This window comes from Cibotium barometz, chromosome 62 (assembly GCF_041138505.1).
Source record: "Cibotium barometz isolate CiBa-2024 chromosome 62, ASM4113850v1, whole genome shotgun sequence".
In the NCBI taxonomy this organism is placed as follows: Eukaryota; Viridiplantae; Streptophyta; class Polypodiopsida; order Cyatheales; family Cibotiaceae; genus Cibotium; species Cibotium barometz.
This window is the reverse complement of record NC_141107.1, coordinates 2,367,479-2,511,657: the sequence shown is the minus strand read 5'-3', so window position 1 is coordinate 2,511,657 and position 144,179 is coordinate 2,367,479. Positions and strand designations below refer to the sequence as shown.

At 42.8% G+C, this 144,179-nt stretch overlaps 3 protein-coding genes across 5 annotated transcripts; 2 read left to right on the top strand and 1 right to left on the bottom strand.

Annotated features, from left to right (window-relative positions):
* Window positions 1-58,944: 58,944 nt before the first annotated feature.
* On the top strand, window positions 58,945-59,702 carry LOC147604013 (E3 ubiquitin-protein ligase RSL1-like). The gene is made up of 2 exons (XM_086795288.1): window positions 58,945-59,534; window positions 59,642-59,702. The coding sequence occupies exons 1-2, from the start codon at window positions 58,945-58,947 to the stop codon at window positions 59,700-59,702; spliced, it is 651 nt and encodes a 216-aa protein (XP_086651414.1).
* A 3,711-nt stretch (window positions 59,703-63,413) lies between these two features.
* LOC147604011 (uncharacterized) lies at window positions 63,414-136,702 on the bottom strand. 3 transcript variants are annotated; one of them, XM_086795508.1, is made up of 8 exons: window positions 136,547-136,702; window positions 136,304-136,449; window positions 135,959-136,101; window positions 65,629-65,808; window positions 65,272-65,533; window positions 64,821-65,184; window positions 64,359-64,574; window positions 63,414-64,151 (listed from the first exon to the last, which is right to left on the bottom strand). In XM_086795508.1, the coding sequence occupies exons 1-8, from the start codon at window positions 136,626-136,628 to the stop codon at window positions 64,093-64,095; spliced, it is 1,452 nt and encodes a 483-aa protein (XP_086651634.1). In that variant the 5' UTR covers window positions 136,629-136,702; the 3' UTR covers window positions 63,414-64,092. The 3 variants fall into 3 exon arrangements, with proteins under 3 accessions (XP_086651634.1, XP_086651635.1, XP_086651633.1); XM_086795507.1 differs by having other exon boundaries at window positions 64,091-64,224; XM_086795509.1 differs by lacking the exon at window positions 136,547-136,702 and having other exon boundaries at window positions 64,083-64,224; window positions 135,959-136,180; window positions 136,304-136,442.
* LOC147604012 (uncharacterized) lies at window positions 124,839-125,958 on the top strand. The gene has a single exon (XM_086795612.1). The coding sequence runs from the start codon at window positions 124,979-124,981 to the stop codon at window positions 125,753-125,755; it is 777 nt and encodes a 258-aa protein (XP_086651738.1). The 5' UTR covers window positions 124,839-124,978; the 3' UTR covers window positions 125,756-125,958.
* Window positions 136,703-144,179: the final 7,477 nt, after the last annotated feature.

Genomic DNA, 144,179 nt, shown 5'->3' with positions numbered 1-144,179 from the left:
TGCAGCACGACTCTCCAGATCAATCCTCTCCAACACATCTTCCTTGATGATGATCTTCCCACCTCCACCTTCTCCCCCACACCACCATTGCCATGCTCTTCTTCCAAAACATCATCTCCGTCACCAAGCCTTCTACCTCTTTCGATTCCCTCACCATGTCCTCTACCTCAACCTCTAGTCTTGGTGCTAAGTCCTTACCTTCTCGAATTGCTTGTATGAGGGGGGAAGTATGAGGGGGAATTCATTGAAATTTTTGTTCCCAATGGCATGCCCATATACCGCGCATCCATAGATATCATTAGCAATGTCATGAAGTGAATGCACACACATAGCTGCTAGGGCAGGATGTGGATGAGGCCTATCGCCATCTCACCGGTAGAGGCAACAAGCACGGCATATGAAACCATCGACATCATCATCCTATATCATAGAATCTGGAAGCTACAACTTATGCGCACCCATAAAAGCGCCACCTCTTCAACACTATGCATGTGGCCTATCCCCAAGATGTCTCAAATGAGAAATACAAGGAGGCACTATACTTTTATCGATCTATGAATTAGACACTCGAGGTGAAGGAAAAGGAAGAGGACACCACAGACACTACCAAGGAAAAGGACGATGATGATGTATCCAATAGCGAAGACATGTCTAAAGAAGGCCCCCCAATAGGATCACTAAATAACAAGTGGCCGAGACTAAGCTTCCCAATGCCCTTCAACCTCAGGCTACTCTTTAGCTACACATGCTTTAGGAATGTCTACCAAAGGCAAGGAAAAAAGTCATGCCTTGAACTCCCTTCTCATGGACCAACCCTCTACATCAAATACCCCCTCACTTTCACCTCACCAACTGCCACTCCTCCTTGGATTACCTCATTTGCATCTCCTACACCACCCTCCCCCCTCTCATCTCCCAAGCTACACCCACCACTTACCTCTCTAGGAGACATCCTCAATGGACTCACCAAGGCCTCAACCTCGCAGGCCAATCACCCCTCTCTCCCATCACTAGTTTTGGAAGAAGACAAAATCCTAGAACCCCTTGTCGGAGATGCACCCTCCCCTAATTACCCCTTCAACTGGTGTGATCCTCTTGACAGGATTGATATTGATAGAGTCCTGGACTAGCAATGGTAATACCTTGACCCTACCCTTGACATAATTAGGATCTCTGATCACCCTCGATATGTATGCCTTATCATGCTTTATCTAGATTTTAATCAGTGGTCCAAATCTCATCGTAAGAGGGATGTGGGGGATACAAATGACCACCATAGGCTAGGTGGTGTTATATGCACATTATGTGTGCATATACTAGGAGGCTAACCCACATTAGGTTTGTGAGCATGGGAGCATGGGAACAAGCTCTAGTGGAGTTAGGACTAACCTTAAGTGTTAAGGTTAGGGTCAGGCATCCAAGGGTCACACATGGGAAATGGAGAGTCAAGAGTCACTTGAAGGCTCTCCTATATAATAGGGGCATGGCGCACACTCAAGGGGACTTGGGGGCTTGGAGGCTTAGGCTATGGTCTCTTGTGTAGAGGTCCATATCTACTCACCTACCATTTTACACTATAGCTATAAGCTATTGGATTGGAGTTATACCTTTTGATAGTATGCGACATCAAGGTAGAGGTATGATGTATTTCATTTATAATTCATGTGTGCATCCCTTGGGCTCGGGGGTTGAGTTTATGCCTGATTTATGCATGTTTAAGCATAACAACTATCTAGAGAGATCTTAGGGATTGGAAAATAATAGATTGGAATGCCATAAGATAGGTTTGGTGGAATTCAAAATTAGCATATTTTGAGGCCCTATAAAATTAGGAAAATTTTTGAAAAAAATCATGATATTTTTTTTTCTCGAGAATTGAATATTTTCAAGGGTTATTTAATGTTGAAGTACGTTTTCTCATGCTGACATTAGATAGATGCGGGTTATTTGCATATTATTAATACAATTATACCTCATATTAATATTTATTTCTATTTGGATTAATTCTAAACGATGTTTGCATGATTTTTTACCATTGTTTAGCCATTCTTTTTGGACATGTTTCTTAATTTCTTTTGGTGGCTATAATTTGCGTTCAAAGTGTGTTTCACCTTTGATACTTTTCCATGATAATTTATTTTGCACTTATTTAAGTGTGGTATATGCTTAATATCCTAAGCCTAAGACAAATTCTATCATGGATTAGTTGATCGGTTTGTTTTGGCAGATTTTATTGGATGTTTTTCAAGTTTATATGGACTCATCAGGTTCTGCCTAGATCACTTGTGTCTAGGGGTTTTTTATTGAGTGACACGTGTTTCACTTGTGTCTAGGGGTTTTTTATTGAGTGTTACACACATGTGTTTCACTTGCTTACTTTGGAGTTCTGCTTGAATTACACCATGTTCATATACTCCGAATTGATGAGTTGGCCACCAATTTTAATGCTTCTTTTGGCATGATTAATGTCCATTAGATGGTAAGGGCATTGATTTTTATGATCAACTATGGTTTTCATGGATTCGGGGAGCTTCTATGCTGTTATCCATGATTTTATAAGGATCTTTTGATCTTTTGGATAATATCATGTGCTTTGAAGGTAGCATTTGCCTTCGTTTTTTGCACATAATTTTGGAGTATATTGCTTGTACTCTTGTACATATTCCAACTCGGATACCTAGTTGCTTATGTATCTAGGTGAGTTATTTTTTTAACCCTAACTTTATTGTTTATTGGGTAGTTATCATTAGAAAGGCGCCATAATTCAATTTCTTTTCTAAATGATGTACTCGGAAAGAGTTATTCCTCCTTGATGTAGTCTCAAGAATATAGAGACAGGTTTTAGTATGTGAAAGTCTGGGATAAGGCCATTTTATTCTTTTTATATAGGATTTTATTCATATTTCTAGATGGCATACTAGGGAGTTTTCAAATTATTAAGGTATGTATGGGTGGTATCATGGTGGTATATGGGGCGCTAGTGATCCCTCACATATATTATCTTATGGGATAATTTGGGCTCAAGATTGTTGCTTTGCTTACATCACTTAGCATGTTGAACTCAACATTCAAAGACAATCTCATTTTCTAAATTCATTAGAAGTTATAGTGTGGGCATTCTCTAGATAAACTTCTTTTATCTATAGCCTGCATGTTTTGATGAGGGTAATCTCGTCGGCATATTCACTTGTTGAAATCTTTTTCTTTAGAGTTTAACGAGTTTATCTTGTTGTGTTTGGATTAAGGAAATTTGGATTTTTCCTTTGTTGGCATTTCTTTCTCTAGTTCCGTACTTTAGGTGATTTATACAGTCAACCTGATGGTTTACGGATGGACATATGTGACTCATCGAGACGCTGATGACTCTCTATGTCGATATGGGTAACTCGGGACGTCAATTATTCCATGTGCAGATGTGGGCACGTCGGGGCACCGATGAATCCCTAGTTCCTGCTGTTATAATGCCATGTTTTCCTACTTTATTCTGAATGGTTTACAATGAGGAAATTACTTTGAGTATGAATTCCTATGATCATCCGTACTCTGATGGTGGGCAAACAGAGTGTATGGATCAGATTGTAGAGGATATGCATCGTGCATATGTCTCTAGAAAAGCATCAAATTGGGAAAATATCTTCCAATGATGAAATTTGCCTATAACAGTTTTAAACATACGGCTATTGGTTATTGTCCGTTCATGCTTATGTATGGGTCTTAACCCAGGGCACCTATTGATGTCGGTCTTAAGGACATCGAGCTTGATGCATCGAGGGATTTCTTGCATGATATGCAGGAAATGCTCATCAAAGCTCGGGATTCTATCAGGAGTCCTCAGGATAGAGTATGATTTTATATTGATAGGGGACGCTTATCTCAATCTTTTCAACGAGGAGCGTTGGTTTATTTTAATGTTCCTAAAAGATTCTCAGACTTTGTCAATTGAAAAATGCTCGAATTTATCTCTTAGATATTGTGGTCCATTTTTGAGTTATACATCGGATTGGCGTGTGAGGGCAAGGTTGGTGGTGACGGTTTTGCTACGTTGAAGGTCTTCACCAGAGTGAAAAATGCTCGAATTTATCTCCTAGATATTGTGGTCCATTTTTGAGTTATACATTGGATTGGCATGTGAGGGAAAGGTTGGTGGTGACGGTTTTGCTACGTTGAAGGTCTTCACCAGAGATTCTCCTGCATCCTGTGGGCTTGTGGTTGTCTTGTGGGAGGGTAATACGAGGTATGAGTAGTTAGTTTTTCCAAGGTGTGAATGGGGGAAGTGGATCATCAGGGAATCCATAGAGTTGTAGTGCCCTCATAATAGCCTTATCCATCCATTCATTCACATCTATCTGATTCACATCACATCCCATCCATCCATTCATTCACATCTATCTGATTCACATCACATCTCATCACCTCTATTCACATCACATCCATCCATCCATTCATTCACATCTATTTGATTCACATCACATCTCATAACATCTATTCACATCACATCCCATCCATCCATTCATTCACATCTATCTGATTCACATCACATCTCATCACATCTATTCATAGCACATCACCTCTATTCACATCACATCCATCCATTAATTCATTCCCATTTATTTGATTCACATCACATCTCATCACATCTATTCACATCACATCCCATCCATCCATCCATTCACATCTATCTGATAAGGAGAGAGAAGAGATGAAATATCTCATTTTATTGATTAAAAATTGGAGGTAATGATGAGAAAAAGGTGCCTACTTCATGAGGGGAGATCCCCACTGTGTCAAAATTTAAACTTTTTAATTGTTTTCTTTGGTCCTTAGTCCACTCTTCATCTTATATGAGCATTTACTCATTTTTGGGGTTTTTTTTTATTCTTCAATTTATCTCCTCCCTACATTTGGATTAATCCTATTGGTCCATAGGAACCTTAATCCAAAATTTTCAAAAAATATGGACCCTTAGACTAAGGTCTTTTGTGCACATTATAATTTATTTCTAATGCACCTTAGGAATTTCTTTTTGAACTTCTGTTTCGGGGAAATTTATTTTAATAAGAAGGGATATTTTTCCATCCATAGATATCTAAAAACTGAATTACCTCTCTCTAGAATATTTTCTCTCTCGAGGCCAAAACTGGATATCTTTTATTATTTTGAAAAGGGGATTGATTACAGGGGGGGAACTGGACATCTTGAGGGGCTGGGGAGGAATCTTACATCCTACCCCACTTAAAAAACACGAGATGTCCTCATCTCGCAAACTAGAGGACAACTCTTTTCCTTAAGATCCGAATTGATTCTAGGGTTCCTTATAGTCTGGTCAACCTAACAGAATCTTGGGATAAAGATCCCTCATATAGAACTCATCATCAGATAACAATTCATTCAGATCATATCATTCATATCTTTAACACAATAATGGTCCATTAGACCGAAATTTTCATCTGAACAGTCCTCCATGGGAATTTCAATTATACAGATTTTTAATTTGTCAACCCTTAACTTGATCCACTGGGTCAAGTGTTAACAGTAGCAATCTGTCAGCATAATCCACTGGGTCAAGTGTTAACAGTAGTAATCTGTCAGTATAATCCACTAATCTCATAGTGATTTACTGAAGTCATTATCGTCATTCTAGTTAACGAACATCATCATAGGGACTCGTCCTATTCATCATTGTTTTTGTTCAGCTTATCGCTTTTCAATCAAAATTTAGGAATCATCATTTTTCAATCAGAATCCAAATCAACTCATCAGTTCTCAACCAGAGTTTTAAAATCATATCAACCACATTCGAATTCATCATCTGGATAGCATTTTTGCTTATAATTTCAAGGTCTTAGATTTACTCATATATACTGCCAGTAAAGAGCTGCAGTTATACCCTCGGTATATATGGCTAGTCATGGTCCTTGGAATTATAAGGTAAATACCATCATGTCTAGGCCTCAAGTAAGTCAGGGATTCCATGTAATTGCGGTACTTCCATCTGAAGACCCAATTACTAATTTATGAATTTCAGTCTGAATATCAAGTTGTATGAATTTCGTCACACAATTCCAACCTTTTACTGTTACCTCATAAATTTTTAACATTTTTGGCTTCTCGATTGATCCACTTTAGCCAATTTGCTCTGATACCAGAGTTGAAAGATCCTTGTCCCCACTGCGCAATGAATTCAGGGGTGCTAGCAGCAGAAGTAGCACTTCTAGCATGGGGCAGGGTCCATCACTCGGGGCCTCGCCCACGGATATCCGGACAAAAGACTAATCCCAAAATGGCATGACTCGATACGCATGCGTACCCCACTCGGTAGCAAAAGCTGTTTTATATTGATCTCCTTAGGTTCGATCAACACTTGATTGTAACTAGAAAATCCGCCAAGGAAGCTATAGGCTTCCTTTCCACGAGTGACTCTCTCCAGCACATGCTCTGTGTGAAAGGCAGTGGGGATAGTGATCCCATATGGTGGCAGTATTAACCTTTTTGAGGTTAACGCACACTCAAACCTTGCCATTCTTTTTGGGCACTATCACTATGTGTGAAACCAATTTTGTGTGCTCTATCTCGTAGATGAATCTGGTATCTATAAGTTGTTCGATTTCCTCCGCTACCATCTTGGAATATTTGGGGTTCATAGGGTAGGCTCTTTGCTTCACTGGTCTCACTTCCTCTGGGGATGTTATGTTCGACTACTTTGGGAGGTACACCCTTCATGTATGTGTACTTCGCAAAGCAATCTTGGAAAAGAGAAACTAGGTCTTTCTCTTCTTTTGGGGAGAGGTCTTCCACAATATAGATGGGTTTTGGATCTTCACCTAGGCCTACCAGGTTAATTTCTCTAACTTTGGTCGGACCATCATCGGATGTTCTTGGATCCCCATTGTGGATTCTTTTAGCTATGCGTATTGTATAAAACGATTAGCAACCTTGAAAGCCCTAAAGTGTTTGGGGAGGATTGGATGGAAGGACGCCTAGGAGTAGGAATGCAAGATCCCACAGAATTAGCAAGCTCTAATGAGATTGATGAGGACGGATTCGTAGAACCACAACGAATCATCGGCATCCCTCACTGTTCGAGTGAACAAACTATGGCAATACTTCGAAGGAGATGAACTCAACATAGCACTGCCTTCAAGTCACCGCAAGAGTGAGCATTGCTACCAAACAATGTTGGGAGAATTGGGAAGCACTTGCCCCATGGATAACATGGCCTCACTTGTGAAACTTGGTGATGGAGCCATTCTATGGGATTCGAAGATAAAGGTCCTTGGAACCAACTTCCGACACACCTTCGTGGTGAGATGAACTTTGGTCAAGAGGCTGTTTCCTAAGATTGCATCCTAGGTCATCCCTTCACACACTTGGAAAGTTAATGTTACCTTTAGTATAGAAGATTCGATAACAACGACCCGATCCACGACAATCCATTTGTGATAAAATTGACATAAGACACTCTATGAGGAGCAAGAGAGTGAAAAATTTATGCCTCTTCCAGAGCCAAAAGACTCTGATAATTGTATGTATATCCTTGCTACCTTGGACATACTTCCAAGATGCATGGGTACCAGATTTGCTATGGCTGATGGGCAGGAAATCCCATCCCTCTACATTGTAAGTGCTGCATGCATGCTCGACGCCACAAACCATGAGTCTGAGAGTGGTAGTGCAGAGAACCATTACAGGGAGACCATTTGTGCAAGACTCATAAACCCAATGGTTTTCCTAGAAAAGATGCATATGTCTTCTCGATTAAGTTGGAAGAACATTGGCTAAAATATGTTGGAGCTGTCAACACGCATGTTTACTTCTACCAAGTTTGGCAAAAGGAGCTCATCATCAACGTTCCCATTCCAATCAATACTGTCACTTCCAAATTGAAGGGACCCGCTAATTCCCAACTTGAATCTCAAAAGCTTTGCTACTCCGTGTGTGTAAAGCACGAAACAAAAGGGGTCTATTTCTCCTATGAAAAAAGGGGTTGAAGGTAGCATCTTTTCCTCATCAGATATGAGGAGGTCGACGCATTCGTGGTTGTCCCATCATCAGACCAACGCTTTATGACCACTCAACTATCCCTTTACCTATCTTCTTGGCCTTTTTCTTTCGTGTGTGCCTTGTTGCATGCACTTGTTCCAGGACTTCCTTACGGGATAGAATCCGTGTATGTTCTAGGTGTCCTTAACTTTGCAAGATCCATGCCTCAACTGTAGTAGCAGCGTGAGCTCTGGCCCTTTTTCTACTTTGAATTCTGGTAACTACATTAAGAGGGATCGCATGGATGAAGCCATCTTGTACACTTAACAAGTTAATGATGGTGCTAGGATTAGCCTCATGTGCTTCCCCCATTGTGCTTATTCTCACAGGATAGTCCTTGTAAATACTGTCTATTTCACACCCTATGCATAAGGGAGTTAAGGGGGAGGTACTAACGAGAGTACTAGCCATCCCTTTTTTTACCGGATGCTTAGCTACTCGGTGAGGTCTTACACAATGATAACATTACATGGGTGGTCATTTGGCCATGTTATTCAAGTCCCATCCCACGGGGTTGGGTTTTCTAGGTACACGGGTATATCTGGTCTCCCTCCATCACATAGTGACTTAGGATTTGGGAGGGTGGACTGTTTGATTCAAAGGGCTCGAAGATGGTACCTTGAGCAGATTCCCCCAAATATCTTTGTCAAGATTAACTTATAAACGAGGGTGATTCGAGGTAGTGGGAGCTATGGTGGTAGTACAAGGGGTGGTAAGGGTACTTTGAGTACCCTAAGAATTCCTCTCTGAGCCACTTCATGGCCTGGTTGAGGTGCATTATGTAGTGATGCTGCTGGCAAGGCTAGCAACAATTGACTAGGGTTTTCAGGGAAGGCTTGGGGTAGGGCTCGTGCATGAGCAGCTCTTTGGTGGTAGCAATTGGTGGTCCATGATTTCTCCATCTTTGGCCGCAATAAGTGTAGTAGAGAGTGGGTTTTGGTATCAAATGTGGACACTCCGTGCTAGTATGGTTAGCTCAACAAATCAGGCACCATACTAATTCCCTCCTTGGGTAAAGATGGAGTTGCCCAACTCGATCCTGGCCTTGGTCTATTCTCCAATGTTGGGTCATTTGCTACATCAAGGCTGCTCCCAGCTGTTCCACCTGTTGTCTTAAGGAAGACTCTTTCCCTTTCCCATCAGATCTTGTGTTGGTAGTTTTAAAGGATGCCTTGGATGTGCCCTCATGTAGTTCTCAGGAACAAGTTCCCTTGAAATTATCCTCAAAGTCCATAGCACTCCTACAGCCTTGCTCAAAGGATGTGTGGGCTAGAGCATATAGGGAGTTGTGCAAGGGTACATCTTCAAGGCCCTCGAGGAACCTCCCAATCAACCTTTCATCCGAGAACTTGTCTTTGTCGTACAACGAGAATGGAGGTATCTCACCCGGTTGATATAGTCCTAGATGGATTCTCCCTCCTTCTATCTCATGTTGTACAATTGTTCAATTGGGCTCCATCGGGTTCCTTGCCATGAGTATCCCACTTTGAAACCCTCTTTCAAGGCTTCAAAGGTAGCTTTATTCTCTACCTTCAGTTGATCAAAACCACTTCCTAGCTTTTTCATCTAGGGTGATGTCAAAGGAACTCACCTTAACCTGGTCATCCACATGGCCAAATGCCTCACAAATCTGATTGAACATTTCCAAGTGTGATATGGGATCTCTACTTCCATCCAACTTGGTGATCAATTTAGAGATGTGGGTAGGTTTATTTCTTTCCTGACTAGGCCCTTGTGCTTGGTTGAGCTGGTGTTGGTAGTGTTATTCTTGCAACTACCCCCTCCCTATTTCCATGGTTATCAACATTTTCGGACTCAATCCGACCATGGCTGGGGCTAGTGCACGTTGGATACCCCTCCCTATTTTCATGGTTATCCTCAACATTTCTAGACTCAAACCTGCCATGGTTAAGGCTAGTGCAGGTTGGAGTAAGATAGGTGGGGGAGCTGGGCCAGGTGGATAGTATACCATTGGTGGTCCTTGCCTCAATGGTGGACCAGTTTGAACATCATAAGGTCCCATGTGGTATCTAAGATACATTCCACGAGGCGGGTATTGTTAGTACTAGGTGCTGCATGTTGATAGAATTGTTCAGGGTGGCCACTCTCCCTTTGATAGGAGTTTGTGGATTCCTATCCTAGGTTGGGCATGGGCCTATGATCTTGATATGAATCTTCCATTCCAGGCTGGCATGGCTCCCCAAACTACTAGATTAGTTTGGCTCACGTTAGTTTCACTCTGTCCTATCTCGCAAGTCTATGGTTTAGTGGGCAATGTGAACTCTCTCTCTGGCTGGCATTCCATGCCCCTATGTCCCTAGGATGTGGATTGTCTAATTGTGCGTTACCCATGATAAATTTTTTGAGTCTGCAGCAAGACTTGTTTGCGAGTGCATAGGGGATTCTGGGTCTTGCTCAAGGGTCGGTGGTTTGTCCATGCACTTGGTTACCAACCCTCCTGCCTCTAGGGGTAGTGCGTCCCATGCTAGGATGTTGCTCACTCTCACTAGTGCTATCAACAAGGACTAACACCGTTTAACTCCATGTTGTGTTGAAGGGTCCGATCTCATGAGCGATTGAGTGTAGGAAGGTTCTATGACATTGAATAGAGAATTGTTTCGCACCAATTTCCCAGAGCGTAGGTGAAAGTGATGGTCCCGGATCTCCCTCTAGACAGTTTTTGCTTTTGTTTTTTTCTTGGTGAAGGTATAGCGTACACTCAGGAAAGAACGGACGTACGCTAACCAGGGAATAGACGTTCGTTAAGGGAAGGCACGGATGTTCGCTTGGAAAAGGAATGAATGTGATTTGTAGATGGTATGGGCGTACGAGTGTACGCCCATACCATCTACAAGCGTACGAGTGTACGCTTGTTGGGCTAGGTAGATCTCCTAAATCCACTTTGATGACATGTCTCCTGATAACCACCCACTAATATTCTTCTGACTGTATAGGTGTACCCAGTTTGTACCCCTCTTCAATGCTCTTTATGCCCCTATAAATGCACTTTATTCCCTTTGAATGCACACTACTCTTTAATGCTCTTTATGCCCCTATAAATGCACTTTATTCCCTTTGAATGCACACTGCTCATATTTATGAAGCAAATTTGGAAAGATTTAGCCAAAGAGGAGTGAACGACCGTGGCTAAGAAGCGTACATCCATGGCTCTTAGGAGTGAACGACCGTTCATTTCTCAAAAAAACAGGCAAAGCCTCAAATGCCCCCAGCCCTCCTCCTGAGATTTCTATGATTTTGGGTTTTTTTTTTATGTTTTTTTGTGATTTTCTTTTTGTGGATGGCTTAAGCTAACCTCAAGTTACCCAATAATACCTAGAATGCTTGACTAAACCTATTGACCTAAGTTTAATTAAAGGATTAAGCTACTTATGCAAGTTTTAACTAACGTTAAAGGAAACAAAATTAATGAACTTCAAGAGCAAGATTAGGCACTTGCTTGTATCTCCCGCTTTTGATGAAGACTCCCAAGATCCTCATGCTCCCTTGAACTCCATTGTTGAAGGGAAACAAGATGAAATCACACAAACAAGCATAACAAACCTACTCCTACTGGTGGATTTGCATTCCAACCGGTCAAATAAAAACTCTAGCAAGTGATAGAGTATGGAGAACCCTAAGCTGAATGCCCATCCCCAACAGTGGCACCAAAGATGTTCACCAAATTGAACATGCTACCTTGTCCTGGAATGATCTCAAGATTTACCTAACAAAGAGATTCTGTCCTCCTGGCTTATTGGAAACCAAGATGAACGAATTCTTAGAGTTAGCCCAGGGGAACAGAACTATTGAAGTGTATCACCAAGCGTTCGCTCACCTCCTCAAGTACTCATCTCCGCTGGATAAGGATCAAGGATTTGGACATCGCAGTATGGATTGCCCAACTCCTTTTGGATGAAGGATTTCGCGGTGAGAAAATCAGGGACTAAGATTCCAGACTCCAGCACCTTCCTTCCAGAGTAATCAAGTTCCTTTTCGCTAAAATCAGGGAAATCCCAGAGGTAGATCCTCTAACAAACCCTCAGTTTCAATCCAAAGTAATTCAAGACCTCCATCTCAGAATAACGGAAGTCAAAGAGAGATGTTCCCGAATCGGCCGTCTACTTCCAAGGCAGTAATGCTAGAAGCAATTCAAGAAGAAGAAGAAGATAAAAGAGATCATACTCCACCTGCAGGATGAGGACATCTCGCGTTTTTTAAGTGGGGTAGGATGTAAGATTTCTCCCTCTAGCTTTTGAGGTGTATAGGTGTAAGAACCTCCCCTTCTGATCTTGTAATTATTCCCCTCTCAGAAATAGAAGAAAGATCCTGTTTTACCCTTGTTTTGGCCTGGAGAGACAAAATGTCTAGAGAGAGGTAATCCAAAATTGAGATATTTTTGTATATAAAAATCCTCCTAGTGTCTAAAATAGTTTCCCCTAAAACTAAAATTCAAAAAGAACTTTTCAATGTGTAATTGAAATTAATTGAAAATGTGTATAAAGGACCTTAGCCTGAGGGTCTAGATTTTCAGAAATTTTTGGATTATGGTCCAATTAACGTTCCTATGGGCCAATAGGATCAATCCAAGTGTGGGGAGGAGATAAATCCAATGAATAAAAGAAAATACCCAAAAATGAGTAAATGCCCACATAAGATGAAGAGTAGACTGAGTACAAGGTTTATTAGTAAAAAACTATGAGATATTACTAAAAAAATGAGATATTTTGGTATAATGATACATTTTTGACACCTTGGTAAGGAGGGGGGAGACTTCAAGGAGGCACCTATTTCACACATGTGGTAGAGTTTTTAACTCAAAAAAATTATGATATTTTTATCTCTCCTCTCTCCTGGATCAAACCAAATCAAAAGGGAGCCAAACTAGGTCCAAATCTTGTCCAAATTCAGCCAACTAAACATGGAAATTTCTAGAACCTAGTTGGACTTGGTTAGAGGCCTCCCTCACCTATAAATAGATCCTTAGTCTTTGTAAAAAAATCTGTGAACTATACCATGCCAGTATTACATTAAAATAATGATATTTTTTATTATCCATTAAAAATCCTCTACTTTTGGAGAGAGTGGAGCCTATCTCTCTCTTCAATCATCCTTGGAGCTTTCCTTTTAACACACTAACCAATTGATTGGTTGGGGGCTTCTTCTAAGAGGTAAAGTATAATTTTATGGTTTTTCTCTACTATTCTCAATGTTTTCATTTCTCAACCCCTCTCAAGCCTGAGAAGTTTCTAAATTAAGTTTTTATAATGCAAATCAAGCTTTTCTTAAGAGTTGTAATGAATAATTAAGAAAAGTTTACATTTATGCTTAATTAGAATGCTTTTTATGTTTATCTCTCTCTCCCCCAAAGAATGGTCATTCCTATGACCAATTCTCTATTCAAGTTAAGGGATGTGATAGGATATACATAGATGTGATAAGATGTAAATGGGATGTGATAGGATGTGAATAGATATGATAAGATGTGAATGGGATGTGATAAGATGTGAATAGATGTGATAAGATGTGAATAGATGTGATAAGATGTAAATGGGATGCGATAGGATGTGAATGGATGTGATAAGATGTAAATGGGATGCGATAGGATGTAAATGGGATGTGATAGGATGTGAATAGATGTGATAAGATGTAAATGGGATGCGATAGGATGTGAATGGATGTGATAAGATGTGAATGGATGTGGTGTGATGAAAATGAATGTGGATAAGATGTGAAGTAAATAGATGTGGATGTGAATGATGAGATGAGAGGATCTGTGAAGGGTGAGATGGGAAGTAAATGGATGTGGATATGTATATACCGAGGTTATAACTGCAGCTCTTTACTGGCAGTATATACGAGTAAATCTAAGACCTTGAAATTATAAGCAAAAATGCTATCGAGATGATGAATTGGAATGCTGGTTGATATGATTTTAAAATTTTGGTTGAGAATTGATGAGTTGATTTGGATTCTGATTGAAAGATAATGATTCCTGAATTCTAGTTGAAAGAAGATAAGTTGAACAAAACCACAACGAGGATGAATGGGACGAATCCCAGTGATGATGTTAATAACTAGAAGGGCGATAATAACTTCAGCAAATCACTATGAGATTAGTGGATTGTGCTGACAAATTGATGTTGTTAACACTTGACCCAGTGGATCAAGTTAAGGGATGATAAATTAAAAACCTGTGACTGAAATTCCCATGGAGGAATGTTCAGATGGAATTTTTGGTCTAATGGACCATTATTGTGTTAAGGATATGAATGCTATATTCTAAATAAATTATTCTCTTATAATGATTTCTGTATGTTCTTCTGTTAAAAGGGATCTTTATCCCAAGATTCTGTGGGGGGCTGACCAATCTAAAGAACCCCAGAATCAGTGGGATCTAAAGTCGGATTTGAATTATAAACAAAGGGACTTAACAAGAATTCTCGTATTGACAAGATCATGGATCGAGGTCGTTGTGGTAGGAATGATAATCCCCAACTCAATGAGGAAGAGCTTGACTTGGATGTTCGTAAAACTCTTCACATAGATCGCAGCCTGGACCTTTCAAGGGTGAAGGGGAAAACTTGGGTGAGGCTGTAGAGAAATGGGTTGAAGCAATGGAGGAGTATTTTGATGTCACCGGCTACAATGAGGATGCAAAATGGCTCTTGCTAGGCTGAAAATTGTGGAAACAGCCAGGGTAGCATGGAGAAACCATTGCGACACCAATCACCTAGATAGGAATACCCGGTCCTGGAATGATCTCAAGATTTACCTAAGGAAGAGATTCTGTCCTCCCGGCTTTTTGGAAACCAAGATGAACGAATTCTTAGAGTTAGCCCCAAGGGAATAGAACTATTGAAGTGTATCACCAAGCGTTCGCTCTCCTACTCAAGTACTCGCCTCCGCTGGATAAGAAACAGCTGATGGCCAGATTCATTTGGGGACTGAACAAACCTTTGAATATCCTAGTGAAGAATGCCAAGCCAGTTTCCATGGCTGAAGCAGTACGGATGGCGAAGGATTTCGCCAAGGCCTTTAATGTCAAGGTCGCGCCGAAGCAAGCACCATCATCTTTCAAAAGATTTCTAGCTCCAGAAGGTGATTCCAACCTTCCACCGCCTAAGAGACAACAAAGTCAAGCTCAGGATATGGAAAGTTCCAGAATGGAAGAAAGGTCCTTTTCCCGCAACTCAATCCCTTGGAATTCAATCAGAAGTGAAATGCTATAACTGTCAAGGATTTGGACATCGCAGTATGGATTGCTCAACTCTTTTTGGATGAAGGTTTTCGGGGCGGGGAAATTAGGGACCAAGATTCCAGACTCCAGCTCCTTCCTTCCAGAGTAATCAAGTTCCTTTTCGCCAAAATCAGGGAAATCCCAGAGGTAGATCCTCTAACCAACCCTCAGTTTCAATCCAAAGTAATGCAAGACCTCCATCTCAAAATAACGAAAGTCAAAGAGAGATGTTCCTAAATCGGCCGTCCACTTTCAAGGCAATAATGCTGGAAGCAATTCAAGAAGAAGAAGAAGATGAAAGAGATCATACTGCACCTGCGAGATGAGGACATCTCGCGTTTTTTAAGTGGAACACCATATTAGTGAATTTGAGAATTTCCCAATTCCCATTTTTGAATACTTAAAAAAGAGGACATGGATAACATGTTTGTAAGTTTCTCAGAACCCTATCATATGACCTATCGTTGGAAAGCGCTTGAAAAATGGATTCTAAAGAGCTATAAAGCGCTCATTTTGGATTAGTGGTGTTCAAGTTATGGTTAATCCAACTTTTGACCACGTGTCCCAAACTTGTGGGAAATTCCCATATTCCCCAATATGGTGTTGTGGGGTAGGATGTAAGATTCCTCCCTCCAGCTTTTGAGGTGTACATGTGTAAGAAACTCCCCTTCTGATCTTGTAATTATTCCCCTCTCTGAAAAGGAAGAAAGATCTTGTTTTACCCCTGTTTTAGCTTGGAGAGAGAAAATATCTAGAGAGAGATAATCCAAAATTGAGATATTTTTATATATAAAAATCCTCCTAGTGTCTAAAATGGTGTCCCCTGAAACAGAAATTCAAAAAGAACTTTCCAATGTGCAATTGAAATTAATTGAAAATGTATAAAGGACCTTAACCTAAGGGTCTAGATTTTCAGAAATTTTTGGATTATGGTCCAATTAAGGTTCTTATGGGCCAATAGGATCAATCCAAGTGTGGGGAGGAGATAAATCCAATGAATAAAAGAAAATACCCAAAAATGAGTAAATGCCCACATAAGATGAAGAGTTGACTGAGTACAAGGTTTATTAGTTAAAAACTATGAGATATTACTAAAAAAAATGAGATATTTTAGTATAGTGGAACATTTTTGACACCTTGGTAAGGAGGGGGGAGACTTCAAGGAGGGGGGAGACTTCAAGGAGGCGCCTATTTCACACATGTGGTGGAGTTTTTAACTCAAAAAAATTATGATATTTTTATCTCTCCTCTCTCCTGGATCAAACCAAATCAAAAGGGAGCCAAACTAGGTCCAAATCTTGTCCAAATTCAGCCAAACTGAACCTGGAAATTTCTAAAACCTAGTTGGACTTGGTTAGAGGCCTCCCTCACCTATAAATAGATCCTTAGTCTTTTGTAAAAAAACATTTGTGAACTATACCATGCCAGTATTACATTAAAATAATGATATTTTTTATTATCCCTTAAAAATCCTCTACTTTTGGAGAGAGTGGAGCCTCTCTCTCTCTGCCTGAGAAGTTTCTAAATTAGGTTTTTATAATGTAAATCAAGCTTTTCTTAAGAGTTGTAATGAATAATTAAGAAAAGTTTACATTTATGCTTAATTAGGATGCTTTTTATGTTTATCTCCCTCTCCCCCAAAGAATGGTCATTCCTATGACCAATTCTCTATTCAATTGATGCTTCTCATGGAGAAATTCTCAATTCACAAATCAAACTCTAGGCTTGTGAAGCTAGAGGTTAAGAAAATGGTTTTTTATACCTATATACTAGTAAATTATGGTAATCTTATGAGTTAAATCCATGATTTGGATTTAAGGTTAAAAGATAGTTATACTATCATAATTACATTACTGAGTCTTATTCTTTTCAAAAATATTAAAATTATCAGTAATAGCAGAGCGGAGCTATGGTAAAATTTTTAAGAAATTGATATATAATTCATTATTATGCATAGCATGAAAAGAGGACTTCCTATCATATTCTAGGATTGAATATCCTAGGCTAAAAGAATGATTTTCATCACATTCAATGGAAAACTAATTTTTGAGGTTTATGTATAATTAAATAATTAAAAAAAAGAAAATTATGATAATTTTATTTTAATGATAAAAGAGGAATTCCCATGACATTTGGAATTCAATCATTTAAATAGGAATAGTGGAATTCTTAGCATATTGGAATTAATGAATATTTTATTTAAATTCAAAGAGAAATTATAGATAAATTTATTTTATGCATGAGAAATATTTAAATGATAAAAGAGAAATTCCCATGACATTTGGAATTCAATCATTTAAATAGTAAAATTGAAATTCTTAGCATAATGAAATTAATGGATATTTTATTTAAATTCAAAGAGAAATTTTAAATAAATTTATTTTTTACATGAGAAATATTTAAATGATAAAAGAGAAACTCCCATGACATTTGGAATTCAATCATTTAAATAGTAAAAGTGAAATTCTTTAATGGATATTTTATTTTAGATAAATTTATTTTATGATAAATATTTAAATGATAAAAGAGAAATTTCCATGACATTTAAAATTCAATCATTTAAATAGTAAAAGTAAAATTCTTGGCATATTGAATTAATGGATATTTATTAAAGAAAAGAGAAATTTTAGATAAATTTATTTGATGATAAAAGAGGAATTCCCATGACATTTAGAATTCAAGTAATTAAATGTAAAAAGAGGAATTCCCATGATATTTGAGATCCAAAAAATTAAATGAGAAAAAAAAAAGAAATTTTTAGTATAATTTAATTTATGAATATTTATCAAAAGTAGAAAGATGGATAAAATTGATTTTTGTAAATCTCATGAATTCTTTTATTCAAAAGAGGAATATTGAATATAATTCATTTGAGAAATTAAGAAAGAATATGAAAATAGTCGTCGAGAAAAAGAACCTTTATCTAAGCCAAACAATTGGCAGAAATTTAGAAAAAGTCCCATTAATGGCATCAAAGTAGAAAAAGCTACTAAAAGGGAGTAAGATGTGAATGTGATGTGATAGGATGTGAATAAGATGTGAATGGGATGTGATAGGATGTGAATAGATATGATAAGATGTAAATGGGATGTGATAAGATGTGAATGGGATATGATAGGATGTGAATAGATGTGATAAAATGTAAATGGGATATGATAGGATGTGAATGGATGTGATAAGATGTGAATGGGATGTGATAGGATGTGGTGTGATGAAAATGAATGTGGATGAGATGTGAAGTAAATAGATGTGGATGTGAATGATGAGATGAGAATGAGATGAGAGGATCTGTGAAAGGGTGAGATGGGAAGTAAATGGATGTGAATGTGCATATACCGATGGTATAACTGCAACTCTTTACTGGCAGTATATACGAGTAAATCTAAGACCTTGAAATTATAAGAAAAAATGCTATCGAGAGATGATGAATTGGAATGCTGGTTTATATGATTTTAAAATTTTAGTTGAGAATTGATGAGTTGATTTGGATTCTGATTGAAAGATAATGATTCCTGAATTCTAGTTGAAAGAAGATAAGTTGAATAAAACCACAACGAGGATGAATGGGACGAATCCCAGTGATGATGTTAATAACTAGAAGGGCGATAATGACTTCAGCAAATCACTATGAGATTAGTGGATTATGCTGACAGATTGCTGTTGTTGTTAACACTTAACCCAGTGGATCAAGTTAAGGGATGACAAATTAAAAACCTGCGTAACTGAAATTCCCATGGAGGAATGTTCAGATGGAATTTTTGGTCTAATGGACCATTATTGTGTTAAGGATATGAATGCTATATTCTAAATAAATTATTCTCTGATAATGAGTTCTATATGTTCTTCTGTTAAAAGAGATCTTTATCCCAAGATTCTGTGGGGGGCTGACCAATCTAAAGAACCCCAGAATCAGTGGGATCTAAAGTCGGATTTGAATTATAAACAAAGGCACTTAACAAGAATTCTCGTATTGACAAGATCATGGATCGAGGTCGTTGTGGTAGAAATGATAATCCCCAACTCAATGAGGAAGATCTTGACTTGGATGTTCGTAAAACTCTTCATAGATCGCAGCCTGGACCTTTCAAGGGTGAAGGGGAAAACTTGGGTGAGGCTGTAGAGAAATGGGTTGAAGCAATGGAGGAGTATTTTGATGTCACCGGCTACAATTAGAGGAGCAAAATGGCTCTTGCTAGGCTGAAAATTGTGGAAATAGCCAGGGTAGCATGGAGAAACCATTGCGACACCAATCACCTGGATAGGAATACCCGGTCCTGGAATACTCTCAAGATTTACCTAAGGAAGAGATTCTATCCTCCCGGCTTTTTAGAAACCAAGATGAATGAATTCTTAGAGTTAGCCCAGGGGAACAGAACTATTGAAGTGTATCACCAAGCGTTCGCTCTCCTCCTCAAGTACTCGCCTCCGCTGATGCCAGGTTCATTTGGGGACTGAACAAACCTTTGAATATCCTAGTGAAGAATGCCAAGTCAGTTTCCATGGCTGAAGCAGTACGGATGGTGGCGAAGGATTTCGCCAAGGCCTTTAATGTCAAGGTCGCGCCGAAGCGAGCACCATCATCTTTCAAAAGATTTGTAGCTCCAAAAGGTGATTCCAACCTTCCACCGCCTAAGAGACAACAAAGTCAAGCTCAGGATATGGAAAGTTCCAGAATGGAAGAAAGCTCCTTTTCTCGGAACTCAATCCCCTGGAATTCAACTTTAGAAGTGAAATGCTATAACTGTCAAGGATTTGGACATCGCAGTATGGATTGCCCAACTCGTTTTGGATGAAGGTTGTCGGGGCGGGAAAATCAGCGACCAAGATTCCAGACTCCAACTCCTTCCTTCGAGAGTAATCAAGTTCCTTTTCGCCAAAATCAGGGAAATCCCAGAGGTAGATCCTCTAACCAACCCTCAGTTTCAATCCAAAGTAATGCAAGACCTCCATCTCAGAATAACGGAAGTCAAAGAGAGATGTTCCCAAATCGGCCGTCCACTTCCAAGGCAGTAATGCTGGAAGCAATTCAAGAAGAAGAAGAAGATGAAAGAGATCATACTCCACCTGCGAGATGAGGACATCTCACATTTTTTAAGTGGGGTAGGATGTAAGATTTCTCCCTCCAGATTTTGAGGTGTACAGGTGTAAGAACCTCCCCTTCTGATCTTGTAATTATTCCCCTCTTTGAAATAGAAGAAAGATCTTGTTTTACCCCTGTTTTAGCTTGGAGAGAGAAAATATCTAGAGAGAGATAATCCAAAATTGAGATATTTTTATATATAAAAATCCTCCTAGTGTGTAAAATGGTTTCCCCTGAAACAGAAATTCAAAAAGAACTTTCCAATGTGCAATTGGAATTAATTGAAAATGTGTATAAAGGACCTTAACCTAAGGGTCTAGATTTTCAGAAATTTTTGGATTATGGTCCAATTAAGGTTCCTATGGGCTAATAGGATCAATCCAAGTGTGGGGAGGAGATAAATACAATGAATAAAAGAAAATATCCAAAAATGAGTAAATGCCCACATAAGATGAAGAGTTGACTGAGTACAAGGTTTATTAGTTAAAAACTATGAGATATTACTAAAAAAATGAGATATTTTGGTATAATGGTACATTTTGACACCTTGGTAAGGAGGGGGGGAGACTTCAAGAAGGTGCCTATTTCACACATGTGGTGGAGTTTTTACCTCAAAAAAATTATGATATTTTTATCTCTCCTCTCTCTTGGATCAAACCAAATCAAAAGGGAGCCAAACTAGGTCCAAATCTTGTCCAAATTCAGCCAAACTGAACCTGGAAAATTCTAGAACCTAGTTGGACTTGGTTAGAGGCCTCCCTCACCTATAAGTAGATCCTTAGTCTTTTATTAAAAAAAAATTATGAACTATACCATGCTAGTGTATTACATTAAAATAACGATATTTTTTATTATCCCTTGAAAATCCTCTACTTTTGGAGAGAGTGGAGTCTCTCTCTCTCTTCAACCATCCTTGGAGCTTTCCTTTCAACACACTAACCAATTGATTGGTTGGGGGCTTCTTCTAAGATAGAGAAGCAAGCAAAAATAAGAGGTAAAGTGTAATTTTATGGTTTTTCTCTACTTTTCTCAATGTTTTCACTTCTCAACCCCTCTCAAGTCTGAGAAGTTTCTAAATTAGGTTTTTATAATGTAAATCAAGCTTTTCTTAAGAGTTGTAATGAATAATTAAGAAAAGTTTACATTTATGCTTAATTAGGATGCTTTTTATGTTTATCTCCCTCTCCCCCAAAGAATGGTCATTCCTATGACCAATTCTCTATTCAATTGATGCTTCTCATGGAGCAATTCTCAATTCACAAATCAAACTCTAGGCTTGTGAAGCTAGAGGTTAAGAAAATGGTTTTTTATACCTATATACTAGTAAATTATGGTAATCTTATGAGTTAAATCCATGATTTGGATTTAAGGTTAAAAGATAGTTATACTATCATAATTACATTACTGAGTCTTATTCTTTTCAAAAATATTAAAATTATCAGTAATAGCAGAGCGGAGCTATGGTAAAATTTTTAAGAAATTGATATATAATTCATTATTATGCATAGCATGAAAAGAGGACTTCCTATCATATTCTAGGATTGAATATCCTAGGCTAAAAGAATGATTTTCATCACATTCAATGGAAAACTAATTTTTGAGGTTTATGTATAATTAAATAATTAAGAAAAAGAAAATTATGATAATTTTATTTTAATGATAAAAGAGGAATTCCCATGACATTTGGAATTCAATCATTTAAATAGGAATAGTGGAATTCTTAGCATATTGGAATTAATGAATATTTTATTTAAATTCAAAGAGAAATTATAGATAAATTTATTTTATGCATGAGAAATATTTAAATGATAAAAGAGAAATTCCCATGACATTTGGAATTCAATCATTTAAATAGTAAAATTGAAATTCTTAGCATAATGAAATTAATGGATATTTTATTTAAATTCAAAGAGAAATTTTAAATAAATTTATTTTTTACATGAGAAATATTTAAATGATAAAAGAGAAATTCCCATGACATTTGGAATTCAATCATTTAAATAGTAAAAGTGAAATTCGGACGCAGGCTATGGGTTGAGACAGGAACGGCCGTGGCACTTTGATTGGATTTTTTTATTTTTTATTTTTTTGGGTGTGTACCCTTTCACAGGTTTTGTACACTGAGTCTATGTTGCCAGCACCCCATTGAGGGTTTTGTACTAACCGCATGCCCAATTTGTCAAAGAAAGAAGTTTATGCCAATTGGGTGATGGCGAAGTAGGGGGTAGCACTTCCTGAAGAGATTCCGATGTGAGTGGCAAGGAAGAAGCTGGGGCTGAGGGAGTCGAAGGGAGTTTTGCAGTCCTGTAAAGCCTATGAATGATAGGCATAGGAATTGCTAACGTTGAAGGTATATCTGTAATGAAATTTGTCAGCGGTGGTGGCTTGGGGGTGACTGTGTCACATAGGACTTTTTACTTCCCTTTTTCTTGAGTAAACTTAACGGTAGATGCTGCCTTGGGTGCCCATTGATGGGTGCCCATTGAAGAGTATATGACTAAGGTATCACTTGAGGTAGGGGCTTAGGTTGGAGAGGTTTGGGGATCCGTAGGGTATGATTGCCTTCATAGTAATGTTGAGCGAGAAGAAGACATTTTGGGATCCACCAAAGGATTGAGTGCGTGGGTTTAGGGTTTGGTCAAGTGTCAAAGCGCCTAGGAGGGCACGTAGATTTGTGTTGACCTTAAGGGGGATGGTGGGACCTTTTGGGGATCCACAATGGAGATGTTCCCTCATAGTAGCCTTGTCCTGCAAGGAGTTTCTTGGGCACCCAGGTGAGATATTGAACCCTGTGAAGATTTTTTAGGATGGTTGCATTGTTAGTTTGGTTAGTATAAGGTGGCGTGGTAGCTGCTTGTGATTTGACCATGTAAGAGTGCACTGCCACCGTGGTGTGTAGTGGTTGTGTGGGTGCGAGAGGCATTGGCGCAGATGGTATGTTGAGTGCCCTCTTTTTCGAGGGAACAGAATGATAAGAGTGAGGTGTTGGGGTATTTGTGGTTGGTGGAAGTGGGAGTTCGTGGCATGGGGGAGTGACGGCGGGAACCGGTTCTTCATCTGTCATATCATCGTGCGATTCATTTTCATGTATGACTTCCCCATTAGTTTTTCCAGCCCGCCAACTCAACGAAGCTGAGAGGAGTTACACCACAACCGAGAGAGAAGGATTAGATATGGTTTACATGGTTAAGAAGTTTTGCCATTATCTTTTGGCAACCAAGTTTGTCTTCTTCATAGACCATCAAGCCCTCTTGTACCTGGTTAATAAGCCCTCTTGTACCTGGTTAATAAGCCCTGTATGACAGGCAGAATCACCAGGTGGCTACTTATCTTGCTAGACTTCGATTTCACCGTTATGGTGAGAAAAGTCTCTTAGCATGTTCTAGCAGAGCACATGTCAAGGACCCCCAATGGCGAACAACCAGTGTGGGAATAGATGATGATTTACCAGATGCTACCTTGTTTCAACTTTGTGTAATTCCTGAATGGGGCAAAGAAGTGGCTCACTTTTTAGCCATTGGCTTACCAGTTGATCCTCTCCTCAACAAGGATCGCGCCTATCACTTAATCAAAAAAGTAGCCCCGTACAAACTAATTCGTTAAGATCAGGGCAAGGACAAAATCCTAAGATGCTGCATTCAGGAAGACGAATATGTCTTCCTCCTTGAACAAGCTCACTTTGCTTGCGCTGGTGGGGGCACTTTGCCGCGCAGACATCACTGCAGCTGGGTTATGGTGGTACACCTTAATGGATGACGCTGTTGAGTGTGTCAAATGATGTGATAAATGCCAGCACGTAACAATCCCTCGTTTCAAGGATCACATGCCCCATTGTGTCCTTACGACCATTTGAAAAATGGGGCATAGACTTCGTAGGACCCATCAGTCTTGTAGCCAAATACACTCAAGCTAGATATATAATTGCTTCCACGGACTACTACACCAAGTGGGTTGAGGCTTGCGCCACCTGCAAGGTCGATGCTCAATCAATGGCCAAATTTCTCTATGAGTCTGTAATCACACACTTTGGGTTTACTCTCGAGCTTGTCAGCAATAATGGAACACATTTCATCAACAATGAAGTAATCAAATTCATTTTGCAAGAGTTCCTTGTGTCACCCACAGGAAGTCCTCCCCTTACTATCCTCAAGCGAATGGCCAAGCCGAAAGTACAAACAAAATCCTATGTACCATTCTCACCAAAACAATGGAGGCCATCCGGCAACAACTGGGAACATAAATTATTGGCGGCTACACTTTGGGCTTATAGAACTTCATATAAGGTAGCTACTAATGCTACCCCCTTCAATTTAACCCATGGCACTGAAGTGAAGCAGTCATGCCTATGGAGTTATTAGTCCCAAGCCTACATGTCGCAGTAGTGCTGCATGAAAAACTCACCAAAAATGCTTTAAGCTGTCACCTGTTTGAACTTGAAAAGCTCGATGAAACCCACCTCCTTGCAGTCTATAGCATGATTGTCAAAAAGTTGTGTAAACAGTGGTTCGACGACCAACTCAAGGACAACCAGATGAATGAGGGCAACATGGTCCTCTTATTCAGCACAAAAACACATAAGAAAAATCTTAAACTATGTGGGTTAGGACCTTTTATGGTCTCTGAAATCACACCACAGGGCGCTGTGTGCATTGAAACCCTTGATGGTGTCGAGATGGTAGGATACTTCAATGGTAGAAAACTTAAACGCTACAATGGCCCTTTCACTGAGGCTAGTTTGAATGCAATCCATGATAAAAAACAACAAAAACAAGACCATGAGGGTATGAAGAAAACTGCGCAAGAAGAGGCTAAGGAGAGGCAAGCCAAGCTGAGGCACAAGCATGTTATGGTTAACATGGCCCCGACATGTCCCATGAAGTGTTGGACGCCCTTGACGTTGGTAGTGGGCGGTAGCTCGAGAATGAGCTGTACTTTGCTGTTGTCAGTTGATATTCCTTGCCCAGAGATGATGTGTCCGTACACATTAAGCGTTGGAAGGTTCCGAGGGCATTGGTCAATCCAAAGGGCATGCATGACTTTGTATGTGTGCGTACCCCATTCAGTAGCAAAAGTAGTTTTGTGCTAGTCTTTAGGGTCGATCAACACCTAGTTGTATCTTGAGAATCCATCTAGGAAGCTATAGGCTTCCTTTCCCGCGCTACTCTTTCTAACACGTATTCAGTGAATGGTAAGGGATAGTGGTCCCTTATAGTGGTGGCATTGACATTTTTGAGGTCGACACACACCCTAACTTTTTCATTTTTCTTGAGCACTATCACAATCGGTGACACCCACTCCGTATGTTCAATTTCATAGATGAATCCAGTGTCAATGAGTCTTTCAATCTCTTCGCGGACCATCTTGGAATATTTGGGGTTCATGTTGGGTAAGCTTGTTGCTTGATTGGCCTAGATCCATTGTAAGATTCCTCCCTCCGCTGGCTTTTGAGGTGTGCAAGTGTAAAAACCTCCCCTTTTGATCTTATAATTATTCCCCTCTCTGAAATAAAAGAAAGATCCTATTTTACCCTGTTTTGACCTAGAGAGAGAAAATGTCTAGAGGGAGGTAATTTAAAACTGAGATATTTCTGGATATAAAAATCCTCCTAGTGTCTAAAATGGTTTCCCCTAAAACAGATATTCAAAAAGAAATTTCCAATGTGCAATTGGAATAAATTGAAATCAATTAAAAAGGACCTTAGCCTAAGGGTCCAGATTTTTTGAAATTTTTGAATTAAGGTTCCTATGGACCAATTAGATTAATCCAAATGTAGGGAGGAGATAAATTGGAGAATAAAAGGAAATCCCCCCAAAAATGAGTAAATACTCACATAAGATGAAGAGTTGACTAAGTTAAAAAAGAAGGGATATTTAGAAGAAATGATGCATTTTTGACACCTCAGTGTGGGGGAATTCTCCTCATGAAGGAGGCGCCTAATTCACATGTGTGGTTGAGTTTTAAACTCACAAATAATGAGATATTTTCATCTCTCCTCTCTCCTGCTTCAACTAGATCCAAAAAGTAAGCTAAATTGACCTAAAAATGGTCAAAAATTGACCAAACTGATCTGGAAAATTCTAGAATCAATTTGCTTGGTTAGAGGCTCACTTTTTCCTATAAATGAAGCCTCCCCCTTTGTAAATGGTTAATAGTGTTTTATGCACTGTTACTCTACTCCTCCCCAGAGCCAAAAACAGTGAATTTATTGATAATTCATTAGTTTTTGATCATTTCCTCTTCAAAAGAATTGGTGGCCACTCTTGTTGCAAAGAAGAGTAGATCCCTCAAACCATCAAGCCAAAGGAAAGCTCACAAAAATTCATGTAAGCTAGAAATCCTACTTTTTCTTTATTCCATTTAATGATTTTCTAATTTTTGTTTTCTTTAAAATGAAAAATGATGCTATGCCTTGTTGGAAAGGCTTCCTACAGATCTGTGTTTGGTCTTTAGCCTGCTATGACGCACACAATTGACAAAATTTTATAAACCTTGAGCCGTGAGCTCCTTAGGGCATGGGCAAGACACTCACAAGAGGGCTTGGCCCGATTCGGTATACAAAAGGAAAATGGTCCAAAAGATTAGCCTATGCAATAGTACAAAAATCGGGCAAACTGCAACAAAATTGATGAAACCCTCTTGTAGAATAGTGTGCCTTGATGGGCCCAAGATGCCCACAAACTTTTATGGCAAAATTATGATTGAGTGGTGTGAAAAGAGCACCAGCAACTCCAAGCTCTAGTGGTCCAGGAAGAGAGAAAGGGATTAGTGGATAAGATTAGTCGAAATGCACTAATTTACAAAATGAAGCAAATCTACTAATGAAAATCTATCTCATGCCTTGATAGCTAGCCTAGCACACTCTAATACCATGTTTAGAAATCACATGGGCTAAGGAGGATTGAATATGATCATGGTCTTCATTGTAGAGAGATAGCAATAGTTAAAAAGATAAATCTTAATGCTAATCAATAATCAAAGTTTAAGATTCACAATACCATAATTTCATTGTATTAGAGTTGATCCAAGTACATCATTTTATACCTCTCATGGAGCTCCCAACTCACAAGATGTGTGCACCCTAGTGCCAACCATGTGTCCATAAATTCTCACACTACATGTGCCTCCTTGCACTTTCCATGTGCTACCTTTTTGACCTTTGACTTCACCTTTTACAAATTACCATTCAAATAAACCTTTGCCAATGTACCCTTAGTATATTCCTTTTCTAATGTTCATACTCCTCCCCTTTCTCTACAGATGTTGCACCCTCACACATTGCATTTCTCAACAATTATGAGCCTAAAAGAGAAGCCCACCAAGGGATAGCCATTGATCTCCAAAAGGGAAGTATACACTGGAAGACCTGGGAGTACAGGGCAACAACTGATGGAGGAATGGTTGGAGCAATCATCAACCCACAATGCAACTTATTCATAGAACTAGAAGGGATTCTATAAGTTCCCAAAGGACAGGTACAATATATTTTCCCACTTTCAGGGAACTTGAGATTGACAAAAGAATGAGGGAATCACAAACCCAATTATAAGGCTTGAATAAGAGAAGATATGCCTAGATCTCCATAGGGAGTTGGACGAGAGAGATGTGCCTTTGACACATGGCAATGTGCGGGGAAGGTTCTTCCAAACTGAGTGGACTGAGGCATAAAGAAGTCTTAGTCACACATGAGACAGTGCTAGGGAGATTGAATAGGCAATAGAGGAGGTCATGCCACCTCTAAAACCTATTTCGGAGGAGTCTCAAGAAGACCTTACTACTCTTGCATCACCTCTCTTAGGAAATGATGATTTGTCAAGAGAAAACTCCGAGAAAACTTACACCAAGGCTAAAGTCAATGCTATGTTCAAGACCCTAGAGTTCTAGGAGTATATGAGAGGTATGTTGTTAATAGAAGGGGAACCTAGGAGAAGTAGCCTTGGATGATGATGTTAATAGGAAAGTGGGAGTTGTTCCAATATCGCCTAACCCAAGGGTATATGAAAACCAACATGTTAGAGCCCACAAGAGGACAAGGCAAGGGAGGGAGTTATTCCAATACCATGTGGCACAAGGGTACATGTGAACCAACATGCTTGAACCATGAGAGGTCAAGGCAAGGGTGGGACAACCATAGGAAGGATGGCATACGAGGCCCCACAAAAGGATCTAATTAGAGTCACAACACTTGCCAACTTATTAGGAAGGAGGGTTACTAGGAAGTTAGGTACCGCCGCACACTAGTACCATAAAGAGAAACCCAACCATGTGGCCAGATTAATGTAGAAATTCTCAGGTGATGGTGATGCCATACATCACCTTGAGATATTCAAATCAATGTGCAAAAATTATGGTCCAATTAGAGACTAAACAAAAATATTTACATTCTCTCTTGCACTAGAAGGAAAAGCACACCAATGGTATGAATCGCTTAAGCCTAATGATATCATTAACTTTGTGCAACTTAAAAGTGTGTTCATACCAAGTTTTAGAGATAAGTGTAGCCTGATGATATGATTAACTTTGCATAGCTTAAAAGTGTGTTCATACCAAGTTTTGGAGATAAGTGTAGCCCTGTGGCTCAATTATACAATGTTACGGAAGAAGAGCGCCAGTATATATGAGATTATAACTCATGAACTCAAGGCGTAAGCTTAGGGAAAGATTAAGAGCAATCGCTACCCTGCCTCCATAGAGGGGAATAAGAGACACAAGGATGCATGATTCCTTATTACTATTGGCTAAGCCAACGTTGCATGGGTAGCTCAGTTGCATGCATCAGGCCGAACAAGCATGATAACCTCGGAGAGGTGAATTAAAGATATGACCTTAGATGAGTTAAGAATTGTGCTTCTAGACAAGATAAAGTTAAAAGAGGTAAGGGATGTGCCCACCAACATATGTATCCCACATGGGAGTTGGGATGGTGCTTTAATATGTCAACAAAACCACGCATGCAACTTGGGAGAACTATGACACCAGTATGTGTGGGTACCTACATCAGTCACACATTCACAAACAACTACAAGTATCTCAAATACCTCAATTGTGGCAATAATCATCAGCTTTACCAAAAACCCCTGAGCAAGGGTATGCTCCAAGGGAAATTTTGTCAAATGTGCAAAACCAAATGAGGGGAATGTATAAAACTTACCCAAAGTACTTATATTGCCACCTGTCCTACCACCATAACCATTGGAACCTTGAATAATACCAATGAATCAAATGATCATTGAAGAGGTGCCAAAAGAAGGAGAATCTATATGGGAATCTTGAAAAACCATGGAGGAGTTAGATAACACTTGGGAGGTAACCTTCGATTCAAGGAAACACACCAATGTGCGAGTGTTCCAAGATGCAGTGCAATGGAAGAGGGCAAGGAGATTAATGCCACAATAAGGAGAGCCTTGGCTATAATGTTATCGCTACCAAGGACCTCATCATATGGATGAGTGTCCTCACAAGTCAATGCAACAAACCTACAAACTACTTAAGTTGGTACACACCCATGTTTAAGTTGGTGAAATGCAAAATTGACTACCTAATCAAAGACTGCCCTTATAGGAAGCATTGGAGAGTCTTTAATACAACCATTAATCCAACCACGGGACAATCAAGGGTGGTGGCAACACCACTTAATGTCATGATCTGTGCACAAGCACTAAAGACCCCAAAAAACAATAGAGAACCTCTAGCTAAATATTCCACTCGTTCATCAAGAAGAAGGGCTAAGAAAGTGGAATGAGGAGACTCTACAGTGGTGATTCAGGATGGTTTGGATGAGGGAACGGTCAATACTACATCCATCAAGTCAAGCCAAGAGAATGTGCTAACAGGAAGAAAGAAGGTGGTGACACAAAAAGAAGCCAAACCAGCCAATGAACCCAAAACACCTAGAGGAGTTGATGATTACCCAAATGCCCACAATAAAATATTGAAACTAGAGGCTGCATGAGCCCTAGTTCAGGAAAGCCAGAAGAAGTTTGAGGAATAGTTTTAGTCTAGCCGGGCTACTGAAATGGCCCCACGGGGGGCCCAAAAAAGTGAAATGTATGAGAGCCTATGCCAAAACACAACACTCAAAAGAAGGAGAAAATAAGGATTTGTTCTCAAGGATGTTTGAGGATGGAGGAGAATATCCTCTATATAACTTAATAAATCCTAACCTCTAAAATCACACGATAATGATGTTGTGGTCGACTCTAAATGCCCAAAGATGTGGCAAGTCTAAGAGCATTTATCTCTACCACAAAGATAAAAATGCCAATTGGAAGTTGACTAAGAGGAAACCCCCAACTTTGGATTGATTTAAATGACTAGGTGGAAGGTACGATGCAAGCCACAATCCACTAACCAAGGAAGAATTACCATTTCCTTTTGAGGGAAATTTGGAATTGGTGGTTGAAGGAAGGGAAGACTTGCTAGAATTAGTTCAAATTCTGGTTAACGAGATGGGAAAGTATTATGAGAGAGATGATGCAAATGCAACACTTCTTGTGGTGTTAATCCTTGAGCCGATGTAAGCAGCATCGATCGTCACACAAAGCAATGTTGGAAAAAATGGGAAAAATAGCCTTAGAGCAAACAAACCTCATTGTAAAAATGGTTGACGCTACTATGTCATGGCCTATGGGAGTTTTGTAGAACCTAAAGATGAAAATCTTTTGATTCCGCTACTAACATACATTTACGATCATAAACTTTAACGAGCACATAGATTTGTACAATGTGATTCTTGGTAGTAGACCTTTTAGTTCATTGATTGGCCCTAGGATCACATTTATCTATGAAAGGATTCACAAATCTTGAAAGTAGATGTACAGACATTATCCCATTGGATGGAGGGTTGTTTAGAAATGATTCTAAAACCATGGAAAGAACAACCTCAGTACAACTATATGCAACCCATGAATAACCAAAAGAGTCACAAGAAGGTAGGATGCAAGCCAATTTGCCAAGAAAGGAAGAATTACCCTTGATTGCTGAGGAAAATTAGAATTGGTTGAAGTAAGGAATGACCTGCCATAACTAGTTCAAATTCCAATTAACCAGATGGGAAAGTATTATACTAGTGACAATACAAATGCAACACTTCTGGTGGTACATAAGGTTTATCAAGCTCTTATGATCCTTGATGGTGGAGTTGGTGTAAGCACCGTCATCATGAAGCAATGTTCAGAAAAATGGAAAAAACCAACCTTAGAGCAACAAACCTCATTGTAAAAATGGCTAGCGGTACCATGTCACGGCCTATGGGAGTTTTATAGAACATGAAGATGAAAGCTTTCTCCTTTCATTACTATACTACCATACGTTTGCCGTCATGAGGTCATGACTTTATTAGGTACATAGATTCTTATGATGTGATTCTTGGTAAACCTTTTATACAAAGTTCTAAGTTGGTTTCATGACTGGGCCACAGATCACATTTATCTATGAAAGGACTTACAAATATTATAAGTAGATGTATGGACATGGAAGGTGCATCCCATGGAAATGATTCTGAAACCATAGAAAGAACAACCTCAATATAACTGTGCAACCCATGAACAACTACAGAAGAGTTACAAGAAGAGGACATCTTGTATACCCTGCTTCCAAATGATGATTTTCTGTGAAAATTGGATCCATGTACTAGCCACAATAGATGTCATGGGAAAGTCAAAAATGACGTTTGTGAAACCAAATTGGGAAGATGAAATGACAGTCACTACGGTGTGCATATGATGAGGCCACCTTTGATAGAAAAATCATGAGAAAGCTCTTCAAAAGAGCAAGATTTTGAACCTGATTGCGAGAAAGAAGCTTCGGATTCAGCTCCTGCAAGATTGAAGTTCTAAAGATAGATAAAGAAGAAGTGTTATCATACTAACCATAGTGATATTCTTAGAAGAAGACCCATGGATGCTCAATGGCTAAGATACGTTAAAGCCTCGCAAAATTCATAAAAATTTCTCTAAGGGTCGGGTGAAGAGTTAAGCCAGATAATGTTACAAACACCTCAAGAACCAATAGTGAGCCAAGAAACCCCCAAGCTCACAAGATCAGAAAGAAGGAAAAGAAATAAAGAACTAGTTGAAGTTGAACGGGAGAAGCAAAAAAGGCATTGGAAAGAAAGGATGACAATGAGGAGGAGTCGTACTTGTGGAAGGTTCCCAATCATTTCAAAACCTTTGATATCGATGAAAGGAAGATGGTTCACCTAAGGGCACAATGCTCAAAGGGTGAACAAATAGGGGTCTCATATGATGGATCTAGAATGTTAAGCTCACCCTAAAGTGTCGTGTAAGTTACCGATCCACTGAGCTCAAGCTATGCTCAAAGCTCCATTATAGTCGCTTCGTTGCCGCTATCCTCCCACACTCGTTGTCACACCAAGGCGGTTGCTAATCCAATGGGTGTGGTGCAACCTCTCTTGCGAAGATCATGTGGGATCTCCGCAGAAGACGACCGTGATGGTAGCCTAATCACTCAAGCAAAAGGGAGAGAAGAAGCAAGAGGGAAGTATGAGAGAACAAGTGATTAGCACTAATCACTCCCAAACCCTAACCCTAAGGACACCACACATGCTAGATTAGAGTTTCAAGAGAGAGGGAGGCAGAACACTCCACTTCTATTGCACAATGGAAGAATGAGCTACAACAAGAGAAATTGGTTTTCATAGTTTCAAGCCTTTTCCCACTAAGCTGCCCGGAAGTAAGTGACCCACCAAGGCACCCAAAACATAGTTACAAGGCTTTTCTCTATGGTTTGGCCAACTGACCGAGATCCTCTTGTCTATCCTTTGAAGCTCAATAATTGGGAGCATCTTCAAGGTGTTTCCCTCATCGAATGATGGGATTTATTTCGATGAGGGATTTACAGTATAGTGCAGGGGCCCATTACATAAGTGTGTGGACATAGTTGTCATAGGAATGTTTTAACCCAATATGTGGTTAACATACTCCCCTTCCTGAACCCGATCACATCCTCATGATCGGCAAGAGGTTTTCAAGGGACACTGGAAGTGTCGCACTTGGTTGGTTCTCCTGTATCCAGAAATGAGAGGGGGTGGTGGAGTTAGTAAGATGTAAAGAAGTTAGTGGAGTATTGGCGATTATCCTGTTAGTCTTATGGGTTCTTATGAATTCATTGTCTTGTATGTGCCCAGTAGTACTCTTTATGTTGTTTTTGGTAGGTTTTTTTTGCCTTTGCAGAGCTAGACATCCTCTTTAGAGGAGTTAGAGTACTTGTGAATGAGTAGACTAGCACGAAATACTTAATGACCAGTATCCAAGTGGTAGGTGGTGGTGTGAATGAGGGGTTAGTAAAACAATGGTGTTAGTAAGAAATTGCTGAGGGGGAAATTCTGGAGGGACAAGGAGGTAACTTGCATGGAAACTTCTTGCGCTCCAAAATGCTATATTCGATGGCAATGTACATGTAGCTCTAGCATATTTATGAAGACACCAGAATGGGTATCTAGGCTCCCATGGGTGTTGAGTGATTGGGGTGTAGTTTTCTCTCTTTTTCTTTTAGTGATCTGCCTTCTTCTATGTAGCTTAGGGAACTAGGATCCTATGTTAATAGGAGTGGTAGTTAATGGCAAGGATCCGTAGGTGGTAGTTAATGGGAAGGATCCGTAGGTGGTAGTTAATGGCAAGGATCCGTAGTTAATAGGAGTGGTAGTTAATGGCAAGGATCCGTAGGTGTTGATAAGAAGAAGTTATGGGTAGGATTGATTAGGCATAAAGCACAGCTATTCGGGTGAAGCGAGGAAGATTAAGAAAATCAGGGTGATGGGTTGTACCATTGACTAGGCTTGTGCCCACCATGGTCCCCCCATCTAGAGATGTACCTAGATGGTTGATGATGAAGCTTTTTGGATTGTGTGCACATAGGATAGAGCCCCATGACAATTGCAAGTGTTGTGCATGGGTGAGGGTAGAAGGTGTGCTCATGGTCCTATAATCACCTAGATATTCCTAGTCACCTAAAGTTTTTTTTTGGGTCCTTAGGGGGTGAGGACTTACATGTGCTTATTGCGCACCCTTAAAGAGGGTTTCGGATGATTTGGCTAGATTTGTGAGCTTACCCTTGAGTTTATCTTTGAGAGGTTGGATAAGCTCTAACATTTGTAGCACTGCTCCTTGGTTCAGTGATGAAGTCGAGGAGCAGGGTGGAGCATCATGGACAAGGCTCTTGGTTGAAAAGGCTACGCAGATTGAGCTTTTGAGGGCCCATGGGTTGTATGTGGGCAAGTCCATAGGATTTAGTTGATGAAGAGCCCATTGGTTGCCAAACCATCTACGTCAATTGGATAGGTACCAACTTGATTTGTGTGGTTTGGGCCAATTGTTGAGGGTTATGCTGTGGGATACAAATGATGGAGTTACCATCATTAAAGCCTTGGGAGTCTTAGAGACATTTGGGCACCCATCGTTGTCGAGTGATGAAGGCCCGTGGTAGATGAGGCTTCTTGGTTTTTGGTCGACGAGGCTTTGAGCTATGAGTAGGTTGTAGACGCTAAGGACAAGCTTTTGATTGTGGCTTTGGAGCCACATGTATGTGTTGCCTTCATGGAATCCTTGAGCTTTGAGGATGTTGATAGGCATCCATCGTTGTTGGCTTTGATGTGCTTAGGATTGCCTAACCTTCAGCATTGGGCCTTGTGTGTCACAAGTCCTTGGGGGAGGAGTTGTGGTGGATGAGAACATGTGGAATTTTTTGGGAGCGAGAGATGAGTGTTTCCTTCATAGTAGCCTTGTGCTCTCAACAGGCAGTCAAGGACTGGCCAACGTTGAAGTTTTGGCTTAGGTTGGTTTTTGTTGGCTTGGTTTGCTTCTGGCTCTTGGTTCAGAGATGTTCATTTTGGGATCCAAAGTTCTGTGTAGCCATTGTAGAATCCTTGATCTGCAACAACAAGAAGATTCTTGGGCATCAACCATTGATTGTCACCATAAAGGTAGGAGGTCGAGGTGCTTGCAATGTGGGTGGTCGAGGATGTAGAGTTGAGGGGGATTGTCGATGACAAGGCTTGATTATCATTGTTGGAGTGTGTCAACAGTTCCCTTTTGTCCTGCTTTAATGAGGCATGGGGTGTGGGAACATAGGAGATTATTGGTGATGAGGATGGGATGTGAGGGGGAAGGGTAGTCAAGGGTGAGGGTGTGTGTATGATGTCCTGTTGGGGACACAAGAGGATTGTGGCCTTTTTGCCATTGACTTCCATGGTGGCCATTTCTTCTCACCAATTGATTTGGCAGTGAGTGGCATCAATCCACTCTTTTCTAAGGATAATGCGGCCTTGGAGTGCTCCTACATCTATGACATTAAATCTGCACTCCAACTCGTTATTTCATATAGAAATTTTAGAAATGAAATACCCAATACTCATTAAACGCATTTCATGTGAAATTTGAATGTAAGTGGTTTCTTGTGTAAGTGTGGGTATTCCAAGAGTTTTCCATGCCTCCAAGAATATGAGATTAGTGTGGACCATAGGGTATATATGGGCTTGCCACCGTTGTAGACCATTCTCAGTTGGGAGTCCAATCCATATTCTTGGTGGGTTTAGTTCTAGTGGAAGTTCGGGGGTGGTGGAAGACTTACCAGTTTTTATTGGGGGTTAGAGAGTACCCTGTGTGGAAGCACAGGGTGCGGTAAGAGGATCAGATTTGATGCACTCCCTGTCCCAGAGGATCATTGTTACCTTGTCCATAGGAAGCACGAGGGTAGTTGTGTTGTTAGAGCTGAGTTGATTTTACTTGTAGTGTTCTTAACCCAATGTCTGCCAAGGATGACTGCTTCTTTAGTCTCACTTGTGGGAACCACATAAAACTTACAAGCCAATGGGTAACAGATAGTATGTACAGTTTGTGTAAAAGAGCCAAGGATTTGTATACATTGTCACTAGGCAGTTGAATTTTGGCATGAGCATTGTGAAGAGAGGGTTTGCCTAGGGAGACCCATGTTTCCCATGGCAAAAGATTGTGGCTAGGTGTGGGAGATAGAAGGCATGTTTTCTTTGCATATTTCTACCAAAGGGGAACTCTAACCATAGTCGAAGGGTTTCCAGTTTGTGTTGGGGAGCTACGCTTACACTTAGGGTGTTAAGCAAGGAAAGGGCCTTGTAGGGTTCATGAAGGTATTGGCCAGTTTGGAGCACAAATTGCGTGTCGAGTTTTTGATCTGGGAGGGTATTGTAGCAAGGATTTTCACCTAGTCATAGTCGACTTGATCATCATTTCTAAAAGCAACTGTGTATGGCTCCTGCGCAGCATCATCATCAATGGTTTGATGATGAGACAAGCATCACAAATAAAGAGATCATCGATCCTGGTGAGGATCACAGAATCTTCGATGAATGGGCCTCTAACCACCATGGGACGTGTGTGCCAGGTATGTAAATTCATTTTGAGCTTTTGATTCGCTTTCCGGAGGTAGACATGATTTTTGGGCGTTTGATTCCCTTTGCGGAGGTAGACATGATTTGTGTCCCAATCATGGACTAGTCATGTGTGTTTCATGAAGGGTCTTCCTAGAATGCTCTCATAGGTGCTTACGATAGTTCATGACTACAAATGTGAGTTTTAGGTTCATGTCACTAACTCTAACCTTGAGGTCCTTCTAGGACAAGGGGTCATGCAGATGTCATGTCTGCAAGCTTTATCACAAATTGGGTGGGATCAAGGGGTGGTTGTCCCCCCTTGTCCTTCTAGGACAAGGGGTCATGCAGATGTCATGTCTGCAAGTTTTATCACAAATTGGGTGGGATCAAGGGGTGGTTATCCCCAATTTTCCCAACACGTTCTTGTGAGGACGCTTATGCCAGCACTCCCATTGAGGATGCCTCTAACCTCATGTCCATCATAGGAAATGGGCAAGGTTATGTTTGTGTCATCGCTTTCAAAGTATTGGCCCAACGCATTTACTCAAATTGTCAGTGCACCTTTGGGTTGTGGGTTGTGCTGTGATGGACAAGGTTGTGTTTATGTCATCACTTTCAAAGTATTGGCCCAACGCATTTACTCAAATTGTACTCATAGGAAATGGGCAAGGTTACATTTGTGTCATCACTTTCAAAGTATTTGCCCAACCCATTTACTCAAATTGTTGGTGCGCCTTTGGGTTGTGGGTTGTGCTGATGGAGTAGTTCAGGATGATGGGGCTCAGATTCATCCGAGGAATCTAAGCTAGCTCTCTCCTCCACGGAAGTCTATAGTTTTCGTTCCATCCAATCCTTGAGGTCATTCCGTAAATTTGGATTTCCTTTTAACAAGGTTATAATGGGCATTTGGATTTGGGAACAAAGGAAGGCTGAGAGGCCAGCAAGATCACGTTGATGCGGAGCTTCCTCATGTACATGCCCTTGTTCATAGGGTCGACTGGCAATGGTATATGGAAGTTCAACACACTCCTTATTTGACAAGGGTTGAGGTCAAGTCTTGGGTGCCATAGGAGGGTAAAAGGCCTTAGCAAATTTTGTGTGGGCACCTCGTGAGTCTCTGCCGAACTCTGTGTCACCATTCACATCAAGTTGTTCAATGTGAATGTGGGATTTGGGCTTGTCTACCTATAGAATAGGAATTGGAGGATTAGGAGGCACAGGTGGGCCAAGATCTTCATTTGTCAATGTCAAGTTGGTGAACGGATTGTCCTCGGCCTTGAGCATAAGCTAGGGCTTCTACCCTACCTGATGTGAAAGTTCAGGTTCTTGTCCCAGACATTGAATAAATATGGGGGACTGCACGCACTCCGATACTGGGTCAAAGGTCACAAAACCGAGTGGTGGTTCAAGTTGAGCCTAGTAGTGCTCTACCAGTGCTTGGGTCTCCTAAAGACATTGCTTCTCAAGGATGGGATTGGGATATGTGGCCAGCCGTTTTTGTTGTTGGTGGTTAGTTTCTGGAGGCTGCATATGGTTAGTTTTTGGAGGAGAATGATGTGGTCTTGGTGGAGCCACTGCGGGGTGCTAACCCGATCTTCACCTTGGCCAATGTACTTAGAGTGTTGCTTCTTTTTAGATGGGGCACATTTAGGAGAAAAGGTGCCAGTGCTTAGGTTTATTAACCTTCTTGAGTTTGACCTGCAATCGTGTGACGAAATTCAATGGAATAGTGGATATCTTCCCATGTTGGAACGCTCAACACATTGAGAGATGGCATGCCTTCGACCAAGGAGTGAGAAACTGATTGCAGGGGGCCATCCTTAAAGTAATGGTCAATTCCACAACCATGACATTGTGATGTCACTGGCATGCTTTTCTTTTAAAGGCATTTAGCCACTCTATGGGGTCCCTGGCAGAGGAAACACTGGAGAGGTGTTTTTCTTGTAGGTGCACAGATGGTGTGTACAATTGGTTTAGGGCCCATGTGAGGCAAAGGAATATGATGTGTTCAAAGGTGGCGGAGTACATGGGCTCCAAGGGTTTAGCAATGGACCTGGATTTAATCTTGCCATGATCAAGGGGGTTTGCCTTGAGAGGCAACGGTTGGAGTGGAAATATGGGTGCTATAGAAGGTCATGGTGGCACTATGTGTGAGTGGTTAGTTGGGGGTGGTGCCACCAATAGGTCATGATGGTGCCCGAGAGGAGATGAGGGAAATGTTACAAAAAATGAGCTTTGGGTTGTCATTGGCTTAGTGGCCAATTGCAAGGAATGGCTTTCTCGCATGTTATCATCGAGAAAGACCGCCCATTTGCAAGCTTGATCAAAGGTGGAGGGGTCCTTTACTAACATGTGTTCGTGAACTTGGATTGTGTGCAAGCCCAAGAGAAAACTGTCCATTAAGTGCTTGTCACTCAAATTTTCCCTTTCTTCGCAACGCGAATCGAGGTACTTAATGTGTGCAATGTAATCACACATATTAAGCACCTCGATGTAATTGCATAAGGTTTCCTGTGGTTTTTATTCCAATTGGAAAAAGTGTATTACGGGGCTCCATTTGGGCTCGTAGGGTGCAAATCCAAGAATGAAAGCCTCTCTCACTGCTTTGAAAGTGCCTTTGTACTAAGGGTCCAAGGATTGGAACCATGGCACTGCCTTTCCTACAAGGCTGAATCCAAAAAGATGGAGCTTTGTTGCATCATCGAAAATTTCAAATTCCTTGGACAGATTTAGTTAAAGACCTCTAGGTGGAACATGGGGTCTCCAACTGCATGGAATTTCAGCATAAGTTTGAAAATTTTTGCCCACATAGGTTGTGTGTATGTGATGTATGTGGGTGCCACTCCCCTTTCCTAGATCTTGTGCTAAGCCCGGAATATCAATTAGGGGATCAAAGGGAGGTGGTACATGGATGGGGCTGGGTATAGGCCCATGGTTATAGAAAGAGGTACGTGTATGTGCTCGGGGCGTCTAGCCATGTCGGGGTGCATATACGAAGGTGCACCACTAAATGAGAGCTCTTCATAAATCATTTCGCCCTCACGGTAGCCAAACGTGTGTGGCATAGCCACATGTGAATGTACAATGGCCGGGTGTCACCCAATGGAATGGAGGCACTTGGGACATGCAACCGTGACCGAAAGGTGCCCATGGTGCGCATCAAGGCTTAGAAAAGCTTCAATGCTGCGCGTGCAGACCCAAAATAGTAGTTTTGGTTCGTTTTTACCTTGCATGTGAACGCACACTTAAGGTGAAAAAGGGTCTTTTTAGGTGTTTCATGCGTGTAAAGATCACTCGAGTGAGTCGAGGAGGTAGACCTTAGGCACCACTAAAGATTTGGAAATTTTTAAAAATATATTTTTTTTCGAGAAATTTTTTTGAAAGCGTACATCCGTATGCTTATGAGCGTACGACCATGGCTTTAGGAAGGTATGGTACGGCCGTGGCTTCGGGAGTGAACGGACATAGCTTTAAGAAGGTACGGTATGGCCATGGCTTCAAGAATAATGGGAGTGGTCTAGGCATGGAATTAGGTCAAGGCAAGTGTTTAGAACACTAATGCCACTCCAATTAGTACAATTACAAGGCAATTAGGCTCAACTTTTTTTATTTATAGCTCTATTTAAGTTCACTAATCACATTAACTAATAGATTAGTGATAATTAATGAAAATAAAGAGATTGTTTGTGATTTTTTGGATTTTTTGGTTGATTAGGATTCTATCTTACATTCCTAAGCTACCTATGTACACTAATATAACAAAAAACATATTTGGAAGCTAAAAATTAGCAAAAAACACTCTGTGTTTAAGCAAAAACCCTCTTCTTTGAGCTCTCTAATCACTCAAATCTCTAGTTTTTTTGCTAAAACACTTGCTAATTCTACTCCCAACCACAAGCTATACACAAATTTAAAAAAAACCAACAAAAAAATCAACATAACAAATCCAATAAACCAAAAACCAAATGCCATAGTAGCTACTTACCTGGTACCGGGCAATGGAGACTCTCTCAGATTTAGATCAAGGAAGGCTTCGACAAGCAGAGGATTGGCACTCCTTGGTAGCAACGCCAAAGATGTTAAGCTCACCCTAACGTATTGTGGGAACTTACCGATCTACCGATCTTAGGCTATGCTCATCAAGAGCTTCACCGTGCCGCTCATCTCGTCGCTATCCTCATGCACTCGTTGTCACACCACGGTGGTTGCTAATCCAACGGGTGGTCAAACCTCTTGCAAACAAACAAAGATTATGTGCGATATCCATAGAAGATGATCACAATGGTAGCCTAATCACTCAAATAAGAGAGAGAGAGAGAGAGAAGAAATAACAGGGAAGCATGAGAGAACAAGTAATTAGCACTCCCAAATCCTAACCCTAAGAACACCACACATGCTGGATTAGAGTTGCAAGAGAGAGGGAGAGAGAACACTCCATTTCTATTGCACAAATGGGAGAATGAGTCATAACAAGAGAAATTGGCTTTTATAGTTCCAAGCCTTTTTTCCCTAGGCCCACCGCCCGGGAGTAAGTGACCCGAGGCGCCCAAAACATAGTTACAAGGATTTTCTCTATGGTTTGGCCAACTAATCGAGATCCTCTTGTCTTTCTTTTGAAGTTCAATACTTGGGAGCATCTTCAGGGAATTTCCCTCATCAAATGATGGGATTTATAATATAGTATAGGTGCCCATTACATAAGTGTGCGGACATAGTTGTGATAGGAATGTGTTAAACCAATATGTGGTTAACATAAGGAGGTGAAGGAGGTAGATATCACAAAGCCTAGTAAAGATCCCAAGATATTCTTCATTACCATAGACCTAACCTCGTAGAGGAGGAATAGGAATTGATTACTCTTTTAAAATTGTTTAAGGATTACTTCACTTGGAACTACAAGGACACGAAGGGCAAGATGTTGGAAGTGGTTCATCACACCATCTCTATCATGGAAGGTATCATCAATTGTGATTATACCCAAGAAAAATGGGAAGCTTCATATGTATGTTGATTTGAAGGTGAGTGTGGCTACTTACACGGATCACTACCCATTACCATATACAGAGCATGTTTTAGAGAGAGTGTCTGCCAAGGTAGAATCTTACAGCTTCCTAGATGGCTTCTCGGAATACAATCAAGCGGCCATTACCTCGGAATACCAACACAAAACAACTTTCACTACCACATGGTAAACCTTTGTGTATAAAGTCATACTTTTTGGACTGATCAATGCTTCTGCAACATTACAAGGATTAATGAGAATTGCTTTCAAGGACCACTTGCTTGCAAAAGTGGTTCGAAGTGTTCATTGATGATCTTTGTGTTTGTGCATTCAGTAATGGATGAAGCATTTAGCTTGCCTAAGAAAAGTGATATCTTTATTAAACCCTTTGAAATGCCAGTTTTGGGTAAAACATGGAGTTATATTGGGACACATAGTGTCTAAGAATGGGATTTCCACTGATGATAGTAGTAAGGTGAAACTCATATTAGAGTTGCCACCACCTACCAATACAAAGGAGTGTAATGGTTTATGAGTCACTTAGGCTATTAATGGAGATTCATTGTGTTCTAGGATGTTGATATTGCTAAGCCATTGTATAAGCTTTTAATTATCTTTGAATGGATTAAGTAATGTCAACAAGCTTATGATGAACTGAAGAGAGGGCATTAACCAGTGCACCACCAAATTGGGACCTCATGTTCCATGTGCATATTGATGCCTTAAACTTTGCAATTAGGTGTGTTTTGGAACAACCAAGAGAGCATAAATTAGACTATCCAATATGCTTTGTAAGTCAACAGCTCATGAAGGTTGAGATGAACTAAACTACAACGGAAAGGGAAGGGTTAGCCATGGTATATGTGGTTAAAAATTATAGGCACTATCTATTGGCTCTAATAAGTTTGTATTCTTTGTGGATCATCAAGCTTTGTTGTACCTTGTCAACAAACCTTGCATGACAAGACAAATTACCCACACTGGTTATTTCTATTGATGGATTTTGACTTTACTGTCTCACAATAAGAAAAGGTTCACAACATGTATTGGCAGATCACATGTCAAGAATACCTAATGGAGAATCTACCCACTAATGTTAACGATGAGCTGCCATAGGTGTTTGTGCTGTTCAAGTTAGATCTGGTACCATAATGGAGTGAAGAAATCTATGAATATATTGCCTATGGATTTCCATAGCACAAGCTATTGAACAAGGATAAGATGCGATGACTTATTAAGTTGGCAGCACCTTACTACTTGATAATAGGTCAACTGTATAAGCTAGGAAAAGATCATGTGCTTGGACAGTGTGTCAAGGAGGATGAGTTTTTGCCCATTTTGGAAGAAGCTTATAGTGGGATCACTGGTGGGGACATTGCATGGACAAAGTAGCTACTCGAAAGATCTTGCAAGCTGGGTTATGGTTGCCAACTATGTTTGCTAATGCCATGGAGTTTGTCAAACATTATGATGAATGCCAATGCTTTAAAATTCCTCTCATGGTCAAGACAAGATGCCTTTGGTTCTAATCATTGGCAAAAACCTTTTGAAAAATGGAGAATAGACTTCGTTGGACCCATGAGCCCGATAACGCATCAAACATAAGCCCAATATATAATTGTTGCCATAGACTATTTCACTAAGCGAGTCAAAGCGAAAGAACCACACGGAAGGTGGATTCCTATTGAATGGGAGAGTTAATTAGGGTTAGAGTTTCATGTGGGAGACATACACAGAGAAGAAGAGAGAAACTCGAGAGAGTTGTGGAGATAAGTCAACTCATGATATGAGTGTGTGACTACCCTATCACACATGTATATTGCACTAGTACACATAGTGCACTTAGTACATTAAAAGTACTAAGTGTACTATGTACTATAACTTATGGGCTAGTACACACTATAAGGGTGGGCATAATGCCTTTACCCCAACAACCTCCCACTTAAAGGGCAAAGTGCCCTTAAATGAAGGAAAAGAAAAAAATCAGCATGTACATGATAATATACAAGGCCATATCAAGGCTGAAACTGGCCTCATCCATGCCCATCAAGTGTCTGCAAACCGCTCCTTTTGCGGAGGAAAACTCTTTGTCAATAGATCAGCCGGGTTGTCATCCGTATGAATCTTAACAAGCTGAATTTGCTTGTTCTCTATCACCTCTCTGATGAAGTGATACTTCACATCCACATGCTTCGTCTTTGCATGAAAGACAGGGTTCTTTGCCAACTGGGGATGGCACTCTGACTGTCACAATGTAACAATGGAATATCCCCTGTATAACCCAAATCAACCACTAACCGAGATAGCCATAATGCCTCCTTGCAAGCCTCTCTGGCTGCAATATACTCGGCCTCTGTAGTAGATAAGGCAGTGCACTTCTGCATCCTGGATATCCATGACACAGCACCTCCTGTGAATGTAAACACATAACCGGTAGTAGACTTCCGGTTATCTGGATGAACGGCATAATCCGAATCCGTGTAACCATGCACTAATGCATCCTGTTTGCCATAGCATATGCACATATCCTATGTGCCCTTCAGGTATCTCATGACACCTTTCACACTGCTTCCCAATGCTTCTTGCCAGGTTTGGCCATGTATCCAGAAACCACTCCCACTGCAAATGCAATGTCCGGCCTAGTAGCAACCATGGCATACATGAGACTGCCACAAGCTGAAGCATATGGAATCTTGGCCATATCAGCCCTGTCTCTATCCGACTGTGGGCTGTCCTTATTAGCACTGAGTTTCACATATGGAGGCAAAGGAGTACTAATCTTCTTCCCCCCGTCCATATTGAACCTCTGCAAAACTTTTCCAATATATTCCTTCTGAGACAAATACAACACATGCTGATTTCTATCCCGAAGTATCCGCATACCCAAAATGTGATTTGCATCACCCAAATCCTTCATATCGAAGGTTTGATGCAGCCTCTTCTTCAAGGCATCCATCTCCTTACGAGATTTCCCGGCAATCAACATATCATCAACATACAAGATGAGGATCAATAGACTGCCATCCAAAGCTTTCTTGGTATACAAGCAGTGATCTATGTCACTCCTCCTGAAATCCTGTGATTTCATGAATGTATCAAATTTATGATACCATTCCCTTGGTGCCTGTTTGAGCCCATAAAGACTTTTTCAGCTTGCATACAAGCTTCTCCTTTCCCCTTACTGCATCACCCTCTGGCTGTTGCATATATATCTCCTCATGGAGATCACCGTGAAGAAAAGCAGTCTTCACATCCATCTGAATCAAATCCAGATCATCATGTGCAACCAAAGCTAACACAGCTCTAAGTGTGGTCATTTTGACCACTGGAGAGAAGATCTCATCAAAGTCCACACCATATTCCTGCTTGAAGCCCTTAGCCACTAACCTGGCTTTGTATCTTGGCTTTGCATCAGGTGCAACTTTGAGCCTGTAAACCCACTTGCATGGCAAAACCTTCTTGCCTGTAGGCAAATGCACCAACTTCCATGTTCCATTTTTGTGCAGAGAATCCATCTCTGACTTCATGGCACGCTCCCATAGAGCCTTGTCTGCCCTCTGTAAAGCCTCCTTATAACATGAGGGCTCCCCACAGTTAGTGAGCATCAAGTAGTCAACCCCTGGAGGAACAAACCTGTCAGGGGCTTTGGAGGGTCTTGTGGACCTCCGTACCCAATGACCATCATTTGCAGGTTGCTGTCCAGCCTGCATATCACCTATTGGTGGCTCTTGTTCTATGCCATAAGGCTAAAAAATCATGCCCGGTATCTCCTCTAACTGTGGTATATCCATAGGGATATCTTCTGCCATCTCTGGCTATCCATTTGGACCATTTTCAGCACCATTTAAGGGCTGGTTTTGCTGCTGTAATGGCTGATTTACAGCCCTTTGTTGTTGTCCATGATGTCAATCATCATCAAAGATGACTCTGCCATGCTCCTGTTGCCTTGCAGGCTCCTTATACATGCATGTTTCATCAAAAATGACATCATTGCTGCGTATAATCTTTCTATTCACTGGATCCCAAAGTCTATACCCCATTTCACCTTTGTCACCATATCCTAGGAATATGCATTTGTGAGACTTAGGATCAAGTTTGGTGCGCATTTCCCTGCGTATGTGCACGTATGCAACGCAACCAAACACTCTCAAGTGCTTGTATGACGGAGGCTTCCCTATCCATACTTCTTCTGGCACTTTCCCACCAAGCCTCGTGTTAGGTGACCTGTTTATAAGATGAACGGCTGTCATAACAGCTTCAGCCCAAAAACCATGAGGTAACGCAGCATGTGACAACATAGAACGGCTCCTGAATGGTCCTGTTCATCCTCTCTGCTGTCCCGTTTTGTGGAGGATCATAAGGAGTAGAGAGCTCCCTCTTGATGCCTTTAGCATCACAAAAGTCCTAAAACTATTTGGACATATACTCTCCACCATTGTCGGAACGCAAAGCCTTCAGTGTTTTGCCAGTTTGATTCTCAACATGAGCAACAAACTTCTTAAACACTGAGAATGTATCACTCTTCAAACAAAGAGCGTGTGGCATCATCAATAAAGACACAAAATATTTTGCCCCTCCCAAAGAAAGCTGAGGCATCTCACATACATCTGTATGCACAAGCTCTAACTGAGCATCTTTCTGTCCAAGAGCTTTCTTGTGGGGGCACTGTAGTTGCCTACCATATATACAATGCTCACAAAACTGAAAACTTGAAAACTTTAGAGAAGGCAAGTAACCCAAACGAGACAATTGCTCCATTCCTTTGACACTCATGTGTCCCAACCGGCTATGCCACATAGAGATTTTCGGCAGCTCGGTTGCATTTACATTAGCATGCATGCATGAAGTAAAGAGTGTCCACCTTAGAGCCTCTGGCAACAACCAGTGAGCCCTTACTAATCTTCCACTTTCCACGACCAAATGTGGTAACATAATCAGCATGATGTGTCATGCTTTTGAAAAAATACAACATATGTGTTGAGTAATACATCAGACACTTTGAGTCCAATTCGTTCCAGTATGCATATGTTTTCAATTTTACATTAGAACGTACTCAACATCTATTGTATGATGGAGTTTTAGCACATCATACGTTTTTTAAATATGTCATACGAAGTAATTTATGTGTGTATGATTCATCTCTTACAATTTGAACCAGAGATATTAACTATGCACATTTTCATACAGTACATGTACGAAGTAATTTATGTATGTGTTCATCTCATACAATTTGAACCAGAGCTATTAACTATGTACATTTTCCTACAGTACACGTATAGTTGGAAATATATAATTGGGTGGAAGCATGTTAATGTGCTATAATTTCTTGTGTTCGGGATAGGTGCTAGTTAGCATGACTTTTTATAATGATTTTTGGATCAAAAGATGACCCACAATGCAAAATTTCCTATCATGCTATACATAATTGGAAAGCTCTTGAAGAAGAGAATCTGTACATATAATCTATGAAAAATCCTATTTTTATTTGTAAAAAGTTTACCCTATGCTCATTTTTTATGTTAGCACTACTAAAAAGCATTGCTAAAAACCTAAAAAAGCGTAGCACATTAACATACTTCCACCCAATTGGTAACATACGAAGTAATTTATGTATGCGTATAATTCATCTCATACAATTTGAACTAGAGTATAATTATGCACATTTTCATACATGTGCGTACAATAGGAAATATATAATTGGTAACATACATCGTGTATAATTTGTATTATTCAAATTGTAAGAAAATAGCAAATTATAGAGACTTGAAACCGTGGTATTTGGGACCATTTTCAGATTTAGAGTGCGTGTCCATATGTCCAAGCTTTGCCAATGCATCCATGACCATAATCCCTAGACTAGACATATGGCTATAACCTGATTGTCCCTAAAGGAGCTCACAACATGGAGATACATGTCATCACACATCAAACACAGTAAGTTCCAATATGTCCATCTAGATGATAGTACAGCAAACGACGTGTGATCCTCTTATCAACCTAGTTTGGATTTGTGTCGTGATATGCAAGGAAGTGTTATTGGCTTGAGATGCTAAGAATAATTAGATACAACTTCTAGTGAGTGATCTATTGATCTTATAGGGAGGAAAGTGTAAACTTTCATCATGTATATATATTAATAGAAGGAACTCCTAATCCTATCATAGTTCCCTCACCAGCTAGAACCACAAACAACCTGTTAGGGAGAGTCTTAAGTTATTTTTGAATTAGCCCCATAACAAAAAAACTTGTCCAAAAAGAACAACATAAAGATTTGGACTTTAGGGAGGATATAATTTTAAGGGACCCTGAAACACGTTTATACCCAAGAGTTGGGATCTCTAAAAGAATAGTCACCTTTAACTTTAAACTTTTAAAAACATAGATTCAATTATGACCTAAAGACTAAGCATCTAAAGATGATACTCCACTAATACGAAGGATTCATGAAAGAAGAGCTTTTGGAACATCAACAACAATTGATTATCTATATTCACCAAAAGAAAAAAGAGTAAGAAGAAAAGGTTGGATAATTTTTTTACTCAAACGCAAATTGAAACTCCTATGAAAATGCAAAAGGATGTGGCTTGATAATGTTTTCAAATGCAACTTGAAACTACTATACAAATGCAAAAGGATATTGGGGATGTGCTATCTTAGATCTACTATGAAAATGTAAAAGGGTGCCTAGGATGTGCCTCTCTTAGATCTCAAACTACTGTGAAAATGTAAAAAGGATGCTTGGGATGTGGTGCCTATCTCAAAGCACATGTCTAAGGATAAAGTCAATGAATATATTATCTCTTTCACTTGGCTATCATCGACTTCAACAAAGACTCCTAGAAGAGATGTTGAGACCCAAGACAAAGAGATCTGAAATCCAAACCAAAAATAAAACTTTCATGATGTAACACTCAAACTTTTGATGGGTCTAGTGCAAGAATATTCTAAGTGAAACATCGAGTCAACCCTTCTAGGAATCCTTGATTCCTAATTTTGGAAGAGGTGTAGAGACCACAAATTCTAGGAAAAATAACCATAACTAGAACAAAAGAGACTCTAAGAGTAGTAAAAACAATAACAAGAGATGGTATTATGTCACCATGTGTGAATAGCAACACCAGGGTATATATTGAGAGTAAAATATCCACCCCAAAAATGATGAGTGACAACTACAATTGGAAGGCTAGCAAATCCTAGGAGCCATATTTTCTCTCATAATACTACATACTAGGGGGTGGATATATGCCACTAGATTTAATAACACCTCTAGTTATAGTTGCAATCTCTATTGCACAAATTTTTCCAAGAGATAGGAGGGGGGGTCGTGAAAGAAGTTCGAAGAGGAGTGAAAATGTTAGTCATAACCTCTATGGGAACACCCATTATTTTATATCAAGATATTTTATTTGGATGCGTCTTTTATTTATATAATTGTGCACTGGAATGATATAGTAAGGATTAATGTGTTTAATCAGCTGTGTGCACTGAATAATATTATTTTGGATGTAGGCGATGAATGAGTGGTGGATTATGTGTTAATCGCGGGTGGAACATGTGTTGGATCACTATGGATTTTAGAAGACATGTGAAAACCTTTTATGGTTTCATATTTAGGCATCAATATTTTTGCAAGGCTAAGGCCTCATACCTTTGTACATACCAAATAGTATTTTATACTTTTGGTCGGCCCAAGACTTTATATTAATGCTTGCTATATTTTTGTGGAGCTTGCATGCTCATAAACTCAAAAGCACTTATGCTTTGTTTTGGAAGTTATCTTTTTGAAAAGTAAGCTTTTTCTAATACATATAAATATGGGTGAGTGGTACAAGGGCCACACTCATCCCAGGGGAGATTCAACCCACTCTTGTGTCGACAGTGATCTCTACTCTATTCCCCTTCTTACTTTGTTTATTTTAATCGTTTATTAAGGTTTATGCTTTTAATTTGTGCAAGTATATGTTATGCTCTACTTTTTGTGTTGAGAAATTAGAGTTCCTTCTCCAAGTGTCATAAAGGTCCTGGTAGTGGCATCAAAGCCAAATGGATGCCAGAAAAGTTTTTCCATTCTTACCAAAATATCATCCACTCTACCATCCACGCAATTGAGGTCAATTGCAACCCGAGAAAGAGGGAATGTAAGTCATAACCTCTATGGGGACTCATTATTTTATTTCGGGATATTTTATTTGGATTTTTCTTTTATTCATATCACTTACCAATATTAATGTGCTTAATTAGATATGTGCACTGGTATGATATGGTTATGATTAATGTGTTTAATCATTTGTATGCAATGACTAATATTATTTTGGATGTAGGCAATGAATAAGTGGCAGATTATGTGTTAATCATAGGTGAAACATGTGTTGGACCACTATGAGATATTTTGGAAGACATGTGAACACCTTTTATGGTTTCATATTTAGGCATCAATATTTTTGCAAGGCTAAGGCCTTATACCTTTGTACATACCAAATAGTATTTTATACTTTTGGTAGGCCCAAGACTTTATATTAATGCTTGCTATAGTTTTCTAGAGCTTGCATGCTCATAAGCTCAAAAGCACTTGTGCTTTGTTTTTGGAAGTTATCTTATTGAAAAGCAAGATTTTTCTAATACATATAATACAACAACCACACTCATCCCAGGGGAGATTTAACCCACTCTTTTGTGACAGTGACCTCTACTCTATTCTCCATCTCACTTTGTTTGTTTTAATTGTTTATTAAGGTTTGGGCTTTTAATTTATGAAAGTATATGTTATGCTCTAATTTTTATGTCGAGAAATTAGAGTTCCTAATTCTCCAAGTGTCATAAACTTCCTAGCAAAAAATCAAGCTGACCAATTATTATCACTTCTTCTTATTGGGTTGCAATCTAGGTCTTCATGATTATGTGATTGCTAGTGGATTGCACAACATGTCGACTAGATGATAAAATGAAGGATAATTTTGATTTTTTTGGAAATAAAGACCTCTCCAATTTTATTGCAAGCAACCAAAGCTACTTATCTAGTCCCCAAAAGTAACAAATTACTCAGATGTCAATTTGATGAGCTCAATGTAGCATTGTTTGGAGAAATTGGGATTGAAGCTCAAAATTAGAGATAACCAAGAGAATGTGAGATATGCTCATTTGTATCCTTATACAGATCGAGTGTGGTATGAAATTTGCCTCTAAAATCATATAAGTACTAAATGTCCCTAATTGAGAAAAAAGCTGTCCTCACATTGTGTATGCAATGGGGTAGTCATGACACTAATGTATGTTGTTATCTCAGAGTACCAAATGCCTTGCCTTACCAACAAAGAGAACCAATTACTTTACCAATGCCACAAATACCAACTACAACTATGAAATCAAACTCAAATACTAGCCATCAGTGTGATTAAAAATCAAAGGGGATGTATACAGGGTACCTAAAATGCATTTACCACCACCAATAGCCTCTAGCACCCAAGAATTCTATCAATAATTTTTTTTGATAAAAAACATGGGGATATGAAGTTGAATTAGAACCCAATGCACCATATACAGATGAATTCTTGCTTAATTATCATCGGGATATGAAGTTGAATTAGAACCCCATGCAACATATATAGATGAATTCTCGCTTAATTATTATTGAGATCATCAAGGAATTCCAATTCCACTTTTCCAAGTATAGGTTTATCCTAGAGGCAAATATAGAAACTCAACAGCCCATACTGCTTCTCTATAATACAAAGTCATCATAGCCAATAATGGCATAGAGTTTCAATAGGGTTTGTGTATAAATCTGGGTGTTAAAACGTGTCGCTCTCAATAGGGTTGCCAAGTCACATGAGATTGTTCATTCTCTTAGTTGAGATTTTCTTAAGAAGACCGTTGTTGCCTTGACTTGGTGGGCCTTCACACTTCATGGTCAATCACTTTTGAGCTTGGTTGTTGGCTGCTCTAAGGGTTTGATTCTTCTTTCTCGAGCTTGGATGGATGCCCTTATCTCTCCATCGTGCAATGTGCATTATGAGAACCTGGGCCAAAAAACCACTAAACTTTTTATCAAAATTGCTCTAACGTTTTTGTTATATGTGGGACAGAGTGTTTGCATTGATATCAAGTGAAAGAATGCATCTTTTCCTTTTAATAGGAAATAAAGCTAGGAGAATAGCTCTCTCACACACAAGCACATAGGCTAAGATGGACCTAGGCTCCAACCTCTAATACCGTGTTGGGAAAAAATGGCTAAGAGAGAGAACACAAGGGCTTCCCATCTCCCAATGCACTTTGCAGCCCATTGCTGAAAATCCAACTCCATTCGAGCTGCATCTCCTCTTCCAAGGCATCTACAAAGCATTACAAAAACCTTACACAACAAGGGTTATTTGTAGTGGAAATATTAACTTTTAACTTCCCAAGTTAAAAGTTAATATTTACACAACAAGGGTTATTTAACTTTTAACTTCCCAAGACCCCTAATGTTTCTACATAAACAACTTTAATTTTGGCTATTGTTGATTCTATCTCTGGTTTATTTAGTTTCATCCACGTCTCATACGAGAGTAAGTTATGACTTGACCTTGAGTCAATCATAGTAGCAAGAAGATTTGTGGTTTTATAGAGAGTCTAAATTTGAGACAAGTAGGCTCTATCTCAAGGTCATCTTCTTCAATTAGGGTTAGAGTAGTCATGTTTACTCTTAATGTTAGGCCATTTTGTTTTTTTTTTCCTTTGTCTTTAGCAGCCCTTGCCTTAGCCTCCTCTTGTGCCTCTTTCCTGAGTCTCTCTTGTTTTAGCTTCTCCTATTTCTTTTTACGCGATTGTTCTTGAATATCTTGGGTTAAGGGTCCATAATACTTTTTTAGCTTGCTAGCATTTATGTAGCCTTGTATCTCGACTCCATCAATGGTTTCCATATGCGAACCACACATTGGGAGGAGGTGAGCTATGTAACCCTAAATGGCCCTATCCCTTAATATTTCAACTTCTTCCTTTTGGAAGTATCGACACTATACATAAGCACCAAGTCTCCTTCCTGTAGCTCTTTTGTTTTTAGGTTTTGGTCAAACCATTATTTGCACACCTGAGCTTCTCTACTATCATCCTATGGAGGAGCAACAACTCTAGTCTCATCGAAATTTTCCAGTTCAATCAACCTCTCTACTATGGCGTTCTCTCTAAGACATTCTTTCACTGCTATCCTAAAGATGGGCACTAGATATTCCATAGGCATTAGTGCCTCAATCCCATAGGCAAGTTCAAAAGGACTTTGTCCTATAGCTACCTTCTAGGAAAATTGTAGGCTCACATTACTGCTATTAACTTGTGCTCTAGCTTCTATAGTCTTGCTTAGGATATACCACAAAGGACTTTATTAGTACTTTTTGCCTTCCAATTGGCTTCATGGGAATATTATGGTGATGATTTTTGGGGCACCACCAAAAATCCAATCAATAGATGTTTGCTGACCTCATTGATAAAATGGGAGACCTTATTGCTAACTAGCTCTAGGGGACACCCAAATCTTGATACCACATGTTTGTATAAGAATTTGATAGTTGTATAGGTGTTGGGGTAAAGGCATTATGCCCACCCTTATAGTGTGTACTAGCCCATAAGTTATAGTACATAGTACACTTAGTACTTTTAATGTACTAAGTGCACTATGTGTACTAGTGCAATATACATGTGTGATAGGGGAGTCACACACTCATATTATGAGTTGACTTATCCCCACAACTCTCTCTCTCTCTCTCTTCTTCTCTGTGTATGTCTCCCACATGAAAAACCTAAACCTATGATATTTGGCAAACCCAGTGCTATAATGTGTTGCTCCAGAAGAAGCAGCACAAGCCTATCAAAGAAAGGGGTGTAAAGCCCGCTTCTCTTACTGCTGAAGAGTGGGAAGATATGGATGAGCTAGAAAGATCCACCATCATGTTGTCTGTGTCAGACACTTTACTTTTCAGCATTCGTGAAGAGAAGACAGCTTGGGGAATGTGGCAGAGATTGCTGTACTTTGCTGGGCATACAAGTCCTGCAATCTCTGCCACATTCCCCAAGCTGTCTTCTCTTCACGAATGCTGAAAAGTAAAGTGTCTGACACAGACAACATGATGGTGGATCTTGCTAGCTCATCCATATCTTCCCACTCTTCAGCAGTAAGAGAAGCGGGCTTTACACCCCTTTCTTTGATAGGCTTGTGCTGCTTCTTCTGGAGCAACACATTATAGCACTGGGTTTGCCAAATATCATAGTTATGTGAGCCTTCAAGCTTCTTGATGTGAAGCAATGAAGAGCTCTCACCTGTGGTTGCCATAGCAATATGCAACCTGTCAATGCCTGACTCCCTGCAAAATGTGCAAACACTGCACCAAAAGCACACAAAGTGCTCACAGTTGTTCTCCCAAAGTTTATCTCCCACTGCGGAAGCACAAATGCAACTCTACTCCCACTGTATGTGATGAAATCACCAAAATCTGGTTGCTGCAAATTTAGGACAACACCTTAAATGTGCTCTGTTTCCCTTCCAAAGTACTGTACAACAGCACCAAGTGCTCACAGATGATGTACCAAATCTATACCGGCAAGTCCAGCAGCTGAAATTGAGCCTTTTCCTCACTCAAATCAATGTGCAGCCATGCCAAAACTTGTACAAAGCTATACCAAATCTGTACCAGCAGGTACAATAGCAATAAATGCTCTCCTGGCTGTCCAAATGAGTGAAAATCAGACTTTTACAGTCCCGAACACTGCATACAACAGTCCTGAATAGAAATTGGGCAAAAGCCCCTTGACTGCAAGCTGATTTCTGGAGGATTCAAGACATAAAAGTCTTGCCTGTTGCTTTGCCAAGCTCAACAAGCATAAAATCTTGAAAAGCCCCTTGATTTAAGATCAATTTCTGATCATACATGGTACATTGACGCACATGAAGGCATCCAGAGTCTTCACGATGCTTCCCCCTGGCCACATATACATCTAATACATGAAAGCCCCTTGATTTACAGGCACATTGAGTGCTTGATAGGCATCAACACGTTGCCCAAAGCATCAAATGCGAGTTCCTGCACGCAAATCAACCCAATCGGCACAAAAGCCCCTTGATTTGCACTGCAATTTGCTGCAATTTTGCCTGAATGTGCGATTTCTCACATCATACAGCATGTATGAATGCTTAATTGCACAATTACAGCAAAAGCCCTAAATTTTGACATCCAATTTCCTGCAAATTGATCCTAAATGTGACCAATGTCACCAATTTTGCCAATTGTGCTCAAATTTGAGCCATTGCAACCTGTACCTGCTCAATTGATGATAATTGACAAGGAAAATCCCAAAATTGAAGGCAAATACCTCTTAATTTTTTGATTTTCTACAATTTGCAGGCTGAATTTCTTTGTGTTGATGCTGTTGCAGTAAGGGGGTGTCGAATTTGCTGCTGCTGTATACTATTGTTGTAGTCGGGCAGGTGCAGGCGTACAAGGTTTCTCCTAGCTGCTGGTGATGTTTGCCGTAGAGGAGAAGAAGGTGAGGGAGGCCCAGTTTTGCTGCGCGATCGGAGCTGGTAGTCTCTGAGCTACTCCGCAAGGTTGGATCGAGTGATCATGGCGTTAGCTTCTGTTGCTTGCTGTTCGTGCAGGTGTACGTTGCTACGCCTTGGGGCCAGGAGTCTGACGCCTTGTGGCCACCAACGCTACACGCATTGAGTTAGGTGATAGGACAGCCCACAGTCGGAGCAATAAGCGCTCGCAGCAATAAGCGCTCGCAACAATATTATGCCTTGTGGCCAGGCGTATCCACCCAACGCCTGCGTGGCGTGAAAGCACCGGGGACGTCGAGAGGCGGAGGGAACTACAAGCTGCAAGCGCACACACCGTACGCCTACAAGCGTGTCTGGAGCGTGTTTGCCTGAGTTCGTCTCGTAGACGCATTCGCTTGAGCTGCTGGTGAAAAGCGGAGGCCTTTAGGTGAAGTGTATTGGTTGAAGAAACTCATAGGTCTTCAGATGAAGGAAGGGGGCGTCTATTGCAGCCCATCTAAATGAGTTTAATGGTATTGTCAGCCAAGTTATAAATCAAAAGTTGGCAATGGATGATGAGTTCAAAGCCACTTTTCTCTTATGCACTTTGCCAGAGAGTTGGGACACATTCAGGGACAGCCACTAGCAATTCGAATGCTATGCTATCATATGCAGATGTTGAGGGTGCTCTTCTTCAAGAAGAGATGAACAGGAAAAACAACTCTGTTGGAAAGTCCAATGCAATGAATGCACGTGGGAGATCCCAACAAAGGGGTAAAAGCCAAGAACGTGGAAGGAGCAAGTCTCGCTCCAAAAAGGACTTGGAATGCCATTATTGTGGCAAGAAGGGACACATCAAAAAGCAATGCTACAAATGGAAAAATGATCAAAAGGAAAAGGGAAAAGGCAAAGACAAAGACAAAGATGAAGCCAAAGATGTAAAGCCAAAGGGCAAAAGTGGAGTCAAGATTGAAGAAGTCAATGTGTCACATGCAGGTGACAGTGAGGATGAGGTCCTATTCACGTCTTCACTTGATGCCCATTCACTTCTTACAGGAGATGGTCATGGTATGCACTCATGGATCATTGATTCAGGTGCCTCCTTTCATGTCACAGGTTGCAGAGACTTGTTTGTCAGGTATACTGCTGGCAATGAAGGAGTAGTTTATTTGGGTGATAACCATGCATGCAAGATTCTTGGCAGAGGCTTGTATGAATAAGTGTAGCACATGTCACTCAGTGATTTGATGCTTTCATTTGCTATGTGTCAAATTTTCATTTATCCTTGAAATTCACTGTTTATCATGTATTGTATGATACCGTATTGCGTACGTTACAAATCATACACATATGTTTGCATGTTTTTCAAGTATTCTAATATTTTGCATTTTCAAGCATATTTTGAGTTTCTGAGCTTATTTTTGGGTTTCTATAAATATATAAAGCATATGTGTATCGAATTTTCCTATCAATTAAAGTATTATGCTTTAAATTTATTGGCTTTTAGACAACAATAAAAGAAATGAAAAAATGAACTGAATGCAAGAAATTGAACAAAAATTCAAGCAAAAACACCGTAGCCAAAGTTTTTCCACAGTGTTCCATGTTCTTGACCTCTCAATGCAAAAGAAAATAACAAAAAACAAGCATTTCAACATAAAAAGTCTTCTTTTCTTCACACATACACACACCTAGAAACACCATGTCCAAAGAACACATACAAGAGAATACATCTCAAGTGAGTTAAGCTAGCAAAAAGGAAAAGGGAAAGCAAGAAGTTGTTCCTCCCTGACAATGATGCTAAAGATGTTACTCCTCAGCTTGGCCTAATCTAGAATAGGTGCATAACTGTCATTTGAAAACTTACTTGATCTAAGGCAATACTTCCATTTGGTCACTCTCTCTCCTCATCTAAGAGGCTTGGCATGAAAATGGAATGCTCTCTCGATCTCATTCCCTCTCCATTTGCTAAGAGCGTTCTCAATTATGTGCAAGAGTGTACAATAAGTGGCAAAAAGTTACTTAGCAGACCTTAGTCTCTAGTGTTGTGTTTTCCTACAATGGAGTAATAAAATCTATGCCTCTTAAAACTTGAGCAATCCAAAATGTTTGCTAACACCTTTCTTATTTCCGCCATCAATCATGGATTAGCTAGTTCAATGTGTATTCCAAAGCACTTTTCAAATAGCAACTTAACAAACATTCCACGTTTCCCTTTGGTGATCCTTCCTAATCAAGAGCCAAGAATTCTAGAATGCTATAATGCTTTCTTTTATTCTATTAAAATTAGAGGTGTTTCCTTACATGGTTCAAAAATATTATATTTTGGGCAAGAATTTCAAGCTTGGAATTTCAAACAAAAAAAAGTACTAGAATGGTAGTGCACATGTTGCTATAGGTATAACTAGTCAAGAATTTCAAGCTCAAAAAAAGTATTAGAATGTTGTTGTAGGTCTAGTCAAGGATTTTGTTCTCATGGGAGTAGAAATGAGAAGAAATGTGTGTGCATGCATGCACGCGCACACGCGCACACGTGCACATGCATGTGTGTGTGTGTGTGTGTGTGTGTGTGTGTGTGTGTGTGTGAGAGAGAGAGAGAGAGAGAGAGAGAGAGAGAGAGAGAGAGAGAGAGAGAGAACCCTAAGTTATTGATGACAAACATTTATGATAACACGTTTCGAGGTAAAAGCTCAAATTGCATCGCTCCAACATGCAACAAGTTGGATGTGGATGTGAGCACCCCTATATAAGAAAAATTAGCACAACAATATCGTGCTTGAGAGTTGATATAGGTGATTTGATGGACGTGCTAAGTGGATAAACACGGTCACCTAATTAATGCTCTTAAGGCTCATTATGAGCATGTGTCCTTGTCATGTCACATAATGACCAAATTTAGCATTGTAAGATGGCCGACGAAATAGTGTTCGCAATAGAATGCTTTTTCTTTGCATTGAGACATGGAAATATGCATGGAAGGAAATGAATGAAGTGTATAAACTTCAATAATCACATCACTAATTGTTGTTAGGCATGTTTATGTCCCCACCATCATGTAACCCTGGTTAGAACATCACAAGAGAAGAGTTGTGTTCACCACTGGTCTGATCCCCAGAGGGTTTTCTATGAAGGCCACAAAAGTATAGGAGGGGTGTTTGACTTCTACTCTTCGGCCCAAATTTGGGGAGCTTTGCCTTCAATTCATACCCCTACATAACATGAGTATGTGCAAGGATCTGCAAGCCTGCACATCAACTAATCCCAGATATAGTCTAAAGAAAATCTTGGAGAAGTTGCCCCCAAAAGGATGCACTACTAAAGCAATGATGATAGCATGTATGCAACTTGGGTATCATGTATCTTGGAGCCATTCTTCTTTTGTCTGGGAAGAGGATAGGTGGAATATGTTATGTAAACTACTGAATCGCAATGTAAATAACCTAGTCTAGGTTGTGGTCGAGGGCCCTTTGAACTGGTTTGTAATGATGTTTTAGTATTTAAATGAATATTTATAAATATCTACTTCCCCCAAACAAAAAAAAAAGTTGTGGGTAAGCCTTAGATCTTTTTAGTTTTAGTGTGCGTGCGTGTTGCGTGTGTGTGTGAGAGAGATTCTTACCAAAAAGGGAGAGAGAGAGGGGGGGGCCAATAATAACGGTTTTCGGCTTTTCTGGTTTCATATAAATAGCGGGAGGGCTTCGGCTCTCACTCAGGAACCATGTTGTGTCTGTGTAGAAGGAAGCCAGAGCCGGAGACCAAGCTCTGTATCGTGTGCCTGGAGGAGAAGCTGGCCTACCCAGGTGTCATGTTCGACCGGCTGCCGTGCTCGCACGACTTCTGCGTTGCATGCCTGGTGAAGCACGTGCTGTGCCGGATCGAAGAGGGACAGCTTCCAGTGAGATGCGTGGCGGAGGGTTGCGGCGAGGAGGTGACGCTCAACAGTTGCGGGCGTTTCCTCCCGCGGGAGGCGCGGGTGGCGTGGAAGGTGCAAGAGGAAAAGCGGCGCGTGTATTGCCCCTTCAAGCGGTGCTCGGGCGGGATGGACAGGGAGGTAATTAGCTCGACCAGATACGCGAGCCGCAGGCACGGAGACAGCGCGCGCGTGTGCCCTTCTTGCAAGCGCGCCTTCTGTCTTACCTGCATGGTGCCCTGGCACGCGGGCCTCACGTGCGCCGGCTACCAGGCCCAGAAGAAGACCGGGGAGGACGACCTACTGTTTGAGCTCGCCAAGCTCCAAAGGTGGCAACGCTGCAGCCGGTGTGGACACGTCGTCGAGAAGTCTGATGGCTGCAATCGCATCGAATGCCGGTAAAGTCCTCCTTCACGCCACCCACCCTCATGTACCTGCTTGCTTCAATGGCATCATCATCATCATCAACACTCCTAACCAATCTTTCGTGTCCACACGCCTGCAGATGTGGGCGCTCCTTCTGTTACAAGTGTGGCAAGGGGGAATGTCATTACAGTTGTGCCTGACATCCTCTCTGTTTTGTTTGTGCGTCTCTCTCTCTCTCTCTCTCTTTTACGGGTTGCACACCCCCCTTTGTATTTTATCTCCATTACATACCTTTAAAAAAAACATCCTTTAGTGTATTTCTCAAAGGCTACCGTCCTTTAGTGTATTTCTCAAAGGCTAGCATTAAAAAAAAACCAATTTGATTGAGGTAAACCAGGTTTTTTTAAGGTTTAAGAACTAATAGGTTTCTTGATTTTAAGGATTCAAAATTGAAATGTCTTTAAAATAAGGTTAGGTCTATAGGATAGACTTTCAAAGTTTGGTGTCCATACACTTTGAAAGTTTGGTTAGTTTTATATATATATATATATATGTATATATGCATACATAAGTGGTACGTGGTATCTGATTGTTATATTATAAGGTTATATATATCTATATATACATACATACATACATAAGTGGTACGTGGTATCTGATTGTTATAAGGTTAAAACCCAAAAGGTACTCGGTTGTGTCTTTGCATATTTATACTTGCTAGTTCTTTTCTATTTTGTGTGTCTTTGTATGGTGTGCTTTCTAGTAGTTCCTTTTTGCATTGTGTGACTTTGCTTCCTAATTATTTAGGATGCCTCCATCATGCTCTTGGGTCGTGGGAAAATAAATCCCACCCATCAAATCAGCAAGCTCTGTTTTTTAAGAATGCACTATACGTTATTGACACATCAGTAGTGGAAATTTTACTCAAATAAAGCAAATGAGTTGACGACACATAAGCAATGAGAATGTTAAAAAATAGAAGGCCAATAAAGCCTTAGACACATCAACACATGGAATGTAAAAAAATAGAGAGCTGAAAAAATTTGACACATCAACAAGGAGACTTTTAAAAAAATTGTTCCACTCCCCAAGACCATGATGATTGGGAAAGGCAATGGGATGGCCTTTCCTTATATCTAAAGAGAGAATGGTTATGGCATTGCAAATGGAAGATCTTATATCGGGTTATTCTTGCACGCCATCGCCCTAAACATTGATGATTTGTAAAAAAAGATCAAAATTTATATTTGCCTTTGAAAAATCAGTTGTAATATTTGAGTGTCTTTTTAAACTAGTAGGATATTCAAAATCCCGGTTAAGATTATGTCATGTAGGTTCTTTCACTAGTTGTTTTTCACTAGCACTGTTACACACTCTTTGAGGGGTACTACCCTTTTTACTCATTCACACTTAAGTAGCGTATATACTCTTCTAGGGGTACCATGCTTCTACCTCATTTTCTCAACAAATTGTATGCTCATTACATCATTACGTCTCTCACAAATTTTTGGTAAGCCAATCAATAGATGCAATGTATGTTTTCATTCCAAAAGCTAAATAAGTTCATTACATATTCATAGAACATGGATACATTCCTTCCCGAATGAGCTTATATTGAGGCCTCTTTCTCATATTGACAATAGATGGGTTTATAAAAATGCTAGGGTCCAAACTATAGCAAGAAAATTAAAACTACATATATGAAAAGTATGCAATATGCAAAAGATTGAGAATGAGGAAACATCACCCTTCAATGTCAAAAATGGAATTGAGAGGGAACACTAATAGATAAGCAAACAAAAATGGAATTGAGAGGGAAGAGCAAACAAACCAATGATACAAGCACAATTGAAGTGTGATGTATTATAAGAATTGAGAGAGAGTGTACACAACACACAAGGTTGATAGAAGAGACTCGTAATGTAATATAAAAAAATAAGAACACAAATCACCAAATTTCCCAATTACAAAGTGCATATGTACAAACCTTTTTGTAAGCCAATAATGTAGAATCTTAGATCCATAATTTACTCCTCTAATCTCTCCTAATGGACTACTAGAATCACTCCACCTATTGCTAATCTCCTAGGGTGAATCTTAGTTTCACTACTTACCGTCCTAATGTTGCAAAACATATAAGAATTACAAAATTATGTGCTTTATATTCTCTACACACATCCTCAAATCCATGATTTTGTAACCAAAGAAAATCCAAAATTTAAAATAAAAACTCTTTAACAAATATCCACTCAATCCATGAAACAATGGGATACAATAAAGCTTAGCTAAGTCAAATTGGTCCAAGATATTGGTGAAGAGTCGTATGCCAATGAAAATGTGTGTGCATCAGTTGAATCATTTGATGAAGAGAAAAGAAGGAATTCCCTCATTCTTCTTCTTTTTGTCATCACCTTGAGATGTGTTATGCAAAGATTAAGGTGGTTCTCCTTAATAATGTAGTCATCTATAACTATTTTGAATATCCCTCCTTTAATGCATTGATTTCATATGGCATGCCATTGCATAGATTTACATCACAAATTGAAGAAAGATCATCAAGACCATAATCACTATAATCATCAAAATTTCAGAGCTCACTATAATCCACCTCAATGTGAGTGAATCCATCATCCACTACATAATTTAAAGTACTAATGTACTACAATGGAGCTTCTACAAGATCTGCACTGTGCTGGGTTTGAGTTCAAAGGCTAGAAATAGAAAAGGGGAGAGAGAGAGAGAGAGAGAGAGAGAGAGAGAGAGAGAGAGGGGGGGGGATTCCCTAATTTGCTCTATGTTTTGTCGTCAGACGATTGTTCTGCTCGTTTTCGTTACACCACAGAGAGCAAGGTGCATCAAAAAAAGTAAATGTGCATTGTGTACTGCAAGCCCATGTGCCTCTTTTTTATTATTCTTTCAAAGCAGACGGCACTGTGAGAGCCTGAGCTAAAAAAACGCCAAAATTTTTATCTATTGTTGTACATGGGACAAAGCCTCTGGTTGATGTCAAGGAAAGAACACGTCTTTTTGTGTAAGTGCAAAGGCGAAGACGGACCAGCTTGGCACTAACCCAACCTCTAATACCACCGACTTGGCACTAACCCAACCTCTAATAACATGGGACAAAGCCTCTGGTTGATGTCAAGGAAAGAACAAATCTTTTTGTGTAAGCGCAAAGGCGAAGACGGACCGGCTTGGCACTAACCCAACCTCTAATACCATGTGGGGAAAAAATGGTTTAAGAGAGAGTAGGAGAACAAACTCTAAGATGAAGAGACAAAACCCATGATGCTAGCACAATCAAATTGTGATGGATGGAATTTACAAGTGTCAACACAAAAGGTTAATAGAAAAGACTCGCATCAATGTATTTCGAAAACTCTTAAAATTATCTAATCACAAAGCATTTATAAAAGTCTTTAGTAGGTTCTAGAGTTTTCATCTTGTATAATCTCAGAGTCTGAGATCTTAGCTTTTTGTTTTCAGTGTTGCTTTTTCTCATTTCATCCATGACAAGATTTCATGGACACTATGTACACATCTCTTCCTCTCCAAAGATAGTGTTGATGGTGCCCCTAATGGAGATAGTAGATACTCTTACACAATCGATGTTGAGTATGTCTCTGATGAACATGGCAGATTGATTTAACACCAATGGATTTGGTAGCATCTCTAATGATGATGACATATCTTCTAAGGGTCATATCTTCTAAGGGTCATGGAAAAATCTCCCAACCTCTTGGGCTTTTGACCACTATTTCATCATCTTTGGGATCCTCCCATCATAATAAATTTCTATGCATATCATGTTTGTTTCTAAAGAAATTTGGTCCTACTAAAAATATCAAGTATGAGGATCAAAGATGCATGTGATACAAAGATAGAACAACGAACTCGAGAGACATATGGTGGAGAGAGAAGATCACGTCACATCTTACTTTCAAAGCACATGTCAAAGTAGAGATCAGAGTGCCACTAGAAGAACCATGAGCACTCATTGCAACGCACGAGCGACTGGCACCACACATCCAAAAGGCTCCTGCACTACAATTTTTGAGTCTTATGTTTTAGAGTGACTTTTGTTCATAGAAGAGTCATCATAAGAATGTTTAGTTCACCACACCACGGTTAAAAGAGAGTTTAGTGTCTGTGGTGTTGTCGAATCTATGTGATATGACAACTTGTTGTCGAATCTATGTGATATGACAACTTTATAATGAACAATTGAGTTCTTTACAGTATTTAAATAATCGTAACCCTTCATTCTACTTTACCAGCAAAAAGCTGACATAGAAACAACATAAACATGTTGTCTAGGGTAGCATCACCATCATGAGTGTGCCTTTACCCCATCTAAAAACCTACAGCATCTAGTTATACTCAATACTTTTTTTTGGGTTAGTGTTTTTCCCAAAGCTAATGTGCCAAGGTTGGAACCTGAGCCCTGCTGTTAAGCAAGCCCAGTAGGAACCACTCAAGCTAGAGTCCCCTCATTTTATATGCACTTATCTTTAAACTTATTAAAACTCATGTTGAAAGGGTCTGGCATAGTTCAGTCGCTTGATCTTTGAGCATAGAAGGCCTTGTCTGTTACGATTGGTGCAACACATGTTTTTTGCCATTGGGGTGATTGCCTCTTGAGTTCATACCTATATTAAGAATGGTCCAAGGCCTTAAATGTCACAACTCCATCATGGAAAATGAAAAAAAAAACATTTGAGCCTGAAAGACATGATTGAAAAAGCATCAACAATTTCTCAACACAATTTGATACATCACTTTTCCCATTATTCCTTCAAATGCAAAGGCCAAGCTTCCAAAAAAAAACTACCTAACAAAAAAAAAAAACTACCTACCATTCTGGAGAAGGGCCAGAAACCACTCTTTCGTTCTTAGACTTTGGAGGTCAAGATCTTCAGCCAAATCTGAAATTAAAATGCCACCCACTTGAACCAGTAGGTTCGAGACCTCCGCACAAACCGATTCTTGATTACAAATGGCAGCAACACAGGCAAGGTTGAACAGTATGTTGCATTGTTCTTCGAACTTGAGCTTGCAATCATTTCTCACATCTGCAAATCAATTAGAATAATGGTTATAATTCAGTCCTTATTGACATCATCATAGTTGATCTGGCACCCTCCAAGAGCCCATGACATCAGACAATCATTACTGATTTGCCCATCCCTACCAGGCTCATGGTTATGCCCATCAGCGGCTGCACAGGCAGGACTGGGCATCCCAGCACTCATTCCCTTCCTAGAGGCACAAAATTGAGAATAGTTTTATAATGATGAACCATTATATCCAAAACACACCTTCTTTCAGAATTTGAAGGGCCCTCATGTATGACTTCAAGCTCTGAATAAAATGCTCTTCAGCTACAGACTGCCTTTCAACACTCCGGGCAGATTTTCCAGCTGCCAAATGGGCTTCAGCTTTCCCAATTACGGCATCAAGACATGTAGCATTGATTTTCAATGCAGTGCCAAAGCCCTCTTCAATTGCAAAAGCCAGCAACTCCAATGCCTGCATTTGTCCAAGCTGCTCTGCCCGAGCACAGCATGCTTCTCCTATGGCAATGAAAATGCTCACATCCATTGGGCAGAACTTGGCAGCAGTCCTCAACTTCTCCAGTGCCTGCTCATGTGCAGCCATTGCCTCCGAAGCATCTGGTGTTCTCTATATGAGAAGTATAGCATCATCATTAGTTAAGGAAGAGGAAAAACTAAAACTTGAGTTGAAATCTTGGTGGAAAGGAGCCAAAACCTCAGCCAAGGAAAATAGGCTTGCTCCCCAGTTCTGTAAAAGGCCAGCCAAGTCATCACCCGCACTTGCATCTGCTAGACCGCATGCATGCCCATATGCAGACATGGCCTTGGTATAGAAAGCCTTTGCTGTCATCCATGCCTGTGATTGTGGTGTGTCACTGCCATTCAGCAATTGAAGTTCTGCTCTTTTGACATTGCAATCACCAGAGTTAGTAAGAAGCTCTACATCATCTGGAGAAACCAAAAGGGCTGTAGAATACCTGCCAACGTCCATTATCATAATGTCAAGCGCACAAATGATGATTAGGAGCTTCTAGAACTTGAAAGTATCAAATTAATCATAACCGTTGGTTACCGCAAATCAGCTTGCCCAAAGAGATCTGATGCGGCTACTGCACTACCTCCTCTGTCAGCAGACAGTACAAGCAAAAGCTCCCCCCAGTCACACAGGGAATTCCCACTGTTGATCAGAGCTTCCTGTTTTAGCACAGCTGAATTTCTTGATAGAACCTTCTCGTAGATCTCATGACTTTTCCTGCATTAATGAAACAAATGCCGTATTAATTGTAGAGCACAAAAACTACGAAGTTTCAAAAAAAAATTGGCTGGAGGTTCTAGAGTTAGTGATCACACCAAGCATTGTTGGGAACGTTTGGGTAAATAAGCCCTCGAAAAGAAACTGGGTTAAACACTTAGATTGGCCAACGGAGCTACAAGCAAACCATTAGGAATTGTGTCTGATTTGAAAATCAAAACTATTGGCTTGAGCTTCAAACACACCTTCACTGAGATGGGCTTCCACAGAGGACCTCATACTTCTGATTCTATTCTTGGTTGTCCATTCAAGTGAAATGCTAAATTGGTCCACGATTGGCACACAATTGAATATCCAAGACAAAGACCAAACTATAAAGATCAACTTGCGCACATGGAAATCTTAGCCCATGGACAAAGAGTTATCTGCAAACAAGTCTAACATGGCACACCATAGATAGAAGTAGCACTTCCATAAATATGTCTCGCTTAAAATGAACACTTGAAGACGAAGAGACACGACAAAGTTGTGAGCCACTCCTTGATTCAATGCAACTAACGTCCCAATCACTACTAGAAGCACTCGATTTGTGGATTCAAACCACAACCCCTTCACTTCACTTTACACAGTGAGTTGTCATCTCAAAACAAGGACAATTGAAATTGGCATAGAGTTGAAACAAGCTCTCATCCACTTGAAACTAGACCACAATCACCGGTCCACTTATGATACCTTCCTTGAGATGGGGGAACGCATCCCTCTCATCCACTATCCATTTGAACACTGCTTTCTTCTTTGTTAGCTCATGCAATGGCAAGGCAACCCAAGTAAAATGCCTAATAAAGCGTCGGTAGTATGAGCATATACCAAAAAAGCTTCCTACTTCATGTACGGATGTTAACTCTGACCAATTTCAAATGGCATCTATGTTGGCACGATCCATTCTCATGCCATCTTTAGATACAATGTAGCCCAACTAGTGTATCACTGAAAACAAGAACTCACTCTTTTTGGTGTTTGTAAAGAGCTTATGCTTACGAAGCTCTCCAAAACTATGGCCAAATGAGCCATATGTTCCTCTTCATTCTTGGAGAATACCAATATAACATTAAAAAAACACACCTGTGAATTTCCAATGCTCTCGGAAAATGCGATCCATCATTCTATTGAATGTTGCTAGGGCATTCGTGAGACCAGACAGCATAAGCAAATACTCAAAGACCAAATGCTGTCCGGAATGCTGTCTTATGTACATCCTGTGATACCACATGCACCTAGTGATACCCACTCTTCAAATCTATCCAACTAAAGCATGCCGACCTATCGGAAACAATTCTTGATAGTAAGCTTGTTCGATGCCCGACAATCAACACACACAGAATGACCCGTCCTTCTTTTGTACGAGGAGTACGGGTGAGAAAAATGAAGAGCAGCCTGGCTGAACCAAACCCTTCTCTAAAAGCTCATTTACCTATTTCACAATCTCCTCTTGTTGCGTAGCGCTCACGCAGTTTGCAAGTCTATTAGGTGGTGAACTTCCCGACACTATATCAATGTGATGACCCTCGGGTCTTAGGGGGGGTAGCTCCCCTGGCAATGCATCGGCAAAACAATCACTAAATTCGGCAAGAATTTTCAGCCTCTTGAAGTATCCACATGCACATCACTATGTTCAACCTTATCACAAACAAAAACCAAGTACACAGAAAGATCCTTTTTCATTGCTTTATTAATCTATATGTGCGATACAATGGGAATGGAGTCTCCCTCCTTGCCAGCATCAATAACATGCATGTGACCCTTATGCATAAAAGTGATTCTATTTGTCTTGTAATCCTTGTGGGGATCAAGAAGATGGTGCCACGGCTTGCCTAGCAATACATCACAACCAAGAGGGGTGAAGGCATATGCTCATATGTAGTGCTACATGTGAACATGCATAACTCCAAGGGCACTTTTGTCCTACGAGTTTTTTCCCCTGGACATCCGGTGTGAAAGGACACCTAACTAGGTTTATTATTATCACTTGTACTTGCACCACTTACCATTACTGTGTGAATATACATGCATGTACTTCTCCCACTCTTGCTCTCTCCAGCTTGCTTCCAATGTATGCATGTGAGCCAACATTTGGTATCAGAGCTACAAGTTGATTTTTTTGACATCCGTAAAAGTCATGCCGCTTGTACTTATCCGCACACCCATGCTACCATCTGTATATCCGTACAGTACCAATGCCGTGTCTTACACTGCGTACAGCCACTCATGCTTCCGTACAACAATTTGTACGGTCATACCCATTGTACCTATTGTCAACTCATATGTACCTGTTGTACATGTATTTGGACTTGCTGTACCTACAATACACGGTCAATTTTAGGAGTTTTTCATCAATTTGGTGAACCAATTATCACAGGATAGCCTATCTCAAAAAAGAACTTGAGAGCCTAGATATGCATGAAGGTAATTGTATGGCCGATCATCTTATGAAGATTCAAGATCTTCGGCAGCAGCTACTTAATATTGATGAGGTCATTAACTTGTATCCAGGACATTACAGTCATTGCCAGAGTCCTACTTCAATTGCCACACATCTCTTACTTTGTCTCGTAGGGGTAACCGACAACCCCTACAGTTCAAGGAGTTGGTGGGTTTGAAGAACAACCAAGAAAGAATAGGTCTTCCATGCAACGTGGCAATGACCATGCCTTTGCTAGCTACCAATGACAAAGACAAAGGCAAGGCTAGCGGTGGCTATTTATCAGTCAAGAGTTGATTCTGGACAGCCATCAAGAAAAGTAGAGAGTGATGCACATGAGCCCAAGAAAAAGGACAAGTGTCACTATTGTAAAAAGCCAAGGCACTACATTAGTGAGTGAAAGAAGAGACAGACCAAGGAAAAGAAGAAAGAATCCGGTTTCAGTGTGGACTCTTCTCAAACTTCTCCACGCAAAGTTGATGATTCTGCCCATTTTGTGTAGAATGATTGGACTTTTTTGGTATGTAGCTATGATGCTTCACAAGACCATGTGTCTCTCAATGATGGTAAGAAAGAGCCCACATGGTTTTTTGACATTGGTGCCTCTAGACATATCACCTCTAAGAGGGATTTGCTTGTCAAATTAAGGGCTGCCCTAGATGGAAAAATGGTCACATGTGCTAATAACTATTCTCATAGAAATAGACCTATGCTTGTATGATGTGTTTTTCATGCCAAGAATTAAGAAAGATATGTTGTCACTTTCCTCCTTTGGATATGTAGTTCATTTTGAGGATGACAGATGCATAGTCAAGGATAGAGAGGAAGACCATGTTACTTCTGAGGGACTTTGTACCAGGGTTGTCACGTGCACCCATGCACTGTAGTACACAGTGACAAACTGGCTCATCAACAGTGCACGAATCATATACAGAAGTAGTACCTTTTCAGGATATTTTGTTGTATGTTGAGACCCCTTTGTGAGCCCCAGTCCAAGACATGTCAGGCACGAGCTACGTAGGTCAATCTCCAGGTCATAGAGGTCAGTGTCAAGTCAGTCCTCTTAACCCACTGTGGAGAATTCAGTAAGTGTTCATCAATAGGTGTATGCAGATGTCAACTATAGCAATAGTATGCATTGTGAGCGTTCAGTTGCACTTCATGTAGAAGGTGCCAGCCTGAAGGCCAATCCGAAGGCAGCCCAAAGAATGGGCAAGCGTTGTAAGGGGCACTCAACATCCCTAGCCTCCATATAAGACCTGTCGGCAGCCCTTGTGGGCCTGGGCAGCAATCAACCAAGCCAGACTATGGTCCGCCAGTTTATGCGGCAGCCAACCAGCAACCCACCAGCATTAAAAGCCATTATATCATACATCGTGAGCTTTTCTGCAAGCCGACAGCATTCTAAGGTAGCCAACCAACCCCTGTAGCCACATAAAAAGGCAAGCCATGTTCAGTCTCAAAAACCATCAGATAAAATCAGAGATTATCAAGCAAAGTCAGTCAAGCATGTGTGCATAGGCTCCATCCTTTACATACTTACACAACTACTCTTGTGCTTTCAGTCCAAGGCAAAGAAGCTCAGTCTCTTCAACCAACCCTCAGTCTCGGGCCAGTGTATTCTTTCGAAGATAGCTTCACACTCGCCTACAGCTCATGTACAGTTCTTCCCAACGTTTGGTCGCTTTGTTAGAAGTCATCTCCTGTCTAGATTTATACACCAGGGCCTTTGTTGTGGGTGTGCCCGCCCTTATGAGGTGTTTTCCCATTCTTCCCCACTCTCCGTATTTTTCCCCTATTTTTTCCCATTTTTCTAAGGCTTGGGAGGGCTGCCAGGTGATGCCAGGAGCACTCTGAAGCTGGCCGACTGGATCTACATCAGTCGTGGGCTGTCAGAGTGCTGGCCGACTTGTTCTGTCTAGGCGGAGGCATCTGTAGCTGGCCGACTGCTATTTTCAGCAGTCGTGGACATATTCCTCAGTCGTGGGCTTTCCTGATGCTGGCCGACTGCCCTCTAGGGGAGTATATATAGGTCCTCAGCCCCCATGCCTTATTTGTATCATATTCGGGATCTTCTTGTGTATATCAGAGCAGAGTTACACGCCTACATCTCTCTCTTTTTGTGCTGTTTTTTCTGCCTGCGTTTTTGCTCTTGTGTTCCCAGATTTGGTCATCATCTCCGCTGCATATTCTGACATGGTATCAGAGCCCTAGGCTCTAGATAGGTCTTGGGATTTGTGTGAGCAAGAGGGGGACTGTTTTGTGGCTGATTGGTGGACTGTTTTGGGCTGATCGGGAAGAGAAGGTGCAAGAGGAAGGCGGGCTGATTTGCTGGACAGCCACTTGCAGGTTTTAGTTCTTCTTTGTTCCCACCCACCCACCCTTTTCAGAGTACATCCCCGCTATGGCAGATCTGTTTGAGATGGCCGAGAGACATGTGAAGATCCCGACACTCCCCACGTTCCCGGTGGACCGTCAGTTGGACGGGAGCAACTACGGCATATGGAAGGTGATGATGGAATCCGTTCTGGAGTCCTACGATCTCGCCGATTTCGTCGTTGTTGGTGTTCCACGGCCGGAAGTAGAGGAAGGGGAGTTACCGTCGATCCGGAAGGACCGGGAGGCCCAGACACAGATGTGGGATCGTGTCAACGCCAGGGTCCGTTCGTTTATTTTCCTCAACTGCACACCGCAAGTAATCAATCATGTAAAGCATATGACGCTGGCCAGAGGTATATGGCAGCATTTGGCCTCACTTTACAACAGGGTATCGCCCATGAAGAGGATTTCCTTGGAAGTACAGATGCGGGTTATGAGCCCTGCAAAGTCATCGACGATGCGGGAGCATATTAACAAGCTGCAGGCTCTTCAGCAGGAAGTTCTTCAGGCTGGGAAGGAGATATCGTCAGAGGACATGGCCATAACGTTGCTGTCACATTTGCCCTCTTCGTACTCAGCATTTTACTCGTCGTTGATTACCAGTGGCAGGCTCAGCACCATCACGTGGGAGGAGCTTGTGCCCATGGTCTTGGACCAGGAGGAACGATTCACGAACCCTCCTCAGGGTGGAGGTTCGGAGGCCTTTACTGGCCAACGGTCGAAAGGCCGTAACTCGGGCAAAGGGAAGGCTTCATCGGAGAAGTCTTCTGAGAAGATGTCCGACGCTGACCGCGAGAAACTGAAGGCAGAGAGGACCTGTAATGATTGTGGCGAGAAAGGCCACTACTGGAGACAGTATCCCAAGCGGAAGACCGAGAAGGGTGAAGACTCCTCAGCAATCATGAAGACTCCGGCTTTTGTGCACCTGGAGGTGATGGACACCGATGCTTCATTTTCTTCAGGCAAGGAGGAGATTGGAGGACTCTCCGCAACGGATACTCGGGAGTGGATTCTCGATAGTGGTGCTTCCAGGCACATGACTCCTTCCCGTTCCGGTTTACAGGATCTCTACAGGTGTTCTGGTCAGACTCTTACTCGGGATACGTCCACTATCCCAGTTCACAGTGAGGGCAGGATGGAGATAGTTCCCGATGGCAGAGGGGGGAAGCATTCCTCCCAAGTGTTGTATGTTCCGGCACTTGGTTTTCATCTGTTGTCAGTGCATCAGGTTTGCAAGACTGGCGTACGGGTGGAGTTTGATGAGCATTTTGTTGCTCTCCGGGACAAAGCAACAGGCCAAGTGGTTTGGGAAGGTGGAGTGGAGAATGGAGTCTACAGGCTTTCCGCACTCTCTCTCCCAGGTCCTCAAGATTGTGATGAGTGGCAGTGTGGTAATAGCTACTCAGGTGTGGATACGCTGCAGGTGCGGGCTTTCCGAGACCAGGTGGTGGATAGCTTGCCAGTAGATGGCAGCAATTGGCAGAAACTTTCCAGTACTGAGGTTGGTAGTTCTTGTGTTCGTGAGTCAAAGGAAGCTGAACAGGTCACTTATGCTCTGATGTCTCGTCGTGTTCGGGACATAGAACTTCCAGTAGATGAGGATGTTCTTTCCACGGGGACCTTTCGGAAAGCTAGGCAGGTGACAGGTGATTACTTGCAGAAGGAGGTGGTTTCTCCAGGCTTTGTGGTTCCGGATTCAAAGGGGGTGGTTGACAGGTTTCAGAAGGCCTTGCATGGTCTTCAGAAGGTTTCCAGGACTTGTTTGTGCACCGTAACAGGTGTTGATCCTTGTGAGCAGTGTGATGTCTCTGTGACTCAGAAGCTGTATGGTTCATTGATCTGGTTGATGGACACCGGATTGGACGGGAGCTTCCTGATGAGGCAATTGAGCTCTTGGTTGCAGATGTCTTTTTGTGAGGCAGGATTGCGTTTCCTGTGGTTTCTGCAGCATGCGAAGGATCATGGACTCTTGTACACAGGAGGGGGATTGTTGGATGGAGTCCGACTCCACGGTTGGAGTGACTCGGTTTGGGGAGGAGATCCGGACACGAGGAGATCTACTTATGCCCCAGGAGCAGTTTTACGGAGCAGGAGGAGGTTACATTGCAGGTTTGGGCTTCCACTGGAGGAACCCTTGGTCATCCAGAGGCACTTTGTTCGTGAACAGATTGTTGCTGATGACATCTTGCTGGAGTTCTGTTCGACGGAGGACAGTACGGTGGACCTCTTCACGAAGTCGCTCTCAGGATTTGCTCAGGCGGCACCCCAGCTCCCTGTGGTTGGTCACACAGCCAGGAGCTGAGAGGGAGTGTTAGAAGTCATCTCCTGTCTAGATTTATACACCAGGGCCTTTGTTGTGGGTGTGCCCGCCCTTATGAGGTGTTTTCCCATTTTTCCCCACTCTCCGTATTTTTCCCCTATTTTTTTCCATTTTTCTGAGGCTTGGGAGGGCTGCCAGGTGATGCCAGGAGCACTCTGAAGCTGGCCGACTGGATCTACATCAGTCGTGGGCTGTCAGAGTGCTGGCCGACTTGTTCTGTCTAGGCGGAGGCATCTGTAGCTAGCCGACTGCTATTTTCAGCAGTCGTGGACATATTCCTCAGTCGTGGGCTTTCCTGATGCTGGCCGACTGCCCTATAGGGGAGTATATATAGGTCCTCAGCTCCCATGCCTTATTTGTATCATATTCGGGATCTTCTTGTGTATATCAGAGCAGAGTTACACGCCTACATCTCTCTCTTTTTGTGCTGTTTTTTCTGCCTGCGTTTTTGCTCTTGTGTTCCCAGATTTGGTCATCATCTCCGCTGCATATTCTGACAGCTTTGTCCTTGCGTTTGGCGGTTAGTCAATCAGTTTGTCCACTCAATCTTGTGGACACAGTTCAGCTTGTATACAGTTAAAGAAAATACTCATGTTTGCAAGGAGGAGACTCTTCAATGGGTAAATTCGAGACCCCATTGGGTGTCGTCTCTACTATATCTCTTTCAGATTCATGTATGTTGTTTTAAAGGATTGCTAAAGACTCACTGAACTCAGGTTTAAAGAAGGCTTCCTTGTTTCACACAGTCCTAGCTCGACACATGTAAGATTCCTCCCTCCAGCTTTTAAGGTGTAAAGGTGTACGAACCTCTCCTTTTGTTCTTGTAATTATTTTCCCTCTCTCAAATAAAAGAAAGATCTTATTTTATCCTGTTTTGACTTGGAGAGAGAAAATATCTAGAGAGAGGTAATCCAAAATTGAGATATTTTTGGATATAAAAATCCTCCTAGTGTCTAAAATGGTTTCTCCTGAAACAAAAATTCAAAAAAAACTTGCCAATGTACATTTGAAATTAATTCAAAATATGTATGAAGAACCTTAGCTTAAGGGTCAAGATTTTCAGAAATTTTTGAATTATGATCCAATTAAGGTTCCTATGGACCAATAGGATTAATCCAAGTGTGGAGAGGAGATAAATCAAATGAATTAAAAAAAATACCCAAAAATGAGTAAATGTCCACATAAGATGAAGAGTTGACTAAGTACAAGGTTTATTAGTAAGGTATTACTCAAAAAAATGAGATATTATGGTATAATGATACATTTTTGACACCTTGGTAAGGAGAGGGAAACTTCAAGAAGGCGCCTATTTAACACATGTAGTGGAGTTTTTAATTCAATAAAATTGTGATATTTTTATCTCTCCTCTCTCCTGGATCAAACCAAATCAAAAGGGAGCCAAACTAGGTCCAAATCTTGTGTAAATTCAATAAAACTGAACCTTAAAATTTCTAGAACCCAGCTGGACTTGGTTAGAGGCCTCTCTCACCTATAAATTAAGAAAAGTTTACATTTATGCTTAATTAGGATGCTTTCTATGTTTATCTCTCTCTCCCCATAAGGATAGTCATTCTTATGTGACCAATTCTCTATTCAAATGATGCTTCTCATTAATAAATTCTCAATTCACAAATTCATAAATTAGATTTAAGTTTAGAAGATAGTTATACTATCATAATTGTATTACTAAGTTTATTCTTTTTAAAAATATTAAAAATTATCAGTAATAGCAGCAGAGCTATAACAAAAATTTTAAAAAATTGATAAATAATTTATTCTTATGCATAACGTGAAAAGAGAACTTCTTACCATATTCTAGTATTGATCATCCTATGCTAAAAGAATGATTTTCATCACATTCAATGAAAAACTAATTTTTAAGGTTAATGCATAATTAGATAATTAAAAAAAGAAAAAATTATGATAATTTTATTTAAATGATAAAAGAGAAATTTTCATGATATTTAGAATTTAATCATTTAAATGAAAAGTGAAATTCTTAGCATATTAAATTAATGAATATTTTTATTAAAATTCAAAGAGATTTTAGATAAATTTATTTTAGACATGAGAAATATTTAAATGATAAAAGAGGAATTTCCATGACATTTGAAATTCAATCATTTAAATAGTAAAAGTGAAATTCTTCGCATATTGAATTAATAGATATTTTTATTAAAGAAAAGAGAAATTTTAGATAAATTTATTTTATGATAAAAAAAGAATTCCCATGACAATTGGAATGTAAATAATTAAATGTCAAAAGAGGAATTTCCATGATATTTGAGATCCACGAAATTAAATAAAAAAAGAAGAATTTTTAGTATAATTCAATTTATATCAAAAGTGAAATTTTGAGCATTATTAAGAAATATGAGTAGAATTGATTTTTATAAATCCCATGAATTCTTTTATTCAAAAGATGAATATTCAACATATTTCACTTAAGAATTTGAGAAAGAATATGAAAATAGCCGTCTCGAAAAAAGAACCTTTACCTAGGTCAAGCAATTCGCAGAAATTCAGAAAAAGTCTCATCAACGGTATCGAAGTAGAAAAAGCTACTAAATGGGAATGGGATGTGATAGGATGTGAATGAATATGATAAGATGTGACTGGGATGTGATAGGATGTGGTGTGATGAAAATGAATGTGGATGAGAGGTGAAGTAAATGGATGTGGATGTGAATGATGAGATGAGAATGAGATGTGAGATTCTGATGTGATGTAAATGAATGTGGATATGAATGATGAGATGAGAATGAGATGTGAGGTTATGTGAAAGGATGAGATGTAAAGTAAATGGATGTGGATGTGTATGTGAAAGAATGTGATGTAAATGAATGTGGATGTGAACGATGAGATAACAATGAGATATGAGGTTATGTGAAAGGATGAGATGTAAAGTAAATGGATGTGGATGTGTATGTGAAAAAATGTGATGTAAATGAATGTGGATATGAACGATGAGATGAGAATGAGATGTGAGGTTATGTGATAAGATGTGATGTGATGTAAATGGATGTGGATGTGGATGCGATAAGATGTCATGTAATGTAAATGGATGTGGATACGGATGTGGAATGAGATGTGAAGTGATGTAAAGGGAATCTGGATGTGAATGAATGTGATGTGGATGCGATGTGATGTAAAGGGATGTGGATGTGAATGTGATGAGATGTGAAGTGATAGATGTGAATGTGAATGAATGGATGGATGTGAATAGTCCTGCATGTGAATAACTGGATGGATGTAGATGAATGAGATGAGATGTGTACGAATGAGATATGATGTGGATAGATGTGGATGTGATGTAATATAGATAGAATATATGTGATGGGATGGTGATGAGAATGAATATGATGGATATGAATGGATGTGATGTGATGAATGTGAATGGATGTGATGTGACGGATGTGATGTGAATTGGGATAGATGTGAATGGATAAGATGTGATGTGAAATGGATGTGATGGGATGTGATGTGAATCGGGATAGATGTGAATGGACGAGATGTGATGTGAAATGGATGTGATGTGATGTAAATCGGGGTAGATATGAATGGATGAGATGTGAATGAATGTAATGTGATGAGATGTGGACATGGGTAGATACGAATGGATGAGATGTGATAAGGATAAATGTGGATAGATGTGATGAGATGGAATATGATGTGATTGGATGAGAATGGATGAAGGACGATGGAAATACATATGATTGGATGTGGATTAAGAAATGTAAATTGATGTGAAATAATGTGGAAAGACGAGAGTTCGTTATAGAAACTATATTTATGACCTGTTTTTAAATGACTATTTTATGTCAAGAATGCTGGGGAAGCATTTTGACCGTCTTGTGAATGAGATCATGGAGACCCAAAGTGATAAAGTTGCAACAGCTGACGGAGAGTCAATGGAGGATGTCTCGCGTAGCAAGGTCGGCCGAGGTCTTGACCAGCCTCGGTTCGATTTAAATAGTGAGCTTCTGGTACGGTGAATGAGGGACCAAGGAAGCGGCCTATGAGTAAAGCGCTAGGTGACCTGCAAAGGATCCTAGAGGGTGCTGACCATACGTTGCTCGGGCTCTGGGTCGCCGAAGATACCCACGCGTGCGTCGAGGAAGAAAATGAAACAAGGAGTTAGTTGTTTTCTGAAATCAGGCATGGATCTAGTTGATTGACCTTGCTGGTCCTCAACGAATGAGTCCATGGCTCTTTTATATGGATCTGTTGGTTAATCTTACTGATCTTCAATGGAGAGTCCATCTGGATTTTTATAAGTGAATATATTTCCGAGTACTATGAGCTAGGAACTATTAAAAGGCCCCTAAGTGGACAGGTGGTAAGCGTTCTGGTGGCCAATGATGCCATAGGTACACCAATGAAGGAATGATTGGAAATTAGAATTCAACCGGATATTTTGAGGATTATGATCAATGATACTATGGTTTCATTAAAAGATTGTTTTAAAGACAGTTGAATCTGTGAAAAAGACAATTTCATATCGGAGGTGTAAGTGGTGTGACTATCTTGAAGTTTGCTTGAAGCGTCGGTTAGGGGACCTGGGAACTCTTTTCCCTGGTACCCGAAATAAAACATAACCAAATTCCTAAATGGATCCTATCACTACACTGGTTGGGCGGTTGACTAACCCATGGGACTCGATGGGGTTAGGCTGGACTGATGGATCCCTAAAATGAGACTCAATTCTGTTATGATACGATAGATGAAGTAAATCCCGGACAGTCCTTGTTCTATGGAAAAGAATCAACGGCTGTGTCTCTCGATGAAGAAAAAAGCGTTGGTCTCTATGATCCAAGTGCAAGTCTTTTCCTTGATCTGACCATGTGACTTACGGGTTCGGTCGGATTAGTTTGGTTAGTAATGACCTTGACTACGTTAGAAAAAAAAGAATAGCCTGGAGGAATCGCCCGTGCTTTTTGGGCAAGGGAAGTTTTTCCGGGTTTGGTTTTGGAAGAACCGAGGAATTAGTCTCTTGTCCGGATATCCGTGGTGGACGAGGCCTCGAGTGAGAGGCTCTGCCTTGCGCAAGAAACATAAAATTAGTCACACCACTTACACACCCAATATGAACTTGCCTTTTTCAGAGATTCAACAATCTTTAAAACAATCATTTAATGAAACCATAGTGTTACTGATCATAATCCTCTAATTATCCAGTTGAATCCTAAATTTCCAATCATAATCCTCTAATTATCCAGTTGAATCCTAAATTTTCAATCATTCCTTCGTCGGTGTACCTATTGCATCATTGGCAACCAGAACGCTCACCACCTGTTCACTCAAGGGCCTTTTCGATAGTTCCTAGCTCATAGTAACCGGCAATATATTCACATATCAAAATGGAATCTCCGTTGAAGATCAGCAAGATCAACCAATGGATCCATATAAAAGAGCCATGGACTCATCTATTGAGAACCAGCAAGGTCAATCCATGCCCGAATTCAGAAAACAACTCTTACTCCAATGCCTTGACACGTGGAAGCCGGGTGGCGAGCGTAGCACGACTACCAACATCAGGCGCAACAGAACACAGTGAATTTTAAAAAAATCAAATGAGAAGATCAGGCTAGCGAACGCGACTGGGGCTAACGAAGAGGCAACGTGCAAGTCGGCACCAAGATGATTGAGGCTAAGCAAAAGAATTGGGGTGAAGACTAAGCTCTGATACCATTTGTGGGTACAAACCCTAAGAAGGATGGTAAAGCAAAGCTATAGAGGTTGATACACACGAGCCATGGCGTACAGGAGAGATGAAGAGAGAGCAAGATAATGCTAGAGAGAGAGAGAGAGAGAGAGAGAGAGAGAGAGAGAGAGTGAATACACGAGTACTGGAGCTCAAAGTGTGCTTCTTGGATTGATTGAACAAGTACAATAACGTTCTTTGGAGAATTCTCCCCATGATCAAACACCTTTTTTATGGGCTGCTGTCACAAATACGAAAGCGTGTACATAGAAAACCTTATCCCATACATAACATCATGGCACCATACATGGCATATGACAACATCATCATCATCATACTTTGATACCACTGAAACAACAATATGAAAACCTGCACAAAGACACAGCACTAGGGGCTGAAGTTGGGCTCTATTGTTTGCCTTGAATCACGGCCTTCAGAGTATCAATAATCAGCCAAAAGACTTGCTGTACAGCAGTCAACCAGCCCTGTAGAGAGGCCAGGCATGGTCGCCTGCTGAGAAAGAGAGAGAGAGAAAAGAATCACTTTTTGTTGTCCCAACTATGGAGGCAGTCCCCCAGCTATAAAACAGCCATGCTCATGATCGACCAGCTCTCCAATTCCATTACACGCATTCTTCACAACTAGCACAATGCGCTACAGCCAAAAACAGCTGGAAAAGGAGGCGCCTAGCTGATTTTGGCCCTCCTCCCCCAGAATAGCAACTTGTGGAGCTTTTCTTGGCTTGAGGGCTGCCCACTTTGAGTATTGGCCAAGCTTTGTTAAAAATTGGTCCCTTTTGATGTGAGCACCTTAAAAATTATCCACCCGAACATAAGTGTGTGAACACTTTATAATTTGTCCGCTCAAATTTAAGTCTATGTGAACACGTGCACTCATAAACCTTAGTATAATAAAATATAAGCTGTAAATTGAGTTTGGGGTCACTTACCACCTGCAAACACATAATACCACCGCCTTAGTACCAAACAGGTGTGCACACATGCGTCCACAGGGTTTCTAGGCGTCCCCGGAGCCCATGGACAATCACAAGCAGAAATACCAAGCATTGTCCAAGCACTCAAGACAAGTCATTCATGCATGTCAGCATACACAAATGCTTTATGCATAATATTATGGATCCCATCTCCAAACTTATTCATCTTGTACCGAACCCTTCTTGGGCACCGCCCATACAGGTATAAAGAATGCTCACCACAGTGTCCACCCTTCCATGAGACTTAATCAACATGCCAGGAACTCACCAGGGTATCCACACTTCCATGAAGCCCTTCCACATGTACTGAGTCATGCCAGGAACTCACACCAGGATATCAATCCTTCCATGGAGCCATTCCACATGTAACCAATCATGCCAGGAGCTCACACCAGGATCTCAATCCTTCCATGGAGTCCCTCCACATGTATTAAACTGAAACCGGCCTCTGGTTGAAACCAAAGTGCAGTAGACTAGCAGTCACCTTTCCAATTGTAATCCAGACAAATAACAAATGAACAGGAGCTAGAATGCTCCAAAACAAAAAGGAAAACGACACCTGTTGGCCCCAAAGCTTGGCGCCCCTTTCGGTATTTCTTTATTCAAATTCAATGGAAAGTTTAACTGAGTACAACAAAGCCAATCAAGGAAAGTAAACCTGCATGTCCAATCTGGCAGCCCTCAAGACCTCTTAGCATAAAGGATTCACATACAGATCTGTGTCCCACAAAAGCAGCACACTGTGGTCTCCTCTCATCAACCAAGACAATACAACAGGGCAGCCTTGAGCACGCATCTGGCTGTTCCATGTTCATGGCTTCAAACCCAGCCCAAGTACAAATCCACTCCAACTCTGTTTCCACCCTTCAAACTCCCATACCCCTCCTCTCACAAAGGGCCAGAAGAAACAACTCTGTAGCAGACATAAGCCAGTCGAAAGAAAGAGAGAAAGATACGTTCAGAGTTTACCAACTGTTATGCGCAGTTCTGCACGGGAGGGATTGACCGTATCAGTCTGTACTTGCAACCGCCTGTGTCAGCAACTCTGCAGCACACGTGTGCACCTGTCCATACAGGTTTGTACTTGCAGCACGTGTGTACTTGTCTGTACTATTCTCCCTGCAGCCACCTCAGAACTGTACCTGCAGCTGTCTACGTCAGCCAGTCAACAGCAACTGGACAGAACCTGTCTATACCCGTATGCTCTTGCAGCTGTCCTTATGATGCGCCGCCTGTACCAGCTGTACAGGACTCAACTGTACCCGCCTGTACCTGCTGGACAGGACTGTCAATACCCGCCTGTACCTGTTCGTACAGGTCAGCACCTGCAACACACGTGATTGATGCGCTGCCTGCACAGCAGGACAGATGTACCCGCCTGTGTGATACGCCGGCCAGTCTCTCTCCACGCAGCGCAGCCAGATAGTACCTACAGCACACGTGTACGACTGTGATGCGCCGGCAGTCCGTACAGAACTGTACCTGCAGCACACGTGTGTGTATGGCTTCCTGCAGGCGACCAGTTCCACTGTCATGACCCTATGAAAATGGAACAGCACAAGTGTGGGCATGGTGGTTGCTGAGCAAAAATATTAAATGATTCACATTTGGGGTGCCCGGACAAAGAGAATGATGTGTGGACATCTTCAGGTGTGAAGGGGGACCAAAACATTAATGAATTTTAATGTTTTATTCATGGGTGGTCCCTAGGCCTAAGTGGCCCCTAGGGAACTTTAATAAATATTAAAGTTGGGGCCCTAGGATAATTTTGGAGAGAGGCCACTCCACTTTTGGAGTTACACGCCTCTCTCATCTTTCTCTCTCTTGCTTTTGGGGAGTCGTGCAAGTTCCCATGCGTGGAAGAGAAGAGAAGCAAAATCGACTCGCTGCTGTGTGTTTTTGACTGCTTACAGAAGTGCTCGTACAGTGAAACCGGCCTCTGGTAGTAGAAACCAAAGTGCGGTAGACTAGCAGTCACCCGTCCTCTTGTAGTCTAGATATGAAAACAAATATGATTGAAGCTAGAGTGCCCCAATTCTGAAAATTAAATGACACCTGTTGGCCCCAAAGCTTGGCGCACCTTGTGGTATTTCTTTATTCAATTCCAAAAATATGAAAGGCTGAGTACAACAAAACCAGCCAAGAGAATACACCTATATGGCCAATCTGGCAGCCCACAATACCTCTTAGCACAGAGGATTCACACACACAAATTTGTGTCTCAAAGCAACACTCTGTGCTTCCCTCTAATCAGCCACGACTATTCAGCAGGACAACCTTGAACATACATCTGGCATATCTCATGCACATGATTCCACAACTCAGCACAAGCATACATTCACTGTCCAATCTCTCTGTTTCCACCCTTTTCAATCTGCCATACCCCTCCTCTCACAAGGGGCCAGATAGCACAAATCTACAACAGACATAAGCTATTGGAAAGAAAAGTAGATGAACAAATTCAGAGCTTACCAAAATCAGCTCGTGGATCTGCACCGGAGGAAGTGATTGTACCAGTCTGTACTTGCACACTAGTTTCAACAACTTTGCTTCACACGTGTGGGTGTACCTGTCTGTACCTTCCTCCCTGCATACACCTCAGTGCTGAACCTGCAGCTCTGATGCTGCACCGACTGTACCAAGAAAACACCGCCTGTATCAAGAGAAGCGCCGCCTGCAGCTGTCCGGCTCTGTCCGTACCAGTCTGGACAGAACTGCAGCAGTTCCAGCTGCACGTGCGTGTGTACCTACTGGACTGGTCTGCGCCTGCAACACCACTTGCACTCGTACTGTCTAGCGCCGCCTGCTCCAGACCCGTCCGTACACTGTACCTGCAGTCGTACAGTGCTGTACGGCCTGTACCAGCAACTGCACCCGCCTGCAACAACCGCCGCCAACACCCACAGTATGGAATCCTATCAGCGCCGCCTGTACCTGCAGCCGTACAGTTGTACCTGCAGTCGTACAGATGCGTACGGCCTGTTTTCTCACACAGTTTTCAGCAGCTAATCTTCTCTGCAGCAGCCAACTAGTTCCGTTCTCCTCTCCACGCTTGAGCCTACACGCATGTCTCCAAAAAGCAAGAGAGAGAGGCATGCACTCCAAAAGTGGAGTTGCCCCCTCCCCAAACTTGTCCTAGGGCCCCAACTTTAATAATTATTAAAGTTCCCTAGGGGCCACTAAGGCCTAGGGGCAACCACACATATAACATTAAAATATTCATGTTCTAGTTCCCCCCTTCACACCTAGGGATGTCCATACATCATTCTCTCTGTCCGGGCACCCCAAATGTGAATCATTTAATATTTTGACTCAGCAACCACCATGCCCACACTTGTGCTGTTCCATTTTCACAGGGCCATGACATACCCCCCTCTTGAAAAATGGCAAGCGTCCTCGATTGCCTTCTGGTGATATAACAAAATATCCAAAGTGAAATATACAATATGGCAATATCAGCGTCCCAATCTCTCTAAGCCATGCACATGTATCAACATTCACTCCAAACCAATGGCGTAGTAGTAGTCCAAGTTGTATACCACTGTGAACCATACACAGCCACAACATCCCATGTGACTAGTACACATATATCATAGAAGTCCCATAAACAGATGTACTGTCAGCCATCAGTACCTTCGGGTGAGATAAAAACTGCACCAAGCGACCTCTAGATGTCATTTGAGCCTGTGTGTAACAAGGGAGTGGAGGTGCTAACCCCCTCTTGAGCATCAGGCAATGCTCCAGACCCATGCTCTGCTGAACCTGAATGAGCCACAAGAGTCGGCTCTAACTCAAAGGCATCGAGATAAAGCTGCAAAACCTGAGGTGAATCTGTTAAGTCACCTTCCTCCATCCAGTTCGCATCCATCGGTGAATAGTTCTTGAACTTCACAAGATACTGACGGGAAACTTTACCTCGTACCTTTCGTTCCTTATGTGCCAGTATCTGCTCTGGAATAAGAACCTCATCAAGTTCCTCAACTTCCTGCTGAGCCTCATCTAATACATCCTCAAGCATATCCCCACGGAAAGGTCTAAGGAGACTCACGTGAAAAGCATTGTGAATCCTCCAGTGATCTGGTAGCTTCAAACGATAGGCTACCTCACCAATCTTTTCCAATACCTGAAAAGGCCCATAATAACGCATGCTCGACTTAGGGAATAAGCGCTCTTTACCCTTCATCTTCTTGAGCCTAGCCTTTTCAAAGCGCAAAAGAACCCAATCACCCAATGCAAACTCTAATGCACGTCGGTGACGGTCTGCAGCTTTCTTTTGCTTCTGCTGAGTTTTCTGGAGTGCCAACTTAACTCTCCGATAAGCTTCATCCATACTCTCCACATACTGATCAGCCTCAAAGATCTTATCCTTTGTGTGCAAAATGGGTGGTACCTTCTTCCCTCCTTCCACAATCTCAAAAGGCGCCTTGCCTGTCGAGGTATGAACAGTGTTGTTATATGCAAACTCCACCAAAGGAAGATACTTTTCCCATTGTTGCTTGTGCTCTGACACATAACACTTCAGAAGATCCAACACTGTAGAGTTAGCCTCTGCTGACTGACCATCTGTTTGTGGATGAAATGACGATGAAAACTTGAGAGTTGTACCCATGTTGTCAAACAACCCTCTCCAGAACAAACTCGTCATCCGTGGATCACGGTCACTAATGATAGACATAGGTAAGCCATGATACTTGAAGATGTTCGCCATGAACAACTTCACCATATGATCAACTTTGATCGTCTTTCGCACGGGAATGAAATGAGTCTACTTACTGAACCTGCATATGATAGTCCAAATGCCATCATTGCCCGTTTGTGTCCGTGGAAGATCAAATATAAAATCCATGGCAATGCTCTCCCAAGGTCTATCTGGAATAGGTAAAGACTGTAATAACCCTGGTGTCTTTTGACGGTCAAACTTTACCTTCTGACATACGATGCATCGCCTCACAAAGGCATTAACATCTCTTCTCAAGGTTGGCCAATAAAAGAAAGTCTCCACTGCTTTTACCGTGGCGTCAATACCTCTATGACCTGCATACAGTGGAGCATGACTTTCAATCATAACCTTGAGTCGCAATGGCCTCGTAACACACAGTCTGCCATGCATCAATAAAAACCCATCTCTGAGAGTATAATGCTCATGTGGCTGACCCTCAGACATCTGATCATACAACCTTTCATAGTCCTCATCATGGGCATACTGCTCTTTCATTTCATCAAGCTAATGATGATAAGCAAGTGAAACTGCAGAGACCTGTGGCTTGCGTGACAAAGCATCTGCCACTACATTCTTTTTGCCTTCCACATGCACAATCTGGAAGTGAAACATAGACAAAAAGTTTGCCCAACGCATATGCTTCTCTGAAAGCTTAGTTTGCGTGAGGAAATAACGCAAGGTCTGATGATCTGTCTACACAGTGAAATCAGCCCCAAGCAAGTAGTGTTTCCATGTAGAAAGAGCGTGAATTACAGCCAACATCTCTTTCTCATAAACCTGTAAATGCTTCTCGGCATCTTGCAATATTCTACTCTCATAGACTATCACATGTCCCTCTTGCATGAGAACTGCACCAATGCTACTTCCGCATGCATCACACTAGACAACAAAAGCCTTTCGGAGGTCCGGTAACACCAATATTGGATCCAAAGTAAGCTTTTCTTTGAGCTTTTTGAATGCTGTAATTTCTCGATCAACCCATCTAAACGGAGTTGCCTTCTTTGTCAAGGCATGAAGAGGCGAAGCAATTTCAGCAAAATACCGTATGTACCGCCTGTAATAGGAACACAATCCTAGAAAGCTGCGTACATCATGCACGGTCTGGCCAGTTAAGAATTGCTTCCACCTTTGCTGGATCCATACGGACTCCATGCTCAGACACAATATGCCCCAAGAAATGTATCTCTGGCAAAAAGAACTCACTCTTCTTGCCATTAACAACCAACCTATGGTTTCTGAGTTCTGCAAACACAATGGCCAAATGCCTTCTATGCTCTTCCTCAGTTTGTGAATGCACAATCATATCATCAAAGAATGTGCCCACAAATGCTCTATGAGGCCTGAAAATCCTGTCCATCATTCTGTTAAATGTGGCAGGTGCATTTGTCAAACCAAAGGGCATAACCAAGAACTCATACAACCCAAACGTGGTTCGGAATGCTGTCTTATGCACATCCTCGGGTCTAATACGTATCTGATGATACCCGCTTTTCAAGTCAATGCGACTAAAGACTGTGGAGCCCTGTAAGCGGTCCAAAATGTCATCGATCCTCGGTATGGGGAATCGATTCTTGATGGTGTTCTTGTTCAGCGCCCTGTAGTCAATACACATGCGCCAAGAACCATCCTTCTTTTGCACTAAGAGTACAGGTGAGCAAAAGGGTGATGAACTAGGCTGTATCAACCCTTTATTCAAAAGCTCCTGCACTTGACTCATAATCTCTTCCTGTTGGGCTGCACTAACACGGTACGGCGGTCTATTTGGTGGAGTACTACCAGGAATTAGATCAATGGCATGATCTTCTGGCCTCTCAGGAGGAAGTTCTCCTGGCAATGACTCGGAAAAACAATCTTGGAACCCACATAAGAAATCAGTCCTGTCCTTATCTAACATAGACAAATTAGACTTAGACTCATCATCTTGTGCATCCTTTACATAAATCAAGTACGCGGAAAGATGCTTTTTCATTACTGATGAAATTGCCGAAGCAGATACAATAGGGAATAGATTCCCCTTTAAGTTTTACATCCAAAACATGTTCTTTCCCTCTATGAGTCAGAGTGATCTTCCTATTGTATGTATCCACCACCGCATGTACTCTGTGGCACCATGGCATACCCAACAAAACATCACAGCCATCCAGAGGCATGATGAAAAACTCTTCGCTGTCCACATAACCTGGCAAATGAAGCCGAAGCTTCCCAATGATAGGAGTAACGGGTTCTGTATACCCTGGACAAGCCATGTTAGCATTATATAACGGCCCCATCTCCTCTGCACGAATCCCCAATCGGCCAGCCAAATCTGGTGAAATGAAGTTGGCTCTAGTACCTGTGTCAAAGAATATCATGGCATTCTGATCTCTCACTTTGCCTCATGCCCTGCACAACTCTCTGTCTCTTCACCACCTGGCTGTTCCCCCACAAGATCAGGAACTAACCCTGCAGAAGGTTTTGGTTTCTTTGACTTGGGCTCTCCTTTATTGTCAGAGTCCTTTTGGGACTTTCTCTTGGGACAATTAAATGACATATGCCCCTCTTCAGTACAGTAAAAACATTTCCGAGCATCTCTCAAAGCCTGTCTTTCCTCAGAAGTTCTCTTGGGCATTGGCAACTTCTTATACCTCGTCTCTGAAGACCCTTTAGTATCACGAGAAGCATGCCCAGATTTTTCAGCTTTCTTACTCGAGTTCTTACTTCCTTTAAACCCAGATGATCCTCCAGTGAGTAACGCATTAGCTGTCATAGCATTTTCTATCATCTGAGACATGTTCATTACTCGAGTCTTGATACAATAATCTCGCACCTCTTTGGGCAGCCCACAACAATACTTCTCTACCTGCTCAGACAAAGGCACTGCACGGTAAGAAGTCACTGGGAGTAAAGCTTCCCAAAACTTCTTGTTATAATCTTCCAAAATCTCACATTTTGAAGCATCCAACTTGTGCCATGCAGTCATAACATCCACCTCAAATGTAGATGTGAGCCATACGGAAGAGCACACCTGTTTAAATTGTACCCAAGTAGTGGGTGCTATGCCCTGCAAAAGAAGAGTAGACCACCACTGCAAAGCATTGCCCTTGAGAAAAGTGGCAGCTTTCCTCACCTTAGAGGACTCTGTGTAATTCCCACCAGAAAAAGCAGCATCAAACTGTTGTAAAAAGGTAAGTGCTTTGAATTTATCTTTGGCTCCATTGAATGAATCAAACTTCACCGCAGCTCCCCCTTCCTTGTAATCCTTCGCCTTTCCCATAGGCGTTAGATTATCATATGGAAGTGGTTTCGCAAGATTGCTGCCCCCAACATTCATGCCCATCATAGGGTCAACATTCCCACACCTGGCATGCCATACATTCCAACCATGTTTCCAAACATACCATTATGCATACCTGGCTGCATACCACTATACATATTTGCTTGCATTCCAGGTTGCATGCCCCGAAACATATTTCCTTGCATTCTGGACTGCATACCACCATACATATTCCCCTGCATTCCAGGCTGAAAATTAGCTCCAAAAGGCCCTGGCATACCCATGCCTCCCTGAGGATAACCCCCAGTCATAGATTGGAACACCGAGCCACCACCAAAATAACCTAGATGCATAGTCTGCTGAGGAATAGATGGCTGTCCAAAGAAGGAACTCTGATAATTAGCACCATAAGCATGCTGCATGTTCGGAAACTGTCCAAAAGATGGTTCCTGTGGGATGGCACCACTATGACCCTGAGGAAGGTTCTTAGAACGCACCTTCTTCTTCTTCTTTTCAAGCTCTGTGTGGGATCTCATAAATTCAGCAAACTTCTCACTTTGTGTGAGCTGCATAAATACATCCATAACACCAGCCAAACGATCTTTAAACCGAGCATCATCATCCTCATCTTCTCGCTGTGTTACATCCTCATATTGCTCAACATCTACAGCCTGTTCTCCAGCAAGAATATCCTCAGATACATCTCTCTCAGGAGAGGTCTCTTGCTCTTCCTCTTCATGATAGAAGTACTCATCTTCTGTATCAGACATGTTTGCTGAATTTTTCAGCGATGACTTTCCTCGAGGCAACCACGAGAACACCCCCTTAAGAAAGTTGATGATTGGTCCCGGCAACGGAACCTTGAAACCGGCCTCTGGTAGAAACCAAAGTGCGGTAGACTAGCAGTCACCCGTCCTCTTGTAGTCTAGATATGAAAACAAATATGATTGAAGCTAGAGTACCCCAATTCTGAAAATTAAATGACACCTGTTGGCCCCAAAGCTTGGCGCCCCTTGCGGTATTTCTTTATTCAATTCCAAAAATATGAAAGGCTGAGTACAACAAAACCAGCCAAGAGAATACACCTGTATGGCCAATCTGGCAGCCCACAATACCTCTTAGCACAGAGGATTCACACACACAGATCTGTGTCTCAAAGCAACACTCTGTGCTTCCCTCTGATCAGCCAAGACTATTCAGCAGGACAACCTTGAACATACATCTGGCATATCTCATGCACATGATTCCACAACTCAGCACAAGCATACATTCACTGTCCAATCTCTCTATTTCCACCCTTTTCAATTTGCCATACCCCTCCTCTCACAAGGGGCCAGATAGCACAAATCTGCAGGCAGACATAAGCTATTGGAAAGAAAAGTAGATGAACAAATTCAGAGCTTACCAAAATCAGCTCGTGGATCTGCACCGGAGGAAGTGATTGTACCAGTCTGTACTTGCACACTAGTTTCAACAACTTTGCTTCACACGTGTGGGTGTACCTGTCTGTACCTTCCTCCCTGCATACACCTCAGTGCTGAACCTACAGCTCTCTGATGCTGCACCGACTGTACCAAGAAAACACCGCCTGTATCAAGAGAAGCGCCGCCTGCAGCCGTACGGCTCTGTCCGTACCAGTCTGGACAGAACTGCAGCAGTTCCAGCTGCACGTGCGTGTGTACCTGCTGGACTGGTCTGCGCCTGCAACACCACCTGCACTCGTACTGTCTAGCGCCGCCTGCTCCAGACCCGTCCGTACACTGTACCTGCAGTCGTACAGTGCTGTACGGCCTGTACCAGCAACTGCACCCGCCTACAACAGCCGCCGCCAACACCCACAGTATGGAATCCTGTCAACGCCACCTGTACCTGCAGTCGTACAGATGAACCTACAGTCGTACAGATGTGTACGGCCTGTTTTCTCACACAGTTTTCAGCAGCTAATCTTCTCTGCAGAGTAGCCAACTAGTTCCGTTCTCCTCTCCACGCTTGAGCCTACACGCATGTCTCCAAAAAGCAAGAGAGAGAGGCATGCACTCCAAAAGTGGAGTTGCCCCCTCTCCAAACTTGTCCTAGGGCCCCAACTTTAATAATTATTAAAGTTCCCTAGGGGCCACCAAGGCCTAGGGGCAACCACACATATAACATCAAAATATTAATGTTCCAGTTCCCCCCTTCACACCTAGGGATGTCCATACATCATTCTCTCTGTTCGGGCACCCCAAATGTGAATCATTTAATATTTTGACTCAGCAACCACCATGCACACACTTGTGTTGTTCCATTTTCACAGGGCCATGACATACAGTCAAACCGTACAGTCCACGTGTAGCCTGCCCGTACAATTGGCTGTGCTGCAAATACAAGGTACGGCTGCTCTACAGGTACAGGCGGCACTGACAGAGGCTGAGAGCAGGTACAAGCTGCGCTGCAGGTTCTGGCGGCGGCTGTGCTGCAGGTTCTGGTGTACGGACAGCTGGTACAGTCGTGGTTGCATGCGCTGCTGTACGACAGCAGGTACAATCAGCTGGATATCTTCTAGTTCAGGCGGCGCAGGCGAACAGAGTCCAGTCAGCAGGTACAGTCCGTACAGTTCTGTACGGACAGGTACAGTCAGACTCTGCTGTCCTGTACGGACAAGTACAGGCAGGTACCGACCTGTCAGTTCTGAACAGTAGGGCGGCGCAACTCCAGCTGCTCTTGTGTCAGTTTTGGGAAGCTTTACTCCCAGTTACTTCTTACCGTGCAGTGCCTTTGTCTAAGCAGGTAGAGAAGTATTGTTGTGGGCTGCCCAAGGAAGTGCGTGACTATTGTATCAAGACTCGAGTAACGAACATGTCACAGATGATAGACAATGCTATGACAGCTAATGCGTTACTCACTGGAGTCTCATCTGAATTTAAAGGCAGTAAGAACTCGAGCAAGAAATCTGAAAAGTCAGGGCATGCTTCGCGTGATGCAAAAGGGTCTACAGAGACGCGGTATAAGAAGTTGCCAATGTCCAAGAGAACTTCTGAGGAGAGATAGGCTTTGAGGGATGCTCGGAAATGTTTTTACTGTACAAAAGAGGGACATATGTCTTTTAATTGTCCCAAGAGAAAGTCCCAAAAGGACTCTGACAATAAAGGAGAGCCCAAGTCAAAGAAACCAAAACCTTCTGCAGGGTTAGTTCCTGATGTGGTTGGGGAACAGCCAGGTGGTGAAGAGTCTGAGTTGTGCAGGGCATGGGGCAAAGTGAGAGATCAAAATGCCTTGATATTCTTTGACGCAGGTGCTAGAGCCAACTTTATTTCACCGGATTTGGCTGGCCGATTGGGGATTCGTGCAGAAGAGATGGGGCCGTTATATGAGGCTAACATGGCTTGTCCAGGGTATGCTGGGAAGCTCAAACTTCATTTGCAGGGTTATGTGGACAGCGAAGAGTTTTTCATCATGCCCCATTGATGGATGTGATGTTTTGTTGGGTATGCCATGGTGCCACAGAGTACATGCGGTGGTGGATACATGTTCAGCGCCCTGTAGTCAATACACATGCGCCAAGAACCATCCTTCTTTTGCACTAAGAGTACAGGTGAGCAAAAGGGTGATGAGCTAGGCTGTATCAACCCTTTATTCAGAAGCTCTTGTACCTGACTCATAATTTCTTCTTGTTGGGCTGCACTAACACGGCGGTCTATTAGGTGGAGTACTACCAGGAATTAGATCAATGGCATGATCTTCTGGCCTCTCCGGAGGAAGTTCTCCTGGCAATGACTCGGAAAAACAATCTTGGAACCCACATAAGAAATCAGACCTGTCCTTATCTAACATAGACAAATTAGACTTAGACTCATCATCTTGTGCATCCTTTACATAAATCAAGTACGCGGAAAGATGCTTTTTCATTACTGATGAAATTGCCAAAGCTGATACAATAGGAACAGATTTTCCTTTAAGTTTTACATCCAAAACATGTTCTTTCCCTCTATGAGTCAAAGTGATCTTCCTATATGCTTGCCTACGTCTATCATTAGTGACCGTGATCCATGGATGTTGAGTTTGTTCTGGAGAGGGTTGTTTGACAACATGGGTACAACTCTCAAGTTTTCATCATCATTTCATCCACAAACAGATGGTCAATCCGAAGAGGCTAACTCTACAGTGTTGGATCTTCTCAAATGTTATGTGTCAGAGCACAAGCAACAATGGGAAAAGTATCTTCCTTTGGTGGAGTTTGCATATAACAACACCGTTCATACCTCGACAGGCAAGGCGCCTTTTTAGATTGTGGAAGGAGGGAAGAAGGTACCACCCATTTTGCACACAAAGGATAAGATCTTTGAGGCTGATCAGTATTTGGAAAACATGGATGAAGCTTATCGGAGAGTTAAGTTGGCACTCCAGAAAACTCAGCAGAAGCAAAAGAAAGCTGCAGACCGTCACAGACGTGCATTAGAGTTTGCATTGGGTGATTGAGTTCTTTTGCGCTTTGAAAAGGCTAGACTCAAGGAGATGAAGGGTAAAGAGCACTTATTCCCTAAGTTGAGCATGCGTTATTATGGGCCTTTTCAGGTATTGGAAAAGATTGGTGAGGTAGCCTATCGTTTGAAGCTACCAGATCACTGGAGGATTCACAATGCTTTTCACGTGAGTCTCCTTAGACCTTTCCGTGGGGATGTGCCTGAGGATGTATTTGATGAGGCTCAGCCGGAAGTTGAGGAATTTAATGAGGTTCTTATTCCAGAGCAGATACAGGCACATAAGGAAAGAAAGGTACGAGGTAAAGTTTCCCGTCGCTATCTTGTGAAGTTCAAGAACTATTCACCGATGGATGTGAAGTGGATGGAGGAAGGTGACTTAACAGATTCACCTCAGGTTTTGCAGCTTTATCTCGAGGCCTTTGAGTTGGAGTGTGGGCATGGTGGTTGCTAAGCAAAAATATTAAATGATTCACATTTGGGGTGCCCGGACAAAGAGAATGATGTGTGGACATCTTCAGGTGTGAAGGGGGACCAGAACAATAATGAATTTTAATGTTTTATTCATGGGTGGCCCCTAGGCCTAAGTGGCCCCTAGGGAACTTTAATAAATATTAAAGTTGGGGCCCTAGGATAATTTTGGAGAGAGGCCACTCCACTTTTGGAGTTACACGCCTCTCTCATCTTTCTCTCTCTCTTGCTTTTGGGGAGTCGTGCAAGTTCTCATGCGTGGAAGAGAAGAGAAGCAAAATCGTTAAATTAAGGCATTGCATAACACAAAAACATTTTTTCTATTTCATTATCTAGATGAAGCTTTTGGAGCTTAATATTACATATCAAAGGAGAAGACGGTACATTGTGCTCTCCCTGCAATGTAATAAACTTTTCTTTATACTCAAAATGTTAGTGTATTATGCAAATAGCTTATCGAAAGTGTTTTCTCCACAATGAAAATAACCATTCTCTCCTAAGAATTATATCTACGGTTGACAGACGTATCACTTGGTTGAATCTTTATCCCAAATTGGTTTATCACAGTATCCCACTCATCTTTATCATAGCCATTGGCTAATGATACTATATACTTATGAGAACTTGGGACTTGATGCAACTTAAGTTTCTTAACCAAGTTGTAATTTAAAAAGTTATATGTGACTGTGTGTTTTTGACTGCTTACAGAAGTGCTCGTACAGTCAGGCCGTACAGTCCACGTGTAGCCTACCCGTACAGTTGGCTGTGCTGCAAGTACAAGGTACGGCTGCTACAAGTACAGGCGGCGCTGACAGAGGCTGACAGCAAGTACAGGCTGTGCTGCAGGTTCTGGCGGCGGTTGTGCTGCAGGTTCTGGTGTACGAACAGCTGGTACAATCGTGGTTGCATGCGCTGCTGTACGACAGCAGGTACAGTCAGCTGGATATCTTCTGGTTCAGGCGGCGCAGGCAAACAGAGTCCAGTCAACAGGTACAGTCTGTACAGTTCTGTACGGACAGGTACAATCAGACTCTGCTGTCCTGTACGGACAAGTACAGGTAGGTACCGACCTGTCAGTTCTGTACAGTAGGGCGGCGCATCTCCAGCTGCACGTGGGATTTTATCAGAGTTTATTTGGTGCAACAGTCAGGTGGTTGCAGGGGAAAGAGTACAGACGGTCGTTGTCAACAAGTACAGACTAATACGAACTGTCCCACAAGTGCAAAACCACATGCTGATTTAGTAAGCTCTGAACTGGTTCATCTTTCTTGCTTTCCATTGGCTTATGTCTGCTGCAGAGTTGTGTTATCTGGCCCCTTGTGAGAGGAGGGGTATGGTAGATTGAAAGGTTGGAAACAGAGATTGGACAGTGGATGTATGTTTGTGCTGAGTTGTGGAACCATGTACATGGGATATGCCAGATGTGTGCTCAAGGCTGCCCTGCTGAATGGTCTTGGCTGATCAGAGGGAAACACAGAGTGTTGCTTTTGTGGGACACAGATCTGTGTGTGAATCCTCTGTGCTAAGAGCCACCTTGTTCTCCACGCAGCCAGTCGACTCCTTCTTCTCAAAAGCAAGAGAGAGCCTGGAGAGGGAGGCGTGTACTCTAAAAGTAGAGTAGCCCCCTACAAAATTAACCTAGTGGATCCGAAAGCTAACATTGAGCTCTTCGATCAGAAATATTCGCTCGCTGAAGCTCACGCTCCCTCCCCTCCCTTGTTCGCGCTGACTGCACGCCTTCCCCCCTCTCCCGCCATCGCGTCTGCCCCCCCCCCCGCCTGCATTCGCATTCGTCCCCCCTCCCCCGCCTGGCTGTCCTACGCGCCCCAGCGCTGCAGCGCCCGTCGCCCCCTGCTCCTCCTCCTCTCCTTCGCGCCCTCCCGTCTTTCTTCAGCGCCCCGCCCCCCCTTTCGCCGCCATTGCCTTATCTTCCCCCCCCGCCCTCTGTTTCGCGCTGTTTCCGCCTCCCCCCTAGGGGCTTTTTTCTTTGCCGCCTTACCTCCCCCTCCTTTTTTTCTGATTTTTCCGCCCCCCCCGGGGTCTTCCTTTTTTTTTTTTCCTTTTTGCCTTCCGCCTTCCCCCTCCGTCCTTTGCGTGCAGCTCGGCTCTTGCAAGACTCTCCGCTTTCGCTCCACCTTCGACTTAGCTTCAGACACTGATGGAGGCTCCTCCCGCCCCACCTCAGAGGGACTCTCCCGCAGCCCCCTCGCCCGCCCCTGAGGATACCCCCATCAGGCTTTCTCTTTCGCCAGAAGAGGAAGCGAGCCTCGCCGCAGAGGTGGAATGCCTCAAGGCACATTCCACCATCTGCCGTATAGTCGGCACTCGCCCCAGCAGAGGGGAGATCCGGGATCTTCTCCAGGCCCGCCTTCTTGCAGATGTGGGCAAGATGAACGTTCAGCTACTGGGCCGTGGTCACTACCAGATCGAGTTCGAGACTGCCCAAAGTGTGGCCAAGGTCCTAGCCATGAGTCCCCTAGACATCAGGGGTGCTCGGGCATTCTTTAGACCTTGGCAGCATGGCTTTGACCCAGCAACGGCCGAGCAGGGGGAGCGCCTTTTCCATGTTACAGTTTGCTTCCCTGGACTCCGCCGTGAGTACCTGCCGCTCCTTTCTAGGCTAGGAGCATTGGTGGGTTCGGTGCTAGAGACTGGCCCCATAGCAGCTTCAGTGGTGGCCAGAGCAACTGGGCTACCTTCGGTCAGAGTTTTGGTTCCTGACATCTCCTCCCTTCCGAAGGTCATTCAGCTACCTAGGATAGGGGGGGGGGATGGATTGATCAGAGAGTGGAGTTCTCGGGGCTCCCGAACCAGTGCTTTATTTGCAGGCAGGTCGGCCATCTGGCCAAGGCCTGTCCTCGCAGGAGACCCCGACCCTCACCGCAGCAGCAGGCCCCTGATGGCCCGCCCACAGATGCGGCTCGGCAGGCAACCTCTGGGACACCTGCTCAGGCCATAGAGACCTCGGAGTGGCAACCTGGACAGGGGCGCCGTCAAGGGAGACAGCCACAGCAGCACGCCCAGAGACGGATGCAGCAGCAACCACAGTCTCAGCATCACTGGGTTCCCGTGAGGAACAGCTTTGCTCCCCTACAAGAGGAGACCCCTGCGACGGCTGAGGACCAGGAGATGCCAGCACCCCCTCCTTCACCCCCCCCACCCCCATCCCCCCCTACCGCCTCGCTTCCACCTTCGCCGCCTCCCGTCCCCGCTCCGGTTTCGGCCACGGCTCCTTCTCCACCCCCCTCGGCCCCCCCCCCCTCGCGCCCGCCTCAGCTCCCCGGGAGGCCCTGGCAGTCCCCTGGTGTTCACCTGCAGTCCGGAGGGCTCTGAGCACCGATCTTGATCGAGCACCGCAGAGGAGACTTACCATGCCGATTCGGGCTTCACGGATATCATCTATTTGCAGTCGGCTGAGTCGCCTCGGCACTAGACAGCGCTCGGAGGCTTTTGATTACTCCTTCACACGGCTTTTGATTACTCCTTCACACGGCTTTTTGGAGCAGAGGGCCCCCATGAGCCAGCACCCATCCGAGTTCATGTAATGATACCTCCGGCCCGCGGGGAGGAGGCACTTGATTCAGCGGTGGCCTTCTCGTTCCCTCTCTGTGGCCCATGCGACCGGGAGTGGACTCTGGAGCTCGCTCTTAGCACTTTGAAGACTTAGGCAGTTGAGTTTTCCCACCATGTGAGCGATCTGGAGGTGACAGATGTGATAGGCCGACTATGGGAGTTGGCTCATTTTTTCTTGGATCCCGGGAGTGTGGATGCCTCAGGGATTCGTCACTTGGTCGTTCGCATAGTGGCAGACTTAGCACGCGACCCTGGATATGTATGCATACACGAGGTTGCTCTGTCTGAGCAGGAGGCACAGTCACCATGGGACACAGCCACTGGCGCCTAATCCGTGATTCTTGCAGCACACCGGGTGGGCAGATTCGTAGCCGCTCGGATGGGGACTATTCTCCATCCAAGCCGCTTGCGAAGGCCCGCCGTACAGCTGAGACAGCATCCACCTCAGCAGGTCATCCATGAGGATCATCTCATGGAATGTACAGGGCCTTGGTGGAACACATTATTTACGCTATCGTGGTTGCTTGAGGCAGGAGCTGCAGAGATGCCTGGTTGGTGGAAGTATTGATATTTTGATGATGCAGGAGCACCACTTGGGTGAGAGCAGGATCCGGAGATATGGTTCGGTGATGCCTGGTAGATGGGACACCTTTTGGTCTGCAGGGTTTGGCCCTTTGGGTGGACAGGGAGGAGTATGCATGGTCATTGCAGATGTATGGCGGCAGGCCATTGTGGATCGAGGGATCATTGTGCCTGGTAGAGCACAGTATGTCATTCTGAGGATGCATGATGAGCTCTTGGGCGTGCTCAATGTCTATGCGCCCAACCATGCTAGTGCCAGAGCAGAGTTCTGGACCCAAGTTACGGATGCATTGCCAGAGGCCGCACATTGGTGTGTCGGGGGAGACTTCAACATGCTTGAGGACCCGGCCGATAGGGTGGGAGGCAGTCATGTTACAGTGCACGGCACGGAGCTTGCAGCTTGGGAGCGATTTTGCATGTCACTGAGGATCATTGATGCATGGCAGCATGGGGCCTTCTCTCGCTCTCACGACAGTCTTAGTTTCTCTCGGTTGGATCGCCGGCAGGGAGGGACTAATCTATCACGGATTCATCGCTTTTATGTGGGCGACTGGTTAGGGGAGCGAGGGGGCTCCCTTGGCATTCTCGCTGACACCTCATTTTCAGACCATGCGCCAGTTATTTTGACACTTGAGGAGAGGACACGGGAGCCCAGCCTGCAGTTGAGGATCCCAGAGAGGGTACTTACAGATCCTAGTCTCGCTGAGGACATTGAGAGGATCTGGCATGATAGTCAGTGCTCTGACCAGGATGCAGCAAGCCAGTGTGCCCAAGGACTCATCGAGCTTAGCTCTTTTCTGCACGCTGCAGCTTTGACACGGCTGAGAGAGACTCGCGAGCGGGAGCATCGGCTGAGACGCAGCCTTGCTTCGCTTCAGCGCCTTCAGGAGCAGCAGCCTGCATGTGAGTGGGTGGCGTCCCAGCTGAGCCAGGCACGCCAGGAGGTTAGAGGCAGAGGTGCAGAGACATGAGTTTTACTATCGTCACCACGCCTCTCAGTGGACACAGCTTGGTGATAGAGTGACTGGGGAGTTTTTTGAGATCACTGGACCCCGCCATGCTCGAGTAGGAGTCCGTCAGCTTGGGAGGCCGGACGGATCCGTAGCTACTGAGCCCGGGGAGATCAGAGCCATTGCCACTGGGTTCTATAGAGACCTGCTTTCAGCGGAGCCAGCCACTGAGGCTCGGGAGTGTGTGGGCCCATGTGCAGAGGAGGGTCACAGATCGTATGCGTACAGTTCTGGGTGAGCCTCTTTCAAAGGTTGAGCTTGTTGAGGCCTTGAGAGTCCTGCCGCGCCATAGTTGCCCAGGGGAGGACGGATTGACGCCTGCCTTTTTTATGCGCTATTGGGACCTTTTGGGACCAGGCCTCCGCAGGGGCTTTCAATATGTTTTGGACACTGGGGTGATGCCACAGAGCTTTTCAGAGGGCTTGATCTTTCTTATCCCCAAGGGGGAGGGAGTATCAGATGATATTCGGCATTGGAGACCTATTACGATCCTCAATACTGTCTACAAGGTCTTAGCAAAGGCCTTGAGTTTGAGGATCCAGCCCTTCCTGGGGGAGTTGATTCATGATACCCAGACAGGATTCGTCAAGGAGCGTAGTATCCTTGACAACATTTTCACCTTCTGGGAGGCGACGGCCCGAGCTAGATTTCTTGGTGAGGACTTGGTCATGATGCTTCTCGATTTTGAGAAGGCATACGATAGAGTCGATTGGGGTTTCTTAGAGGGCACTATGCTTTGCCTGGGCTTTGAGCCAGGTTGGATTACAGGGGTGGCGGCTCTGTATTCCACAGCTCGTAGCCAGGTGTTGATTGCAGGAGGACGGGGGCCGAGTTTTGAGCTGACCAGATCAGTCCGACAGGGGTGTCCTCTCGCCCCGTTTCTATTTCTCTTCTTTGCTGAGGCTATGAGCATGTATTTGACGGCAGAGGAGGTTGGTTTGAGAGGACTCCAGCTCCCAGTCCGGGGGAGGACCTGCTCCATGCTGAGTTTGCTGACGACACGGGCTTATTTTTGCATGGCCAGAAGGGAGAGTCTCCCGGGCTGCCTTGCTTTGTTCACTGCTCTGTTTTTCTTGTCAGCAGGAGAGGATTTTTTGTAGCCCTACGGGCGTTTTTATATAACTAATGAAAGGATCTTTTCTCGGAAAAAAAATATATATATATCCTAGTGGCCCTCCCTTAAAGTTTTTTTAAAAAACTCAGGGCCACCCAAGGTTTATAAACCTTATAAAATTTAATACCTTGGTCCCCCTTCACACTTGGGGTTGTCCACACATATTACTTTTGTCCGAACACCCAAGTATGCATCTTTAAAAATTTATCTTGCTCACCAACCACCATGCTCACACTTATGCTGTTCCACTTTCACAAGGTCATGACATACCCCCCTCTTGAAAAATGGCAAGCGTCCTCGATTGCAATCTGGTGATACAGCAAAATATCCAAAGTGAAATGTACAATATGGCAAGATCAGCATCCCAATCTCTCTAAGCCATGCATATGTAGCAACATTCACTGCAAACCAATCGTGAAGTAGTTCTCCAAGTTGTATACCACTGTGAACCATACACAACCACAACATCCAATGTGACTAGTACACATATATCATAGAAGTCCCATAAACAGATGTACTGTCAGCCATCAGTACCTTCAGGTGAGACAAAAGCTGCACCAAGCGACCTCTAGATGTCATCTGAGCCTGTCCGTATCAAGGGAGTGGAGGTGCTACCCCCCCTCTTGAGCATCAGGCAATGCTCCAGACTCATGCTCTGCTAAACCTGAATGAGCCGTAACAAGAGTCGGCTCCAACTCAAAGGCATCGAGATAGAGCTGCAAAACCTGAGGTGAATCTGTTAAGTCACCTTCCTCCATCCACTTCGCATCCATCGATGAATAAATCTTGAACTTCACAAGATAGCGACGGCGGGAAACTTTACCTCGTACCTTCTTTCCTTATGTGCCAGTATCTGCTCTAGAATAAGAACCTCATCAAGTTCCTCAACTTCCGACTGAGCCTCATCTGATACATCCTCAGGCATATCCCCATGGAAAGGTCTAAGTAGACTCACATGAAATGCATTGTGAATCCTCCAGTGATCTGGTAGCTTCAAGCGATAGGCCACCTCACCAACCTTTTCCAATACCTGAAAAGGTCCATAATAGCGCATGCTCAACTTAGGGAATAAGCGCTCCTTACCCTTCATTTTTTTGAGCCTAGCTTTTTCAAATCGCAATAGAACCCAATCACCCAATGCAAACTCTAATGCACGTCTGTGACAGTCTGCTGCTTTCTTTTGCTTTTGCTGAGTTTTCTGGAGTGCCAACTTAACTCTCCGATAAGCTTCATCCATGTTCTCCACATACTGATCAGCCTCAAAGATCTTATTCTTTGTGTGCAAAATGGGTGGTACCTTCTTCCCTCCTTCCACAATCTCAAAAGGCGCCTTGCCTGTCGAGGTATGGACGGTGTTGTTATAAGCAAACTCCACCAAAGGAAGATACTTTTCCCATTGTTGCTTGTGCTCTGACACAACACTTAAGAAGATCTAACACTGTAGAATTAGCCTCTTCCGATTGACCATCTGTTTGTGGATGAAACGAAGACGAAGACTTGAGAGTTGTACCCATGTTGTCAAACAACCCTCTCCAGAATAAACTCGTCATCCGTGGATCATGGTCACTAATGATAGAGCCATGATACTTGAAGATGTTCGCCATGAACAACTTCACCATATGATAAACTTTGATCGTCTTACGCACGGGAATGAAATGAGCCTGCTTACTGAACCTGCATATGATAGTCCAAATGCCATCATTCCCCGTTTGTGTCCTTGGAAGATCAAATATAAAATCCATGGAAATGCTCTCCCATGGTCTATCTGAAATAGGTAAAGGCTGAAGTAACCCTGGTGTCTCTTGACGGTCAAACTTCACCTTCTGACATACGATGCATTGCCTAACAAAAGCATCAACATCTCTTCTCAAGGTCGGCTAATTAAAGAAAGTCTCAACTGCTTTTACCGTGGCATCAATACCTCTATGACCTGCATACGGTGGAGCATGACTTTCAATCATAACCTTGAGTCGTAAATGCCTGGTAACACACAATCTACCATGCATATGGTAGAGCATGACTTTCCATCATAACCTTGAGTCGTAAATGCCTGGTAACACACAATCTACCATGCATCAACAAAAAACCATCCCTGAGAGTATAATGATCATGTCGCTGACCCTCAGACATCTGATCATAGAGCCTTCCAAAATCCTCATCATGGGCATACTGCTCTTTCATGTCATCAAGCTCATGATGATAAGCAAGTGAAACTGCTGAGACTTGTGGCTTGCGTGACAAAGCATCTGCCACAACATTCTTTTTGCCTTCCACATGCACAATCTGGAAGTGGAACATAGACAAAAAGTTGGCCCATCACATATGCTTCTCAGAAAGTTTAGTTTGCGTGAGGAAATAACGCAAGGTCTGATGATCTGTCTGCACAGTGAAATCAGCCCCAAGCAAATAGTGTTTCCATGTAGAAAGAGCATGAATTACAGCCAACATCTCTTTCTCATAAACCTGCAAATGCTTCTTGGCATTCTGCAATATATAACTCTCATAGGCTATCACATGTCCTTCCTGCATGAGAACTGCCCCAATGCTGTTTCCACGTGCATCACACTGGACAACAAAAGCCTTTCGGAGATCCGGTAATACCAATACGGGATCCGAAGTAAGCTTTTCTTTAAGCTTTTTAAAGGCTGCAATTTCTTGATCAGCCCATCTAAACGGAGTTGCCTTCTTTGTTAAGGCATGAAGGGGCGAAGCAATCTCAGTAAAATACCGTATGTATCGCCTGCACTAGAAACACAATCCCAAAAAGCTGCGTACATCATGCACGGTCCTCAAATCTGGCCAATTGAGAATTGCTTCCACTTTCGAAGGATCCATACGGACTCCATGCTTAGACACAATATGCCCCAAGAAGTGTATCTCTTACAAGAACAACTCACTCTTCTTGCCATTAATGACCAGCCTATGCTTCCGGAGTTCTTCAAACACAATGGCCAAATGCTTCCTATGCTCCTCTGTGTGTGAATGCACAATCATATCATCAAAGAATGTGTCCACAAACGCTCTCTGAGGCCGGAAAATCCTATCCATCATCCTGTTAAATGTGGCAGGAGCATTTGTCAAATCAAAGGGCATAACTAAGAACTCATATAGCCCAAAAGTGGTCCGAAATGCTGTCTTGTACACATCTCGGGTCTAATGCGTATCTGATGATACCCGCTTTTCAAGTCTATCCGAATAAAGACTGTTGAGCCCTGTAAGCGGTCCAATATGTGGCAGGAGCATTTGTCAAATCAAAGGGCATAACTATGAACTCATATAGCCCAAAAGTGGTCCAAAATGCTGTCTTGTGCACATCCTTGGGTCTAATGCGTATCTGATGATACCCGCTTTTCAAGTCTATCCGCCGACTAAAGACTGTTGAGCCCTGTTAAGCGGTCCAATATGTCATCGATCCTCGGAACAGGGAATCGATTCTTGATGGTATTCTTGTTTAGCGCCCTGTAATCAATACACATGCGCCAAGAACATCTTTCTTTTGCACTAAGAGTACAGGTGAGCAAAAGGGTGATGAGCTAGGCTGGATCAACCCTTTATTCAACAACTCTTGTACCTGACTCATAATTTCTTCTTGTTGGGCTGCACTAACGCGGTACAACGGTCTATTTGGTGGAGTACTCCCCAGAATTAGATCAATAGCATGATCTTCTGGCCTTTCCGAAGGAAGTTCTCCTGGCAATGACTCGGAAAAACAATCTTGGAACTCACGTAAGAAATCAGTCCTATCTTTATCTAACATAGACAAATTAAATTTAGACTCATCATCTTTTGCATCCTTTACAAAAATCAAGTACGCGAAAAGATGCTTTTTCATTACTGATGAAATTGCCAAAGCTGATACAATAGGAACAGATTCCCCTTTAAGTTTTACATCCAAAATATGCTCTTTCCCTCTATGAGTCAAAGTAATCTTCCTGTTGTATGTATCCACCACCGCATGTACTCTATGGCACCATGGCATACCCAACAAAACATCACATCCATCAAGTGGCATGATGTAGAACTCCTCACTGTCCACATAACCCTGCACATGAAGCTTGAGCTTCCCAATAATAGGAGTAACGGGTTCTGCATACCCAGGACAAGCCATATTAGCCTCATACAAAGGCCCCATCTCCTCTGCACGGATCCCCAATCGGCCAGCCGAATCCGGTGAAATAAAGTTGGCTCTAGCACCTGTGTCAAAGAAAATCAAGGCATTTTGATCTCTCACTTTGCCCCATGCCCTGCACAACTCAGTCTCTTCACCACCTGGCTGTTCCCCAACAAGATCAGGAACTAACCCTGCAGAAGGTTTTGGTTTCTTAGACTTAGGCTCCCCTTTAGTGTCAGAGTCCTTTTGGGACTTACGCTTGGGACAGTTAAAAGACATATGTCCCTCCTCTGTACAGTAAAAACATTTACGAGCATCCATCAAAGCCTGTCTCTCCTCAAGAGTTCTCTTGGGCATTGGTAACTTCTTATACCGCTTCTCTGTAGACCCTTTTGCATCACGCGAAGCATGCCCTGACTTTTCAGATTTCTTACGTGAGCTTTTACTTCCTTTAAATCCAGATGAGACTCCAGTGAGTAACGCATTTGCCGTCATAGCATTCTCTATCATCTGTGACATGTTTGTTACTCCAGTCTTTATGCAATAATCCACTTCCTTGGGCAGCCCACAACAATACTTCTCCACCTGCTCAGACAAAGGCACTGCACAATAGGAAGTAACTGGGAGTAATGCTTCCCAAAACTTCTTATTATAATCCTCAAGATTTTCACACTTTGATGCATCCAACTTGTGCCATGCTGTCATTACATCCACCTCAAAAGTAGATGTGAGCCATATGGAAGAGAACACCAGTAGATGGTGCTATGCCCTGTAAAAGAAGAGTGGACCACCACTGCAATGTGACATGTTTGTTACTCCAATCTTTATGCAATAATCCACTTCCTTGGGCAGCCCACAACAATACTTCTCCACCTGCTCAGACAAAGGCACTGCACGATAGGAAGTAACTGGGAGTAATGCTTCCCAAAACTTCTTATTATAATCCTCAAGATTTTCACACTTTGATGCATCCAACTTGTGCCATGCTGTCATTACATCCACCTCAAAAGTAGATGTGAACCATATGGAAGAGAACACCAGTAGATGGTGCTATGCCCTGTAAAAGAAGAATGGACCACCACTGCAATGCATTGCCCTTGAGAAAAGTCGCAGCTTTCTCACCTTAGAGGATTCTGTGTAATTTCCACCAGAAAAAGCAGCATCAAACTGCTGTAAAAAGGTAAGTGTCTTTAGCTTATCTTTGGCCCCACTGAACGTGTCAAATTTTATTGCAGCTCCCCCTTCCTTATAATCCTTCGCCTTACCCATAGGCATTAGATTATCGTAAGGAAGTGGCTTCACAAGATTGCTACCCCCGGCATTCATGCCCATCATAGGGTCAATATTGCCAGTTCCCACACCTGGCATTCCATACATTCCCACACCTGGCATTCCATACATTCCAGCCATGTTTCCAAACATACCACTATGCATACCGGGCTGCATGCCCCCATACATGTGTCCTTGCATTCCGGGCTGCATGCCCCCAAACATGTTTCCTTGCATTCCGGACTGCATACCACCATACATATTCCCTTGCATACCAGGCTGAAAACTAGCTCCAAAATTCCCTGGCATACCCATGCCTCCCTGAGGATAACCCCCGGTCATGGATTGGAACACAGAGCCACCACCAAAATAGCCTGGATGCATAGACTGCTGTGGAATAGATGGCTGTCCGAAAAAGGAACTCTGTGAGTTTGCACCAAAAGTGTGTTGCATGTTCGGAAACTGTCCAAAAGAAAGATCCTGTGGGAAGACACCACTATTGTCCTGGGGTGGGTTCTTAGAACGCACTTTCTTATTCTTCTTTTCAGGGTCAGAACGGGATCTCATAAATTCAGCAAACTTCTCACTTTGAGTGAGCTGCATAAACACATCCATTACACCTCCCAAACAATTTTTAAACTGAGCATCATCTTCCTCTTTACTAGGCATGTCTTCTGGCTGTGTTACATCCTCATATTGTGCATCTTCTACAGCCTGTTCTCTTGCAAGAATATCCTCAGATTCGTTTCTCTCAAGAGAGGCCTCTTGCTCTTCCTCTTCATCATAAAAATATTCATCTTCTGTGTCTGACATGTTGCTGAATTTTTCAGCAATGACTTTCCTCGAGACAACCACGAGCTCACCCCCTTAAGAAAGTTGATGATGGGTCCCGGCAACGGAACCTTGAAACCGGCCTCTGGTTGAAACCAAAGTGCGGTAGACTAGCAGTCACCTTTCCAATTGTAGTCCAGACAAATAGCAAACGAACAGGAGCTAGAATGCTCCAAAACAAAAAGGAAAACAGCACCTGTTGGCCCCAAAGCTTGGCGCCCCTTTTGGTATTTCTTTATTCAAATTCAATGCAAAGTTTAACTGAGTACAACAAAGCCAGTCAAGGAAAGTAAACCTGCATGTCCAATCTAGCAGCCCTCAAGACCTCTTAGCATAGAGGATTCACATACAGATCTGTGTCCCACAAAAGCAACACGCTGTGGTCTTCTCTAATCAACCAAGACAATACAACAGGGCAGCCTTGAGCACGCATCTGGCTGTTCCATGTTCATGGCTTCAAACTCAGCCCAAGTACAAATCCACTGTCCAACTCTGTTTCAACCCTTCAAACTGCCATACCCCTCCTCTCACAAAGGGCCAGAAGAAACAACTCTGTAGCATACATAAGCCAGTGGAAAGAAAGAGAGAAAGACATGTTCAAAGTTTACCAACTGTTATGCGCAGTTCTGCACGGGAGGGATTGACCGTACCAGTCTGTACTTGCAGCCGCCTATGTCAGCAACTCTGCAGCACACACGTGTGCACCTGTCTGTACAGGTTTGTACTTGCAACACACGTGTGTACCTGTCTGTACTATTGTCCCTACAGCCACCTCAAAACTGTACCTGCAGTTGCCTACGTCAGCCAGTCAGCAGCAACCGGACAAAACCTCTCTATACCCGTTTGCACTTGCAGCTGTCCTTATGATGCGCCGCCTGTACCCTTGAGATGCGCCGCATGTACCAGCTGTACAGGACTCAACTGTATCCGCCTGTACCTGTTGGACATGACTGTCAGTACCCGCAACACACGTGACTAATGCGCTGCCTGCACAGGACTCAACTGTGCCCGCCTGTACCTGTCCGTACAGGTCAGCACCTGCGACACACGTGACTAATGCGCTGCCTGCACAACAGCAGGACAGATGTACCCGCCTATGTGATACACCAGCCAGTCTCTGTCCACGCAGCGCAGCCAGATAGTACTTGCAGCACACGTGTACGACTGTGATGCGCCGGCTGTCCGTACAGAGCTGTACCTGCAGCACACGTGTATGGCTTCCTGCAGGCGACCAGTTCCACCCTGTTCTCCACGCAGCCAGTCGACTCCTTCTCAAAAGCAAGAGAGAGCCTGGAGAGGGAGGCGTGTACTCTAAAAGTAGAGTAGCCCCCTCCAAAATTATCCTAGTGGCCCTGCCTTAAAGTTTTTTTAAAAAACTAAGGGCCACCCAAGGTTTATAAACCTTATAAAATTTAATACCTTGGTCCGCCTTCATACTTGGGGTTGTCCACACATATTACTTTTGTCCGGACACCCAAGTATGCATCTTTAAAAATTTATCTTGCTCACCAACCACCATGCTCACACTTATGTTGTTCCACTTTCACAGGGTCATGACATAAACCATGCCTAGAACACACGCCAGGGTCTGTACACACCCTTCCATGGTATTCCTCCACATGTGCATAGTCAAAAATATGACAGCTTCCTGTCCTTGATGTGCGGTAGATTCCGAGTCTGTACAACATTGTCTATGGGAATGCAGCATTGCATAGCAGATTTGGGGTCCTGTAGCCCAACTTATGGGCAAATTGAGTGGCCGAACCATGCATGTGACTAGGGGGGCAGTTACCTGGCTCTCCCTGTCCGGTCCACAACTTTTTTATGAGGGCAGTGGTACAGATTCTGCTTTTTACATTTGTAGAGGTATTGCCCAACATGGTTTATTGCAGGATGTTCCTCACTCTGATTATACACCCCCTAGACAAAGGATTGACACCAGTTGGGAGATTATTGCCAGTATTACAGCATGGCAGATCTGGAGAGCTAGACGCTCGGAGGCTATTGAGGGTGTCCAGATTTTTGGGTCTCAGTGCATTAGTACTATATGGGGTGATATCATCCACACTCTTATGGCTACTTGGGCTCGCATTCAGGGGCCCTCTCGTTCTGCGCAGGCGAAGCGTGTGATATTTATGCGGGAATGGGACCATGGCATCTTCTTTTCCTCTAGTACCACAGGTCTTACATGGCATCATGATGCTCCTCAGTGGTTGAAATCACCTTACATATTGGGGTGATTCTATTCTTTTCCGGCTTATAGCTGTGATTGTTGTATGTTTTTCTCATACTTAATAGAAGTCTCTTTCTGAAAATATATATATATATATATATATATATATGACAGCTAAAGTTACAACCTCCTCTTTTACCTTATTTAATGCATGCTTATCCACCTATAGAGGTGGTTCACACGCAAATACTCTAAAGCACACTCACAACCATTAAAGGGACTGTTCACACACATCCAGGCACCGATACATCCCGACATTGAACCATGATTAGTACACTTCATTTCAAGGCTATATGCAAGATCTTGACCAGTTTTGAGCTTATCTTGCCCCTGATATAACCAAGTGTGAATAACTTTTTGTCATTTACAACTTGACCAAAAATAGACTTTTTTTGCCCGAAACTTGACATCCTTTGTTTTATGTGCTTATTTGTGCTAAAGAATGCCTGTATCAAATGTCAACTCCATCTAAGCATGGGACCTACTAAAAATAGTAAACTGCCAAAATAGAGCAATTTCAGTGTATTTTACTAAATGTTGGCCTTGCCTCCCAAGGGTAGGCCTAGGAAGGCCCTCAAAACTTGTACATGATATTTTGTCCTTGGGTAATAAAATACTCCAAGGAGGGGGGGTCGCCCATTTCGGCCTCTATGCGGTGTCAACTGTGCACATCTCTCTTTTAATTTTGTGGATTAAGTGGCATATGTTTAAGACTGTGTCAATTTTAGTGTTTAATTGCATTAATGGTTAAGTGTTTTGCAAAACCCCCAAGACCTCCGGAAGTTATAGCTATTAGAAGTCATCTCCTATCTAGATTTATACACCAGGGCCTTTGTTGTGGGTGTTGTTGGGGTAAAGGCATTATGCCCACCCTTATAGTGTGCACAAGCCCATAAGTTATAGTACATAGTACACTTAGTACTTTTAATGTACTAAGTGCACTATGTGTACTAGTGCAATATACATGTGTGATAGGGGAGTCACACACTCACACTTGGTGAGTTGACTTATCCCCACAACTCTCTCTCTCTCTCCCTTCTTCTCTGTGTATGTCTCCCACATGAAAACCTAACCCTAACTCTTCTCCCATTCAGGAGTTGGGCGCCGTGCGTCGCCGACTCGATAGCACCCAGCATTGCTTTTTGATATGAGGAGTCGGTCGTCGTGCTGCAGGTTCGCGCGCATCTGAGGAGTCAGGCGCCGTGCAAAGGAGGGTGCAAGGTGTTTACCAGCGTCGTCTGATCCCTCGCCTGCCCAAACAAGGCCCACGCCTTTCGACCAGCCCTTACCAGTGCCGTCTGGTCCTTCGCCTGCCCAAACAGGCCCCGTCTGCGACCAGCCCAAGCCCGACTACAAAAGCAGCAGCAGCATCATTCAACTGGTAAGCGTGAGGAGTCCTTCATCAGCACAATTCTTTCTGCAGCAGCATCAGCCAACCCCCCCCTTTTCCTGCAACACAAAAAAAAAAATCAGAAATTAAGAGGTACATGCTTCAATTTTTTTTGGGGATTTGCAATTGAGCAAGTACAATTATCAATTGAGCAAGTACAGGTGCCAAATTGCTCAAATTTTGAGCAAAATTGGCAAAATTGGGTGACATTGGTCACAATCAGAGTCCATTTGCAGGAAATTGGATGTCAAAATTTGGGGCTTTTGATGTAATTGTGCAATTAAGCATTCATACATACTGTATGATGTGAGAAATCGCACATTCGGGCAAAATTGCAGCAAATTGATGTGCAAATCAATGCGCTTTTGTGCCAATTGGATTGATTTGCATGCAGGCATTCGCATTTGATGCTTTGGGCAATGTGTTGATGCCTGACAAGCACTCAATGTGCCTGTAAATCAAGGGGCTTTTATGTATTGGATGTATATGTGGCCAGGGGGAAGTATTGTGAAGACTCTGGATGCCTTCATGTGCGTTAATGTACCATGTATGATCAGAAATTGATCTTAAATCAAGGGGCTTTTCAAGATTTTATGCTTGTTGAGCTTGGCAAAGCAGCAGGCAAGACTTTTATGCCTTGAATCCTCAGAAATCAGCTTGCAGTCAAGGGGCTTTTGCCCAATTTCAGTTCGGGACTGTTGTATGCAGTGATCGGGACTGTAAAAGTCTGATTTTCACTCATTTGGACAGCCAGGAGAGCATTTATTGCTGTTGTACTTGCTGGTACAGATTTGGTACAACTTTGTGCAAGTTTTGGCATGGCTATACACTGATTTGAGTGAGGAAAAGGTACATTTTCAGCTGCTGTACTTGCCGGTACAGGTTTGGTACATCATTGGTGAGCACTTAGTACTGTTGTACAGTACTTTGGAAGGGGAACATAGCACATTTAAGGTGCTGTCCTAAATCTGCAGCAACCAGATTTTGGTGATTTCATCACATTCAGTGGGAGTAGAGTTGCATTTAAGCTTCCGCAATGGGAGATAAACTTTGGGAGAACAACTGTGAGCACTTTGTGTGCTTTTGGTGCAGTGTTTGCACATCTTGCAGGGAGTCAGGCATTGACAGGTTGCATATTGCTATGGCAACCAGAGGTGAGAGCTCTTCATTGCTTCACATCAAGAAGCTTGAAAGCTCACATAATTATGACATTTGGCAAACCCAGTGCTATAATGTGTTGCTCCAGAAGAAGCAGCACAAGCCCATCAAAGAAAGGGGTGTAATGCCCGCTTCTCTTACTGCTGAAGAGTGGGAAGATATGGATGAGCTAGCAAGATCCACCATCATGTTGTCTGTGTCAGACACTTTACTTTTCAGCATTCGTGAAGAGAAAACAGCTTGGGGAATGTGGCAAAGATTGTAGGACTTGTATGCCCAACAAAGTGCCTCAAGAAAAGTGTATTGGTTGAAGAAACTCATAGGTCTTCAGATGAAGGAAGGGGCGTCTATGGCAGCCCATCTAAATGAGTTTAATGGTATTGTCAGCCAAGTTATAAATCAAAAGTTGACAATGGACGATGAGTTCAAAGCCACCTTTCTCTTATGCACTTTGCCAGAGAGTTGGGACACATTCTAGACAGCCACTAGCAATTCGAATGCTATGCTGTCATATGCAGATGTTGAGGGTGCTCTTCTTCAAGAAGAGATGAACAGGAAGAACAATTCTGTTGGAAAGTCCAATGCAATGAATGCACGTGGGAGATCCCAGCAAAGGGGTAAAAGCCAAGAACGGGGAAGGAACAAGTCCCGCTCCAAAAAGGACTTGGAATGCCATTATTGTGGCAAGAAGGGACACATCAAAAAGCAATGCTACAAATGGAAAAATGATCAAAAGGAAAAGGGAAAAGGCAAAGACAAAGACAAAGATGAAGCCAAAGATGTAAAGCCAAAGGGCAAAAGTGGAGTCAAGATTGAAGAAGTCAATGTGTCACATGCAGGTGACAGTGAGAATGAGGTCCTATTCACGTCTTCACTTGATGCCCATTCACTTCTTACAGGAGATGATCATGGTATGCACTCATGGATCATTGATTCAGGTGCCTCCTTTCATGTCACAGGTTGCAGAGACTTGTGTTTGTCAGGTATACTGCTGGCAATGAAGGAGTAGTTTATTTGGGTGATAACCATGCATGCAAGATTCTTGGCAGAGGTGATGTGAGGCTTGTGTTTTCAGATGGCTCACAGCTTATGCTCCATGATGTCAGGCATGTGCTTGAGATCAAGAAGAACTTGCTTTCTACTGGACAGCTTGATGATGCTGATTATGTTACCACATTTGGTCGTGGAAAGTGAAAAATTAGTAAGGGCTCACTGGTTGTTGCCAGAGGCTCTAAGGTGGACACTCTTTACTTCATGCATGCAGGTGTTTGTCACCATGCTAATGTAAATGCAACCGAGCTGCCGGAAATCTCTATGTGGCATAGCCGGTTGGGACACATGAGTGTCAAAGGAATGGAGCAATTGTCTCGTTTGGGTTACTTGCCTTCTCTAAAGTTTTCAAGTTTTCAGTTTTGTGAGCATTGTATATATGGCAGGCAACTCCAGTGCCCCCACAAGAAAGCTCTTGGACAGAAAGATGTTCAGTTAGAGATTGTGCATACGGATGTATGTGAGATGCCTCAGCTTTCTTTGGGAGGGGCAAAATATTTTGTGTCTTTTATAGATGATGCCACACGCAAGGTGTGGGTCTATCCTCTTCGTTTGTCACATGCACTCTGCACTCAGTGCATGGTGACAAGATGGCTCATCATCAGAAGTGCAACAGTTGTACAGTTTTAGAACCCAGTAGGATGATATTTGTCGTACGCCGTGACCCCATTGTACATCCTCAGTCCAAGATAAGTCAGGCACGAGCTACGTAGGTCATTCCTCAGCCTTAGTGGGTCAGTCAGTCAGTTAAGTCCCTTAACCCACTTGGAGAGAATGAATCATTCATGCATGTAGAGTCAGTAGAAGCCTTAGGGTTTGCATCAGAAAGCACTCTGCATCTTGCATAATATGCATACATATGCCTGTGCATCATTTAGAGCATCCCCAAAGCCTTAGGGAATTTACTGGGATTTATCTGGTATTTTTCCCATATTTATTAGTATTTATTTAGCATTATTGGGCATTTATAAATATTAATTTTATTAAATGACCGACCTCCAGTTAGTATAAACAGGCTTGCCTAGAGCCTCTTTTCCTCATTCAGTCTTCATTGTGCTAAGAGCTCTCCTCTCTCTTGCTTTCAGCCCAAGACTAATCCAACCCTAGAGCCCATAAGCTTGCTTCTCCGGCCCTTGAGCTTCATTCAGCCCTAGGTGCTTGCATTCAGCCCTGAATTCAGCACTCAGTTCAGGCCCAGATTCAGCATACCCTTCACTCTCAGTTCAACGCCAGTTTGCAGCCTGTATACACCTGCGTTTTCTGATCCAGCAGCAGCAGTGCTGCGTTTCTGTCCCAGCCGTACACCAGCAGCTCCTGCAGTCCCAGATTCACATGCGTTTCAGTCCACAGCATCCTCCACAGCTCAGCGTTTCTGTCCACAGCAGATTCCAGCCCTGAAGCAACAGTCTACAGCAGTTTCCAGCCCTGAAACTGTTGTTTGCATCAGTGTCTAGCCTTCCAAACATCATCCACACATTCAGCAGTCATCTGGTGAAGGCAACACAGCATTCATATGTGTTTTCAGCATTCTAACAGTGTGTAGAACAGTCCACCTTCTTCTTCTTTGAGCCTCAGGTGTGCAGCCCTTCCTCATGCCCTTGGGAAGAGTGCATAGGCTCGAGATCAAGTCATTGAGGTGTTTCTACAGCAGTGTACAGATCAGCCGCTCTCCGATCCTCCGAGATCTTGCGTTTGGCTTATCTACAGTCCAAAGTCATTCTCTCTAAAGTAATAAAGCAAATACTATCTCGTTATCGGGATAGGGGGCCCTTCAGGGGTAATTCAGGACCCAATCTGGTGTACAGTTCTCATATCTCTCTCTCTCATCTCTTTAAAAGTTTGAAGTAATGAAATGGATTGCTAAACTCACGAAACTCAGGATACAGAAGACGGTGTGAGCATATTGTGTGACAGGATCAACCAATACAAAGACTTCCGCTGCATATCACATTGGTATCAGATTCAAATAGTCCACACACACCGTATCCTAGTGTGGGGGCATCCTCGGATGGTTAGATTGCGTTCCGGCACGACCACCGACTTCAGCATCATGTCTACAGGAGAGAGTACTCATCAACCGGAAGACGTCTCCCCCAAAGGAGACCTCGTTCTTCCGCCTACAGCAGACACCATAGCTCTTCTTAGAGCTCAGAACCAGCTACTCATGGAGCGTCTCCAACTCTTGGAGGCAGCAGCAGCACGTCCTTCTACACCTCCAGCAGCACCCGACTACATCTCCCTCTTCTTTCAGATGGAACAACGAAGGAGAGAGGACGAGGCCCGAAGGAGAAGAGAAAAAGAAGAAAGACGGGACTATGAGGAAGCCCAACGCAGGATCGACGAAGACCGGCGTCAGGCTGAACTCGCCGCTCGGGAACACCAACGTGAGCTTGATCGCGAACGTATGTTACTCGAACACCAACGGGAAAAGGAGGCCATACACTTGAGGTATCAGCAGCTCTCCTCAGTCTCCCCAGTCATAGGTGTCACCAGCCAGCATCCCGCAGCAACATCAACCACCATCATTCGCAGTCAACCGAATTTCAGCAAGTATGATGGTAAGTGTGATCATTCTTCAGTTAATCAATTTATTCATCAGTTTAATGCTCATTTTCCATTAGCTAAGATCACAGACCCACAAGACAAAGTCCACTTAGCGGCTCCCCATCTCACTGGTGAGGCAGTCACTTGGTGGCAGCATTGGTCTAGTATTCATACTGACCAGGCCACAGGTGTCACAGCCTTTGACTGGGACATCTTTGTCCATGACCTGAAGACCAGATTTCTCCCGCCCCAGTACATGACCGGTCTGAAAGACGAATTCTATGGACTCAGACAGAACGGTTCCCCAGTGCTTCAGTTTTCCGGTAAGGTTATTACTTTAGCACAGCAGTTAGGGTTATCTGAGCAGGCCAAGATGGAGCAATTCATTCGTGGATTGGACTCCAACATTCGGTTCACAGTTCGTAACTTTGAACCAAGTACATATGACCGGGCTCTGACTCTCGCTCAGAATGAAGAAATGAAGCTCAACGGGGGCAAGCCCAAGCAGACATCTCAGTCCAGTACCAAACCCCAGCAGCAGCAATCAGCTGCACAGACAGGGAAAGGTAACGCATCTTCTAAAGATGCTAAGAAGGACAGCAGTAATAGCTCCAGTTCAGGGGGTAAGAAGGATAAAGAACCTAAGAAAACCCCTGATGAAAAGGCTAAAGTAGGCATTACTAGAGGTTATCTTCCTCCAGAGGAGCAAAGGAAGTACCAGTCAGAAAATAGATGTTTTTTCTGTCACATTATAGGGCATAGTAAGAAGGATTGCCACAAATGGCAAGCGGCACAAGCTGCCAAAGCCCCTTCTGCCACAGTTGCCACAGCCTCCCCAGCTCCTCCAGCCCCGCCTACTACCTCAAATGCAGTTCAACTTTTACCTTCCATGCATCCTATGCCATCCGTGGTATTTGATGCCAAGCAGGAGGGTGAGAGCGATGCTGCTCAGAAGAGCCTTATCCGAGCTTATGGCTCTGCCCAGGGCCGACAGTTTGTAGTCCTTTTCGATATGGGTAGTTCTGAAGACGCCATCTCTCCCCAGTTGGCTAATAAATTGAACTGCACTTTAGTCCCATATCATCTGGATGTGGACGGGTTTACACCTGGTCTTCGCACCCACATTTCCCAGAAGGCACAGCAGTTTGCCTTTGAAGTTCAGAAGGCCTCGTTTCAACGGGATTTCATCGTCTCCCCTCTGTTAGGGTGTGACATGATCTTAGGAATTCAGTGGTTCCGTCAGTATGAGCCTATTCCCAATTGGGGGCAGGATACTTTTACTATTTGCAAAGGTTTGCCTGAGCCTGTCATGATTCGGGGGGATAGAAGCATTCTTGGCATTCCATTGATTTCCCATCTCCAGGCCAGACGAGCTATCCGCAAGGGAGCAGAAGGAGCACTCCTTTATGTTCGTGCTCAAACAGCCCCTCCCTCATTAGTAGCATCCATTACATCTTCAGTCCCTTAGTTAGCAGACCTCCTATCCAGACACCAAGACATTATGCTTAGGGACGCTCCCACCCAGTCTCCCACCCTCTCGCCTTGAGGACCATCACATTGATTTGGTCCCTGGATCAGATCCTCCTAGCAGGTTTCCCTATCGTCTTTCCAAGACTTTAGAGGGCGAGTTGGAAAAGCAGTTATCTGAGCTTCTCCGAGCCGGATTCATTCGGCCTTCTTCCTCCCCATTTGCTGCACCTATCCTATTTGTCCAAAAGAAGGACAAGTGTGCACGCCTTTGTGTAGACTACAGGGCATTAAACAAACTCACTATCAAGAATAAGTTTCCTATGCCCAGGATAGAGTACATTTTGGAGCGTTTAGACGGTGCTAAGTTTTTCACTAAGGTCGACCTCAAGAGTGGTTACCATCAGGTCCGCATTTTTGAAGCTGACATTCCAAAAACAGCTTTCAGGACAGAGCGTGGTCACTACGAGTTCGTAGTCATGCCTTTTGGGCTTACAAATGCACCCGCAACGTTCAATAAGATGATGTCTAGGATTTTCGCAGTCCACATTGGAAAGTGTGTTTTCATATTCCTTGATGACATACTAGTCTTCTCAGCCACTGCGGAGCAGCATGAGAAAGATGTGGAGAAAGTCTTGCAACTTTTGCGAGATAATCAGCTCTACATAAACGCCAAAAAGTCTATCTTTGGTGTTAAGGAAGCTCAGTATTTGGGCTACATCATCGGTTCCGATGGGATTAGACTCGACCCCTCAAAGGTTCAAGAGATCTTAGATTGGGATATTCCTAAGACCGCCCAAGAAATCCGTTCATTCGTAGGTCTTTGTCAGGCCTATAGTACACATGTCCATCAGTTTTCCAACCTTGCAGCACCTTTTACCGACTTGCTCAAGGGGGTGAAGACTCGCAAGCAGAAAGTCTCAGTTACAGGTAAGGCACTTGATGCATTCCGTGCACTCCAGAAAGCTGCCTCAGAAGCACCTGTATTAAAGTTAGCATCATGGGACGGACCTTTCGAGGTCATCACCGATGCCAGCAATGTAGCCATAGGAGCAGTCCTCCAGCAGGACAATAGACCCATGGCATATTACAGCAAAAAGTTGGATGTTGCCGTAAAGAATTATTCGGTATATGACAAAGAGCTTTTGGGTGTGATCACAGCGCTCAAACATTGGAAGCCTTTTCTTTATGGACAGGCTTTCACAGTGAAAACAGACCACCAAGCACTTAAGTGGCTTCAGACTATGCCAAGTGCCCAGTGGAGTGATCGACAGGCCAGGTGGAGTCAAATCTTCCAACAGTTTGGAGGTATGATTGAATACATCCCTGGTAAGCATAACCCAGTAGCAGATGCTCTTAGTCGAAAGTCCAGCATCCACGCAGTCCAAGAAGCTACCATTCTCGAAATCACGGGGAAGGACTTGGATAGTATGAAAGACCAATATGTTGACTCCCCTGAGTTTGGTACTCAGTATAGTTTGGCCCTCACTTCTGAGCCTGGCCACTATTCAGTACAGAACGGTTGGTTGTTCTACAAGAACCGTCTCTGTGTTACTCGAGAAAAGCGTTCCGCTCTTCTCCATGATGCCCATGACTCCTTAGTTGGAGGACATAGGGGTATCAACAGTACCCTCAAGAAACTAGAACGGTCCTTTTATTGGCCGAAGATGAGGCGTGATGTCTATGCACATGTACAAGCCTGTAAGATTTGTCAAAAAGTCAAGGTTCGCCATACAAAGAAGGTAGGTTTACTTCAACCTTTGCCTATCCCCGATGGACCTTTTATCGACATATCTATGGACTTTGTAGGGCCTCTACCAGCATCCACTGGATCCCGTAACACTCAGTGTTTTACCATTGTGGATCGCTTTAGTAAGTTCTGCATGCTCATCCCATGCAAGCATACGGCCACAGCCGAGGACGTAGCCCATCTGTTTCTCAAGTATTGGTATCCAATTTGTGGTTTACCTAGCACCATAACATCAGACAGAGATTCCAAGTTTACCTCGCATTTCTGGAGGGCATTATTTGAAAACTTTGGAACTAAGTCGCAGTTGTCTAGTGCATTCCATCCCCAGACAGATGGCCAGACAGAAATTTATAATCAATTGGCCTTTGATGTCCTCAAGTCATACTGTCATGACCAGCAGTCCAAATGGGAGCACTATCTTCCGTTGGTTCAAGCTATCTTGAACGACACTCATTCATCCAGTGTCGGACGGACTCCATATGAAGCAGCCTTTGGTCGCCGTTTTTCTTCTCTTTTGACGAGAATGGTGTCTCCATCTTTAGAGGCTAATAAAACCACGGAAGCATTTTCCGAGATCATTGAGTCAGTCAAGGACCGCTTGACCAAAGCTCAGGAAGCATATAGCAGACAGGCAAATAAATCTAGACGAGATGTCCACTTCAAGGAAGGGGATTGGGTCTATTTGCGTATCATGAAGCAGAGATTGAAACAAGTGGGCAAACGTTGTCCCAAGCTTTCATTCCGTAGTTTTGGCCCTTTTCCAATAGTTAAGAAGATAAGTGATGTCTCAATGAAGTTAAAGTTGCCTGCCAGTTGGACAATGCATGATGTTTTCCATGTTTCTTGGCTAAAACCATATGGTGGTCCAACAGTGTTTGATGTTTCAGATGAACAGCAGCTAGACGTGGTAGACGAGGCAGAAGTTATTGAGCCTGAGCAGATCCTTCTTCATCGATGGAAGCATGGTTCCGGTCGACGGATTCGTCAGTTCTATACGAAGTTCCGAGATCGAGGCACCCACGAAGCCGTATGGCTCGACGAGGAGTTCTTCCAGGAGTACCCCCAGTTATTCGCGGACTACTTGGAAGCCATGAACCTCCCGCCAAGCTAATCAGGAGGGAATGTCACATGCACTCTGCACTCAGTGCATGGTGACAAGATGGCTCATCATCAGAAGTGCAACAGTTGTACAGTTTTAGAACCCAGTAGGATGATATTTGTCGTACGCCGTGACCCCATTGTACATCCTCAGTCCAAGATAAGTCAGGCACGAGCTACGCAGGTCATTCCTCAGCCTTAGTGGGTCAGTCAGTCAGTTAAGTCCCTTAACCCACTTGGAGAGAATCATTCATGCATGTAGAGTCAGTAGAAGCCTTAGGGTTTGCATCAGAAAGCACTGTGCATCTTGCATAATATGCATACATATGCCTGTGCATCATTTAGAACATCCCCAAAGCCTTAGGGAATTTACTGGGATTTATCTGGTATTTTTCCCATATTTATTAGTATTTATTTAGCATTATTTGCATTATTGGGCATTTATAAATATTAACTTTATTAAATGACCGACCTCCAGTTAGTATAAACAGGCTTGCCTAGAGCCTCTTTTCCTCATTCAGTCTTCATTGTGCTAAGAGCTCTCCTCTCTCTTGCTTTCAGCCCAAGACTAATCCAACCCTAGAGCCCATAAGCTTGCTTCTCCAGCCCTTGAGAAACCCTAGCTTCATTCAGCCCTAGGTGCTTGCATTCAGCCCTGAATTCAGCACTCAGTTCAAGCCCAGATTCAGCATACCCTTCACTCTCAGTTCAACGCCAGTTTGCAGCCTGTATACACCTGCGTTTTCTGATCCAGCAGCAGCAGTGCTGCGTTTCTGTCCCAGCTGTACAGCAGCAGCTCCTGCAGTCCCAGATTCACATGCGTTTCAGTCCACAGCATCCTCCACAGCTCAGCGTTTCTGTCCACAGCAGATTCCAGCCCTGAAGCAACAGTCTACAGCAGTTTCCAGCCCTGAGACTGTTGTTTGCATCAGTGTCCAGCCTTCAAAGCATCATCCACACATTCAGCAGTCATCTGGTGAAGGTAACACAGCATTCATATGTGTTTTCAGCATTCTAACAGTGTGTAGAACAGTCCACCTTCTTCTTCTTTGAGCCTCAGGTGTGCAGCCCTTCCTCATGCCCTTGGGAAGAGTGCATAGGCTCGAGATCAAGTCATTGAGGTGTTTCTACAGCAGTGTACAGATCAGCCCCTCTCCGATCCTCCGAGATCTTGCGTTTGGCTTATCTACAGTCCAAAGTCATTCTCTCTAAAGTAATAAAGCAAATACTATCTCATTATCGGGATAGGGGACCCTTCAGTGGGTAATTCGGGACCCAATCTGGTGTACAGTTCTCATATCTCTCTCTCTCATCTCTTTAAAAGTTTGAAGTAATGAAATGGATTGCTAAACTCACGAAACTCAGGATACAGAAGACGGTGTGAGCATATTGTGTGACAGGATCAACCAATACAAATGTCATGTGCAGAGTGGGTGTCTACCGTGTGCTATACGCATGCAAGACTAGTTTTGAGGCTTGGGGAAGCTTGGAACTAGGCAGGCTGATTGACGAGCTGAGTTAGGGATATACTAACGGGCGGGCACCCAAGTATGGACGGGCGGGCGGCCAAGTGTGGACGCCCGATGACCGGCCAAGAGCCTATAAAAGGGTGGCCAAGGTTAGTTATTGCAATATAGAGAGTCTCGCGAGTTTGTGAGAGCTCTATGGTCTTGGAGCCTGGATCTAGTGCAGACGTGCACCTGCTTTATGCAGCCGAGGCCGGCAGCAATCTCGAGGCCCGCGAGGGCAGCTTCGTGGCGGTATGGGACATCACGAGGAGGAGATTGGTCGGTACGTCAACCTAGTTAGTTCAGCTCGTGGCTCGGTGGGGACAGCCAAGACTGTGGGCTCGCCCACGGCTGTCATGGTTGGGAGGTGAGTCAGGCCTGCACCCGCTTGCATGTTGTTCGTTTGTTTGCAGGTTTTGAGTTTCGAACCAAGATCGATCACGAGGGGATCCGTGGGGATTTGACAGTGGTATCAGAGCATACCTCGTGAACGAGCAAGTCGGTAGGTAGGGAAGAAGAGGTCGAAGAACGGTATTAAAAAACTTGCTGTTTTTTCTGTGCATACTGCAGTTTTCAGATTTTGTGTGTGTTTTTTCTTCATCAAAGAACCCCATGTTGATGGGAGATGGTAGTTTTGGTAGGGTTGATTGCTTTTGCAAAGAAGGGGAGTCGTGTTGTGCAGTTGCATGAGAGAAAATAGAAAAACAGGAAAAAAAAAAGCATGATGCTTTTCGTTTCTTTTTGTTGAACGAACGAGAGAGAGAGAGCAAGAGAACTGCTGGATCACTTAATCGTTGGCGAGTAGGTTTGCTGGCGAGTTTTGTTGACGTGGCAGGCGCGCAGAAGCGTATGCAGGCGGGTGCATGGGCCTGCGTGGCCAGGCGGCCAGGCCCATGTAGGCGCCTAGGCCAGGCGGGCAGGCGCCCAGGCCAGCCCAGGCCTACGCAGGCGTCCCAGCCAGGCAGCGCCCAGGCCAGGCCTGCGCAGCCAACCCAGGCAACGCCCAGGCGCATGTGGACTGGTGACCCCACCTATGCAGGGCTAGCGCAGGCGCACTCGCAGACAGTTCTGGCGCCGGCAGCCATGACGACAGCAACAACGGCCAGCTCTCCACGTCAGCAGACACCATCGGGCTAATCCAGGAGGGAAGCGAAAAAAACAAAACGCAAGGAAAGCATTTCGATTTTTTTTTCTATGCTTTCGTTTTTTGTTTTTTTTAGGGGAGTATAAAATATTTAAATTTTAAAAGAATCCCCTCTCTAAGGTTTTCAAGGTGTTTATTTTTTTAAGAACAAAGAATATATATATCCATATATATATATATATATATATATATATATATATATATATATATTCACGAAAAAAAAACACAAAAGCTAAAGCAAAAGCTAAGCCTAGCTTTTCGAGTTTTTTTTTGGCTTTTGAAAAACCTTTATAATTTTCAAGAAAGAATTCCTCAAGAAAGAGGATGATTATGATGTTGTTGCCCGGTTTTCAGCTTTGACCATGACCTCGCAGCACCTCACTTATGAGGTCTACCTCCAGAAATTTCGTGACTTGCAGATGAAAGCTACAAAGATGGATCCCACTACTCTTTTGGGGTTTTTCGTAGCTGGTTTACCAGACTCGTACCGAGTACAGGTTAAAAATAACAAATGTAAAACATTGGACGAGGCCATTCATTCAGCTCGTATCTATGATGATACGATGGTTACTTCCAAGTCGAAACCCGTTACCGAGCAGGGGAACAAGCATAAAAGAAAGTTCTCCGCACCTATGGCTAACAAGACAGAAGACAAGTCTTCGGACCAACCTTCGAAGAATATAAGTTCGACACCAGCGAAGAAAAAACGACTCCTTCGGGCTTTGAAGCTCAAGAAGGAAGGACGTTGTTTTATCTGCGAAGAAAAAGGACACATGCGTAATGAGTGCCCAAAGAAAAAGGGTACCAAGTCAAACGCAGGACCCAAGCCAAAGGCAGCTAACCAGTTGTCTTTGACAGGTACGTCAATTACTGTACTTTATCGCCCTAGTACTTGTTCTGATTGTCTGTTCAATTCTAAAGTATTTGGCATGCATGATCTTCTCCGAGTTTATGGAGAAGTGAATGGCCATAAAATTCACATTCTGTTAGACCTTGGCAGTTCGCATAACTTTGTTAACTACAAACTTGTGCAGAAATTGAGTCTTGATACGACACTCAGCGACCATACCTATGAGGTACGTCTACCTGCGGGAAGACAAGTTTGGGATCGCAAAGTGGAGATGCTTCCAATCCAGATTCAGGACTACAAAGATACTCTGGAATGCTATGTCATGCATCTGGAAAATGTAGACTTGTTATTAGGGATTGAGTGGTTTAAGACTCTTGACGTCCAGATAGATTGGTCTAGTCATATTTTTTCTTTTCAGCATAGGGACACCAAGTACTCTATTTTAGGTGATTGTATTCATCCCTCTCAGGGACCTCTTGTAAATACTATTGATTTTGGAAATATAATGGATTCTTCTTTGTACACCGCTTTCCATTGTGTCTTGATTCCACTTTCTTCTTTTCTCATCCCTTCCATGGATGTGAATGAATTAAGTGTGTTTGAAAGCAAAGAATTACAGAAGATACTTGATTCGTTTCAAGATGTATTTCCTAAGGAATTGCCATCGAGTTTACCACCTGAACGAGCAGTAGATCATCGTATTGACTTGATCCCTGGTGCTCATCCTGTCAGTATTCCACCTTATAGGATGAGCCAAGCTGAGGAAGATGAGTTGGCTAAACAACTCAAAGATTATCTGAGGATGGGCCAGATCCGTCCAAGTAAATCACCTTGGGGTGCACCTGTGTTGCTTAGGAGAAAGAAGGACAATACTTGGAGAATGTGTATAGATTACAAAAGATTGAACAAGCTGACAATTAAGAACCGTTATCCTCTCCCTAGATCAGATGACCTAATTGACCGGTTAGCAGGAGCGAAATATTTCACAAAGATAGATTTGCGTACTGGCTACCACCAGATACGTATTCATGAAAGGCATGTCGAAAGAACCGCCTTTCGGACTAGGTATGGCCATTACGAGTTTCTCGTATTACCTTTTGGGTTAACCAATGCTCCAGCCACTTTCCAACAAATGATGAACGATCTTTTTCGTGAACATTTGGGGAAATTTGTGGTGGTGTTCCTGGATGATATTTTGATTTATAGTCGTACTCTTGAGGATCATGTCAGACACCTCACGATTGTCTTATCTCTTTTAAGATAGAATCGACTATATGCTAAATTGAGTTCTTTATGACCGACATCATTTACTTGGGACACAAGATCACTAGAGATGGATTGAGCATTGACTATGACCGAGTTCAGAAGGTTTTGGACTGGCCTATACCACGAACAGTGAAACAACTTCGTTCTTTTCTTAGTTTTGTTGTTTTTCTTAGGAAATCTGTACAGGAGTACTCTCAGCTCACACTACCGATGACCGACTTATTGAAAGGTCGTGGACGTAAGTCCAATCAACCTATCACTTGGAATAACGATTTGGATATGGCCTTCAGACTTTTGAAAGATAAAGTCAAGGAAGCACCTATCTTAGCATTACCTGATCCTAGTCGGCCTTATGTTCTTGAAACTAATGCCAGTGACTGTGCTATCGGGGCTGCTTTATTTCAAGATGGTAGACCGGTTGCTTTTGAAAGTAAAAAGCTAGCCGACACTCAATCTCGTTGGCCAACCCTTGAGAAGGAGCTTTATGCTGTGATTCATGCTCTCAAGGTTTGGAGACATTATTTATATGGCTCCAAGTTTGTGGTATTGACTGATCATCAGTCAATCAAGTATGTGTGTGATGCGGATGATTTGAGAGGCAGGAAAGCTCGTTGGGCAGAGTTAATGCAAGATTTTGATTTTGAGATCCGTTATCGGAAAGGATCCATTGCAGATGCGCTTAGTCGGATTAGAGAGGTGAATACTTTGTCGTTCATCGAGATTTCTACTGACTTATTTCAGTCATTGAGAGGGCTTTGCAGGACTGATAGTTATTTTGGTCCATTTTGGCAAAAGATCCAGGACGGGAGCTCATTGATTGACCAAGACTCGGTGATTGCGCAGTCTATCATTCAGGCTGCAGGAGGTCAGTGGATGATTCGGAATGGTTTACTATTCCGTAATGACAAAATTTGTGTACCACAGATCCCGGACATTAGGTCCAAGATTCTGAAGGAGTGTCACGACGCCCCTTCTGCTGGACACCCTGGGGTACACAGGACGCTATCATTAGTGAAACACACTTTTTATTGGCCGAAGATGAAAGGGTATGTAGAAGATTATGTTCTCAAGTGTCAGATTTGTCAGGCAAATAAAGCTGAACGATTTAGACAGGCTGGGTTGTTGCATCCTTTGCAAATCCCAGGTAATAAATGGGAAAGTATTTCCATGGATTTTATTACCGGATTGCCAAGAACACATCAAGGCCACGATTCTATTTGGGTTGTGGTAGATCGCTTGACAAAGATGGCTAGATTTTTACCGACCCGGAAGACTATTACAGCTATGCAATTAGCTCGGCAGTTTATCGAGCAATTGTTTAGACTGTACGGGTTACCGCAGGACATAGTCAGTGATAGGGACTCTAAGTTTACGAGTGATTTTTGGAAACTTGTTTTTGAGAAGTTGGAAACAACTTTGAATTTAAGTTCCTCAGATCATCCTCAATCTGATGGCCAGACTGAAAGAGTGAATCAGATTTTGGAGGATATGCTTCGAGCATATGTATCCAAAAGACAAAGTTCATGGGAGGATTATCTTCCTATGTTAGAATTTGCATATAACAGTACTAAGCATACGAGTACAGGGTTTAGTCCTTTCATGCTTATGTACGGTTTTCAACCAAGATCACCTGTTACAGTAGGATTCTCAGGACTTCAGCATGATGCAGCACGTAATTTTTTGCAAGATATGCAAGAAATGTTACAAGTTGCGAAGGAATCTATTAGAAGTGCTCAAGACCGAGACAGGTTTTATTCCATAGTCACAGGGGACGGCGGGGACGCCGCCTAGGAACGCGGGGACGCCGACACGGGACGGCGCAGGGACGAGGACGGACGGACGTCCCCTGACTGGCGTTTCAAACCGGGGACGGCGCAGGGGACGGCGCAGGGACGGGGGACGGCTGTCGGGGACGGCCTGTGCGGGGACGGCAGATAGCCGTTGCGCCTGCCCGTTTCTGGCCGTTGCGCCTGCGTGCCGCGTGCCTGCCCCACTGTAGCCGTTTATGGCTGTTGGGCTTGGGCTCTACTAGCCGTTTATGGCTGTTGGGCCTTGGCCCTCTCTCTCTCTTGCCTATCTATATAAGAGCCCACCTCTACAAGGCTACAAGCTGCCACACACAAGTTCATTGCTCATTGCTCAAGCTTCTTGAATCTTCTCAAGTTCTCTCGAGTCTCTTCCAACTTCCAAGTTCCAAGCTCTAGGGCCTAGGCTCTCACCTCTCCCTCAAGCCTCTTGAGTCTTGACTCTTCCAACTTCCAAGCCTCTAGGCTCTCTCTCTCTCTCTCTCTCTCTCTCTCTCTCGTCGCCGCTGTAGTAGCAGCCCCCTCCTCTGCTCCTCTGCTCGCCCTTACCCTCTCTTGAGTAGGGTTTAAATTCAGTACCCCCCTGAGGGGGAGGGGGGGGGCTCCCTGTGGGCTATTTTCAGCACCCCCGTGATACAACATGGCCCCTAAACTGAAGTCATTTGCAACCATGGCCTCGAACCCACCCCCCCTTCCACCCCTTATCAAACCTCAATCCCCATGGGAGATCTTCATCATGGGAGAACTGAAGAAATTGCAGCAGGAGGTCTCCACCCTCAAAACTGAGCTGACACACAAGGAAACAAAGATTGCCAGTCAAGAAACAAGGATTGCTGGCCTCGAAGCTCAATTGCAGGACATCAAGAACAAGCAGGAGATTCAGGAAGCAGCCCAAGAAGCAACCCAAAAAATACAGGAAACACAACAAGAAAGCACAAAACCTCAGGTAAAATCAGAGAACTTTGTCAGTGAAGTACTGTCAGTCCTGAAAGAAAATGAAAGGGTCAAAAGCCTGGAAACTTTTGTTCGAATTGGGGGCTTGCCAGAAGATTGGTCAGTAGGTACCAACACAGATGAACAGCTAGAGGGATACATCTTGGATGTAGATATCATAAAGGAACGACTCACTAAAGTGGTACCTTTTATAGACCTTGGTGACCCAACTGACATTCAAATTAAAGGGAAACAGGCTAGGGTTCGATACTATGATATGATTGATAAGATCAAGGTAATGAAGCAGACTAAATCATTGCAAGGTACCTCGGTGTGGATTTCTGATGAGTTGACCCCACTACAACTAAAGAATAGAGCGGGGGAACTGGCCAAAGTCAGAGAAGCAAGGAAACAAGGGAAGTGGGCGGTCTATAGAGGAGGAAAAGCTATCATCAAAGATTTTAAAGGTCCACCCTCCTTTTGAAGGACATGAACTTGATACTTATACATATCTAATCACATTAAGCACATGGTGATTTTACCATTGTAACATGTAACTCTCATGAGTCATGAGAGCTTTGAAGTTAGTTTCTTTTTGATCCCACATGCACTTTTCTTTAACCGATACCCCGAAGTGGATTGTAACCAAAGATGTATTCTGATCTGTCCTATAGGTCAGCTTTGGCCTCGACAGGACGTTAATATATCTTTCTTTCTTCTTTCTTTCTCTCTCTCACTCCTCAAGGCTCAAGAGTCAAGCGGCAAGCCATCTTCAACCATGGCATCCTCCTCACGTGCCGGGGCTTCTCGTAGAAGGACAACGGGATGGACATGGTGGGAGGAGGTAAACTACACCACATCCGTTCATGGAGGCGGTTCTCGGCCATGGGTATGCAAGCTTTGCCCGTACCGGCGAACGGGTGGCGCCGACAAAGTGCGAGCCCACCTCTTGCATGAGAGTGGGCATGAGGTGAGGTTTTGCACGAATGTCACGCCCGAGAAGAGACGGGAACTTCTTGACAAGCTTAGCGTCTACGAAGCGGTCGAAGCGACAAGAAGGACACCACGAGTGGCCGTGGATCCCGCGACGATGGGGAGAGGAACTCAAGCCTCTACCATGGAGTCATGTGGTGGATCGGGATCATGCACACCATCACCTTCGCCATCAAGTCGGAATGTTACTCCATCCACGACACCGGCACCCTCCATCTCCACGGCCTCTCAATCATTACGTGGCCCACGGCGACAATCTACACTTGGGGAGAATTGGAACCCCAAGTTGAAGGAGGAGGTGGATATGGCGGTGGCCCGCTTCTTCTTCCACGACCACATTGCCTTTCAAGCGGCTAGGTAAGTGCAATCGATCATTGCCAATTCATCATTCATGTTTTCATCATCCTAGTCTCCTTCTCATTAGTAAATTACTTTCTTGAATAGGTCGGAATACTTCAAGGTAATGGTTAAGAAGATTGGGGAGTATGGCTCAACCTATACGCCCCCCTCATCCGAGAGCTTGCGCACTACATTGCTCGACAAGGAGAAGCGCATTGTAGAGCAAGCGGCCGACAACACAAAGCGGCAATGGGAGAGGAACGGAGTCTCCCTCATTGTGGATGGATGGAGTGACACCCGCAAGAGGAGTATTCACAGCATGGTTGCATATTCCCGTGGAGAGATGTACTTCATCTCATCTCATGATGCATCCGGCACTGGGAAGAGCACGGATGTGCTTGCGGCGGAGTGGGCTACCACCATGGAGATTGTTGGCCCCGAGCATGTAGTCGGCTTTGTTGCGGATGGGGAGCCTTCCAATAGGGCGGCGGGAGCTATTCTCCAAGGTATGTATGGACATGTCACGGTGTCCTTTTGTATGGCTCATTGCCTAAACAACCTCCTCAAGGACATCGGGGCATTACCATGGATCAGCCCGCTCATTGAGGAGGCCAACACCATGGTCTCCTTTGTCCTCAACCACCAAAGACTTCGGCATGAGTTCAACAAGAGGTCCTGTCTCTCTCTTCTCAAATATTCCGACACCCGGTTCGCCTACAACTTTCTCATGTTGGGCCGGTTGAAGGATTGTAGTGGTGCTTTGAGGGGGCTTTTCCTTAGCGACGAGTTTGTCGCCATGCAAGAGTCCCATACAAACACTGGCCAAGAGTGTAGGCTACGGGCAGATGACGCCTCTTGGTGGGAGCGTGTGAAGACCACAGATGCTATGGTGAGGCCCATAGTCCACCTGTTGAGGATTGTAGACGCTATGCAGCCATGCATAGGCAAGGTCTACGAGGCCATGGATCGCATGATAGAGAAGTTGAAAGACTTCGTGCCTGACGAAGACAGATACGAGGAGATCCATGCCTTGTGTCTAGGAAGGTGGAATTCCTACTACTCTCCATTGCATGCAGCAGCTTATGTGGTGGACCCAGAATTCCAAGGCAACAAGCAGGAGAGCGACCGGGAGGTGAGCGCCGGATGGAGGATCATCTTGGATCGTCTTGTGCCTGATGCATCGGTTAGGCGCAAGATCAGGGACCAGCTTTCGATGTACAGGTCGTTTCATGGCTCCTATGGCTGTCATGATGCACAGGTTGACCGCTCCAAAGTTGGTGCTGCTCTATGGTGGGAGGACTTTGGTTCAGATGGACCGGAGCTGCAGCAGCTTGTCATCCGCATACTTAGCCAGGCCGTCAACTCCTCTTGCTGGGAGCAACTTTGGAGTACCTACAGCCACATTGCCTCTAGGAAGAGGAACCGACTCGGGGTAGAGCGTGCCAATGACCTTGTCTTCGTCAGCGCGAACTTGCGAATGCTTTGCAAGAGCATGACCAAGAAGGCAGATTCCTTCACCGAGTGGGAGATGAGTCAACAAGAAGAGCAACGGGAGGATGAGGTGCAGGAGCAGCATGCCAGTGAGGATGAGACTGAGGATGAGCTTGATGCTTCTTTGGCAGCCGCACAAGCTACCCATGACCATGAGGCGAGCACTTCACGTGGATGATCATTCATGGATCATGATTCATGGGCCTTACTACTTAGCTCTAGCCTCTAGCCTCTAGTCTTCAGCACTTTTTTGTCATTGACTCATTTGAGTCCGTCCTTGTATTTTGCCTCCTTAAGGCTCCTGAGTCCTGACTCTTGAGTCATGACTCATTTTGTATCTACTTAATTATTATCTTTGACTCAAAATCTTAGCATTTTAGTGTAAATTTGTGCTCATTTTGATGTGCTTCCAAAGTAGAATAAGTGCAGAGTAGAAAATTTTAAAAAAAAAGTATTTTTTGAGTGCCGTTCCCTCCCCCGTCCCCATTCCCTACTTATGGCCGTCCCCCGTCCCGTCCCCGTCCCCGTCCCCCGTCTCACCGTCCCCCGTCCCTTGTGACTATGTTTTATTCTAATAGACATCGTTCACCTAGAGAGTTCTCTGAAGGAACGATGGTGTATTTGCGAGTTCTGAAAGATTCCGAGACTTTACGAACAGGTAGATCTCCGAAATTATCCCCTAGATACTGTGGACTATTTCGTGTTACACGACGGATTGGTTCAGTTGCATATGAATTGGATTTGCCTTCTCATGTGAAAGTTCATCGTGTATTTCATGTCAATAGACTTAAGGAAGTACTGGGTGGAGCAGATCAGTTAGTTACTCCTCAAGAAATCATAGATGTCCAGGACATGACATTTGTTCCGCACGAACCTGAAAAGATTCTTGGCTTTCGTGAACGAAGATTGCGTCATACGCTTATCACGGAATACAAGATCAAGTGAAAGGATCGTGTTGAGGAGGACGCTACATGGGAGACATTGACTTCTCTTCAGAGAGATTACCCTGGCTTTTTAGTGAGCTCAGGAGTGAGCTCTTAGAGGAAGGGGAGTATGTCATGTGCACAGTGGGTATCTACCGTGTGCTATACGCATGCAAGACTAGTTTCGAGGCTTGGGGAAGCTTGGAACTAGGCAGGCTGATTGACGAGCTGAGTTGGGGATATACTAACGGGCGGGCACCCAAGTATGGACGGGCGGGCGGCCAAGTGTGGACGCCCGATGACCGGCCAAGAGCCTATAAAAGGGTGGCCAAGGTTAGTTATTGCAATATAGAGAGTCTCGCGAGTTTGTGAGAGCTCTATGGTCTTGGAGCCTGGATCTAGTGCAAACATGCACTTGCTTTATGCAGCCGAGGCCGGCAACAATCTCGAGGCCCGCGAGGGCAGCTTCGTGGCGGTATGGGACGTCGCGAGGAGGAGATTGGTCGGTACGTCAACCTAGTTAGTTCAGCTCGTGGCTCGGTGGGGACAGCCAAGACCGTGGGCTCGCCCACGGCTGTCATGGTTGGGAGGTGAGTCAGGCCTGCACCCCCTTGCTTGTTGTTGTTCGTTTGTTTGCAGGTTTCAAGTTTCGAACCAAGATCGATCACGAGGGGATCCGTGGGGATTTGACAACAAAGACTTCCGCTGCATATCACATCGTTTGAAGAGTGATACATTCTCAGTGTTTCAGAAGTTTGTTGCTCATGTTGAGAATCAAACAGGCAAAACACTGAAGGCTTTGCGTTCCGACAATGGTGGAGAGTATATGTCCAAACAGTTTCAGGACTTTTGTGATGCTAAAGGCATCAAGAGGGAGCTCTCTACTCCTTATGATCCTCCACAAAACGGGACAGCAGAGAGGATGAACAGGACCATTCAAGAGAAGGTCCGTTCTATGTTGTCACATGCTGCATTACCTCATGGTTTTTGGGCTGAAGCTGTTATGACAGCCGTTCATCTTATAAACAGGTCACCTAACACGAGGCTTGGTGGGAAAGTGCCAGAAGAAGTATGGACAGGGAAGCCTCCGTCATACAAGCACTTGAGAGTGTTTGGTTGCGTTGCGTACGCGCACATACGCAAGGAAATGCGCACCAAACTTGATCCTAAGTCTCACAAATGCATATTCCTAGGATATGGTGACAGAGGTGAAATGGGGTATAGACTTTGGGATCCCGTGAATAGAAACATTATACGCAGCAATGATGTCATTTTTGATGAAACATGCATGTATAAGGAGCCTGCAAGGCCACAGGAGCCTAGCAGAGTCATCTTTGATGATGATGGACATCATGGACAACAACCAAGGGCTGTCAATCAGCCATTACAGCAGCAAAACCAGCCCTTAAATGGTGCTGAAAATGGTCCAAATGGACAGCCAGAGATGGCAGAAGATATCCCTATGGATATACCACAGTTAGAGGAGATACCGGACATGATATTTCAGCCTTATGGCATGGAACAGGAGCCACCAATAGGTGATATGCAGGCTGGACAGCAACCTGCAAATGATGGTCATTGGGTACGGAGGTCCACAAGACCCTCCAGAGCCCCTGACAGGTTTGTTCCACGGGTTGACTACTTGATGCTCACTGACTGTGGGGAGCCCTCATGTTATAAGGAGGCTTTACAGAGGGCAGACAAGGCTCTTTGGGAGCGTGCCATGAAGTCAGAGATGGATTCTCTGCACAAAAATGGAACATGGAAGTTGGTGCATTTGCCTACAGGCAAGAAGGTTTTGCCATGCAAGTGGGTTTACAGGCTCAAAGTTGCACCTGATGCAAAGCCAAGATACAAAGCTAGGTTAGTGGCTAAGGGCTTCAAGCAAGAACATGGTGTGGACTTTGATGAGATCTTCTCTCCAGTGGTCAAAATGACCACACTTAGAGCTGTGTTAGCTTTGGTTGCTCATGATAATCTGGATTTGATTCAGATGGATGTGAAGACTGCTTTTCTTCACGGTGATCTCCATGAGGAGATATATATGCAACAGCCAGAGGGTTATGCACTGAATGGAAAGGAGAAGCTTGTATGCAAGCTGAAAAAGAGTCTTTATGGGCTCAAACAGGCACCAAGGGAATGGTATCATAAATTTGATACATTCATGAAATCCCAAGATTTCAGGAGAAGTGACATAGATCACTCCTTATACACCAAGAAAGCTTTGGATGGCAGTCTATTGATCCTCATCTTGTATGTTGATGATATGTTGATTGCCGGAAAATCTCGTAAAGAGATGGATGCCTTGAAAAAGAGGCTGCATCATACCTTTGATATGAAGGATTTGGGTGATGCAAATCACATTTTGGGTATGCGGATACTTCGGGACAGAAATCAGCATGTGTTGTATTTGTCTCGGAAGGAATACATTGGCAAAGTTTTGCAGAGGTTCAATATGGACAGGGGGAAGAAGACTAGTACTCCTTTGCCTCCATATCTGAAACTCAGTGCTATAAACAGTCCACAGTCAGATAGTGACAGGGCTGATATGGCCAAGATTCCGTATGCTTCAGCTTGTGGCAGTCTCATGTATGCCATGGTTGCTACTAGGCCGGACATTGCATTTGCAGTGGGAGTGGTTTCTAGATACATGGCCAAACCTGGCAAGAAGCATTGGGAAGCAGTGAAAGGTGTCATGAGATACCTGAAGGGCACACAGGATATGTGCATTTGTTTTGGCAAACAGGATGCATTAGTGCATGGTTACACGGATTCGGATTATGCCGGTCATCCAGATAACCGGAAGTCTACTACCGGTTATGTGTTTACATTCACAGGAGGTGCTGTGTCATGGATATCCAGGATGCAGAAGTGCACTGCCTTATCTACTACAGAGGCTGAGTATATTGCAGCCACAGAGGCTTGCAAGGAGGCATTATGGCTATCCCGGTTAGTGGTTGATTTGGGTTATACAGGGGATATTCCATTGTTGCATTGTGACAGTCAGAGTGCCATCCAGTTGGCAAAGAACCCTGTCTTTCATGCAAAGACGAAGCATGTGGATGTGAAGTATCACTTCATCAGAGAGGTGATAGAGAACAAGCAAATTCAGCTTGTTAAGATTCATACGGATGACAACCCGGCTGATCTGTGACAAAGAGTTTGCCTCCGGAGCGGTTTGCTCATTGCAGACACTTGATGGGCATTGGATGAGGCCAGTTTCAGCCTTGATATGGCCTTGTATATTATCATGTACATGCTGATTTTTCTTTTCCTTCATTTAAGGGCACTTTGCCTTTAAGTGGGAGGTTGTTGGGGTAAAGGCATTATGCCCACCCTTATAGTGTGTACAAGCCCATAAGTTATAGTACATAGTACACTTAGTACTTTTAATGTACTAAGTGCACTATGTGTACTAGTGCAATATACATGTGTGATAGGGGAGTCACACACTCACACTTGGTGAGCTGACTTATCCCCACAACTCTCTCTCTCTCTCCCTTCTTCTCTGTGTATGTCTCCCACATGAAAACCTAACCCTAATTCATTCTCCCATTCAGGTGTGCCCGCCCTTATCAGGTGTTTTATCATTTTTCCTCACTCCCCGCATTTTTCCCCTATTTTTTCCCATTTTCTTGTGGCTTGGGAGGCAGTCCATGTGCTGGCCGACTGCTGAACTGGTCCACGACTACATCTAGGAGGTGGCCGACTGCTGTTGATCTGGCCGACTGGAGATGTGACTGGTCGTGGAGTTCTCAGGGCCAGTCGGCCTGCTGTAGGCAGCCGACTGCACATGTGGGGGCATATAAATAGGCCCCCAGCCCCCATACCACACTTGTATCATATTCGGGATCTTCTTGTGTATATCAGAGCAGAGTTACACGCCTACATCTCTCTTTCTCTTGTGCTGTTTTTCTGCCTGCGTTTTTGCTCGTGTTCCCAGATCTAGTCATCATCTCCGCTGCGTATTCTGACAATAGCTGGCCACTCTTGGAGAGGGAGAATACATTAGGACAGAGAAGCGAATGCCTCTCCAAAGGCCAAAAACAAAAAGTGGATCTCCTCTCCTAGGCAAGAACGCAACCTCATGAGCCGCTAAGGCTAATAGCTAAAGCCCCAATCAGGTAGCAAAAGGTCCAATGATGAAATTGCATGCCTAGGGAAAGGATTGCAGGCTTGGCTCGAGTCCTTTTTGGCTCATGAGATTTTCGGAGCCACCCAGTTTGGATCACCAATCATGGCAATTTGTCCGGATGCCGAGAGCTCTAGGTGGGAAGCAAATGCTAATCTCCAAATAGGACCACTTTCCCGCTGACTCCAAGCAACCCCGCAGGATGATGACCCTAGTAGTGTAGGTACATAAGAGTCCCTTGCTCTATAGAAAAGCTCAGGACAAAGAGGCCAATGTGAGGCGAAAATCACCAAAAATTTGAGAAAAGCCAATGGCTCGTCTTGAATACTGGTCACCACTTGACAAATGTCCCACTCCCTATTCGAAGCCACAATAAGTGGAAAGGACAAGACAACATCCCCAACATCATGCTCGATAGGTCGAGAATGTACATGACCACACGCGCGCGCAAAAAGGGGCTACCACCTTGACATAGCCACTCACTATTTGGGAATTCTCTGCACTTTCGAGGCTCCATAGTGTGGACATGACACCTCATAGCAGGGAACGAACGTCTATGCCAAGGGTCATGTGGACTAGCACCTCATGGTAGGGGACTTGTGTCTACACACAAAGGGCCAGTAGGCTGAGAAATTTGGTTCGCGGCGCACAGATTCACTTACGGTATTCCAGTTGGTCTAGGGACATAATGTCTACAGCAAAAACGACAGCTAGCTACAAGATAAATGTCACGTGCACAAAGCTAATCCTATTGCTACATAATCATATCCCTCATTAGGCAGCAATATTAGATGCATTTAGGGCATCTTCATCAGCATGCATCAGGTCGGCAATAATTTAGCATACATATATCAAGTCAACGGTAGTAGAATCTTGGTCGACAGTATTGTGTGAGAGTCAACAGCATTTATCCGTAATTATGGTGAAGAGTTTGGCATTTTATGTCACACATGTCATGTTAGAGGACAAATCAGCTAGCCGACAGCAATTGAAGCTGGCCGACCAACATCCAAACATCATGTAAATAGAAGTAGTATCGTTTCATCTCTCTCCATCTTGGGAGTTAGATCATGTATAGGCAAGAGAAGTAGTCAGTAGCCCTTTTGGGAAGCCCTATGGCCTATGTTATCTTTTTCCATGTACATAATACATTATACTGGAAAACCTGTCTATCTCTCTCTCTCTCTCTCTCTTCTCTCATGCGTTTTGCATTAATGTTCCTATAGGGTGCTTAAGGGCTGCGATTAAGGCATGAAATTTCCGCTATGTCACACTAAATGAAGGGGAGATTGTCCAATACACATTGTGCAATGCATGGCAAACATGCATGCCTAGAACTGTTTTCGCATGAATTGTTTTACTGCTTGCAAGATCTGTATGTGTAGTTTACAAGCAAGGGACGCCCTCTCGTGAACTATACGGGTGAATCTATATTCCAAACCAACCATGGGAAAGCATTGCCATGGATCTGCCTTATACACTATGGCAATGACGCAATATGGACAATTGTGGACAAGTTTTGCAAGCAAGCTCATTTATTGTCTGTCAGAAAGATCATAAAGGCTAAGTATATGGTCAAAATCTTTTTGTCACAGGTGTTTAAGCATCATGTAATGCCCAAGTCACTTGTGGGGGACAGATATCCGAGGACAACAAGGGAATTATGCTCAATTTTTCATCAGCTTATCATCCTCAAACGGATGGCAGAGTGAATGAGGGGCAAAAGCTTCCATAAGAAAGAATTGTTTTCGTGGACAAACTAAGTGCAATCCATTTTGTCAATTTTCAAATTTTCACCTAAAAATTTCACCCTTAATACTCAATTTTAGCATTCTCTCTCTTAACCCAACCATAAGCTAGGTTGAAGGTACTTTTCTAGCCTAAGTGCACCACTTTTTGCCACCTAAATTGATCTTGATTTCTCTAGCTCCATATTTGCTTTCATACTTTGTGCTTTTGTTCTTTACCTACACGTTCATAGGCGTTTGCCTCGACCACTCATATCTTGCATCACAGGCATGCACATACATTATCTAGTGCATCAAATCACTCAGCATATATATCCCTTCATGCTATGATTCGAGCGACATGATTTTATGAGGTATTTCCTCTTCCTTTAGTGGAATCATTGGTGCCTCCACTGGTGCCACCCGTTCTAGAATTTTTGACTTCCTCCACCATTGGATCTGGTGTGGTCTCTCCTTCCTTGGAAGGGGCTCTATTTCAATTTCTTCTATTTCTTCATCTGAAAGGGATGGAGCTATCTGTTCATCTAAACTTCTCCAACCTTTCGGTCACTTGTGAGTTCGAGCTTTGTCTATGGGAAGGACAACCCACCAAGTGTGGGAGGTGTTGCTTAGGGAATAACACTCAGATTAACTTTTAATTCCTTTCAATTTATACCTTAGTCATAGTACTTCATTCAATGTATCCTTAGATATTAATGGCCATAAAACTGAATAAGGTATCAGTACTTCATTCAATATATCCTTAGATATTAATAGCCATAAAACTGAATAAGGGATACCGCTTCAAATCCTAATTGATATAATTAGGGGTCAAAATAGTTTGTAGACATGGCACATGCATCAGGGGCTTGATGCATGTAAATTCCCCCCAGCTTATCTTGAAACCGAAAGTTGAAATGTCTAAAAAGAACCGAATAACCTTAGTAGAAAATATGTTGCTCTTCTTGCCACTTCAAGAAGCTTCTTAAAGACCACTTTACAACTATTGTATCAACACATGAAAATAATGTGCTAGCACATAAGGAACATTCAACTTTATGCCAGGGTACACTAAAGAGTACCTGTAAAGGTCCACAGACCGTCCCATGGCATCTGATTGAATGTTGAAAGCATTGTCTTTGTGCAGATTGCCACTGAAAATACTCCCTAGGATCTGGTACATTCCGGCTTGGACAGAGCTTCCCCACAAAGCATAGACTTCTCCCTGCATGCGGAAGGCAAGAGCATACAGAATTTGATGTAAGGCCATGAGAACGCACAGTTTGAGGTAGCCCAATGTCGCCCTGGCCAGAGAATGAAATGCCAGCATGTTGAAAATGCATGAGTGATGGGTACAGCATGACACAAAATTATGATGTTGAAAACACCCCAAAGAAACGGGTAAGGGGATGATTGTTTTCACTTACCAGGTCAAAGAGGGCTTCTTCCTCCTGGTGTGGAGAGAGAGGAGAGCCGAGTGCTTGTTCAAGCAGCTTGGCGCATTGGGCGAGCAGCGGCTCCCTGGCTTGACCCTCGGGCTTCCTCTCTGCCTGCTGCTTTAGTCTCTCCGCTTCTGCAAAAAAACGCACCCACAAGCACCCGTGTGATTGGTTGTTGGTGATGGAGGGTTTAAAAACCTAATGCACAGCAGGACGAATTAGGCAAGTCACCAGGGAGGGGGCCTGCCGCAGCGCAAGGTAAGCTCTGACCCTTTTTGGAGCGCGCAGGTCGTTGCGTTTTTGGAGGAGCCATAGCTCGGATGAGAGCACTAGCCCCAGAAAAAGTGTAGTGGACTATCTATTTACACATTAGAAAAGTAGGTTCTTACTTACGGAAACTTTTCAAAGACAATCACTAAGCATTCTCAAGCTAAGTGCACCAAGGTTCTAGAAAAGAACTATTCCCTCTCTACAACCATCTCTCTCTGTCTCTTGCACACACACACATGCACATGCACATGACCCTCTCCCTCTCTCTTTCACTTATACATACTCTCAAATGTTGAAACTCTCTCTCTCTCTCTCTCACACACATGCACACACATATACACACCTACTCTCTCTCTCTCTCACATACACACACACTCACATACACACACACATACATGCACACACTCCCTCTCTCTTCTTACACTCTCTCACACATAGAAGCGCTCTCTCTCTCTCTCTCTCTCTCTCTCTCTCTCTCTCTCTCGCACACATACACATATGTAAATAAATAGTATATACAATATTATGTTTTAGATACATAAACCTATACATAGACACATATACTTATACATATATACATGTATTTAAAAATATAAATACAAACATCGATATAATTTAATTAATTTTGATTAAATTTTAATGTGAGGAGATGGGTGATAAGTTGTGGTCACTTTTAAATATATAGATAGATATATCATACACACATCTAAACACACACACACACACACACAAACATATATATATATATGTGTGTGTGTGTGTGTGTATATATATATATGTGTGTGTGTATGTATGTATGTATATATAAATGTAAATAAAAACACACACACACACACACACACACATGTATACACACATATATATATATGTTTTCTATTTAATTTATATTTTATTAAAAGATACTTTTTATTCTCTATCTCTCACTCTCTTTCTCTCTCTTTTCACCCTCCCTCATTACATCTCTCTCTCTCTCTCTCTCTCTCTCTCTCTCTCTCTCCAGGTCTGCCCTATCTCACTCTCTCTCTCAAGCACATTCTACACATAGATGCAGATGTATGCACATGCATGCATATACTCTCTCTCTCTCTCTCTCTCTCTCTCTCACACACACACACACATGCACACACCGCACATACACTAATCTAAACGCACACTCTCTCTCCTCCCACACAAACTATCTCCTATGTAGAAATTATCTGTCGTCGCCACTCTCTCTCTCTCTCTCTCTCTCTCTCTCTCTCACACACACACACATGTATACACCGCACACACTAATCTAAACGCACACACTCTCCTCCCACACAAACTATCTCCTACGTAGAAGTTATCTATCGCCTCTCTCTCTCTCTTTCTCTCTCTCACACACACACACATGTACACACCACACATACACTAATGAAAACAGACACTATCTCCTCCCACACAAACTATCTCCTACATAGAAATTCTCAACCTCTCTCTCTCTCTCTCTCTCTCTCTCTCTCTCTCTCATGCACACACACACACACGCACACTCTCTCTCTTCACGCACACTCTCTCACATAGAAACTCTCTCTCTCTCTCTCTCTCTCTCTCTCTCTCTCTCTCTCTCACACACACACACACACACACACACATTTACACACATATATATAATTTTAATTAATTAAATTTTAGATTAAATTTTAATGGTAGGGATGAGTGGTGAGGTGTGTTCACTCTCAAATAAATGCATCTTACATGTAATCTCTCTCTCTCTCTCTCTCTCTCTCTCTCTCTCTCACACACACACACACACACACACACATGTACACACCGCACATACACTAATCTAAACGCACACTCTCTCCTCCCACACAAACTATCTCCTACGTAGAAATTATCTGTCGCCTCTCTCTCTCTCTCTCTCTCTCACACACACACACACACAGACTCTCTCTCTCTCTCTCTTCACGCACACTCTCTCACATAGAAACTCTCTCTCTCTCTCTCTCTCTCTCTCTCTCTCTCTCTCTCTCTCACATACACACACACACACACTTAAATAGATTTACACACATATATATAATTTTAATTAATTAAATTTTAGATTAAATTTTAATGGTAGGGATGAGTGGTGAGGTGTGCTCACTCCATCTTACATGTAATCTCTCTCTCTCTCTCTCTCTCTCTCTCTCTCTCTCTCACACACACACACACACACACACATACACATGCACGCTATTTATATATACATGCTTACACACCTATAGATACACATACATACATAATATATGTGTGTGTGTATGTATAGGTATGTAAGCATGTATACAAAGATTTAATTGAAAGATGTGAGATGAGATCTTCTTAGATTCAAATTCAAAATTGCATTGGAAGATGTGAGATTTGGCTCCTCCTCACGCTTGCAGGAGGAGTGGTTACATGTAATCTCTCTCTCTCTCTCTCTCTCTCTCTCTCACACACACACACACACACGCGCGCACACTCTCTCTCTTCATGCACACTCTCTCACATAGAAACTCTCTCTCTCTCTCTCTCTCTCTCTCTCTCACACACACACACACACACACATGAACACTCTCTCTCTTCACGCACACTCTCTCACATAGAAACTCTCTCTCTCTCTCTCTCTCTCTCTCTCTCTCACACACACACACACACACACATTTACACACATATATATAATTTTAATTAATTAAATTTTAGATTAAATTTTAATGGTAGGGATGAGTGGTGAGGTGTGCTCACTCTCAAATAAATGCATTATACATGTAATCTCTCTCTCTCTCTCTCTCTCTCTCTCTCTCTCTCTCTCACACACACACACACACACACACATGTACACACCACATATACACTAATCTAAACGCACACTCTCTCCTCCCACACAAACTATCTCCTACGTAGAAATTATCTGTCGCCTCTCTCTCTCTCTCTCTCTCTCTCTCTCTCTCTCTCACACACACACACACACACACATGTACACATCGCATATACACTAATGAAAACATACACTATCTCCTCCTACACAAACTATCTCCTACATATAAATTCTTAGCCTCTCTGTCTCTCTGTCTCTCTCTCTCTCTCTCTCTCTCACACACACACACACACACACACTTAAATAGATTTACATACATATATATAATTTTAATTAATTAAATTTTAGATTAAATTTTAATGGTAGGGATGAGTGGTGAGGTGTGCTCACTCCATCTTACATGTAATCTCTCTCTCTCTCTCTCTCTCTCTCTCTCTCTCTCACACACACACACACACACATGCACATGCACACTATTTATATATACATGCTTACACACCTATAGATACACATACATACATAATATATATAAGTGTGTGTATGTATAGGTATGTAAGCATGTATACAAAGATTTAATGAGATGAGATCTTCTTAGATTCAAATTCAAAATTGCATTGGAAGATGTGAGATTTGGCTCCTCCTCACGCTTGAGCAGGAGGAGTGGTTATTTTGAAATAGCCCCACCTCCTTTGCCCACGTGGAGGGAGGTGGCGTTGTGGTTAATCCTGTATAGATATATATATAATATATATTGAGTCGAACCTATTAATTCATTTTTTTTGTGGTTAATCCTGTATAGATATATATATAATATATATTGAGTCGAACCTATTAATTCATTTTTTTTGTGGTGCATATTCAATCGAACCTTAGACTTCGTAAGGTTTACAACCTTACCAAGCCTAAGGTGAATATTAAAAATAAATATTTTTAAGGCTGCAACCACAAGGTTGGAAAGTACACGAATTCATAAAAGTTGCAAGAACAAGCTAATCAGATAAAATACATTACATATTCAATTTGTAGAAATCAAAAATTGAGAAGCAAAGAGATTTGTAAAAACCACACATGAAATATATTCCAAATGCTTACAGAAGGCAGCGGAGTAATTATATTTGTGGAGAAAAAATACAACACTACACAAAACAAGCCTCTTCTTCTGTGAGGGCAATAAACTTACAAACTTCTGGAGAGAGTGATGGCTTTTTTGAATTTATATGCTCTCCCCCATACAAATAGATAAGATGTGTTGTAGTCATGTGGTGATTAGGGGCTTCTTAATCATCATTAATAAATATTGGACTTGCTTATGTCCCTAGTACAGTACTGTTTGCCATGCATATTTTGGAGTTCATCGCCATTGTCACTTTCATCTTCTTCAAAATCTTTGTTTGCTCTAGCATTGTTAGGATTAAAGTAACTCATAGGAGGAGAATATGCAAAGAAAATCTCTTCTATATCTATGCAGTGGGTAAGGTGCGGCAGTTTCATAACTTCCCACACTACAGCAGATCTTTTTCTGCTCATACCCAAGCCAGTCTTTGGAATTATCCATGAGGCTGACGGGTAGTACTTTCCAGTATGAACCATTTTAAGAATTGTTTGCAAAGATGCGCCAAGCTTATTGGATATATAATTTTCCGTGTAGACATATGCTCTTTCAAAAAGATTGACAGGGGATAAGCAGACTTTATTTTTTAAGTCAGCTTGCCCATATAAAGCAAACAGTTAACAACCTCTAGTTATCTCATCAGTAGATATGTTATGCGAGAAAAACTTAAAATGTGCTTTATGCAAATATTTCATATAATAACCTACCATCCCTTCGAAGGTGTGTATCTTAATCTGCCTAAGCTCTATGCACATAACTAACGCACACTCAAGCTTAAATAAATCCCATCCCAAATATCTTTTTATAGTTTTTCCTATACTTATAAGGAACAGGGCCATCAAACTGACAACCATCTGAAAGTGCAAGTGGTTTAAGGTGCCACCTTTTTTTCAAGTGCAAAGAGACCTTTTAAACACTCCATTCTAACAAATTCCTCCAAGGGCTCCCAACATGATAGCTTAATATCTCCATTCCCAATAGCGATTGTGATGGATATTTCAAAGAGCCTACATTTTTTGTTTGCCAGAAAAGATGAAATTTTGTGTATGGAAGGCTGTGACTCTGTATTTTTTTCATTCTGCATTGGTTTTTTGCCTTTAACATCTTGTTTGATGGATCCATTACAAAAATTTATGCAAGATAGCACCAAATTAAAAGATGAATTAATTGTGTATGTCGTTGCATGTCGTGGGTGCATATTGGAGAGAATGTAGGAGTGCATATGTATATGCGGTTGCATTTCGTGGGTGTGAGTGCATATATGCATGTGCTGGGTAAACACAACCATAAAAAAGAATATTCAATTAATGAAAATATTATTTATTTTCTCTAGTAGTTATTTGCAGAAAACAATGATGCAATGCATGCAATCCGAGACATGACAACAACGAAAAAAATATATATATAAGTTTCTTTTTTCTATAGACATTACAGCTAGCAACATTACACTGTCTCATCTTCTTACAACAAATTACATAACCGTTATCAAATACATATCGCAAAGACTAAAGAAACGAGTTCAATAAAGTCATATTATTATATTATATAAATTATGGGTGATAATATATAGCAACATTACAGTGTCTCATCTTCTTACAACAAATTAAACGACCGTTATCAAATACATGGGTGATATGCATATTATTCATATCACATATTGCTTATTCATATCCAAAAGCATGAGCGAAACCTGACGATAAAGGGAAAAAAAACCAAATTATCAGTCAGGTTTAATGAAGTTATCAAACAAAAAAACATGCTTGCAGTGCTGCGGGAACAAATGAAGTTATTAAACAAAAAAGATGCGTGTAGTGCTGCGGGAATACAGACCGGAAGACCTTGCTCTCTGTTTGATCGCATGCAGGACCCTCCGGAGGAGTGACAATACGATTAACCAACAACGAAGCAGCTTCTTATCTGGGAACAGTCGACGTAGTTGGCGTCTCCAAAACTGATGTTGCTCATGGAAAGGTTGAAGTTGACGGACGAGGTTCATCAAAAGGAAAAGATGAAGGTCGATGATCCAATTGCATGCATGATATTATTAATATCATGCATAGGCTTTCTTTTAAGAGCCGAGCAACAAACACGGGAAGAACTAACAAACAGCACAGCGCCAAACAAAAATAACAAGAGAGCATACGATATCATTAAATAGCAAAGAGGACCATAACTTGCCATATCGAGAAGGCGATCTAGATCCACATAAGTGAATTCGATCAGAAAAATCTTGATGAAAACTCCATACATGCTGGTATGGAAGGTCCGGAGAAATACGCAGCATGTAGAGACAGTTGTGAAGATAACATCGACGAGAAACATCCAACAAACGACCACCGCAAAATCAGAAAGGGAGAAGGTAGCCAGAAGGTCCGAAGAAATCTGCATACGCGCAGAGGCATGGTGAACAAACAACCACCGCAAAATCAGCAAGGGATAAGGTAGCCAGAAGGTCAAAAGAAATTCGCATGCGCGCAGAGGCATGGCGAATAGGTCATGCACGCAGCCCAAAAAAAAAGGAAGGAAAATAACAACAAAACAAAATTTAAGTAAAGGGCAAAACTTTAAGTAAAGTGATACACGTGTAAGTAGAGAAATGAGGGAGAAACTAATAAATTAATATCCACCCACAAAACGTTGTGGGTTTATACTGTACTGCATTCTATTTTTAGTAATACTGATAACTAGTATGTTTTGGTTAGTGATTTTTTGTAAGACATAGAGTGATGTTAAAAACCTTAGGGAAAATTTGGGACACACACATACATAGAGACACAAGAGAGATGCAAAGGAGGGAGGGGGTGTTCACAACACATCGCACAAAGGAGTAAAGTCTCCCTCCTCCAAGTTTCTTATATTGCCTAGCTAAATCCACTGCGTATGCTCACCCTTAGGATCCATTTGACAAAACCCCAAACAGAAACCCCTTACATAATAATCCAAAGCCTAACACTTTTAAGCATGCCAAATGCCATCTATAAAATGTTTGTTCTCTCACTACAAGACACTACTGCCATACACGCGTTCCATACACGCGATAAGTTACGGGCGCGTGTATGGTCGCGCATGTATTTGAATAGTATCGGGCGCGTGTATATTGGCATCTAAATTCGCGTGTATTGAACTTTAAGCAGCGCGTGTATATACACGTAATTATACACGCATCAATACACGCTTTATTTAGAAAAACTAAATTCCTTTACAAAATTAAAAACTATTTTCCTTAAACCATCTCATAGTACATTACAGTATATATCATTACACAATCCCACTACATGCATTTACAACAATGAAATATATTGAAAAATAAATCATGAGATAATTAAAAGACAACATATACAATAGAAATGTCATCAATTTAGAACGATACAGTGATGGATTGGTTAGGGTTCGATCTCATCTTCAATAAGATCCATCCTTGCCAAACGATCAACATCAATATCCATTTGATCAATTTGTAAGGCTACGATTAAATTTATTCCACTATCGATATTCTGTCCATTGATAATGGTATCGATGTCCTGATCATCCTCATCAACATCACCATCATCCTCAATGGTAGGGTCATTCTCATGATCATGAGAAATGGCATGCTCATCCTCATTATCATGATCATCTCTTATTTCTTGATCATCGATCACAACATCTTCATTGGCATGTTCGACATCATCTTCATTGCGGCT

What these genes read in the sequence shown, in the direction of transcription:
- LOC147604013 (XM_086795288.1), top strand. Translation starts at nt 58,945, where the DNA reads ATGTTGTGTCTGTGTAGAAGGAAGCCAGAGCCGGAGACCAAGCTCTGT. An exon ending in TGCAATCGCATCGAATGCCG is followed by an intron (nt 59,535 to 59,641) that starts GTAAAGTCCTCC and finishes ACACGCCTGCAG; the next exon opens with ATGTGGGCGCTCCTTCTGTT.
- LOC147604012 (XM_086795612.1), top strand. Translation starts at nt 124,979, where the DNA reads ATGGCCCCTAAACTGAAGTCATTTGCAACCATGGCCTCGAACCCACCC.
- LOC147604011 (XM_086795507.1), bottom strand. Translation starts at nt 136,628, where the DNA reads ATGGCTCCTCCAAAAACGCAACGACCTGCGCGCTCCAAAAAGGGTCAG. An exon ending in AAGAAGCCCTCTTTGACCTG is followed by an intron (nt 136,102 to 136,303) that starts GTAAGTGAAAAC and finishes TTCCGCATGCAG; the next exon opens with GGAGAAGTCTATGCTTTGTG. An exon ending in CGGTCTGTGGACCTTTACAG is followed by an intron (nt 65,809 to 135,958) that starts GTACTCTTTAGT and finishes TCATTAATGCAG; the next exon opens with GAAAAGTCATGAGATCTACG.